Source organism: Chenopodium album, chromosome 6 (genome assembly GCF_948465745.1).
Source record: "Chenopodium album chromosome 6, dcCheAlbu1.1, whole genome shotgun sequence".
Taxonomy (NCBI): Eukaryota; Viridiplantae; Streptophyta; class Magnoliopsida; order Caryophyllales; family Amaranthaceae; genus Chenopodium; species Chenopodium album.
This window is the reverse complement of record NC_137839.1, coordinates 74,329,982-74,454,435: the sequence shown is the minus strand read 5'-3', so window position 1 is coordinate 74,454,435 and position 124,454 is coordinate 74,329,982. Positions and strand designations below refer to the sequence as shown.

At 33.5% G+C, this 124,454-nt stretch overlaps 12 protein-coding genes, 1 long non-coding RNA gene and 5 other non-coding genes across 23 annotated transcripts; 13 read left to right on the top strand and 5 right to left on the bottom strand.

The window, feature by feature from the left end:
• Positions 1 to 10,723: 10,723 nt before the first annotated feature.
• On the bottom strand, positions 10,724 to 13,117 carry LOC145635273 (peroxidase 3-like). 2 transcript variants are annotated; one of them, XR_014113818.1, is made up of 5 exons: positions 12,573 to 13,117; positions 12,246 to 12,443; positions 11,856 to 12,018; positions 10,895 to 11,372; positions 10,724 to 10,841 (listed from the first exon to the last, which is right to left on the bottom strand). XR_014113818.1 is itself a non-coding variant. In XM_081686562.1 (4 exons), exons 1-4 carry the CDS (start codon positions 12,783 to 12,785, stop codon positions 10,957 to 10,959), a joined length of 990 nt encoding a protein of 329 aa, XP_081542688.1. In that variant the 5' UTR covers positions 12,786 to 13,117; the 3' UTR covers positions 10,848 to 10,956. The 2 variants fall into 2 exon arrangements, 1 of the variants encoding a protein (XP_081542688.1); XM_081686562.1 differs by lacking the exon at positions 10,724 to 10,841 and having other exon boundaries at positions 10,848 to 11,372.
• Positions 13,118 to 18,248: 5,131 nt separating this feature from the next.
• Positions 18,249 to 18,320, top strand: TRNAD-GUC (transfer RNA aspartic acid (anticodon GUC)). The gene has a single exon. It is a non-coding gene; the product is annotated as a tRNA-Asp (tRNA).
• A 2,051-nt stretch (positions 18,321 to 20,371) lies between these two features.
• Positions 20,372 to 20,443, top strand: TRNAD-GUC (transfer RNA aspartic acid (anticodon GUC)). The gene has a single exon. It is a non-coding gene; the product is annotated as a tRNA-Asp (tRNA).
• Positions 20,444 to 24,053: 3,610 nt separating this feature from the next.
• On the top strand, positions 24,054 to 28,334 carry LOC145635272 (farnesyl pyrophosphate synthase 1-like). The gene is made up of 12 exons (XM_081686561.1): positions 24,054 to 24,176; positions 24,300 to 24,324; positions 24,471 to 24,592; positions 25,143 to 25,230; positions 25,326 to 25,441; positions 26,006 to 26,094; positions 27,002 to 27,053; positions 27,398 to 27,490; positions 27,664 to 27,708; positions 27,825 to 27,914; positions 28,037 to 28,108; positions 28,206 to 28,334. The coding sequence occupies exons 1-12, from the start codon at positions 24,054 to 24,056 to the stop codon at positions 28,332 to 28,334; spliced, it is 1,044 nt and encodes a 347-aa protein (XP_081542687.1).
• A 4,745-nt stretch (positions 28,335 to 33,079) lies between these two features.
• Positions 33,080 to 36,569, top strand: LOC145635270 (farnesyl pyrophosphate synthase 1-like). The gene is made up of 12 exons (XM_081686560.1): positions 33,080 to 33,451; positions 33,599 to 33,623; positions 34,209 to 34,333; positions 34,472 to 34,558; positions 34,645 to 34,761; positions 34,987 to 35,075; positions 35,192 to 35,243; positions 35,595 to 35,690; positions 35,874 to 35,918; positions 36,013 to 36,102; positions 36,202 to 36,273; positions 36,373 to 36,569. Exons 1-12 carry the CDS (start codon positions 33,329 to 33,331, stop codon positions 36,499 to 36,501), a joined length of 1,050 nt encoding a protein of 349 aa, XP_081542686.1. The 5' UTR covers positions 33,080 to 33,328; the 3' UTR covers positions 36,502 to 36,569.
• Positions 36,570 to 37,682: 1,113 nt separating this feature from the next.
• TRNAD-GUC (transfer RNA aspartic acid (anticodon GUC)) lies at positions 37,683 to 37,754 on the top strand. Its single transcript has one exon. It is a non-coding gene; the product is annotated as a tRNA-Asp (tRNA).
• Positions 37,755 to 42,147: 4,393 nt separating this feature from the next.
• Positions 42,148 to 42,996, bottom strand: LOC145635269 (uncharacterized). The gene is made up of 2 exons (XM_081686559.1): positions 42,876 to 42,996; positions 42,148 to 42,784 (listed from the first exon to the last, which is right to left on the bottom strand). Exon 2 carries the CDS (start codon positions 42,732 to 42,734, stop codon positions 42,174 to 42,176), a length of 561 nt encoding a protein of 186 aa, XP_081542685.1. The 5' UTR covers positions 42,735 to 42,784; positions 42,876 to 42,996; the 3' UTR covers positions 42,148 to 42,173.
• A 3,401-nt stretch (positions 42,997 to 46,397) lies between these two features.
• TRNAD-GUC (transfer RNA aspartic acid (anticodon GUC)) lies at positions 46,398 to 46,469 on the top strand. The gene has a single exon. It is a non-coding gene; the product is annotated as a tRNA-Asp (tRNA).
• On the top strand, positions 46,469 to 49,617 carry LOC145636306 (uncharacterized). 2 transcript variants are annotated; one of them, XM_081687829.1, is made up of 3 exons: positions 46,469 to 46,590; positions 46,917 to 47,846; positions 49,255 to 49,617. In XM_081687829.1, the coding sequence occupies exons 2-3, from the start codon at positions 46,935 to 46,937 to the stop codon at positions 49,378 to 49,380; spliced, it is 1,038 nt and encodes a 345-aa protein (XP_081543955.1). In that variant the 5' UTR covers positions 46,469 to 46,590; positions 46,917 to 46,934; the 3' UTR covers positions 49,381 to 49,617. The 2 variants fall into 2 exon arrangements, with proteins under 2 accessions (XP_081543955.1, XP_081543956.1); XM_081687830.1 differs by having other exon boundaries at positions 46,917 to 47,859.
• A 352-nt stretch (positions 49,618 to 49,969) lies between these two features.
• On the bottom strand, positions 49,970 to 58,530 carry LOC145637233 (uncharacterized). Its single transcript, XM_081688709.1, has 11 exons — positions 58,078 to 58,530; positions 56,320 to 56,499; positions 55,675 to 55,756; positions 55,482 to 55,589; positions 55,049 to 55,207; positions 54,389 to 54,583; positions 52,456 to 52,512; positions 51,818 to 52,104; positions 51,608 to 51,730; positions 50,506 to 50,796; positions 49,970 to 50,360 (listed from the first exon to the last, which is right to left on the bottom strand). Exons 1-11 carry the CDS (start codon positions 58,327 to 58,329, stop codon positions 50,157 to 50,159), a joined length of 1,938 nt encoding a protein of 645 aa, XP_081544835.1. The 5' UTR covers positions 58,330 to 58,530; the 3' UTR covers positions 49,970 to 50,156.
• Positions 58,531 to 59,280: 750 nt separating this feature from the next.
• On the top strand, positions 59,281 to 62,064 carry LOC145635268 (endonuclease 4-like). Its single transcript, XM_081686558.1, has 10 exons — positions 59,281 to 59,345; positions 59,442 to 59,560; positions 59,839 to 60,019; positions 60,223 to 60,333; positions 60,423 to 60,478; positions 60,601 to 60,684; positions 60,820 to 60,912; positions 61,160 to 61,221; positions 61,320 to 61,393; positions 61,655 to 62,064. The coding sequence occupies exons 2-10, from the start codon at positions 59,447 to 59,449 to the stop codon at positions 61,786 to 61,788; spliced, it is 909 nt and encodes a 302-aa protein (XP_081542684.1). The 5' UTR covers positions 59,281 to 59,345; positions 59,442 to 59,446; the 3' UTR covers positions 61,789 to 62,064.
• Positions 62,065 to 62,070: 6 nt separating this feature from the next.
• TRNAM-CAU (transfer RNA methionine (anticodon CAU)) lies at positions 62,071 to 62,142 on the bottom strand. The gene has a single exon. It is a non-coding gene; the product is annotated as a tRNA-Met (tRNA).
• A 458-nt stretch (positions 62,143 to 62,600) lies between these two features.
• LOC145636305 (uncharacterized) lies at positions 62,601 to 66,885 on the bottom strand. 3 transcript variants are annotated; one of them, XR_014114096.1, is made up of 6 exons: positions 66,334 to 66,885; positions 66,039 to 66,153; positions 64,399 to 64,438; positions 64,210 to 64,282; positions 63,857 to 63,922; positions 62,601 to 62,933 (listed from the first exon to the last, which is right to left on the bottom strand). It is a non-coding gene; the product is annotated as an uncharacterized LOC145636305 (long non-coding RNA). The 3 variants fall into 3 exon arrangements; XR_014114097.1 differs by lacking the exon at positions 66,039 to 66,153; XR_014114095.1 differs by lacking the exon at positions 66,334 to 66,885 and having other exon boundaries at positions 66,039 to 66,304.
• A 2,011-nt stretch (positions 66,886 to 68,896) lies between these two features.
• LOC145636304 (uncharacterized) lies at positions 68,897 to 74,348 on the top strand. Its single transcript, XM_081687828.1, has 5 exons — positions 68,897 to 69,054; positions 69,851 to 70,039; positions 71,826 to 71,924; positions 72,034 to 72,185; positions 73,754 to 74,348. The coding sequence occupies exons 2-5, from the start codon at positions 69,860 to 69,862 to the stop codon at positions 74,139 to 74,141; spliced, it is 819 nt and encodes a 272-aa protein (XP_081543954.1). The 5' UTR covers positions 68,897 to 69,054; positions 69,851 to 69,859; the 3' UTR covers positions 74,142 to 74,348.
• Positions 74,349 to 75,067: 719 nt separating this feature from the next.
• On the top strand, positions 75,068 to 80,587 carry LOC145635267 (endonuclease 4-like). Of its 2 annotated transcripts, XM_081686556.1 has the most exons (10): positions 75,068 to 75,328; positions 75,456 to 75,583; positions 76,843 to 77,023; positions 77,285 to 77,395; positions 77,467 to 77,522; positions 78,034 to 78,117; positions 78,535 to 78,627; positions 78,992 to 79,059; positions 79,297 to 79,370; positions 80,119 to 80,587. In XM_081686556.1, the coding sequence occupies exons 2-10, from the start codon at positions 75,467 to 75,469 to the stop codon at positions 80,268 to 80,270; spliced, it is 936 nt and encodes a 311-aa protein (XP_081542682.1). In that variant the 5' UTR covers positions 75,068 to 75,328; positions 75,456 to 75,466; the 3' UTR covers positions 80,271 to 80,587. The 2 variants fall into 2 exon arrangements, with proteins under 2 accessions (XP_081542682.1, XP_081542683.1); XM_081686557.1 differs by lacking the exon at positions 75,068 to 75,328 and having other exon boundaries at positions 75,463 to 75,594.
• A 620-nt stretch (positions 80,588 to 81,207) lies between these two features.
• Positions 81,208 to 84,977, top strand: LOC145635266 (endonuclease 1-like). The gene is made up of 9 exons (XM_081686555.1): positions 81,208 to 81,397; positions 82,679 to 82,859; positions 82,967 to 83,074; positions 83,204 to 83,259; positions 83,392 to 83,475; positions 83,870 to 83,965; positions 84,108 to 84,172; positions 84,274 to 84,347; positions 84,564 to 84,977. The coding sequence occupies exons 1-9, from the start codon at positions 81,287 to 81,289 to the stop codon at positions 84,686 to 84,688; spliced, it is 900 nt and encodes a 299-aa protein (XP_081542681.1). The 5' UTR covers positions 81,208 to 81,286; the 3' UTR covers positions 84,689 to 84,977.
• Positions 84,978 to 86,623: 1,646 nt separating this feature from the next.
• LOC145635265 (internal alternative NAD(P)H-ubiquinone oxidoreductase A1, mitochondrial-like) lies at positions 86,624 to 89,740 on the top strand. Its single transcript, XM_081686554.1, has 8 exons — positions 86,624 to 87,323; positions 87,459 to 87,672; positions 88,035 to 88,195; positions 88,293 to 88,358; positions 88,438 to 88,601; positions 88,694 to 88,808; positions 89,119 to 89,298; positions 89,405 to 89,740. The coding sequence occupies exons 1-8, from the start codon at positions 86,745 to 86,747 to the stop codon at positions 89,561 to 89,563; spliced, it is 1,638 nt and encodes a 545-aa protein (XP_081542680.1). The 5' UTR covers positions 86,624 to 86,744; the 3' UTR covers positions 89,564 to 89,740.
• Positions 89,741 to 91,479: 1,739 nt separating this feature from the next.
• LOC145637232 (heavy metal-associated isoprenylated plant protein 41-like) lies at positions 91,480 to 95,067 on the top strand. Its single transcript, XM_081688708.1, has 3 exons — positions 91,480 to 91,792; positions 93,508 to 93,706; positions 94,260 to 95,067. The coding sequence occupies exons 1-3, from the start codon at positions 91,564 to 91,566 to the stop codon at positions 95,065 to 95,067; spliced, it is 1,236 nt and encodes a 411-aa protein (XP_081544834.1). The 5' UTR covers positions 91,480 to 91,563.
• Positions 95,068 to 124,454: the final 29,387 nt, after the last annotated feature.

Sequence of the window (124,454 nt, the reverse complement as noted above, 5' to 3'; positions counted from 1 at the left end):
ATTTCGCCTCGGTGATTAGTGTGTAATTAGTCGTTATTTATGTGTTAATGTAATTGTCGCATTTTGATTGTTGATTTTCTTTTGCTTTGATTGGTCAATGTATAATGATCACTTTAGCTATAGTTAATAAATAAGTGCACAAAACTAATGCTTCAACTAAAATTGGAGCAATTTATAATGTAATGTCAAATAATTGTGTTTAAATTATACGGATTTTGCATAACATGTAGCATTTTAGAGTGTATTAAACCAAATTAAGTAATGATGGGAAGTAATACACATAACTTGTTATAAGTAAACAAATAAGTAATGTTACGGAGGGAAAAGATGAGAGCGCTCAATCCCCTTATATGGTGAATTACTCGGTACGCGAGCGATCCCTCAATTTGGTGATCTATACTCAGTGATTAATATGAATTAGTCGTTGATGTATGTGTAGATTATTATAAATTTGTTTTGGTAACAGAGTCAGGTATATTTATTACCGTTGTACAAATATGAAATTTGATGGAATAGATTGTTTTGCTAATGAATTAATGTAATATATGTGTGTTGTTGATTAGCACATTAAATAAGTAATTACTCATGGTTTCAAAGGTGTTGGAAGTCATTGTTTATTCGAAATTTAATGGGGTGTTAAACGTTTTGGTGCCAAAAATAGTTATATTATAAATTAGAATCGAATTTAAGAATTTGCTTTAAACGAATTAAAATAATTATTATGAATTAGAATCGAATTTAAGAGTTTTGCTTCAAATGAATTAAAATAAATCACATAAGTCTCTCTCTCTCGCTATATGTATGTATGGTTATTCAAATCACTTTTTACTTGAATTTTTTTTGTTCTAAATGTGTTATTAATCATTTTGACTTTCTATACAAAGTATCACATCAATGTTGTTAATTGAGCACATAAAATAGGCAATTAAGTAACCATCTCTATCTCACTCTCTTTCTCCTTCCTTCCATCTCTCCCTCCTTCCCTAACTTATGATTTAGCAAAATTTATAAAGTCAATCTTTACTTGTGTTCAACCTCTTTACTATCCTCTCCCTTTACATTTTTACACTTAACTTATACGGTTTTTTAGGATTTAGAATCTTTTAAAAAAGTTATGTTTATCTCTTCCTTAATAAGGGCCTGTTCTCTAGCTCAGATGAGTTCAGTCAATGAGAACATGCCCTAAAATTCTAAAAATAGCCTTATAATTTAAGGGATAAGGGTTCTTCATATCTTTCTCCTTCCTTAAACCCCCTCATTGTTTTTCATCTTAATTTATTTTCATTCCTAATTTCTCTTATTTTTCTTCTTTGTAGCCGTTGTGTCTCTTCTACGATTAAACACTATAAATGGTCTCTTGAAGTGTTACTCATCTTTCCTTCCTTTGTTGTCCTAAATCCTCTCTTCCTCCCTTCCCTTAGCCTTGTTTGCCTGCTCTTTCTTTGAAAATTATAGGTCACACTCACTCCTCTCATAAACTCCTTCCTTTATCATTCTTTATGTTCCCTTGTTTTTAAGGGATTTTAAAAGTATAGCAAACTAATTTCAGAATGGAAACTGTTCTTTTTAATGAGGTTAAACTAAACTTTAATTAATGAAAATTGTGAACAAATATAGGCCAAAAAAATTACTTAAGGATTAACTTAGCCTCATTAAAGTATTAAACTAAAACAGAAACCATAAGATCATTAATAATATCAAAAGAGAAATAAAACATCAACTAACAATAAAAATAGCATTATGAATTAGATTCAGGCATTTAAAAAATAAAAATAAAAAGAAAGAAAGATCATGGATTATGATGAGGTATTAAGGGAGTATTATTCAATATTTGCAACATGTTAAATATACATATGACATCATTATTCTATTGTAATAAACATCAATAACCAGTTGCATTTCTGAACTGCTTAATCAAACACCCATTACCTATACCAAGGTAGTATATTTTCTTATCAGACACTGCTCTAGATTGTATGCCAAGCAAGCATGACTCATTGCTACAAAATCCGACTCTTACGATAAATCATGCTTTAGTTGTTCTCTCAATACTTGCTTCAATATTTGCTTGTGACAGTTTGTAGAAATCCTGGAAGAATTTTCACCAGGCTCACCTGCCAAATAATTAGGTGAAAAAAGTCTATTAAATTGACAACAGAAAGTTGTGCCGTTTAAAGCTTTCTTAATTTCCAGAACTCTGTAACTGCATTGCCATTATTGAATGCATAATTAGTGAAACAAAAGTATTTAAGCAAAGGAGATACGACACCTTTAAAAGAGGATTGACGGTACGTTGAATGGCTTTTGAGAATTGTATACTTAGCTTTTTCTAAATCAGCATTAATTCCCTCTTTAAGAACCATGCATATAAACAGCAAATTCAGGACCACCTTGTGGTGGAAAGCAACGCTAACTGCCGCAGTCTCCAGCACCCTGTCATTGCATGTCCTATCAGGTTCTCAATTTTAACAGAATTGGTCTGCACCAAACAAAAAACTTCTTATATGTATAATGGTTATTTTATAAGCACACCATCGATCACTCTACCCAATCATTACAGTATGAGTTCAGTAGGTCCAGAATAAACTCAATAGATTTAAACTTTTAGATTCTACCCAAGCTACCTGTTGCATTTGAAGTCATAATTGTCATTGATCCGCTTGATGCAATGAGCTGCAATTGCTAACTTAGTATTAAACTGAAAGAGTCAGACCAGAGTTCCAATTAATCAAAACCAGATATTTTAGTTGAAAGCCATATGACCATTAATTATATCAAAATAGAAATAAAACACCATCTAACAATAAAAATAGCATTATGAATTAACATATTCAGGCATTAAAAAAATGAAAAATAAATAAAAAGAAAGAAAGAATGATCATGGATTAAAATGATGTATTAAGGGAATAAGAGGATTAATAGTGAAGAGCAAGCTAGATATGACTGAATTACTGCTAATTACAGCCTAGCCAATCTTTCAAGTGTACTGGCACTCTCCCAAAGCAACAAACTAATCAGTCATCTCAATATTCAACATGACTCCTCTCTATCATTAGCTCTATTTATAGAGCTCTTTTTCTAACTAAATAGCTTTTTATTAAAGACAATGACTCATGATGAAACTACTTAAATTTCCCCCACCTCTATCATTAAAATGCCTTCCCTGGCTCCCCTATTACTAATTCATAGCAAGAGGTCACGAGGGAAAGATGGAAATAAGATACCAGTTAAAATGAAAACTAATGAGCAAATGATGGGAAAAAGAGATAGAACTCATATAAGAGACCCAACTTCTACAAATCAAACATGACTTTCTAGTTTTTAGCAGCATTTAAGAACCTAAAATATCTAGCAAAAAGAAAATCACTAAGGACAGCTTCAGGGTTTCATAAATGCATATATATCAGTGAGGACCCCGCAGATTTTAGTTGGCTTCAGTTCATGGAGATCCTCGATATCACATCCTGTAAGCAGAATGCAGAATAGAGGTGCTGGTTGAAGGTGTAAAGGATCGGAAAAAAGAGCAGAGAGTACTTAAGAAGTTAACCTACACTAAACTGATTGACTATTAGAATAGTGTTTAACTTTATATAATAAAATTTTCACTTGAACTTGAAATCAAATGAAAACTGTTGAATGTAAATAAAGAACATTGTCCTAAGTGAACAGATTCAGCTCTTTTCAAAACTTAAAGGTCAATAGATAAAATAAGAAAGCACTTCAGCTTTTAGTAAATCCACGCTCTTCATAAAATTAAAGTCCTTCAATGTCTAAATTGCAGACAAACTGTAAACTAACTCAATACAAGAAAGCACTATCAAATAATTTTGAATTGGACACTAATTATAGCAAGCAATAAAAATAGTGGTCGTTTCTCACTTAGAAGCTATCTGACTAAAATATAATACCCCTTTCAATGTCACATGCTTCAACTAACATCCTAGATTTGATAATCACGGCTTCCAAAGAAGCAATCCTTTTCCTCTTACTTTGGCTCCCTAAAGTGACTGTATTTTCAAGAACCTAGATTATGAATGGATAGTCGTCTAAAAAAATAGAAAATCTTAAACGCTAAATCATATTACAAAGATTCTAAACATTACCATTAAAAATCAAAATTATAAAATATTACTTTCCTTACCATTAAAAATCAAAATATGAGTAAACAATCAACATCTAAAGATTCTAAACATAAACCCATTAGAAAAATAAAACCCAGATCTTCAAATTGGGGATAAAATCACTACTGTATGTGCTTACGAAAATTGAGCTTGCGACTTACATCGTTCAGCTTTTCTTACTGGTTTCTCATCATCTCATGATACAGCCTCCACCATGATAAATCACTATCCCACTCTAGGCGGAAATAACAAAAGATCTACACAAAAAAGCATAACACATTAGTGTACAATATGTACATAGAACTGTGAATTCCTCTCTTGTGTCTGCACCTGAACCCAAAATTATGTACAAGGAGGTATCAAATGAAAAAATGTATGCTTGGTTGTCCTGAGCAATAATCATCATGCCCTCGATGTGTAATCTTGAGTTCCTGACTGCATTGTCCTCAAAATATAGAGGTATTTTGTGTAATTATATTACAAATTTAGGGCATTTGGTGAATTATTTAACAAAGTTAGGGCATTTGGTAAATTAAATTTTATTGCTAACGTCGGGGGGTATTTTGAGCTCACGGTGTGAATAATAATAAACGTCGGTGGTATTTGATGAATTTTGAAAAACTTGAGGGTACTTGGTGAATTTTGCAAAAGGTCAATGACATTTGGTGAAAAAACTGTTTTTTTTATTGTTATCTCTCTCTCTCTTTTATAGGTTTGACTTATAAAGTCAATTTCTACTTGATCCTACTCCCACCTCTTTTTATCACTCTTCTTATAGTTCTCTTCAGTTTTTCCTTCTTTTTAATTTTCTGGTATCTCTCTTTCATATTTCTCCATCTTTCCGATCTTTTTTCCTCCTTCCTATCACTTTTCCTCACAGCTTTTTGTTACCTTTTCCACCATCTAGCTCCTATTTTACAATTTGAACACTTAACTTAGTTTAATCCTAACTGCCTCCTACCCCATTTTACCTTCTGTAGTAATTATATTTAATGTATTTTACATTCATCCTCAATTAGACTTTAGAAATGGCCTCTTAAAAATGAACTTATTCTTTCTTTCTCCATTCTTGTATTAATTTGCATAGTTTATAAGCTCACCTAGCTCCAGAAGCTCATAATCCAACCTTAAAATAATAAAAATAAAATAAAAAGAAATTTATTAGGCAGGCACAAGGTTTAATTTTCCATTAAGCCTCCTACCCCAATTTCCCCATGGCTCCACCTTTAAAAATCGAAGAATACTAAATATGTCCTCAAGGTTATTCTGGAAACCAAAAAATCAGATGTAAGTCATCATAACTTGAATAAAGTATAGTTCTCGTATATGACTTCAAAATACTCCATGTAAGGGGCAGTATTTAAAGCAAGCATTACATAACAAAAGATGGTATGTATTACATTCTAACTGCAGATAAAGCATTGCACAACAGAAACTATGTATTAGATTCAAACTATAGAGAAAGTATTACACAACATCTGAAGGTATGTATTACACTCTATCATCTGCTGAGAATTATATAGCAGCAAAATACCCAAAAATTTGCCTGGATAAACCAACAATATAGTAGACATTAAGCTTTCAATAATATTCTTTAAGTTCAAACAAAATCATAGGTCTTCGACCTTTACAACACTCATATATAGAATCCTTGAGTGATTCCAAAACACATAAAGTTTTGACAAAAAGAAACAACAAAATACCAACTCCATTCTTAATTTCACCCCTCTTTTCATCCCTCAAATATTGGGTTAATCTGGGTCTCAAGTTGATTTTGGGATTATATGATGAGTGAACTTTGTTCATTTTGGGGCTAAAACAATATTGTACAAGTGACCTTTGTATAATCAAATACAATATTATAATAAAAAAAATTGAACTAATTAACCCAATATTATATAATCTGTGACCTTTGTTCATTTCAACCCTTTTTTCATCCCTCAAATATTATCAGATAACCCGATATGTACATTTTATAACATGTTTCTATTTTAAGTATAGTTTATCTTTTCTCTCTTCATCACATCAGCCCCTACAATATTTCTAACTCTTTCTGTCTATCCACGACCATATATTTTATGGGTAGAAATAAATATTCTAGATATTTTAACCAAACAAAAATATGATAATATTATTAAAGAAAGGAGGTACACTACACACTCTAATTTCTTTTTTTGACGAGCACCACACAAACAGAAACATACTAAGAAAAGCCACCTTGTCATGAGTAACAAGGGGTAAAAGAGACCGACAGCATTCTTCCAACCAAATTAGTTCCTCCTGCCATTAATATTTCATTGACAACCACTAAGGGGTCCTTTCCTGCATTTTGGCCTCAATGAGCTTCATCTATCTGGTAGAGGCAATCAGAGGAGATTTCGAGCATTCATAAGCCAACATTAAGTATATACTGAATTTCATATCTTATGATCCTCAATTTCAAACCTGTATCTTAAAATGAACCACGAGTAAACTGAAACATGAATAAAGTATATACGGAGTCCATTTCATGCATTATTGATATAATCTATGGCTGTATGTCAATTTCGCTGAACATTCTTTAAATATTAAAACTTAATTTGAAAAGTAATGTCTCAGTCGTTGTTTTTCTTATTTCTCAATTATCCTCTGAAGTCCTAATTATTATTATCTTACACCCAATTTGAAGGAACCCTTAAAACCCTCAATATAGTTATTATTATCTTACCCCCAATTCTTCCTCTAAACCAAAACTCTTAAAAACAATTGACAAAATTTGAACGCCCCACCAAAATATACAGCATAGTTGGGAAGCCCAATAGCAACCAGAAAATGAGCTTTTTAAAACTGCAATGGCAAGAATACAACAGAAATACACCAATAGGTTACATCAAAAGAGCAGCAACAAGTTCTAATTTCAACACATTAGAAACTCCAATTTCACCAACTCATATAAACTTATGGTAACCCGAAATCGAATAACTGAAATAAATATCATGAAACTTGTGATAACCTGCTAAAACAACAATAAGCGACAAAAAATGAACAATTTTATACAAGTCTCTGGAACCAAAGCAGATTGATCATCACATAGAATCCTCAAATCACAGCACGAGCTATGTGCATCAGTGGTTAAAGCAAACCCTCACTATCCTCTGAAAACAGAGAAAAGCACACCCTTACTAAGCCCTCGCAAAGAAGAGAGCATAAAACCATTATTAAACTCAATTTTTGTCACAGAAAATCAACCCGTCATACAATTACAGTAGAGTGTATACTCCTAATTAGTGCTTAAAGCTAAAGCCGAATTCACAATATTAATTCAAATAAGCGCTTCACTTTCAAAGCATAAAAAGTGTACTTAAGAGGTTTGGTATGAGCTATACCAACCCAACTCCTTAGGTTTCTAAACCTCATACCTTGTGATTTGAGATATGAGTTTAGAAATTGAAATTTTTCTCAAACAAACGTTAGGTAAAGGTTTTACTCATTCTAAATTTGTACCTCATACCTAAAATCTACAAACCAAAAATCTCCTGAGTAGTATACTAAACTTCATACCACTGAAAAAGGTTCATTGAAAATCACATGAATTGAAATCATAGTTGAAGATAGCTACAAAGAGAGGATACTTACAAGTTCAATTAGTTGTAAATTGAGACTATCTGAAATACCCTTCCTTTGAGTCAATGTAATGCCAAAGAGATGGAATTGGTTGATTTTGGATTTCATGTTTGATAATATAGGTGCTAATAGCTTTGTCCAAGGTTCTTGATGATCCAAAGAGGAGTGTTCGCCAAGAAGCTGCCAGATGCCGGCAAGCATAGTCTGTAGTATTTATATATGTTACTCTTACATCTACATCATAGTTAATCCTTCATAAATACTTTTTGCTCACTTAATGAACTGTATTTAGTTTAATAGGTCTTCAATCACATGAAGAATTTGGTGTTATTAAGACCAATAGTAGTTACGCGGTGAGCTTCTTCTACGATAACCTTAGTATGTGCTTAAAAAAATTGAGCTTGGGACTTACATTGTCAACTCCAGCAATATTCTTCTTCTTTGCAAAGAATTCTGCTGGTGATTCTGCCAACCCACAAACATAAAATCAAAATTCTTCAATTAAAATCCTAAAAGCCAATTCTAATAAAAAAAAATTGACACAAATTGAACTTCCTTTGCTTGAGAAGGCTTTCTTTAGTTTTTCTAGTAGTCTTAGATTTCCCCTTCTTAGCCCAAATTAGGATATCAATATTATCTCTAGAATCCATCAAAGCTATACGTAGATATTATGGATACAGATAAAGAATACTATGAGCATGTAGCTGATAAAAAGCCCTCAGAAATCAATTTCAAGCATGATTAAAGACACACCAATCACAAGATTGTTCTATTCACCCGAAAACGGCTAAGGTCTGTGAATTGAAAATAGCTAAATTCATCTAAACACATTACCCAAAACTGTACATAAAAGCCCAAGATTGAATCTGCCCTCAAAATCTGACCCAGGACATATATTGGAATGTACTACAAAAGTTAGCACAAAAAGTAGCAATTAAATACAAAAACACGCACAAATTAAAAACCAGTTCCAAAACAAACAGCGATTTTTAAGAGTTTGAGTAAAAATTAGCTCACAAACCTCTTGAAGCATCTAGGTTAGCATTTCAAGCTCTACAAAAGAAGCCGAACATGAATTAACAAAATTCTGTACTCCCCATCCTTCTTCACTCAACAAAATCCTCTCAAATTTTCACCCACATTCCCAAGAAAACCCTAAATTCACAATGATCTATCCTCACAACCAAGAAATAAATCCGAATTTCACAATTAATTGAAACCCTGATGATCAAAACTCAATCACAATCAGGATTCAATTGAGGAGAGAGAAAGTGAATAAAGAGGGAGCAGGCAAATGTACACCAAGCAACGACGCGTCAACATACAAGTAACAACTAGAATGCAAAAAACAGAAAGACTAAAATAGCCCTAGTCAATCTGGTCAATCAGGGAAGGGTGTTAAGGGCAGGGGAGGGCAAAACCGTCAATCTCCTGTTCATAAGGAACAGTAAAATTGCTACAGTCTTGGTGCTTGGGGCTTTTAGAAGGGTTATAGATAAATCTAAACTAAACTTTTTAAATTATTATAAATATATAACTATTGTATATTTATATGTGGTTATATACTTCATACTTGAATAATTGAAGTATCGAGTCTTATATTTTTATAATGATTTAAAAACCGTATATCTATTGCATGGGGTTTAATCTAGTTATATATTGGTATTTATATCTATGCACAGTCCATGCCCTAAGGCGATGCTGGATTGAACTCATTTTTCCATGGGCTTTAGTGTGGCCTGCATTCGACCACAAATCATGCCCAACTCAAGAAGGTACTTATAAGGCCCAATTATAGAAAACGTTTACTTACACAAGTAATTAAGGGCATCCACAATAAGAGGTTTGTCATTGGGTTAGTGGGAAGACTGGGAACTTTTTTGAGGTTTGTTGACAAACCTCTTATTGTGGGAAAAGCAAAATAAGGAACAGGTTTGTATATACAAACCGGTTCATTTGCTCCAAATGGCCCACTCTCTCCTTTTTTTTAAAAAAAAAAAAAATCTTGTTAGGGCTTATTTTATTGTTTAGATAAATTTAGTGAGTTGTAAGTAGGTCCCATATACCTTTGAAGAGGTTTTATTTATTGTTGATAAAAGGTTTGTCAAGTGTGGGGTTTGTATGATGATGATGTGGCAAGTAAACAAACCTCTAATTCTATTGCTCATGCCCTAATACAGTGCCTATTACTTCGTACGTTAAACATAAATTAAAAATAAATAAAAAAGTTGGAGTTCATGCTGGGAATGGCCCACACAAGACCGCAACAACCTTACACAAGTTGGTTCACTTTGTCCAACAACTATCAGGCCCAACTTACCCTTTTTATTTAGAAATTAATTTTGGGGGCCCTTCAAATGAGGGCCTTGTTTGGCTGCTTATATCTCAAGTAGTCAAGTTGGATTAGTGCTCTAAGCCTCTAACCACTAAGCCAGGCGAATGGGCAATTATCTTATTAGATAATTAAAATTTAAGAACGTGATAATTAAATACTTAGGAGTTAGGAGATTCAGCATTCTAAGAGTGAGGGATAACTCAAGTGATTAGAATTTTCCTTCGATTCCAGGTGATCCTGAAAACGATTCTCATCACTCGCCTTTGTAACTCTCTTTAACACCCAAAAAATGGAAGCCAAACATTCTCCTTGACAAGCATCACAAAGAATTCCAAGCATTCTCTTTGACAAGCATCACAAAGAATTCCTACATTTTTATTTAGCTGTGTTATGTAACACTTTGATTTATTTTTACCCTATTTATTTATTATTTTACTCTATTTATTATTATTATTTTTACTTTAACTATTAATATTGATTTTCAAGAATAAATATATGGTCATTTATGAACGATCAACCGATCATGTTACCTTGTCATATAATGTATAATCTTAGTATATTAACGTAAGTAAATTGATAATTACACATATTAACAGTAGATGTATACATTAACAAACAACTAAATAAACACAAAGTTGGTATATAAACTCACAACAATTTAACACAAACAAAATCCAAGTTCACATTTTATTAATTATTCGAAATTATCACCATAAACTAGTGGAAAATTGACATAGAAATCATATGAAAGAGCACAACTGCTCCCTCAATTATTCCAACAGGAATGACATAATATATAACTCCCACTCTAAACAATAACAATTCTTAAATAAAATAAATTAACAAAATAATTAAAAACCAATTGTACGATGTACACTTGTACAAGGTTATTTAGCACTAATTAACAAAAGCACAATGTTTTCTTATTTCACCAGCTGACCCAGTTAGTACTTGAACCTCACCCATCTTAACCATGGCTTGACCAAACTCAGCAAAGAAAGTCTCCAATGGACCATTCACTAGCTCCTTGATGTACGATAGAGTCGTAAGCGACTTCGTTAGGGCGGCGTCCGATTGGAATAGGCCTCGCCTTTTTAAGAGAAGTTTGTAGTAGCTTAAGTCGAATGTCCTGTGACTTCCAGGGTCCATTTCAGCAATGCTTGTGTTGTCACTTGGTGTTTTGCATTTTCTTGCCTTGAGGTTGGCCGCGTACTCGCTGTCGAGTGATGGGTCTTGGCCGTACCCTCGTCCGCTGAAGTTGTAAAGTCGCTCGTTGAATGATGAGCAATGTGCTATTCCTATGGTGTGAGCACCTGCATATATGTTATGTAGCGCAGTTCAGCAAAAATAATTACCGTATATATAAATGTGCATTATCATTATTTTTTTTTTTTAGGGAATGTACATTGTTAATCCTTATTATTTATTTAATTATTAAAATTAAAATAATGTACTTATTTTAAACGGACACTTTTTAACAGGCGGTTATAGTTTCAAAGTTATTATTGGTCGACACATTTAAAATCATAGATGATTATAGATATATACGTAGTATATTATACAGAGTACATACTAAAGATCTATAATATTGGATTCATTAGTTGTTATAGAGTTATCGTTATACACAGGGTAACGTACATACGATTTAGTCTTTGAAAATTCAGTTTCAACCTATTCTTGACTTGTGGTGTGACAAATTGCACATGATATGGTAAAAGTGGGCCAAAATATTCCAAAAAAAAATGAGCAATAAGCTACGACAAAGTTTGAGATGATAGGTTGATTGTTACGCTTACCGGAAAGCAAGACCAAGTCTTTCAAATCAAGACCCTTGCTAGCAAAACTGGTCTGGAGTGAGCTGAAGTTGCTAAATGGTGGTGGGATATCTTGTAGTGCTTCACTGGCGTTTGAAATACGACCGTCTCGTCGACCAGTTGTTACCGGCCACCATGGACCTCCCTAAAAAAAATCACAAACATAACTCAGTAAAGTTGATACGGTGTACAATTGTTTCTGAATGGTTACACTTAACACGTACGAAAATAAATATGTCAATCCTTCACAAGTAGAGTGAAAATTTTAGGAGAAATAATTAAGTATAAAACAAGGTGAAAGATTAAATCCGAACAAAGAATATATAGAGTACTTGTATATTATTGCAAGTGTTAAATAATGTCTATACTTACAACGGTCCAAACTGAATCTCTAGCAACCAAAGCAATGATATCTGCACAAGACACAACACCGGGACATTCTTCCTCGAGTATGCTCTTAACACTATCAATGAAGCCAAACCCTCTTAGTGTCAAATTTGGGTTAGCGGTCTTTTCTGTATCATTGTTTCCAACTTCGGTTTTATTCAAGAGCACTGATCCATCACAACCCTGTAAATCATCAAATAAAAAAAAAAAGTAAATAACAACAACCACATAGTAAGATATACATTAAGTAAAACTTATAAGAACACAAATAAGAACATTAAAACAAGCAAGTTATAGAACATTATGACTAACCCTAACGAAGCAATCATGGAATTGCATTCGAAGAAGAGGAGCAGCCATAGATTGAGCATGTGGGATGTGTTGATGCACATAATCTTGCACAATTGCCTCGGCTTTCGGGCAACTTTGAGCATAGTAACCAAGCTTCAATTGTGCCTCAGCAAGGCCTACAAACCCTAATACTCCTAGAAATATAATCACCGTCATTTTACTAGAAACACCCATTTTCTTGTATTTTTTTCTCGAAACTTCCTAATTAATAAACTTAAGAAGCTCCAAGGTTTGTGGTAGTAATTAGCACAGGACATGAACTATATATATAGAGTGAAGTTTGAATTGATCAAGCACAGTACGATTAAGTTGTAATAAAGTAATGCATGATAACTAACTATTCATCATAAATTACACTAACTAACATGTGTTATCTTATTATTTTAAGTAATCATAATTTACGTCAATAAGGTTGTAATTAAATGAGTAGTTATATTACTTTATGACAGTGTAACAACTATAGAGTGATTAATTACGTGATTAGTTAGAGTCGGCCGAAGAAGGTGACAAATAATGACAGTTCAATGACAAGATAGTATTTTCCCTAATACTTTTCATGCATATATGTTTGTGCATATACAACAAATAAGTTGTTCAATAATTTGGGATGAAAGTGATTCACATTCTTCAATTCTTATCAACATGTTCCACAGATTGTAAAGAGGAATGTACCAAGAAGTTTGCATGTGAAACAAATACACATCATGTGCATGTTCTCCTTAGGCCAAGGGGTCGGCCGCCCTATGCTAATTGGAGCTTCAAAATAGTAAATCATTCGGATTTCCTTAAAAAATTACTCCAATTATGGTGATATTACTAATTAGTTTGTTTGATTCATATGGATTTTAACTATAAAAGTAAGTTGGAGCTTCACAATAGTAAATCATGCGCGATTTCCTTAAAAATTACTCTAATTATAGTGATATTATTAGTTAGTTTGTTTTATTCTTTGGAGACTATCCAAATAAAGCTCTCGACGGCTATGCAATAGGTTAAGGCATCTTGCACGCCCTCATGGCCTCATCAATGACCATTTTTTTGCATTCCTTTGCTTCTAACTCTAAGGGAGATAGATGATATTCATGATCAGTTACATTTTGAAAATCACACAAAATTATTATACTATATATATATAACATTATACATATACAACCTCTGGTCCAAATTACTCGCAACTTTGAAATATTTTATATCTCACATATAATACCCCAAAGTTGCGAGTAATTTGGATCGGAGGTAGTATATGTTTTCATATATAGAAAATCACAACTTCAAACTCCTCTTTCTCACTTCGTAGAATATTGTTAAAAAGTTTTAAAAGGGTATATATAGGTTGTCCTTAAGCTGAAAGAGTTGTATGGAACTCTAGAAGGCCTACTATACTAAAATGTTGTCAAGATCAAGATAAGGTATATGTGAATAATGCAAATTGAAAAATCAAAGTTGAACAATTACACATCATGTGCATGTTTTCCTTAGGCTTAGGGGACGGCCATATGCTAATTGGAGCTTCAAAATATTAAAACATTGCATGCGCGATTTCTTTGAAAAAAATAACTCCAATTATGGTGATATTATTAATTAGCTAGTTTAATTAATTTTGTTTGATTGATATGGAATTTAACTATGAAAGTATAGACCTATATTCTTTGGAGACCCTCCAAATAAAGCTCTTGGCGGCTATGCAATTGGGCATCCTAATCAATGACCATACTTATGCATGCCTTAGCTTTCTAACTCTAATAATGCTTATAGTATAACATAAATTTGTTTTCATGTATAGAAAATTACAGCCATCAAACTCCTATTTCTACTTTCTTATAATTTGATGTAAAAAGTTTGAAAAGGGCCGGTAAAGGTTGTCCTAATAAGCTAGTTGAAAGAGTTGTCTAGAACTTTGGAAGGCCTACAAAAATGTTGTCAAGATAGGTAATCCCTCCGTCTCAAAAAGAACGACTCATTTGGCCAAAACTTTGTCCCAAAAAGAATGACCCATTTGCTTAAAACACCACCAATTTGCAACAATATTTGTGCAAAATTAGCTTCTCCATATAAAAATTTGATTTTCTATGTTATTTTATTACTTTCTCTCTCTATTTTTTTACAAATCCCATGTAAATTTATCTTTCCAATATACTTTTACTTCTTTTTACTTAACTTCCTTAATACCCGCGTAATCAACCCAAATGGGTCGTTCTTTTTGGAACGGAGGGAGTATATAATAGTGCAAGTTGAAAACTAAAAGTTGGATAGTACAATTAAGCTCCGCTCTATTCAAATCTTTTCTTCTCATTTTAAACAAAATAAGCTAAGATAATTATTATTTCTGAAATTAAAGTTCAATTCAAATAAATTTAATTAATTTTTACAAAGATAAGTTCTATTAAAATACTCTCTCTATTCTTAAATAATTAACAGACTTCAATTCACTTTTTTTCACTATTCATATACTAACTTTACCATCGTTTTTAAGTAACGTATAAAAACAAAATTTATCATGAAATAGGTATCAAGATAAAGTTTAAGGGCAAATCAGTACATTGACATGTGTATCGATCAAGTTTGACTTTGTCAAGTTTTCAGGACAAAGGGATCAGAGTAAAATACATCAAACACTACACTTACAAACAAGTTTTCTTACTTGATTGAAGATGATAATTTTGCTAAAATGATGATTTAAATTGACAAGCTTAGACAAATGGGCTGGTGGAAATTAACTGAATTGATTGTGCTATTAATTGTACTTTAACCAATCCATTTTCAAGTTGTACCATATATATATTTGTAAGTTTTACATTATCTACATTTACATTTTTGAGTTTTGACCAACTTTACGTTGTTCATTAAAATGCAAGGAAACATATATAGTGATCATAAAACCCTTTTTATATTAGTCTCAATAAATGCATTTAATATATATAAAATTATTAGAGTGAGGAATAGCTCAAATGGTTAGAGTATTTCTTCTGATCCTGAAATCGATTCTCACCCCGCCCTTGTGGCTCTCTAAACACCAAAAAACTATATCAATATAAACTTCTGGTAAATTTTCTTTTAGATGATTGAATATGTTAATGATTGACAAACATGTAAAATTAATATTGACTAGCTAAAAAATATGTAGGAAGTACTAATAAATGGTCCACAACATACAATTGACTTATTGAGAATATCTGTCACTACATGTGTGTAGGAGAAAATAAGACACGAACGTGGAGCAAGAACCAGTTAAAACAAGCTAAGAGAGATTTGCATACTAAATTAATTACTTACCTAACTATGATTAATGCATTTTTTTGTTCATGATTATGTACGTGTAATTGACACCTTAACTTCCGTTATTACCCGTTCAAAAAACAAATATACGGAGTTAATATACAATTCAATGAGACTAAGACAAGGCAGACAACCCTCATGTTGTCATGTTGTAATTTTATCTATTCATGATTGTTAACAATATTAATACAACCAATCAAGTTAACTAGGTATTACCTTCATGATGAACTAATCAAGATAATTAAGTATTCTCATCATGATGAACCAATCAAGTTTAGTATTCTCTTTGTTTCTTGATGTTCTTTTCATTTATCTGAAAGACTGTAACATGATATATAATATGGAGTAGACATCTTTTATCATTATTAGTTTTACTTGAATAAAAAGTAATACTTCTCAACAATTTACTTTAATTTATGACTTATGTGATCCAATATCTTAATTATACTTTAAACTTTGGTAGCAACTACGGGCTTGTTTGGCATCATTTTTTGTTTTCATTTTCTTGTTTTTTTGAAAACCAAAAACAAAAAACAGGAAACAAGAAAAAGGTGTTTCCACTTTTCTGTTGTCAGTTTTCAAATTTATTATAATTTTAATATGTTTAAATAATTTTTGATTCATTATGGGACATATATCATATACTTTTAAAAAACAAAAAACCAAAAAACAGAAAACCACATCAATGCCAAACGAACCCGTTACTTGTTTTTAATTTGCTACTGTAACACTATTTGTTTTGATGATGGCATCTATTTTCACTGTATGGGGTCCACATTCAACAATTTTAAAAAATACTCCCAATTAAGGATCTTAATTTCAAATGGAAGAGTAAGAACGAAATTTGGAGAGAATTACATATAAATTTGGTGTAACATAAGCAAATTAAATCATAAATGAATTCATACATGTTTCAATTCCATATATTTACCCCAAATTGAAACCCCTAAATTATAAGCTTTATATTTTAGTGCCATATTAAATCACTAATATAAAGTGGCTATATATTAGGCAAATTGGAACCGCAAATAATTCACGTTCTTTATGTATTGTAAATAGTTTGAATTCTTTTAATTTTAGCATAAAATCAAATTTTATTTTTGAGGGAATAGTGGTTTTAGATCTACTTTAGGGTTATAAAATTGGTGTAATTTAAATTCTATATTTTAAATTGGGGATAAATTACTTTTATCTTTAAATGTAGGTTTGTTGACAGTCTTGACACCATGTTAAAGGAAAATGAGATCATTAGTGGGCCTAATGCATGCTTGTCCATTTTTTTTTTTTTTTGAAATAAAATTGATTCATAAATAAAGTCATACGACATCTACAAAGAGATTTAAATCTAATAAATAGATAATAATTGAATCAAATAAAAATATTCCGTAAGCAAAGCTACGATCGTTGTTGCAAATCGTACATTCTTCATACCCTCTTTCATATTGCTGTGATTTACAACCTTCATTGACGAGGGGGTCGGTCGATCCGTTGTAATCGTGCTGAAAATTTATGTCTGATTCACTAGATTGTAATCGAAATATTACCCGTGAAACAACTCTATATCAATCAATGAAATAAAAAAGCAAATCCTCCCTCAAAAAAGAGAAGAAAATCACAGTCTTTCAATTTTCGAAGGAGCCAAATCCTTCTAAAGAAGAAGAAAAACCCTGTCTTTCGAGGGAGAAATATTCATCTTAGTAGAGGAAGAATTATTATAAACCTAAAACTATAGAAAAAAAAACACACAAAAACAAACAATTGGGGTTTTCCACCGATAAAAATCGATGGAGCCCCCTTTCAAAATTCAACAATGGAGGCTAGGGTTTTTGAGAGAGAATAGAGGAAAGAGAGGCTAGGGTTTTTTGCATGCTTGTCCATTTAATTCTAAATTTCTAACAATTAAAGAATTTCATATTTTTTTTGTGAAAACAACTAATACTTGATTTTTTGTCAAAAAAAAAAAAAAAAAAAAAAAAAAAAAAAACTAATACTTGATTATTCTAGAGTTGATCAAAGATTGGGATGGGCTGGGCTGGGCCGATATTTGTTCTGCATTTTTCAGGCCAAGTAATTGGACCAGGCTAAACAATATGGACGACCGTAATTCATTGTTGCATCTATAAGACTACCTATAGGGTTAAACACTACTTTATCGTAGATTTCGTATATATAATTATTTATTCCATCCATTATTGATGAAGTTCAACCATCATTACAAGTTTTTATTGTGTAATGAACCATATGATGATCCATTTGATTTTGACATTCCTAATTTTTATAGTTTGAATTAAATACTCAGTAACGTACGTAGTGACACTAAAAAAATATATTTTGTGTTGTCGATTCAATTAAGCATCCCAAGTCGTTGTAGTATAGTGGTAAGTATTCCCGCCTGTCACGCGGGTGACCCGGGTTCGATCCCTGGCAACGGCGTTTTTTCGTTTTTTCCTTTTTTGATATATTTGAGTATTGGACGATTCTTTGATGCACATTTTCCACAAGTCTCTTGATATCAGCATTATTGCTTGGAGGGCTGCATTTGGGCAAGCAGAGATCATATAGTATTGGACTATTGGTACTCGTAATTTACTCAGTAACTACATTTATTTATTTAATTATTTACTACTCTGTACAAGATAGACGTCAATAACATTCTTTATTACGAAGAACTACAAAAGATCTAAAGGTAATTAGTTTGAAATGGATTAATAATGTGAGTTGGCTCGAGCTTAGTTTTAATATTTTTGTGCGAGCTTAATTGTCTTGATAAGAGTATGTTGTCATGTGTTATAGAGCTTTGTCCATTAATGAGCTTTATCCATTAATAGAAAGATCACATGATCGATCTCACGTTTGTATTAATTAGAAGTACGATTACGTATGCCTAGAGTTGACTGTTCTTAGATATGTAATCGCGTGCAAAAAGCAAGACATATATTCTTTTTTTTTTTATTGACACGTATTTATATTTATTGATTACCATTTAAAAATTTTGAACGCTCTATTAGGTATGCCTAGACCATGCAGAACGGGTCATTCGGGTTGGATACGAATCAAATTTGATTTTATTTGAGAAAATTTTAGAGGTGTACTGTTGAAAATATTTTTTCTCTTAAATTTTGTCAAAATCTTTAATTTATTTTCTACTAAGTTAGGTTTTGTGCCCTATACAACAATTTGGATTTACAAGCTAAGTGAGATTTCATTATTGGACTTGTTGTAGGTGTTTATGGTGAAAATAGAATAGTACACAAGGGTGCACGATGCGTATGTTGCACCCGAAAGGCAGAAATAACATACTGTTGTTTGACAAAGCGCATACTTATGTTTGACAAAGAACATACCTATATAAATATGTTTGATATGTTCTTTACATTATAGCTTATGTTCTTTTAACATATGTTACTATTAATTTTGAAATTTAATTTGAAAATAAAATCTTGAATTATTTTTAGTTGAAAATAATTTTAGAGAGAGAAAAACTACTAGTAAAATTATTATGAAAAGTTGAATTTTTGGAGAAAAGAAAACTATTTTTGGGGAAATATTATCTTTGGTAAAGATTTTTCCGTTAATGTGTAATTTTTCATGAAATTTTAATAAAGTTTTTATCATGTTCTTTTTGTAATGTCTTCTTGTTCTTTTGTAATGCATGTTCTTTGTCAAACATAAACATGTTCTTTTTCGAAAACTTTAATGTTCTTTTTCCAACAACTGAATATTCTTTCCGCCTTTTTTTTATTTAACCGAGTGCACTAGATCATGCATTAGTTTATGGCCTATTTTTAGGCTTCATGTTGTAAGGTTAATTATTGGGCTATTTAAATTCATTAATTCATTTTTGGAAATTAAATTTGGAAAAAAATAATCCAAACTATTTTTGTTGTGTGAACTTCAATCAAAACTATAAATGAATTTTGCTATTGATGATATGAATTACCGAGTATTGGCAAATTTGTGCAAAATGATATGCCCAATTAGCATTGCATTGCTATGTCATTTAGACAATGAGACAAGGTTAGGATTAAGTGTCTACTTGAATATGGGTGTTCAAGTGCCGGACTCGATCATTTTATAGAGAAAAAGTAGAGTTTTTGATTAAGATGAAGAATTCGAGTTTCGAGTCCATCACAATACAACACGACATGGATTTTTTTAATGTAAATAAGGGTGTACTGTTGAAGTAACATAGCTTAATTGTCAGCATTCTACCAAAAAAGATAGCCCAATGACAGGTGATGAGAATCGATCTCAAAATCTCTTTGAATCAGGAGAGGACTCTAACTACTTGAGCTAATCCTCACTCTCTATGATAAATGAATGAAATAAGTAAAAATAAGATGATTAAACATGACATAAGTTATAACTAGTTTATGGGCTTCCTTTACAATCGGGACAGGGCCATTTACAATAGTTCTACTTACCTTTTTGAAAACTTAATATTTATGAAAATCAACAAAACTAACCGCAAGCTTATTATTCAAGTCGTTGTAGTATAGTGGTAAGTATTCCCGCCTGTCACGCGGGTGACCCGGGTTCGATCCCCGGCAACGGCGCTATTTTTGTTAATAAGAGTTACTCGGTTATAAGGGTTATTTTGATCTTTTACAACCGAAATCAACACATGTGGTCACATACGGAGTACATAGATACTAGATCATCAAACCATGCATACAACAACATATTAATGTAGTTGGTATAAAATTCCATAGAATACGAGTACCAAGTACGTAAGAAAACAAGGTAACTAGATTGATGAACTACACTTCATTTATAAGCTTAAAAGCTTGTAATTTTTTAATTCCAAAGGTAACTTGATCTAAACATCGTTAGATCATTAGTCAACATATATTATTGTTGGAGTTAGCTTGTTTTGGTGGTTCAACAGTTCCAGTCCTGAGGTCGGGGGGAACACCTCCAATCTGCGAAAAATCCGCACGTACATCCTCCGCAACACCAAGTCGCAAAATTGCACTTCCCGTCTTTTCCGACACAAGTGAGAGGTTTATTGCCACCACCAATCCCTTCTAACATAATGTTTGATAGGGGGCGATAATCGAGTTGGCGGGCAGCCAAGGTGGTTTGAGGTATAGTTGTCAAGACCACCAAAAATACGAGCGTTAGTACAACGCTCGTTTTCTTCACCATCTCCATCTAAGCTTCTACTCGTAAGATATTTGTTTTAGAGAGTTTTGAACGTTTATTTGTTACTAAGATAGTGAATTCGTTGCTTATTGATAAGATTGAGTGTGTGCCCTATTTTATAAAGGGGGCAAGGCATACATTTACGTTGCATGTGCGCGCAGGTGAAATGATCAGATTAGCATTACTCTTAGTATTGGTACTCGTACTTTACTCGGTAATAACAACATTATTTATTTTATTACTTTGTACAAGGATAACATTCTTTATTACTATAAACGACGATTGAAAGTATAGAGAGTTTATTCTGTTTGAGCTAAGCTTCAAAAGAATTAATAGTGTGAGTTAGCTCAAGCTTTTAATTTTTTGTGCGAGTTTGTACTGTCTTGCTAAGAGTTTGTCATATTGGATCTTTGTTCACTAACAACCTCATTTTTGCAAGTTGAGTTAAAAGCTCGATCTTGAACAAACTAAATTTGGACTTGATAATTCTTGAGACCTTGATCGAGTTACCACCTAAAATAAAATACTACCTCCGTTAATTGTTATCTGCAACTTTGGGGTATTATTTGAGAGATATAAAATATTCCAAAGTTGCAGATAACAATTAACGGAGGTAGTAGAAAATATGAATGAATATTGTATACATTGTAAAATGAGTAACATTTCTCGCTTGTATGATATGATTTTGATCTTTATAATAAATACTACCTCCGTTTCTTATTATGTGCAATAAAGGAGTATTAGTTGTGAGACATAAAATATTACTTTGTTGCACATAATATGAAACGGAGGTAGTAATATATTTATATAATCGAAGTTTTATCGATTGATCACAAAGTTAAAATGTGACAATGAACGAACTAAGGGCATGTTCACATTTACTGAACTGAGCTAAACTGAACTGATGAACTGAACTAAACTGATTGGAGCTGATGAACTAAACCGAACTGATTGGAGCTGAACTGAACTGATCTGAATAGAGTTGAAATGAATATTTTATGAGAGAGGGAAATTAGGAACTGAACTGATTGGAGATGAACTGAACTGATTAGAGCTGAAATGAAGTGAAATTAAGTAAATGTGAACAGACCCTAAGTATTAAGTACAACACGTTATGAACAATGTCTGCACACTACTAGAAAACAGTCAAATTACGACGGAACGGTTCCGACGGACACGAAAATCCGTCGGAAAATACAAAATTTTCGACGGATTTAATTTCCGTAGGAAATTTCCGACAAATTTGGAATTTCCGTCGGAAATTTTCCGACGGAATTAAATTCCGTTGGAAAATACTTAATTTCCGACAAATTTTATTCCGTAGGAAATTTCCGACGGATAATTCCGTCGAAAAGTAATTAGTTTTTGACGGAATTTAATTCCGTCGATAAATTTACGACGGAATAGTGGGTTTCCGACGGAATTTTGATTAAAAAAAAAAAAAAAAAATCAAAACCCTAATTTAAAGTAAGCCGTTCCCCTCCCTTACCCCTTCATTTCTCACTCCTCTCTTTCTCTCTCCTCCCCTCTTCCTGTTCTCCTTCGGTTTCTCCTTCTCCCTCCTCCCATCCCTTCTTCTTCTGCCCCTTCGTCTTCTTCGCCCCCTTCTTCTTCTTCGCTCCTTCTTCTTCTGCCCCTTCTTCTTCTTCGCCCCTTCTTCTTCTCCCTTTCCCCTTTCTTTTTCGTTTCTTCTTCTCCCTTTCCCCTTTCTTTTTCTTTTCTACTTCTCACGGAACATTAAGATCGAATTCATGTCAAATACGGGGTTTTAATTTTTTCAACAAGGTTTTTCATGTCAAATTCGACCATGAAAACTCTAGATCTAGAGTTTTCATGGTCGAATTTGACCTTTAAAACCCAAAATCAAGGTAATTTCGGGGTTGTGTTGATGAAATTCAAGGTATGTTATTTTTTTTCTTACTTTTTTTTGGTTTTTGCGATTTTTTTTAATTTACTGGTGATGTAATGTGGCGGTGGCGGTGGACTCGTGGGTCTAGATCTGGCTGCGGTGGATGGTGGGGTGGATTTATGGTTTGGGTGGGCAGCGGTGGATGGTGGGATGGGTTTAGATGTGGTTTTGGGAGGGTTAGGTGGGGTGGGGTAAGGTGGTCTGGTTAGGTGGGGTGGGCTAGGAGCTGGGTCTGGTTAGGTGGGGTGGGGTAAGGTGGTCTGGTTAGATGGGGTGGCTAGGAGATGGGTCGGATTAGGGTTAGGGGTTTGATGGGGTGGGGTAAGGTGGGTCGTGGGGGTTTGATGGGGGTAGTGGAGGTGATGATACGCCGCGCCGGTGGTGGCGCGGCGTTTTTTTTAATTGCATAAATGAACTTTCCGACGGAATTTCCGTCGGAAGTTTCCGACAGTGCCTGAAAATCGCATATGACGGAAAATTCCGTCGAAAAATCCGTCGGAAACACGTTTCCGACGGAAAAGGCAGTTTTTCCTACCAAGCGGTTTGCGACAACCTTTTCCGACGAAATTCCGTCGGAAACCCCTTTTCCGACGGATTTCAGGGTGTTTCTGACGGAATATTTCCGTCGAAAATGGGCCTTTTTTTAGTAGTGTGCAGTTCTGCACGCATCATATAACATATGCCATAAATTCACATCACGAACAGGAATCGAAAATCGACACATTATCAATCGGCTTCATATGATTTATATCACAAAATATTAAAATTTAATTTTGTTAAAAAAAACGAGACGAATCTAATTAGATTCCACGTGTTTATAATTAATTATAATCACAAAAAGCTACTCCGTAGTTAGTAACAGAAGATTTTCGATTTTAATATCGTCAAAAGTCAAAACATGGCAAGCTTTCACATTTCGTATTATAATGAAACGAAACACATCCTTTCTTCAATTTCCAAAACCATGATTTTAGTATATATATCATTTGCATGCCTAGAAAATTGTTATTTGGTAATAGCTTGTTAAAATTCCTCCATTGTTTTCACAAAGTTCACCAAAATCAATCAATTAAGTTTTAAAAGAAATAAATTGTGTTAGCTAATTAAGGAAGATGGAGAGAGCAAAGGATGATATGAGAGAAAGATTAAATGAAGTATATCGTGTTTTGAAGACGGAGTTGTTACAAGATCCTGCCGTCGACTACGATCATGTCTCCCGTCAATGGCTCGAACAGGTGCAGTGGTTCGATCAATTCATTTGTTCTATTACATTTAATTCTATGATTGATCTAATATATGTTCGATGTCTCTTTTCTTAGTTAACGTTAATTATTTCATTCTTTAAACTTGACGTATAGATGATGGACTATACTATTCTGGGAGGTAACATATATATTCTTCGATTTACACTATATATTCAATGTTTAATTGATTATTATTTTGTTAATCATATATAATAGTAAATAATCATATTATGATCGAATTAATTGCACTATTATATATATTAATGATTGAATTTGGGTGATCAGGAAAAATGACTAGAGGGTTGTCTGTGATTGAAAGTTATAAGTTACTTAATGAAGGAAAAGGAAACCAACTTTCTGAAAATGGCCTTTTCCAAGCTTCTGTTCTTGGCTGGTGCACTCAATGGGTATGCTTGACTCCTTCTGTTCCTAAATAATTGACACATTTAAACTTTTTTTTTTTAGAAAAATTGATACATGACACGTTTAAACTTGACATGCATGTATGTCAATGTATAAGTTTAATACCTTAGATAGATAAATATAATTAAATATTAGAAAAAAAATATATATATAAAGTTGATATTATTAAACATTATATTAATGCCTAAAAATATATTTCATGATATTAAAAATATAAATTTTTAGAAAATGATGGTCAAAATTCATATGTATATAGTGAAAAAAAAAAGTCTAACGTGTCAATTATTTAGGAAATGTGACAAATTAGAGAGAAATATATAATAGAATGGCTTGATTACCATATAACCTAATGATATATTCTCTAAATAATATCTTAACATAAGATAATACTAAATATATTATTCTCTGAATGATATCTACGGAAAATATATCATACATATATTTTCCGATATTATCTCTAACAAAATGAGTAGTGTTCAATTCAGTTGTAAATTGAACTTAAGTATTCCTTATCGATGCATGTTTGCACTGCAGCTAGTGGGATACTTTCTTGTTCTGGATGATATTACGGATAATTCTCACACGAGGCGCGGCCGGCCTTGTTGGTTTAGATTGCCTAAGGTTTTTGCTGTAATTCATAGCATTCTGATGAATTGCTTCCCTTTCAATTCTTCTTTGTTGAAGCAAGTTTAGGAAAATTATTAAATTAAAGTTTAATTTGTTTAATCGCAGTGAATGATGGCATTCTACTTTGGACTCAAATTAATAGGATTCTTAGGAAACACTTTCGAGACCAACCTTACTATGTTGATCTCCTTGAATTATTTAACGAGGTATTGTGAATTTGTGATTTGTGGATGAACGGTCTAGTTTTGTTGAGAGGTACAATTGGTAGTGGGACCCACCGTGATATCATTTAGGGGAGTTGGGCAAAGTGGTGGGATTTTTTTTTTTAGAAAACTAGGTGGTAATATACAATAAAAAATAAAAAATTGAGGTTGTAATGTACAAAATATGAACAATAAATGGGGGTATTTTTTAAATTTTTCAAGGAAAAAAAAAAAAAAAAAAAACTGTGAAGAAATGGTAACACCCAACAATACATTGTATGTTTAGATTATTTGTGAGAATATATTACTAAAATCAATCGAGTTATAGTTCAATAAATTCTTTTTTTTTTTTTTTTTTTTTTGACACTGAAAAATAAATTCTTATATTACCTTCGTTACATATTATCTGCAACGATTAGACATTTTTTCTCTCTACTTTATGTTAAATCGTTGCAAATAATATGTAACGAAGGTAGTATAACTTGTGTAAAATCAAAGTGATGCATAAAAAATTAATAATAAAAGTAATTTTTTTCCCTTGCTTCAATAGTAAATTTGCTTTCACAGGTTAAACTCCAAACAGCATATGGACAAATGCTTGATATGATAACCACAGTCGAGGGGAAGAAAGATTTGTTGAATTATACTCTAGCAAAGTGAGTGAAAATCACTTCAATAATAATTATAATCTTGAAAGAATTTATTTGAAAGTAATTATTAAATTTGTCCATTGATATCTTTCTCATTGCTAGTGAAGATTGTTTGATCCAATTTAGGGCATGTTCTCTTACGTTGAAATTCAGTTCAGTTCAGTTCACTTCAGCTCCTAATTTCCTTCTCTTATAAAATATTCATGATTTCAGTTCAGTTTAGTTCAGTTTAGCTCAGTTCAGTTTAGTTCAGCTCAGTTCAGTCAATGAGAACATGCCCTTAGTGAAGTAACCTTAATTGCGTTTAGAATCTAGATTTGTAACCATTGTGAGCTAAGGAGAGACGACACTTCGCATTATTCCAAAGACCATGGTGCTAGACTGCTAGTGAATGAAGATTGCATTTTACTGCTTCAAAATGAGTTGCCAGAAAAATTGCAATCGCACATAAGAATAAGCTTGTTGAATTGGTATGCCCCAATAACTCGATTTTTATTGGCTGATATTTGATTTATTTTTAATGTTAAAATTAATTATAAATGTTTTTTCTTATTTTTAAAATTTATTTTTTTATATATATTTTTATTGTTAATTTACGAATTATTTTTTTAATTTTAGTAAAAACTGAACTTTATAAATTAATTAGAAAAATTATAAAAATAATTCAAAATTTATTTCGAAATAATAAATGAATTTTAAAAATTAAATAGATGATTTATAATTGATTTTGGCATTAAAAAGTGATTCAAAATCAGCCAATAAAGAATTAGTATAATGGTAGTCATCCTAGAATCCTCCAAATGAAGTAAACTCAATAATAACAAATGTAAGGTAATTTTTTTTTTTTTATTATTTTTTTTTTATTAGAAAAGATACTAGTATTACATGCTAATTGATTATTTGGTGCTTGCAGTTATCGACGCATCAGCCAGTACAAGACTGCATATGGGACTTTCTATATCCCAGTAAGTGGAAATATTTAGTTCCCATGGCCTTATAGAATATTGAATCTATTTCTTGACATTCATATAGCTTATGTTGTCATCACCTAATTTTCATATATTTTAACAAAAGCAATTTCAGAAAAAAAAAAAAAATTAGAAATACCCTAGGCCAGTTCAATTCCCAAATAAAAATAAGTTTTAATAAGTGCAAACCGATTAAAGTTTAGATATGTTCCAAGTTCAAATTTGTGAAAAAAAAAGTGAAAAGAGCATAGCATTAATTTGCATATGTCGTTCTCACTTGCATAATACATACTTGTCCCTCAACATGCATTTTAGAATTTTAAATTAGAATTCTTGTGCAGTTTGCATGTGCATTGCTAATGATAGGTGATGAGAAGCTAGCTGATGATGTTAAGGATATCCTTCTTGAGATGGGCATCTACTTCCAAATACAGGTACTAATGTATTCTATCTATTAATCGATTTGATGCTTCGTTTATGTTGATTGGCATGAATGAGGCGTGCACTCTCATAAATCCTCATTAATTAGCATGTTTATGAATCTTTCATGCTTGTTTGCAAAGGGATTGATCATATCAGAATGATTTATTTTTCTATTATTTGGCAGGATGACTATTTAGACTGCTTTGGCGATCCTGAAATAAGTGGCAAGGTTAGTTTGTGAATTGAAGTGTGATGATGAAATTGATGATTAATTACTCAGTTCATTGGCCGATGATAAATTAACTAACTGATAGAACTTGTAAAATTTTATACTTATTTTATTAGATTGGATCAAATATTGAAGAATTCAAGTGTTCTTGGTTAGTTGTGAAAGCTTTAGAAGTTTGCAACAAGGAGCAAAAGAAAATATTATGTGTAATAACTCTAATTCGATCTTTTTACAAATTACATGAATAGTGTTATTGTGTTAAAACTTAAAAGTGGTACTACAGACGCTCATTATTACCTCAATGATGTACATGAGTCTTATTTTACAGGATAACTATGGGAAAGCGGACCCAATAAATGTTAATGTCGTCAAATCTATCTATAAAGATCTCAATCTTCAGGTATAACGACGACTGAATATAATGATAGATAATATCGTGCACACAATAATTGCTAATTCTTCTCCCCTCGTTTAATAAATTGTGTTATATATGGTAGGGCATCTTTACTGAATATGAGGTTGATGTATATAAGAAGCTAACAACTAGCATTGAAGCTCTACCCAGCAAAAGTGTGAAAGCAGTGCTAAAGTCGTACTTGGATAAAATCTTCAAGAGGCAGAAATAGGCTAGCATAAAAATAGGCTCCAGATTACAGATCAAGACTGCTTATATAGTTATATGACAATTTTCACACTTTAATTTAGAAAGTGAAACTTTGTTTTATATATATATATATATATATATATAGGGGAGGGATCCGGTAAGAACCCTTCTTTATATAAGAACCAATCTTATATAAGAACCAATCTCAACCATAGGATTAGATTGACTTGAATGAATCGGATTAAAGGAAAGAAAGTAATGACACTTTTGTAAATATTAACCGCAACCTCTATTACTTAATCTAAAAATAAGAACATTCTCTGTCCTACCCATTTGCTTCACTTTCTCTCTCCTAAAACCAAAAACACACTCTACAAAACCTTCATTAACAGACCAAATTCAAGCTTCTTTAAAAGATTTCTCTCAAATTTTATGTCCTAATCAATGATCAATTACTCATAAATTTGCACTAAACATGTATGATTTAGCAATTTCATTTTTTGCTTATGTTCAAATTTTTTTTGCTTATGTTCTAAACTTTTTCTTCTTATAATCTAAACTTTTTTTGCTTATATTCTAAATTTTGTTTCTATGTTCTAAATTTTTTTTCCTTATGTTCTAAATTATTATTTTTTTCTATGTTCTAATTTTTTTTTTTTTTTGCTTATATTTTAAACTTTTTTGCTTTATGTTCTAAATTATTATTTTTTCTATGTTCTAAACTTTTTTTTTCTTATGTTCTAAACTTTTTTTGCTTATGTTCTAAACCTTTTCTCCTGATGTTCTAAATTATTATTTTTTCTATATTATAAACTTTTTTTTTTCTTATGTTCTAAACTTTTTTTTTCCTTATGTTCTAAACTTTTTTTTGCTTATGTTCTAAACTTTTTTTTTTCCCTTATGTTCTAAACTTTTTTTTTTTGCTTATGTTCTAAACTTTTTTTTTCCCTTATGTTCTAAACTTATTTTTGCTTATGTTCTAAACTTTTTTTTGCTTATGTTCTAAACTTTTTTTCCTCATGTTCTAATTTTTTTTTTTATGTTCTAAATTTTTTTGCATTTTTTTTCTATGTTCTAAACTTTTTTTTTTTGCTTATGTTTGAAACTATTTTTTCTATGTTCTAAACTTTGTTGCTTATGTTCTAAATTTTTCCTACTTATGTTCAAAAAAAAATTTCTTATGTTTTACTTTTCCTGTTAATATTCAAAGCTACCCTAATCACTATTTTACCAAACATTCACATTTTACTGTTCACTAAAAGCTACTTATAAGCTAGCGTCGAACACATATGTAGCAAAAAAAAAAAACTAAAAAATGTAGCAAAAAAAAACCAAAAATATTGGAAAAAAACTGATAAAATGACAGCACACAAAAAACCAAACACATACTTGGCAAAATAATTGCAGATAATTGGAAAGTGAAAACTGATTGAAATGATTGCAAACTAAGCATAAATATTCCCAAAAAATCGAATTATTCCAATAAAAAATTCTTGATCTAATTGGTAAGCTTGCAAAATATAGAATTAATAAAATACAAGATAAAGCAAATTCGATAATAGAATTGATAAAGCTACAGTAAAATGTGGATAAAAATTAATGATATCGTCATCGTGTAATTCGGTTTTGAATTAACGAAGGAAAATTCTAAGAAAATTGATGAAGATAATCAATAATTATCGTGTAAATGTGTAATGTATCATGAATTTGCACAAATTGCACAAATAATTCAATCATAAAATTGATAAACTTGTAATGATTTCTGGAAAAAAATTGACGAAGGTAAATAACGAAAAATCTGGAAAATATTGATCTGATGAAGATAATCAATGATAATCAACGAAAATTTCGGAAAAAATTAATGAAGATAATCAACGATATTCCAGTATATCGTGTAATATATCATGAATTTCACAAATATAATGTAGAATTTGATGAAACTGATGATTTTGGGTAAAACTAGAGCTGAAAATGATGAGAGAAGAGAGAGAGTGTTTTCAGAAGAGAGAGAGAGAGCGCGCGCAATGCGAGTTTAAGGGAAAGACCGAAAGATAAGAACAAGGGAATATAGACTACGTATATTACTAAAATGCCATTACTATCATATTCAATTGTGTGGTAGATTTACACTAATTCTACGGTTGAGATTGGTTCTTATATAAGTTTGAGTTCTTATATAGAGGAGGGTTCTTACATGAGCCTTCCTTTATATATATATATATATATATATATATATATATATATATATATATATATATAGCTTATTCTATATATATAAAAAAAAAATAATAATAATAAATAAAATAAAATAGAAAAAATTACTGTCCTTATTATTATGGGAATTGCTTTGGCTCCACGTACTTACTCTTGAATGCAAGGTTAATTATTATGCAGTACAACCCTTCATGCAAAATAAATGTTCCATATTTCATGTACACTATTTGTACTTTATACATAACATTAAACATAGGTATGTGGATACTTAGAATCGTTTCAACTCGATCTCAATTAGTTTTCAAATATCAAGTTCTTATCATTCATAATTTCATACATGCATATTCACACTAAATGGTGATGTGTGAAAATTAATCCAAACTATGTAACTTGCTCTTGGTAACATAAATTATTGCCATTTTTGTGCTATGATTTACTTTGATGAATGTAAATAGAGTAGTTGGCATCCACTGAGTTAAATGTATACGAAGTATATTTATGCCCAATTTTAATGGCATTGACCTTTAAAAATTCCTGCAAATAATTTCTAATTTAAAAAAAACTATTTTATAAGCATTGTGTGTTAAATTTAAGCCACCAGCAAAATAATTTGCAACTTTTTGACAATTACTGCCTATAATTATAGCTGTTTTAGGAATTACCACCTACAAGTTTTTTTTTGTTAAATTTATCACCTATATTTTTCCAAAACTCTAAAACTTCCCACCACTTTAACCAACCCCTCAACGATAACGTCATCCTTGCTATTTCCCTCCGTTTTCTTTCTTTTTCACTCGCTCGATTCTCACTTTCCTCTTCTTCCACTTCCATTTAAATTGATGCATAACTTGAAATCGAATTGCTAAAAACCCTAATTTTTGAAGATTCGAAGCAAGAACAACATTGAATTTGAAACCCTAATTAATTTTTAATTTTAGCAATTTGATTGTATTTGTGCAAAATTAAAAAGGAGATGAAGAAGAAAGATAGAGTATCGAAAGAGGAAGGAGGAAAAGAGAGGGAAAATGAGGGGAATACCGTTTGTAGCCCCACCATGATGTCATCTTTCAAAGTGGTGGGAAGTTTTATTTATCATTTTATAGGTGGTAATTCCTAAAACATCAACAATTTTAGGTGGTTATTGTCAAAAAATCCTTATTATTATTCAAATATTAATTGACACAATCAAACTTGACACATATCATGAATAAATAACAATAGCAAGAGTACGTCGTAACTTTTAATTTTAACCTTATACTTTGTAATAAAAAGTTTAATTCTCTCTTCTTGTATTAATACTCCATAAGATATACTCACTATATGGTATTTGAGAAGTTCGTTCAAACTACAAAATTAATAAATAATACCATTAAAAGGTACTCCATCCGTTTTTAAATACTTGCGTCACTTTTCATTTCCGATCGTGTTAAATACTCACTCAATTTTCTTATTTGGAAAGTTTTACAATATTTAATTTATTTCGTTCAACTAGTGACCCCAAATCATGTCCTCTCTCCAATTCTCTCAATTACTTTTGCTTTTTACGAAATACAAATTTTTTTTATTCTTCCACCTACCCTATTACTTTTATATTTTATTATTTTCTTGAATTTCTCCTAAAATTTTGCGTATGGAGAAATGTATATATCAAGTATTTAAAAATGAAGGGATTATAATGATAAAAATAAATACGTAGATTCAAATACCAATATGAGATCTGATAGTTGGATTATTTTAATACGGAGTACATTATATAATAATCCAACTATGTATTAATTGAACTATGTATTAATTTGGATCGAAATAGGATCAAAATGACCCCCCAAAAATCTTATCTGATCAATGTCCCCAACAACAAAAATAATGACAAGCAAATAGACACAATTCTTACTTTCTTTGTTTTAAAAAGAACTGACACAATCAACCTTTATAGTTAACACACATGCCGATGCACAGTTTGATCGACCCTGTTTTTGTATTATTAAATATTAATGAAAATTATAATAAAAGTAATACTCCCTTCGTTTTTAAATATTTGCTCCACTTTTCTTTTTTCGGCCTTTTTTAAATACTTGCTTCATTCAGAGGTTTTTCAGTGTGGCAAGCCACATGGTGCGACAGAGGTTACTTGTAAGATGTTACTTGTATTTTAGGGTTACTTGTATAATGAGGTTACTTGAATCGTGGGGTTACTTGTATGTGTTACTTTTATTCTGAGTAACTCCTAAAAGTAACTCTAAACCAAAACCCCGTACCAAACCAGTAACACCATACAAGTAACCCCAGAATACAAGTAACCCCCGACAAAACCAATAACACCCTACAAGTAACCCCTAACCAAAACCAATAACACCCGTACAAGTAACCTCATGATACAAGTAACACCTACAAGTCACCCCTGACAAAACCAGTAACACCCTACAAGTAACCCTTGACCAAAACCAGTAACACCCATACAAGTAACCTCATAATACAAGTAACACCTACAAGTAACCCCTAACAAAACTAACACCTTACAAGTAACCCCTGCCGCACCATGTGGTCAGCCGCATATAAAAATTTGTATTTTATTATTCCGTATTCTTTTCTCTTACATTCATTATTTTTTAATAAATCACTAATATAAATGCTGTATATAACTGATTAAAAAAAATGATATTGTTTGCATGCCCTTGAAAATTGTTATTTGGTGTGCTGTCTTGGTTAAAATTCCTTCATTATATTGTTTTCACAAAATTCACCAAAATCAATCAAGTATTGGAAAACATAAATTGGGTTAGGTAAGCTAGCTAATTAAGGAAGATGGAGGGAGAAAAGGATAAAATGATAGAAAGATTTAAGAAAGTTTATTATGTCTTGAAGAAGGAGTTGCTGCAAGATCCTGCCATCGATTATCACCATGCATCCCGCCAATGGCTCCAACAAGTAAGTAGCTCATTTGTTCTGATTCTTTTTTTTTTATTTTTTTATTTTTTAATTTCCTTTTTAAATACTAGTTTACTTTGTCTTTCGGTTGTTGCTTGCTAATTATATTTTTTTTTGTCATTCTTTATTTATTTATGTTTTTGACAGATGCTGGATTATAACGTTCTAGGAGGTAGCTTATTTCTCCGAATTACACAATTTAATGCTTATAATTAGAAAATTTTGTGGAATTACTACCTTAATGGTCACCCTATTTGCTATTTTATCGAAGAAGGCGGTGTTTTTTTTTTTTATCAATTTGCCCTTGTTGGTCGATCAAAGAGGGCGATTGTTTAAGTCGCCCTTATTGTTTGATCAATGAGGGCTAATTTAATTCAGTCGCCCTTATTGATCAAATATAAGACAATGACCATTTTTTCACCCTCTTTGTCCTACTTGATGGTTTATAACTTGATGGTTTATAAGAAGGCAAAATTAAAGTTGATCTTATATGGAGTACACCGTTAGTTTTTTTTTTTAAAAAAAATTAAATATCTTACTATATGAATATTTTGTGTCGTTAAATTAGCAAACGGAATTCATTATTCAATACTAAGGTAATTATTTTTTAAAAAACATTTTAAAATTAAAACCTATAAGGTATTTACTTGCAAAACTTATGTTTTAACATAGTTCCGCATAAACATACATAATAATCATGTGCTAACTACGTACAAGAGATTTTTCGGTTTATAATTGATTTGTAATTTTGTTTCAGGAAAAATGAACAGGGGGTTATCTGTAGTTGAAAGTTATATATTACTTAGTGAAAGAAAAGGAAACCAGCTCCCAAATGAAGACGAGCTTTTCCGCGCGTCTGTCCTTGGTTGGTGCATTCAATGGGTACGCTTCAAATTCATGTTAGAGGACCAACTCAATCAGAAGTTTTAACGGATTTTAATTTGTTAGTTCATCGATCACATGCATCGATCTTATGTGTTAATAAGTAGTCTTTTTGATAGATTTTTGTATGCATTGCAGCTGGTGGGCTGTCTTCTTGTTCTTGATGATATCATGGATAATTCTCACACGAGGCGCGGTCAGCCCTGTTGGTTTAGATTGCCTAAGGTTTCTTAAATATTATTATTGCTTCTTTCAATTCCTATTTGTTGAAATTAAACAAGCTTTAATACATGCTAAATGTTTGTTTGTAGGTTGGCATGATTGCTGTGAACGATGGTATTCTACTTTGGAATCATATTAATAGGATTATTAGGAAACACTTTCGAGACCAATCTTACTATGTTGATCTCCTCGAATTATTCAATGAGGTAGTTGTTTATTGTTTTGTTGATTACAATATACGTTTCAACCTCGAAAAGTATTTTTTTAGTCAATAATTCGCAAAAGCTGGTCAAAGTATAGTCGTAATTTGTTAATAATGACAAAAATCACATGTTGACGGTGAAACATAGGTTTCACCTTGTACTGGCATGATTAAGGTAAATGAGTTGTTATTTTTTTTCCTTCTACTCTGTATAAATTTTCTTTTATAGGGCCTGTTCCAAACAGCTTGTGGAGAAATGATTGATCTAATCGACACAGTCGGAGAGGAGAGAGACTTGTTGAAATATACCCTGGCACTGTGAGTGAAAGTAACTTCATTACTCAATTTTGATTGTATTATTTCCAATTTCATGGTGTAATAATGCAACTAAGTCTTTGCTTCTTGCTACTTGATTATGTCTGCCACACTTGCAGTCAACGACACATCAGCAAGTACAAGACTGCATATGGGACATTTTATACTCCAGTAAGTAAAATATCTACTTTCATCACGCAAAGTTGGGTCTAGTGATAAAGTTTAAATCTCACAATCATGAGGTTGTGAGATAAAAACCTACTAAAGGTACTTTAAGATGGTGATTCTCTTATCCTTCCCCCATTTTTAAATAGCATAGCTCGCTAAAAACAAACCTGAGGTGAGTGGACCTATAAGAGGCAAAAAAGCCTTATTTCAATTCCCAACTAAATTATTATAAGCTCTAACAATAAGTATAAAATGATCATTTCAAGAAAACACAACATTTCCATTTCCGTCCTATTGCAATATACATATACGTTAACATTATACATATACGTAGTATAAATAATTCTTGTGCAGTTTGCTTGCGCTTTGCTAATGCTAGGTAAGAAGCTGGATGATTACAATGATGTGAAGGACATCCTTCTTGAGATGGGCATCTACTTCCAAGTACAGGTATCTTTATCTAGGATTATGTTCTTCATATCCTAATGCTTCTTTATGTTATTGCTCGGTCTAAATTAACCATGTACGGAGTACCCTAATTACCATAAATTATCATCGACAAATTGTTGTAATTGAGTTATTTACAAGTCAATGAATAATCATTTTTAATTTTTTTTTCCCTTGTATTTACAGGATGATTATTTAGACTGCTTTGGTGATCCTGAAATGATTGGCAAGGTGAATTTGTGAAGTGCTATGATTATAATTATGATTATTCGTTGGCCTATATAAATTAGAAAATTTAAAGGAACTTGTGAATTTTGATTCTTAGATCGGAACAGACATTGAAGAATTCAAGTGTTCATGGTTGGTTGTAAAAGCTTTAGAAGTTTGCAATGAGGAGCAAAAGAAATTGTTATGTGTAATAACTTCTTTTTCTTACCAAGTGTTTATGTAACTAGTGTTAAAAGTAATGTAGATACACCTTAGCTCGATGATGTGCATGGGTTTCGTTTTACAGGATAACTATGGGAAATCGGATCCAGCAAATGTAGATGCCGTGAAGTGCCTCTACAAAGATCTCAATCTTCAGGTATGTTAAATGAATAATGTTAGGATATATCGTGCACAATAATTGCTAATCCTTCTCTCCCTCAATTAACTATTTGTGGTATGAATTTTGTTATGGTAGGGCATCTTTGCTGAATATGAGATTGACATGTATGAAAAGCTAACAACTAGCATTGAAGCTTTACCGAGCAAAAGTGTACAATCAATGCTTAAGTCTTACTTGGGTAAAATGTTCAAGAGGCAAAAATAGACAAATGCTTAAAAGGGGTCCTAATTGCAGATCAAGGCTTTTTATGACTTCCTTTACAGTTTTATTTGAAAACTACCTTGTTTTTGCCTTTTAATTTTAATGTATGGATTTACAAGTTATATTTTATTATTGGATTTGTTGTAGGTGTTTTTGGACTATTTGTAGGCTTCATGTTGAAGGGTTAATTATTGGGCTATTTAAATTCATTATTTCATTCTTGGAAAAAAAATTTGGTACAAAATAATCCAAACTACTTTTGTTGTGGGAAATTTCGTCGCGTCGTTTGCTTTCATGTGTGTGAAGGTGACGTATCCCCTTCTTTATCCGCAGTATCTCCCCGGAACGAGCCCTTTCCTAGATGGCTAAGGCTCGCGAGGGCCCTTTTGGGGCTTTGGTATTTAGAGCTAGGTTTTACAACTTCAAACCGGTAACTGAGAGCGAATTTTTCAATTCCTCTAATTACAGCTAGTTGGACCTTTTACTCACCCCGGAGCTACACGTTTACACGTTTGTATTTTTCCGGGCCCAACCTTTTCACAGGGCGCAAGGGTAAAAAGCTGTCTATCCCGAGCAGATAAGCCTTGCCTCGCGTCCTGCTACGTAAGGTAGTACACCTTCTCAGATGTCCAAAACTATAAATGAATTTTGCTATTGATGATTTGAATTACGGAGTATTTTCATATTTATGCAAAATAATATACCCAATAATTAGCATTGCCATGTTACTCAGACAATGATACAAGCTAAGGATTACGTGTCTAGTTGAATATGAATTTGGGTGTCCAAGTGCCAGACTTGATCATTTTATAGAAAAAAGTCAAGTTTTTTTCATTAAGATGAAGAATCTGTGTCAAGTCCATCACGATACAACAAAACATGGATTTTTGAAGTAAATGAGGGTATCGAAGTAACAGTACATTTAAAAAAAAAAAAAAAAAAAAAAAAAAAAAGGCCTAATTGTCAATGGTCTTCTTGATAACATTTCCCAAACCTTAAAAGTAAACAATTTGATAATTTATTTTTTCTAATCTAAAGTAAGTAAAAATAAGGTGATTAAACAAGGCCTAAGTTAGAATTTAGAAATAATTAGTTTATGGGCTTCCTTTACAACAGTTCTATCTCCTTTTTGAAAACATAAGCTCTATCAAAATTAAGAAAAATCACCTCAATTCATCATCTAAGTCGTTGTAGTATAGTGGTAAGTATTCCCGCCTGTCACGCGGGTGACCCGGGTTCGATCCCCGGCAACGGCGTTTTTTTTGTTTTTTTTTTTTATTTTTTTTTGGTTTATTTTAATTTTTAAACTATACAAGTATACAACTAATAGTTGATAACCAAATTATAATATCAGAATATATAGTATTAATACCAATTTAATTTCATTATTTGCAATTTTATCAAACATGAATATGCGATGCGGTCCTACCAAATTTTTATTTTTCTTCTCCTTCTCCTTCTTCCATTAATTTTAGATAATACATTTCTACTTTTACAATATTCTTGTATACATAGACTCTTTATTTTTGGTGATGTATGCATAGTAGTCACTTGTTAAATTTGCTTAAGGTATATTTTAATTATATCAATTTCCAGCTTATGCTTATGCACAATACAATTATTGATTGGAAAATTTGCTCTATTAACTTAAATAACATATTTTAGCTTATGCACCATACAATTACCGCTTGTAAAATTTGCTTATTTAATTTAAATAAGTAAAACTTGCACATTAGTACTAAGAATAATTGAAATAAAAATTTCACTTAGCTCATTTAACAAAAATGTATTTGTTTGAAAAATGGAAAACTTTATTTGAGTTAAAAATTTGGAAATACTAAGATATTTAATGCGCACGATGCGTGTACATAGCTAGGCTTGTCAGAATCTCTTTCAATTGGTTTTATATCACAACTTTAGTTTTAAAGGGTACAACTATCCCAACGATATTTATTAATCTCAAACTTTTTAAAAGATAGGGGAAAAAATGCTAGAAAAAGCTACTATGGTAAAATCAAAAGAAAAAGATAACGTCAGTGTTTTACATGCATAAATGGGGATATTTATATAAGTAAATTTTTTTTTTTTTAACACTTAGGGCCTGTTCTCATACATTTATTTTCAGTTCAGTTTAGCTCTTTCCTTCTCTTATAAAATATTCATTTCAGTTCAGTTCAGTTTAGTTAAACTCAGCTGAGTTCAGTCTATGAGAACAAGCCCTTAGTTGGCATAACATTATTCATAGGGGTTTGGTTAATAAGATAGGAGACTAGATAATTGATGTTGTTTGGTGTAGGAGTATAAAAATTACTTCTGTAGTATATGTTGAGATTAAACAACAATTAAAACTTTAACTTAACGAATATTCCAAGGGGTGTTGTTATTTGTCGCTCCCATTTTACCGGGTAACGCTCCCTTTTTCTCTTGAAATTTCAATTTTACCCCTAATATATAAATACGGTTTTTTCCTTCCCGACCAACATTTCTCACTTCTTTACTTCTCTCTCTAACTCTCTTACTCTCAAACTCTCTTACTCTCTAAAACAATTTTTTTTTTTTTTAAAAAAAATTCAAAAATTATTCTTCATTTTTTAAAAAAACAACAATCATCATAAACACAAAAGAAAATGGGTGATTCGAGGCGGATTAGGCTGAGATTCGGAGGGAGGACCTTCGGCGGCGGTGGTTGAGGCGGCGGCGGCGGCGGCGATGGTGGAGACGAGGTATTTTTTTTTTAATTTCGGATTCCAGGAACTTCCGCCCAAAATTTCCGGAAGTTCCATGGAGGATCCGCCTGGAATTTCCGGATCCTCCATGGAACATCCGGAAATTTTGGGCGGAAGTGACATCCGCCCAGAATTTCCGGATGTTCCATGGAGGATCCGGAAATTCCAGGCGGATCCTCCATGGAACTTCCGGAAATTTTGGGCGGAAGTTCCAATTTTTTTTTATTTTTTATTTTTTTTTTGGCCCGTAAATAAAATTGTTAATTTTATTTTTTTTTTTCGGATTTTGTTTTTTTTTGTTATTTTGAAGTGTTATGGTGATTATTGTTGATATTATTATTATTGTTGTTGTTATTATTGTGCTAATTATTATTGTTATTATTATTAATATTATTATTATTATTATTATTATTATTATTATTATTATTATTATTATTATTATTATTATTATTATTATTATTAGTGTTATTATTTTTAAAAATATGATTAGTATTATTATTAAACTAATTTGATATTAGGGTTTTTATGGTTATTGTTGTTGTTTAAATTTTTTTTTTTTTTTTTTTTTTTTGTTGTTGTTGTTATAATAATATTATTATTAGTGTTATTAGTAGTACTATTATTAATATTTTTAATTATGATTAGTATTATAGTTGTTGATATTAGTGTTATTATTATTGTTATTATGGTTATTGTTGTTGTTGTTAATTTGTATTTGTTGTTGTTGTTGTTGTTAGTTATTGTTGTTAGTTATTGTTGTTGTTAAGGTTATATTTGTTGTTGTTAATTTGTATTTTTTGTTGTTGTTGTTGTTGTTGTTGTTATTATTATTGTTGTTATTGTTATTATGGTTATTGTTATTGTTATTACTAAAATCGGATTATTTTTTAATTTTATGTAGATCGAGGGTTCTGGTGCTCGACATGCAATATCACGACGTCTGAATGCGTCTGTTAGGAGACAGACATCTCGATCTTCACCGGTTCAGCCCGAGCAGCAGCAATACGGGTCTACTAGTGGTTGGTCGAGAGACCAACAGTCTGGTAGTAGTCGGCCCTTGTACTCTGCAAGTGGAGCACCCATATCTGACGAGGAAGACGAATGTTCGGCTAGTCATGCTGGTGACCGGGATGAAGAACAGGACCCTCAGGATTTCCATATGGTATATAGGGGTCAGTTTGGGAGATTTGTTGGTAGTGGGTCGAGTCAGCCTACTTCCAGCTCTGCAGAGGCATGGTTAGTGTAGGAACCGATGCCGGGTGGGCCTGAGGATGGGTCAGTTATCCCTAGTTTTGGCGGTCACGTGGCACGGTATATCTGGATGGAGCAGGAACGTAGTGTTTTGCGCTGTTTGAGTAGGACAAAGTTATGTTCTGACTTGTTCACTTGGCGAGGCCGTCAATCTGTGGAGGACATTGCGGCGATTGATGCTAGTTGGTTGTCTCACTTGCCCGGCCTGATGTTTAAGAGACTTGATTGGCCGTTGATTTCTGCTTTTGTTGAGAGGTGGCAGCCAGATACGAACACCTTTCACATGCCATTTGGGGAGATTACGATCTTGCTGCACGACATGTACAACATACTTGGGTTACGGGTTGCAGGCAATATGGTGTCCACTACTCCTAGCACGGACGTGTTACGGGACGCGTGCTCGGTCACCATGGATATGACTCCAGATGATCTGTCTGAGGTTTGCGGCACAAAGACCATTTGGCAGGGTAGTGGGGTGTTGACTGATAAGATTTTTGAGTCGACATTGGCGGTCGACCGGGATTTTAGTGAGCAGCTTGATTCATACTTGTGGTTAGTGCTTGGAGGTACACTGTTTGTAGACAAGAGTGGTAACCGTACGCATCCTTCCTTTCTTCACGAGCTATGTCACACGGATGTCCCTATTAACGAGTATGCTCGGGGAACAGCTGCACTGGCCTACTTGTATCGGCAACTGGGCACGGCATCACGGAAAGGTGCTGATTCGATTGCTGGTTGTCTCACGCTTCTGCAAGCGTGGATTTACGAGTACTTTCCGTGCTTTCGGCCACAGCAGGGTACCTTGACCCGGGACCTTCAAATGCCTCGTGCGTCTGCTTGGGATGTAGGAGCGGGATGTCCTAGCAAGAACCTGGAGCGCCTGTTAGCTTTTCGTACTAGGATTGATGCGCTTACTGACCGTGAGGTGAACTGGCTACCGTACGGAGCTGATCCTGCATTACGAGTGCCCCCCACTTTATTCATTGGCTGCATCCAGTACCGTAACATCATTGAGCCGTACATGCCTGATAGAGTGGTGCGCCAGCTTGGTTTCGTGCAAGGCATTCCCCGCGAGATCATCAGGCCAGAGAAGGCCAAGAGGCCGACTAACTTGAAGATGTATCGGGTAGACTTCCCGACTGAGATGACAGCTGTGATGTGGAACAGGTTTGTCGCTGGGGTATCTCAGAGTGTTGTTTTAGGTGCCCTCCCCAGGCTTAGTGCTGCAGCTCCTTCGGTTGCGCCCGGTTACATGCAGTGGCTGTACAGGTTTTCTCACCCGCGGGTATCTCCAGGTGCAGGAGTTACAAGCAACCTGCCTGAGCGGACTAACACTGATTACGTAAGTATTTATGCTTATTATTATATTAACAATGACTTATATGAATTTTTGTGTTTAAAATATGTTATTGTTTGATTTGCAGTGGATGGGTCGGTCCATGGAGATTCACCAAAGAGCACTAGCTGAGTATCCTGAAATGTCGAGTGAGACTCGAACAATGACTGAGCAGCTTGTATTTGATTGGAAGTCAAAAATGGGACTTTAGATTATTTAGATTATTTTTATTAGACTTATTTTATTTTATATTTGATGTTTTGTTGCATATCATGTTAGATTAAAAGCAAATACATTTAAAATTAATTTCATAATTCTAATTTTCTTACAAATGTTCAAAGTTAGTAAATGTACATTACAAACTACCTAACTAATGCATCCCACATGTCCCTTCTCAACTGATATGCTTGATCCCATCCATTGACACTATCCTCGTGGTTTTGCGTCCACCAACCGGCGATCGGCGGGAGTGGTGAATCAGGTACAAGGTCAAGACGGATAAAATGTGATCCACCAACTGTAGCAATCACAAACTCTCGAGTCGGTGACCGAACCCCGTTGCGTGCCCTAAGCGGTAAGACTGTGATGCATGGGTAGTAGCAAGTTGGTACTAGGCCTACTCCGAGACAAATCACCCTTGCGTTGAACCACGTAGCAATAGGAAATAAATCTTGAATTGTAACCATCCAATGCCGCTCCCCGACAGCCCCACCATCCCATCGAATACGCTCCACGTTCATCCAAAGTCGCCCAAGCCCGTAAATCCGTTCGTACAAATCAGGATGACCAGCGACCTCGTTCGCTATTGTTTCCCGAGCGTCAAACCACTTATTTTGATCGCCAAAGAAGAAGTCGGCGACACAACGAAAGCCACAGTTCCCATCACCAATGACATCCTTCCAAGACGAAATGTACGGCAACATTGGGGCTGGAAGCAAGTTCAAATACCTGCATTGACTAATGTCACTTGGATCTACAACACAAAATTAAAAGATAAATTATTAGTAAAGCTATAAGTATTAAGTTTACATATTTTTATATTAAATATAGAATTTTAGTATTACCTGGTTCTGGGTCACCACCACGTTGAGTGTGTTGACGGTTCACATGCTCGAAATAGCTACGATCACGCCTGGTGTTATTTCTTTTCGGTCGACCACGAGTGTTAAGGTTGATATGTGGTTCTTCAAGGTGTGAATGATCTAGATGTAGCTCCTCTTCAATGATTCGCGTTACATTTCGACGTACGGCCGGGTCACTTTCCATGACTTCGTCGATTAGGGACCGAAAATGTGCAGCCTCCTCGGTCGAATCATTTACCACTTCAGGAATGTTAACACCATCACCAATAACCAGTATCTTCCAGAAAGAATGAATTTGGCTGCTATACAATCCTGTCTGTGCAACTATCGAATCATGTATCTGGCAAGCACATGGAAGACCATGGGTCAGACGCATAGCACATCCACACCGTTCATGGACCTGGTAACTCAAATCCCGCATCCTTTTCGTCTCGTTATCCAGAACTTTCAAGCAATGTTGAGACACTTTGCCATTTATACGTGACAGTGGCAACTGTCTGTACATCTGACCAATTTTAGACCTTGATGCCTCCAAGTCATTACGAATTTGTATGATGCGATTACCGATATGACAATGGACTCGGGCCCATACGGTATCCAAAGCACCTGCCAATGATTCTAATTAGTAAATTCAAATACAATTACAATTACAATTACAATTACAATTACAATTACAATTACGTAACAACGAGAACAACTAATAAAATAATACAACTAACCTGTGGATGATTCTAACCAAGTTTTCACTGCTGAATGTTGGCTCTCAACTCTGCATTTGGTGGTGTTACCAAAATGAAGAACCTGGTTCGTCCAAAATTTCACAAATTTCTCCTTATGACAAAGCCAAGTTCTCTGAACATACTGAATCACTTCCGGATATTTTCCCCACCTCACTTGCATGGCAGTTAGAGCACGATCATACTCCGCCTGTGTTGTTGCATTCACGATTTTGAACCATCTCCCAGCTCTAAAACTGACACCAACCGTCTTGTTTCCAAACATCTTCGTCACCTTAGCCTCCACATCTCTGTTGATGTGCCATAGACAGAGTAAATGTGACGTCCCTGGAAAGACTTCTCTCAAAGCCGCACATAGCCCAAGATCACGGTCTGAAATAAATACAGATGGCTCTTTATCAAACCCAATCAACTCCCTTAATCTCTGCAACACCCACCGATAGCTAGCCGTGCACTCGTCGCGCATGAAAACATATCCAACTAGAAAATTCTGGTTTGTCGGTGTCACGCCTACTATCTCAAAGAAAGGCATGTTATATCGATTGGTCTTGTAAGTAGAATCCATACCTATGACATGTGGGTATGTGCGGAGTATGTTGACCATGATCGGGTGCACCATAAATGCATGTTGCAAAACGTTGTGATCATCGTTCGTGAACCAGTAAATGTATTTACTCTCTCTCGCCAGATGAAGAAATTGTTGAACAACTCCTCTTCCTTCGGACATTTCCATCCTGAAGTCATTTCGGCAATTGTAAATGTGTCGGATGTTTGGATGATCATCAGGAAATTGCTCGGCAATAGTGGACATGATGTTACGGGGAGCAACCTTGGACTTTGTCATGTCCCGCACAACCTGTTTTGCACCCGGACTCAATCCGCTCACTTTACGGTGACCCTCTGGGTACACAATCATTGGGTGGTTATGTGTCCCGGTGTGATCATTTTTCGCAATGATCTTCCAACTTTCGGTGCTGACATCATAATATATCTTGATGTAGAATGGACAACCATTAGCTTTGGTTTTGGTGTCCTTCCGTATCGCGTTCTCCAAATCTCTCGGCTTGCTCCTTCGTGACCGATCACATCGCAAATACCGATACGACCGACCATCTCTGGTTTTGTTATAAGACGATTTCACCAATATAAATCCCAATTTTATGGAAACACCATCAGCCCATGTAACATCATCGTCAAATGTAGGAAAAAACGTATCGGTGACAAAATTCCCACTATAATTCACACCGTCACCGCCTTCCTCAGATTCCATATCCTATACAAATTAAACAAAACATGCTTTATGTCAAAATAATAATAATAAAAACAAAATAATAATAATAATTATAATTAAAATAATAAAAATAATAAAAACAATAATAATAATAATAATAATAATAATAATAATAATAATAATAATAATAATAATAATAATAATAATAATAATAATAATAATAATAATAATAATAATAATAATAATAATAATAATAATAATAATAATAACAACAACAATACTAATAACAATACTAATAATAATAACAAAAAATACAAAACAATAAAAATATTAATGATAATAAAAAATTATAACAACAACTACAAAACAATTTATAAGACCATAACATTAATTAATAAATAATAATAATAATAATAATAACAACAACAACAATAATAATAATAATAATAATAATAATAATAATAATAATAATAATAATAATAATAATAATAATAATAATAATAATAATAATAATAATAATAATAATAATAATATTAATATTAAAATTATATTTCTACTAATTAATAATAACAATATCAACAACAACAATAAAAATAACAGCAACAACAACAATAATAATATCAACTACAACAACAACAATAATATCAACATATTACTAATAATAATAATAATAATAATAATAATAATAATAATAATAATAATAATAATAATAATAATAATAATAATAATAATAATAATAATATAAATAATAATATAAATAATAATAATAATAATAATAATAATAATAATAATAATAATAATAATAATGAAACAAAAAATAAACATATTACTAATAATCATATTAATACAACAAAATTACATTAATTATCAAATACTAAATCACAACAATAATCACAAGACCACGAAAAAAAATACATAAAAAAAAAAAACTTAATAAACATAAAAAAAATTAAATAAACGTACTTAACATTTAAAAAAAAAAAAATTAATAGGGACATCCGCCTAAAATTTCCGGATGTCCCTAGGTACATCCGCCTGAAATTTCCGGATGTACCATGGAACATCCGGATTTTTTAGGCGGATCCCATCTTCCGCTTGAAATTTCCGGATGTTCCATGGTACATCCGGAAATTTTAGGCGGATGTACCTAGGACATCCGGAAATTTTAGGCGGATGTCCTAATTACCGAAAAAAAAAAAAAAAAACTTACAGAATGATCCGACGCATTCTCCGGCGTACGTATGTTCCACTCGCCGTCCATGACCCAAGACCCGTCGGAAAATTTAACGATTTTTGAAAATAGAAAATTTAGGTGGTCGTGGGGACCGATTTGGTTGCAAGGTCGTGGGGACCGATTTTGGGAAGCTCGGGACAGCAATGTCGTGAAATGAGGGGACCGTTTCATGTATTGTGTCCAAATGGGGAACAAGGTCATTTTTATAACCCACATTGCATAAAGGGCATAGTGGTCCATTCAAGTCAAAAAGGGAGCGTTACCTGGTAATTTGGGAGCGACCTAATTTACAAACATCACAAGTCGTTGTAGTATAGTGGTAAGTATTCCCGCCTGTCACGCGGGTGACCCGGGTTCGATCCCCGGCAACGGCGTTTTTTTTTAATTATTTTTTGGGAAATTTGTATTTTGTTCTTCCCTTTAACTCTGCAATCCACTCAAAAACAGATGAACCTGAAATTAGGGTTATCAAAAAATTATACTCGTATTCATCAGGTAATTTACTTGATTCCAAAAAAAATATTGAATTGGGTTTTATTTTAGCTTTTTCATTCTTTATGGTGTCAAAAGATTATGCTGAAACTTTTGTTTAGTTAATTTTTGCTTTCTTGTAAATTGGCTGATGATATATTACATTTGAATGTTTGCCCAATTTTCTGTGCTTCTTCATCATAGATATATGTAATTTAAGGGCTAAATTAGCCTTTTGCAGTATAATTATATGATTACTCAGCTAGGTAGCTTTAGCTGAATCAAATTTTTTTAGAAAGCAGAATTTTTCAATGTTAAGTACATCATTGTGTGTTTGATTGTGAGGTTAGGTTGCCTAGAGCGAGGCGATGAAACTGTTTGATGCACATTGTCACCTCCAAGACCCTAGGATTTTAAGCCTCGCCCCACGATTAATCCGTTCGTCTGTTGATACTGGCATTGCCCATTTTGCTGTTAATGGGGTTTCTGAGAAGGACTGGCATTTGGTTAAGCAGATGAGTGAGTCTTATCCTTGTGTTGTTCCGTGTTTTGGTGTTCATCCGTGGTTTGTTCCTGAGAGAACGACGAACTGGTTTACCATTTTGAGACAGTTTTTTGGGTCTACACCTACTGCAGCTGTTGGGGAGATTGGTTTAGATAAAGGGTCGCGGGGAAAACAGATTGATTTTGATGATCAGGTTGAAGTATTCAGGAAACAGCTAGAATTAGCGAAAGAACTGAAAAGACCGGCTTCTGTTCATTGTGTTCGTGCTTTTGGTGACCTTCTTGATGTGATGAAGGCAACCGGGCCTTTTCCTGATGGTGTAATTCTTCATTCTTACTTAGGGTCTGCTGAGATGGTCCCTGAATTAGCAAGGCTTGGTGCATATTTCTCCTTGTCTGGATTTCTTATGTCAATGAAATCACAAAAGGCGAAGAAGATGCTGAAGGCTGTGCCTTCTGATAGAATCCTACTTGAGACTGATGCACCTGATGCACTGCCTAAGTCGAATTTGGGTGACTTGTACTTTGTGGAAGGTGATCCTTCCCTTCCTCCTGAACTTCAAGCACTAGGAGAGAATCCACATTTGAGGGCTAACAGTAACGTGTTAGAAGTTGAGAAAGAAACACCAGAATTGCCAAAAGAAATGCTGAATCATCCGGCTAATATTCATAATGTACTTACCTATGTGGCATCTCTGCTCGAGATGAGTAAAGAAGAACTTGCAGGATTAAGCTACTCAAATGCAATTCGCCTGTTCTCTTATGAAGGTTCTAAGGTACTCCAAGAAGGTTAGTGCATTGTTTTGCTTGTATCTATTCTGAGAATATATGTAAATGGATACTTTCCATTGTCCTTCTGTCCTGTCATGTTATGGCTTTCTGATTTATGTTCATTCATAACGTTCTATCTGCGAACAAATGGTGTATAGTTTTAGTAAACAAAACATGAAATAATCAAGGCACTAATGTCATCATGGAAATTCTTTGCAATGACATTAATTTAGCTGAAGGCCTTTCTTATATCCATCCTAAGGATGCATAAAACTATGTATGAAGGTTAAAGAAGTCCAGTAACACCATTATCTTCTTCCACTGAGCCACAGAAGTTGTTTAATTTCCAAAAACAGCTAGTTTTTTTTCATGAGCACCATTTGTTCTCTGTACTGAGCCCATAAATATTGTTCTGCCTAAAATCTGCTATATTTCTCAAATGATTTGCCTTTGATTGGAAAAATAACAGAAGTATTCACTACTACAGAAGCTTTCCGAGGTCTAATCCTGCTGATAAGTATACATACTCATAAATTTAGGCCTTTATTGGAAATTAGAAATTTGAACTAGAAAATCAAATCATCTTTTTGGGAGAATAATTAGAGGATTGTACTTAACATGATGAGTAACCTGATTTGCATTTGTAATTCTAAATGAGGCCAATCAACTGACATGATGCAGCTAATTATGGAGGATTAGTTTCAGGTCCATTTGCCACTATTCCCCCCTTCATTAAACCATTAGGTCATGTTATTCTCTTATATGATTTCAAATACCTGATAAATATCGTTGAATAGAAATTCCTTGAAAATGTGGGGAGCATCTAATAGATATTGCTTTCCTCTCTGTCCTTTAATATGCTCAAATGATTATTTTTTTTAGTACAAGGCTATGTGCGAGTGCAGTAGCGAGTTGCCTCTTAATATTTATATCAGCCATGAAAGTGATGAAACTAGTCCTATGTGGCTATGTTAGTAAATTTTAGTTATGTTTGCTAATGTGAAGATTGCTATGGAAGGTGAAAGTCTCTGCCAGATTAAGGCAGATGAAGCTGAGTTGATATAAAAATCCTCATCAATATGTTGTTGTTCTATCTGATTACTCTTTAGATTGAGTGATGGGGAAAAGGTGAAACAGGTATTCCTGTTAAGTTGAAGTCTGTATAATATCAATATCTTAGTTATGAGGGGTACGAGCAATGTGACAATATCTTGTTAATGGAGGAAGTACTCTTTAGATAGTGTTATAGCCTTGTAGGGATACACTAGGAATATCTGATTGATATATTGAGCTAGCTATCCCTTCCCATCACATCATCTGGTTCTCTATCTGGTTGTGTGAAGAAATTTCTATTCTCTTAGGATGTGACCCTGTTATTATCTTGATATACAAGTGGCAATATATGTTTCTCAGGTAACACTGAAGGTCCTGTTCTGGAGTAAACTGTGGAAAACTGAATCTTTCGTCTGCATCACAAACTACTCAAGATCTGTGTCAAATGTTCGGCCAACAATTGTGGCACCTGCCCTTCGCTGCTAACTCCATGTCACATACATACATCTCGAGTGTGGTGTCATCTCTGTGCTGTTGCTCTTCATAATTGTCAACGTCATCTTGTGGACGTGGTTGTACTAGTAGTTTTGTATTAAGATCTCTTTGGAAGAGGATGTATGGAACTTCTTTTCACCCCACAATGAGGTGTAGTGGTGTACAAGAGATATGTGTAAAATCTGTAAATATGTTTTGACAGCTAAATGTTATCCTATACTTGACAAATTTGATGAGCAGCGAGTTGTGTTAAATGCTCCCTCCATCTGAAAATGATTTTGCAAACTGTATTTTGAATTGTCCCGAACAAAACTTCAAACTTCCTTTTCATACTTTGGTTATGTTTGGTTCAAAGAAAATTTCCAAGGACATCAATCAATCTCGACAATTACCCTTAAATCTTTGGGGCATTGCACCAATTTCAAGTATGAGATACATTTTGGAGCGGAGGGAGTTTAAGTTAACTAAACCAAACGCTTCTTGTGGTATGTTACTCGGCCTCAAGTCTGTTAAATTATGGAGTACATTATTACATTCATTATAGGCATCGTTATTGTTCTGATACATAAGGAGCAATTCCTAAGATTCAACTAGACTATTCAATTCATTCATATTACTTCAAAATATTCAATATGATAGCATTCTAGCAATATGTTTCTCCCTATAATACTGCAAAATACAGGGCCACAACCCCAATAGTTTTTCTTCAGCTACATGTGTCGACCGAGGTCAAACTAATAAATAATGACCAAACTTGATTATTCTCATCATTCATTCTTCTTCGTTTTCCATTTACCAACATCTCCCATGTAAGGTTGAGCGCTGTAGGCATATTGTTGAAGAACAGAGAACACAACCATCTCTAAGCAAACTAGCACATTCTGGATTCCTTCTTCGATATGTTCAACATCCAGCCAGGAATATCGAGATCGAATAATCCCCACAGCAACCAGAAGCTCAAGCACAATGCCCTGACAATATTAAGACAATGAATGAGCTTTTTGTGTGAATTGAAGTGGATTAGCACAAAAACTAATGTACAAAAAGATTGCTACATAAAAAGCCAGCATATTAGATTGATGGATACACACACAAAATGATTTGTGAAGATTTTACCTGCCAAAAGCAAAAGAAGACAATGCCCTTAACGCATAGGAACTTAGCAAGCGGCTTGTGTGGTTCAAGTTCCTTACCAAACACATGATAAAAGACCACCAAAGAATATAGAGCCAGTGATACTGAAACATTGAGGACTATTGTGAAAATCCAGCTGACTGTAGAGGTGTATAACCCGGCAAGTTGTAATGCTATCATTAAGATGGAGCAAACTGGCCGAATCATGACAAATTGCCATGTCCATAGCTTCAGAAGCTTCAGTGTATGGTGGTCTAGGCGTACAGTGTGAGGCTGCATTATCAGGCCAGATCAGCATTAGACTTAGCAAGCAACTTATCAAGTTAATAAATACAACTTGACCCTTATCAAACTCTCATTCAGGAGTGTTCTAAACTTTTAATTGTGAAATATGCTTAAGAAACTTCAAATATGCATGGAACCATAAATGCCAATTCCTGATCATATTTTTACACAAAATATGCTACCATTTCCATATTACTTTCTTTGAAGTTCATCATCTCAACAGAATATTCATGGTCTTTCTAACCATCACAACTAAATAAAGGCTGATGCATGCATGAATCCAAACTTCACTAGACCTGAAAAGCAGTAGGATCCACATTATGGTGTCGGCAGTGATGGTGGTATTGATCATATTGCAGTACGATGTGTCACCCACAAGCAATTGGAGAACGCATTAACTTGTAGTCCTAGCTTAAATCTATTACAAAAGATGACACATTATAACATAAATAAGCGTGTGTGTGTTTGCTTTTCTGTAACAAAACTTCTATGTGTCAATATTATATACTTATGATTTGGTATACTTAACATTCTAGTACGGCAGTCTTATATATGGCCATGCAATACAGCATAAATTTTAGCTTAGAAAACAAGTTGCAAATTTCAATACTACTACTACAAGAGACTTAGGGACTGGGCTGCCAAGCGCAAAGTTTGCTTGCTTAAAAACTGCCAAGTTCAGCAGATCAGTAGGATTCAATCTGTTTGGCTTGAGAAACACTTTCACAGTCCTGTTATCCTGTCCTTTATGTATTTATATTCAATTATGAAAAGATAAACTGTCAGTATAAAAACTCACCTGAAATAGTGTCATTGGAAAAGAATGGTGGATTTCTCTTCCTTTGATTTCATCAGGCACTATATTTTTGCTGATTGATATATTCAAGTAACTATACATTAATGCCATAAATTTAGCAATGACCTGCATCAAATTAATGGGGAAAATTAGATTTATAGTACTTAAGCTAACAAATCACATGGTTAGGAGTTATGCAAATAAGAAACTTACCAAAGCCTCGTAACATTCCTTGATCGATTCCAAGGTCATGAAAAATGCTTTGCTGCCACGAATATCCATCAGACCCACAAAAGACACAACAGCATATATGGGAGCCATGAGGATAATCACAATAATAGCCTTTTGTTCCTTAGGGTTTTTCCAGTAAAAAAGATGCTGTGACAGAAGTTGTATCGTGAAATGCAGTGAGAGCAATACACAAAATGCATTTCCCACTATGATGATCTCACCACGATTCATTTTAGTGAAATCCAACATGGGCAACATCTCGAGGATTTATGAGAATCCACACAGCAGACCTGCAAAATGGAAATCAAAGCATCATCAAGACCGTAGTTCAAATTTATGGCACTCACTTAATGATATTACAAAGAGTGGTGGTGTACTGAACTTAGAAGCAAAAGCGGAGTATATCAGAAGAATCAGCAATATCTAACATGTTCAGAATCAAAATATATTGCCATAAAAACAGAGACCAAATATCATTGTTTGCTTGTTAATCATCCGATCAGGCTCTGAAAGTAACCATTCAGGTCAAGATCCAAGTTCACACTACAGAATGTTTACAAATTACAACTATCCTATCCCTTTTCAAACTTTCTTCTCCAGTTTTAAGAAATGTAGGTTACCAATTTGCCATAATCTTCCTCCATCCCAAAGTGTTACACTGTCGGTTGCTATAATTGCTATTCACAAATATCCGAACAAGCACTTAATTCACTGGTAGTAAGTGACTACAATGTAACAACTACCCTAATCCAGCAGATAATTGATAACATTATCCAATAACTAATAACAAGGTATAACTTGATCATTTAAGATGACTAGCATGTGTAGCATGAGCTAAATGCTTGAATAAATCGAATTTATAACGACGAATCAGTTACGAAAATCAAAGATTACTTTATCAGTAATAGTTTCTCATGTGTCTATATGCTTACAGCCATTTTAGTTTCCCACAATAGAGGAGGTAATACAACAAACACCCCTCATAATTTCCTCAGTTTTGCTATTGCAAATTCAAAACACCCAAATACACATTTCACTTGTATTCATCAAAATTGTGATTAATTATGGTGAAATACAAACAATTGAGCCAAATTATCTACTGAATCATGGTAAAATACCCACACACACAAAAATAATTAAAAAACAAAAATTAAACCCTTTGATTTGTTTAGTTTAATTATACAACAAGCTCATCATTACATTAAACCCCAACAATCTAAATCTTTATGAAATTTAACAAAATTAAACCCAGAAATAATTAAAGATGCAAGATCCAAAAAGTTCCAGAAACCAAAATTTCAATCCAGAAAAGTAATTGACTGAAACATCAACAGCTTAGTGATTATGCAAAGAAATACAGAAAATTGCAAAAAAAAAAAAAATGAAAAGTGAGGACTTACTTTTATAGATTTGCAGAAAATCGATAATCAAATACAGTGAGTAATGATCAAAACGTTATCAATATTTAAGCCATTAAATAAAAGCGGGTTCAGAGTTGATGTGGGGAAAGAGACTTTGAATAGTTTGATAATTGATAGAAATAATGTCAGGCATTTAGAAAATGGGTCAAGCCTCGCTAATCACGTGTACCATATCATGACGTCTGATTTTTATTACTGGTACTAGTTTTGTCCATAAATGAATGCCAGGCGTTTCATATTATTTGCAACCATTTAACATAAAATAGAGAGAAAAATGTCTAATCGTTGCAAATAATATAACACGGAGATAATTAAAAAAAAATAAAAAATCTCTATCTCGAAATAAAGTTTCAATATTTATGATTAATTTCTTTCATTTTTAATATTTAATAAAAAAAAAAAAAAATCATACAACCCATGTAGGTAGATAATCTCGTTGTTTCAAAAAAAAAAAAAAAAAAAAAAAGTAGATAATCTCGTAAGATTATACGAAGGAGTATGAAATCATATTGGATTATAGAATGAAACCATACAAGATTTTATACAATCATATACTTTGTAGTTATCAAAAGATCTAATAATAGGGGGTTGATTCTTAAATAAATGTTGCATAAGAATTTTTGAATGAGAAATGGGGCGATATTTTTTGTCTCGTGGCATGAAATTGCCTCAAGATTGAATTGGCCTTTTCCTCAAGCTTGAATTGAGAAATAAGGACACTTATATACTTGTTTGTAACAATCCAAAACAAACACCACTATGTATACAAGTAAAACATATTACCTCTATTAATGGTTATTTGCAACTGGAATATTTTATATCTCACAAATAATACTACAAAGTTGCAGATAATCATTAACGAAGGTAGTATGTCAAATAAGCATCTTAACTCTTAAAGAAACAAACCATTAAAATCTCAACAATGTAAGATTTCATTTATTGACTGTAGATCTTCTCAAAAACTTAAATATCCAACATGCATAATACAATGAACTATGGCTAGAACTTATTTCAAAAAAAAAAAAAAAAATGAACTATGGCTAGAACAATTGGCCATTTAGGTTGTTTCTACGGGTATATATACTGCACTTGTTCTGAGTCGGAGCTGATTGGTAGAACCATCTCATCTATCATGGAAGAAGCAATATTTTGCCAATGTGCTTGCTACTTTCCATAAGCTGATGGGCTTCAGCTGCCTGTGAGAGAGAAAAGTACTTGTGAACTACAGGCTTCACCTTCTTCTCTTTGATAGCAGGCCACACATTCTTCTCTACCTCCTTCACAATAAGCGCTTTGTTATCTGGAGTTCTATTCCGCAGGCCAGCAGCTAAAAAAAGAGTAGTGAAACGTTATTGATCGATGTAACAGTCGATCAGGAGTATAAATCATCTTATCTTGTCCAAACTACTAAGTATGCCAATTGTAGACTTTGCAGTGGTGAATATGAAAAAACATAATTAAATGTCAGAAGGGTTTAAAGATGGAACAGGATGTTGTAAATTAATTTTCCTTAAGGTGAGGTTGTGTACCCTTTACAGAACTAAACCCGCTCCACATTGACCAACAAGTTGAACAGGCCCAGCATGCGCGGGAAACTGTCATGATCCTCGACAACTAAGGGTGTCTTCAGTGGACATGAGGTTGCTGATTTTTGTGTCATTTATAGGGTAGGATGTTGGATTGGAGTGATCATGTTGCTAACTTACAAAAGTGTTGTGATTAAGAGAAATTCCTACAAAACTTTCTAAAGCAATAAAATGCCAGCATTGTGTAGAAAAAAAAATCTGCATACCTTGCACCGTGAGTCTCTTTGCTGCTAAACTTGCAAGGTTGATTTGTGAGGTAGATCCACCTTGGAAGCCAATAATAAAAAGCCGTCCATCAAAATTCAAGCTGTCAATGTTTCGCTGCAAGTAAACTCCTCCCATGTTGTCCAATATAACATCAACACCTGTTTGTTCAATACAATCAATTATTCTTACTAAGATAGCAAGGATAAAGGGAAACATTCCCCTTGCCAAAATAGTTCACTTCTCTGTACTAGACATTGGCTGGGTCGTAAGAAGAGTATGTCAATCATAAGAAAGTGGCAAATTATGTAACATCACAAAAAGGAAGTGAAACAATAGATCGGTAAACAAAGAAGGTTTCAGACATCAAAAAACAATTTGAATACTCCGTAGTCTGTACTACATCACATATGATCTGTTCCTCACAAATAATACCTTTTCCAGCTGTTTCTTCTTTTACTCTCCCAACAAAATCTTCTGTCTTGTAATTGATACACACATCAGCTCCAAGATCTTTACAATATGCCAACTTTTCTTCAGAACCTAGAGAAGAGAGCAAATTATAGACCTTTAAGCTTAATTTTTAACCCACTTGATTCTCCAAAAAATACAACTTAAGTCTGTCAACCTGCTGTAACAAATACTTTGGCTCCATAATATTTAGCTGTCTGAATAGCGAAAGTGCCAATGCCACTAGAGCCCCCATGAACCTGTAAATATAGTGATTGTAGAGAAAATCAAAATTTGCAAGAATTGTTCATCAGCCACTTTCAAAGAAAGATAGCATAAGAACAAATCATTAAATGAGATAGCACCCGATGATACAAACAGATAGCAGAAGATGGTAATTTGACAACAAACTTATAACTCTCTTTGGTTTTTCTCTCAGTAGACCTTTTGAGTTTTGACAAAAGAAAATCACAAATCTCCCCAAGTAGCATGAAAACCAACAACAAATATTCATCAAAACATTCCAAAGGGATTTGAAATTAGTAGAAAACTGCAAATCTAAATGTTTGCTGTTGCATTTTCCTACCACTTATGTTATATATGAATGCTTCACAGAATCACAGTAACTGATGATACTAGAATTTCTTGAAGTTCATACATGAACCTCACATTTGGTCATGTGGTCAACAACCAAAGCACAGCCTAGAGGCCTAATTGAACAAATTTTTATACATAGAGACTTTTTAGAATGCAGGAAAGGGACATGGTCATATAAAACTATTTAACAGTGACAGATACAAAATCAGAGTAGTCTGTAAGTTACCAAAAATGCCTCTCCTACTGAAAGCCGGCTTGTCATGAAAATAGTTGACCAAACAGTACATGCCACCTCTGGGAAACTTGCAGCATCCTTGAGAGAAACACCATCTGGGGCAGGAAGAACCTGTCCGGCAGGAACAGCCACTTTCTCAGCATAACCTCCTCCACTAAGAAGCGCACACACCTACATTATAGCAAACACCATTCATCATCATTATAGCATGATAGCTTACCTTTGAGGCTTTGATACTCAAACACCAATTTCAATCCAAAATACCAAATTCTTAGAAATATGTATGAATGACACTTAAACACTTCAAAGGAGAGCAGAAGCATATGACCTTTATAACAGTATAGGCAAGTCGATATCTAATGAATGCACTAGTATTCTAGTAAAATCATACTAAGTCTGCTGTAACAAATTATCTTATCTATCTGTTAGGTGCACACAACTAGAACTCAGAACTCATGAGTCAGGGTTGCTAAATTAATACAATAGCAAAATTATAATCAGATGCTACAACACTTCTAGGTTAGTCTTTTTTTTTTAAAAAAAAAATAATAATAATTTGAAACCACTTCTAGGTCAGTCATATTCCTTCACATCTACGCCTCTACGGTACATTTCTAATGATCTTGATGGCTGATCACTGATGCTGTATATTATGCTAATACAAGTGAACAAATGCATCAGAAATCAGCAAATGATAGTTCTTGCAAAATAAAAAGAGGCAATCCACCAATTACTAGTGTAAAATTCTATGATTTGTTCACCAAAAGACTATTTGGGTATACTAACCAACATGCCTAGTGTACAACAAAATTACCTTATCTATCTGTCAGGTGAATCCATACGACTAGAACTCAGAATTCATGAGTCAGGGTTGCTAAATTCATACAATAAAAAAATTATAATCAGATGCTACAACACTACTAGGTCAGTCATTTTTTTTTAAACCACTTCTAGGTCAGTCATATTCCTTCACATCTACAATACATTCCTCATGTTCTTGTGGCTGATCACTGATGCTGTATATTATGCTAATACAAGTGAACAAATGCATCAGAAATCAGCAAATGATAGTTCTTACAAAATAATAAGAGGCAATCCACCAATTACCAATGTACAATTCTATAATTTGTTCACCAACAGTCTATTTGGGTATACTAACCAACATGCCTAGTTTACAATAGTATACTCCCAATCAACTCCATAATACCACAATGCTCCAACTCAAGCGCCTTTTGGGTCAGAACCCCCCCTCCATCCCCCCACCCCCCCTCTCTCTCTCTCTCTTCTCCATTTTCTCCCTCTTCCACGATAGTTGATTCAGGTAGCTTAGGTTTAGCCAGCTTTTGGGTTTACAACATTCAAAATCAAAACTTTCAGGGACAATTTTTGGCCAGCTCTAAATGCATTTCATCTCTAGCATTACTGATCATTTTGCTACCTCAAACATACAACCAGCTTACCTAAAAACATTTAGGTTACTTCCACTATTATCAATCAACAACTTATTGAACCAAATTTAATCACAATCCATCCATAGTAACCAATATCATTTGCAAAGAGAAAGTGCACAAATTAACATGATAAATTAATCAATTCAATCGCATATAAAACAAAACTACAAGTTAATCAACACCCCACATATAAAAAAAAAATGACAAGATTACAACTTTTCTTAAAAATTATAAAAACCCAAATCACCAAACTCCAAATAATACGAAAATTGAAGCAGAACAAGAAAAAATTTGTAACCTGATCACCAACTTTCCAGCGAGTGACACTGTTGCCAAGTTGAAGGATGGTTCCAGAACATTCTAGACCAGGATAAGGACTAGCCCCAGGTGGGGGAGGGTAAGAGCCCTTCCTCTGAATGGTATCTGCTCGATTAAGGGCAGTTGCTTCAACTTTGATTAAAACTTCATCGTCTTTGATTTGGGGGTCTTCAACCTCTTGCAATTGCAGTACTTCTGGACCTCCTGGGCTTGTTATAACTACTGCTTTCATGGTTAATTTTGCTCCTCTGAATTCTGAGGGAAATGGAAATTGGGAGAGAGATTCTACAAATGTTTATTGAAATGATTTTGAGCTTTGGACACAAAGACACAAACCGATGTCTAGAGTCTATGACCTCGTTTATATTGATTTGATTATTTATGGCCTAGAGAGTGTCATATAGGATGGCTTAAGGTGACCAAAGTTAGAATTTTCACACAAAGACACAAACTCATGTCTAGAGTCGACCTCGCTTATATTGATGTAGTTAGGAAATAATGATGGAGCAAGCGGTTTAGACTTTAGATTCATTGGGCAATACTCTGTACAGTACAACCTTACAAATGAAAATTACAAACGGGGTAACATAACAAATTCTAATTCTTAAGCGCTTAACCACTAAGATAAGACCTCACTGGTATATACTCTGTATAATTGATTACTACGAAGTACTCACTAATGAGTAGGCCAACTCGTCCGGCACATGTGTTTTACTTCGTATTTAGTTATTCCAGCAGCTTTACGTTAACTTATTGTTTTTTATATCTACTACTCTACTGGATTACTAGTAATCAATTACAAGTATTAATATTAAATACTTTATCAATTTCTGTTTATTTTAGTCCCTAATACACAATTCACATGTTGAATTGTCGATGATAAAGGATGTACTACCTCAGTTACATATTATTTGCAACGAATTAGATATTTTTCCTCCATATTTTATGTCAAATCGTTGCAAATAATATGTAATGGAGGTGGTAATAGAAAAATACAAGTAGCTTAGAGTAGCTCCAATTCAAATTAAAAATAGTACAGTATGGAATATTAGGAAGATAATGTAACATATAATAGTGAAGTATAAAAAAATGAACAATTTAAAAATCTCAATGCTGATCTCAAAGTTGCTTATAATAATAAACAAACTCAAATTTCTCCAAATCTTTACATATAAAGTAACAACAAAATCGTAGTTTGATTCATCTAGCCAACCACTCTAAAACACTTCACATTGTATCTTGGTTAAGGTGATATTTGCAAATAGTTTATACAAATTTAAGTATTTATGAAAAGTTGATTAATTTATTATTTATTTATTTTTTTCTGTTGGATAACAATTTCAGAAGCTATGAAGTCAATGAAGCTTAATTGGATTGCTGGGGTGCTTACTTTTATGCACTTGGTTCCTGCAATTCTTTGTTGGGGACAACATGGCCATTATGCAACTTGTAAAATAGCCGAGGTAAGAACTCGTGTGTAAAAACATGTACTCCGTATTAGACTACTTAGACGTGTCAAACAAGTTGTTCGGATCAGATTAAGGTTGATCAATCTAATTTTTCGATTTTGAAGTGAAGTTTTTTTGTACCAATTTCTAGTAAAATTTCAAGATTTGACAGTCAATCTAGCTTGCATGACTTTTATGATTAAAATTAGTTATCGAAATTAAAATTAGTTATCGGATCCATATATGGATTTTGTCTGATGCAAAGTTGCAAATGATAATGCTATTGTTTTTAGGAATTTCTTACTGAAGATGCTAAGGCTGCAGTCAAAGAATTGTTGCCTGAGTCGGCTAAAGGCGAACTAGCAGCTGTTTGTTCTTGGCCTGATCTGTCTGAGATTCGTAAAGGATATCCCTGGAGTTCTGCATTACATTATACTAACACCCCAAATTTTGTCTGCAAATATGATTATTGCCGTAAGTTTTACTTAATTTACCATGGATGCAGTGGCCGATCCAGAATTCCAGCAATAATTTGACAGTTTATCTAGTTTTCTTTTTACTGTCAATATTGTCTTAAGACTCTGAAGACTCTGAACTCAGCTAACCATACTACATGAAAAACTCGATAGTATAGTATTGTATAATGTTGACTTCTTATTTTCTTTTTTACATTGCAGGAGACTGTCATGATTCTGCTAACCAAAAAAATAGATGTGTGATTGGAGCAATGTACAATTACACCATACAACTTGTGTCAGCTTACCATAACTATGGTGCTCAACAGAAATGTATGTCGTATATGCTCTACAAATACGTTTATTACTTTGTCTTTCAGTTTCTATTAATCTAACTCATAGAATGTACTGTGTATTCATAGATAACTTAACAGAAGCTCTCATGTTCTTGTCTCATTTTTCTGGTGACATTCATCAGGTATGTACGTGCTCATTTCTTTTGAGTCCCGGATAATTCCTTAAATCATTTGGTAGAGTTGCCTACTGATTAAAATTGGCATCATCAATTTATAAATGGTGGTTTTATTCAAAAAAATGCAGCCTCTACATGTTGGCTTCGTCGGAGATCAAGGTGGAAATTTGATTAATGTCACTTGGTACAATCAAAGCACTAACTTGCATCATGTATGTTGTTGTATTGGTTCCTGTTTTTCCTTCTCTTTTTTCCTTGCTTACTCTAAATAAATGCTAAACCATTCTTTAGTCTTATATGCCGATGTATGATGTTATGTATGAATTTAAATGAAATTTTTTCCTTAGGTATGGGACACAGCAATCATTGATTCTGGCTTGGAAAAATTTTATGATTCAAATCTGACGATCATGATAGGAGCACTATTAAGTAATATCACGGTAGGTTTCTTTGCTGAATCAATGTTTTGATCGCTATCACATCAGTAAAAATGATTTCAGGAACTGTATGACAGTATATACTATATGGTAAATCAGAGATGTAGTTTCAGCATACTTTCTAATGTTGCGCTTGTTTGGTTTGTTTCCTCTAGCATCATATTGTGATGCACTGCGCGAAACTAAACCAACTGTCTGTGTACCAACATCTAATATTCATGTTAAATTTTTTGTATGATCACTTGATCAGGATGACTGGTCCAATGAGATCAAAATCTGGGAAAAATGTAACCATACAGTCTGTCCTATTCCGTAAGTTTCTACTTACACTCTCCATGCTGTGTGTTTTCAGAAATTTTCATAATCTCCCCTGCTCAACAGAGGTAATGTAATACTCTAAACTTGTGCAGGTACGCATCTGAGAGTATCTCTTTGGCTTGTAAATACGCGTACAAGAATGCTACACCAGGAAGCCACTTGGATGGTATATATCCTTAGTTTCCTATCTTGGCAATATTAAAAAATTATTACATAAATATGCATTTTCTTAATCAAAGAAGATACTCCATGTAAAATAGAACAAAATGTGATCTCTTGGTTGCACAGTAAAATGTAGGCTACTAACCTAGTTGTAGATAAAACTTGTCATTACACTACTGACATACAAGCATCATTGTTAGTCTTACTGATGCATATTGCATATATTTGCTTCCTAAAATGGTTATCTTGGTTTTGTTTGTAACAGATGAATACTTTCTTTCGAGGCTGCCAATCGTGGAGAAAAGGTTAGCTAAAGGTGGGATTCGCTTAGCTGCTACGCTTAACCGGATTTTCGATGCTCAAGTCACAATGGAGAATCATAAACTTAGTATCTTGTAGCAGGATTGGTGGTGATAATCAGTGAGATGACTGTTCTGAGTGCCACAAATATTTTAACCAGCATTATGCATTCAAATTAAGCTTTGATTACTGGAAGATTGAATGTGATTTTGTGTAAAGATATCTGATTCAATGCCAATGCATATTGATTCAATTTAGATTTTCAAAAGCATATAAGAAAATACAGATTCAATACATGAATATTATTAACAAAAAAGTCAGATTCAATACATAATATTGAAAACCAAAAAAAAAAAATGGGCAGGAAGCTTTCTCATAATCTATCAGAGCCAGGTTTCGATCCTGGGACCTGTGGGTTATGGGCCCACCACGCTTCCGCTGCGCCACTCTGATGTTGTGATTCTATTTACACTTCAAAATATAAGACACAATCATTTCACTTCATTTACATTTTTTCTTGAAAGACCTCACTTGCCTTTATACTCATTCCATTTTAAAAAAATTCTTTAAATTATGGACTTGTGGTTTTAAACTTACATTAGACTATAGTTAGATTATAATTTTTTTTTTCGGAAAGAAAAATAAAATCTAAATAATACTTCGTAACTGAATACATCTATTTTTACTTTTTTGTATTTAAATTTACAACAATTAACATTTTCGTATAGTAAAACTTATCTAACAATATACTTGTACAAAGTATTTGTTACTGTAAATCTGTAATGTGGATTTTTATTAGATTAATGTTCTCCCCATTTTCTTTCTCTTTTTTTCTTAGACATCGAAGTCGCATTTGTTATTGGAAATGCTAACCAAAATTCATTTTTTGTTGAGAATTTGAACTTTCTCTATTGAACTAGTAAATCCTTACATACTTCTATATAATTTTGATCTAAACAAACTCCCCTTGTAAGTATATACAAGTACAACTTTATACAAAAACAAGAAACAAGATATCAAACTACTTTCAAAATTCTTGAATCCCCAGAATTCTGAAGCTAATAAGTATCTTACAAGTTTACTACTACAATGCAGCTCCTTTTTGCAGCTACTAGTCAATTCTTGAGCTGATCCCATCCACCAAAAAAAACTCATTGCCGTTCATTTCTTGCATCAGTTAGAGTGTTAGGTTCTTGCCGTTCTTCATTCTCTGTATCAATATATGCTATTCTGTTCACTTCACTCTGTAAAGTGAAACTCAAATATCAGGTAACTCATTATAGAAGAACTTTACATAAAAGGAAGAACTAAAGAAGGGAACAGGAGGTATGTTTGAGAGCTGTATAGAATGTAGCTAGTGGCTTTGCAACAACTCCAAATTTTTTATGCCTATGCTATTTCAATGATAACACAAGTGACATATTTCTACCACCATATTCAAGTGATATCTATATTGTAGAAGCACAAAACCAGGACCAACAGGAGGAGACTAAATTCAAACGAGGCAACTAAACAGCATTTTTGGTTCACATAAAGACATCAACTGCTTAATAACGGGTAAGAGATTATATGGTTTGTCTAAAGTGACCATATTCCAAGATAGTATCAGGTAAATTTGTCTAACAAATCAACAGCAGTTTGCGCACACTGTAATGGGGAAGTGAATAGTAATGGGGAAGTGAACACAAAAAATGAAGAAGTGGGGAGTTCAAAGAAGGAAATTCATAGAGGCATAAATGTGAAACAGCTGTAGAGCTATAAGCCTATAAGTTAGCCATTCCTTCAAAAAATCAATTTTTTTGTATATTTCTTTGTTCCTTGTTATTCATCCCGTTAACCCAACCTTTTACATAAAGGATTGGATTTACTAAAATGTTCCAGCAAGCCAGAAGGAAGGAGGATATATGATAGTTTGGAAAGCATAATCAAACTTTTGTTGGAGAATATCACAATCACAACAAAACTGTAAGGAAACTCAAAATGAATCGATCACGAAAAAGCTATAAGGATAGCACTCTTAAAAGTAAAAGGATCACATGAAATGGAACAGGGTATATGTTAATCAACAATTTTGATTCACTTTTCTAACATACAGATTTAACATCAAGTAGATATACAGCTGAAAATGTAAAGTTTAAACACATAACATCAAAATGTATGAACATACCTTTTTATTCAAGCCCAAAGCAGATGTGAGCTCATAGAATTTACGCATTAGCATTTCTTCTTCTACCTGTAAGTCCATGAGATCAGAATAATCATATTTATGCTTAAACTCATCCAAAGAGGAAAACAGAAGAAATAACTAAGGTGTTCTAACAATTCAACACCAACAATATGTCAGATCCTTCAAAATGTACCATCAGGTCATGTTTTGAATAAACTAGAACTAAATACAAAGAGTCAAAGATAAATTCTATAGCTTTTCCTAAATGTCTTTTATGTTCCACCGAGAAATCATGTATGGTTCCAATATCTGCAATAAACACGGATATATTAACGATAAAAATAGTAAAAGACCTGCAGCCTATGCAATTCATGAGACATTTTCTTATGAGCATCATCAAGTAACTCATTCTGCTTCTCCAAGTGCCTACAAAAACAAAGAATTAACTCATTAAAAAAGGACAGAAAAGAAAGTAAAGCTGATATAAAAATACAATAAAAACTTAAGGGAGTGTGAAACAAAGATTCAAAGAAAAAACATACTTCAACATCTCTGCAGCATTTTTGGGATCCATGAAGTTTTCTACATAAAAAAAAAAAAAAAAAAAAAAAAAAAAAAAAAAAAAAAAAAAAAAAAAGACAGAGGGTTAATAAATACCTATTTGGCACAATCACAAGTAGAGTGAAGGAGAAAGAACATATTCTCAGGTCAGGAGGTAGTGCTAAAAATCGACATTGCAACCAGCGAACACTTGACGATAAATTTTAAACCTCATAAAAGGCATGCACGCAATGATCAATTCCATAAGAGAATCAACATTTAATTCCTAAGCTAGCTCAGCCAACCAGGCTACCACAAGAAGACACACATGTTAACACATACTCAAGCCTCTTTAATAAGTCGCATTATGATATCAAATTTGTATAGGTTCTAGGTTCTAGTAAGCATGTGGATGGCATAACATGTTAATACATGTGGGTTAAAGCTATAACCATAAATTAACAAGACACGATTACTCAGCCATTCAGACTGCCAACAACCAAGGCAATGTTCAATCTGACCAAGCTATCAGTTTCATCTCATCCTGCATTGACAATTTGACATCATGCCTCAAGCTTTTATGCTAAGGGACCCAAAATCTTGTGTACAGCAGTAATACATGCAGCATTTCCAATTGTATATAACTCTTGGAAACATATATCCAGCAAACCCATCTTCTCCCACTACCTCAATCTCCCAAGAACTTTTCCTCCCCCTTATTTGGGAAGAAGTAGGGAGATCAAAGAACCACTCCTGAAATCACCCACCCTACCCTTCACGAAACCACCAATCTACCACTAAATATCCACACTACCCACCCCAAAAATCACCTCACCAAGGCACATGCCATACACCCTCTTCAAAACCCCACCTGACCCACCCATAAAATAATATCTAAGAGTGAAAAATGGGGAGATGGTGGTAGACCTGGCATTGACCTCGTAATTATGGTTTAGGCTTTTCAATTGAAACTACTTCATTTCTAGAGGAATTACACTTCACAGCCAGTATTTTCAGCTTCTACAGTTTAACATTTAACACGACTAACGTTATTTAACTTAAAAACCATTAACAATCAGATTCTATTTTTTCAATCAAAAATACATTATGATGAAAGGGTAAAGCTCATTAAACATGTACCCAAATACACCCATGATGCTATAGTTAACAATACAAATCAAGTCTAAACTGAATACACCAATTGAGTTTAGCTACAAGCTTTTATTTTTAGCCAAAACTCATTCAATTCATTCATCATAATACCGCAAGAAATTAAAATTCATCATAGCCTACACCATTACAAAATTAAAATTCAAGATAATTAGAAGTATTGCCTAATTGCCTCTATCAACAAACACCATAATACCACAAGAAAAAAAACATCCAATGCAAACATTACTCCACCAATCCATCCAAAACTAAATAAACAACCAAAAAAATTAGCAACAACAATATAAGTATATAAACCCCAATAATACCAATATCATATTAGAGCAAAAAAATTCGATATAATACAAAGTGACAAGAACAATAAAAGAACCCAAATTTCAAATATGATGATACTGAAGGTGCAGAAAATATCAATCAAGATCCTAAACTAAATAGTAATTGACTTGAATTTCGGAATTTGAAGTAAGCTTACGCGTTTTATGAAGGAAAACCAGAAAGTATGACAATGGGAGAAATGCGCTGGATGTGGGGCGACCGAAGATTGGTGCCGCTGGTAGAATTGTTGTTGTTTGGATGATTTTTAATTTCTGTTAGATTTCGATTTATTTTGCCAAACATAATCCATTCGTTGCAATTTATCATAAACGTCATAACAAAATAAGTCAAAGAAAAGTGATTAGGGCCACAAGCTAAGGGGTCGTTTGGTTTACACGGGGTAAACAGAATGGAATGAACAAAGGGAAAGAAAGAGAATGGAATGAAATTACCCAAAATTATGTAAGTTGTTTGTTTTAAAAACAAAGGGAAACACTATCACCAACTTCACCACCACACAACCACCACACAACCACCTTATTTCTTCAATTCCCACATTTCCCAGCCACCACCCAGCCCCCCACCAACTCGCCGCACATCCCCAACCACCACTCACCGCCCTTCGCCCCCCACCAAACGCTGCCCTGCTGCTTGTCGCCGCTGCTCTCTACCCTCGCCGCTGCTCGCCCCGCTGCTCACTGCTGCTCTCGGCGAGGGTGTTAGCAGTGGTGGGTTTGGGTTGTGGGGGTCTCGGGGATGGTGAGTCGATATGGGGTGTCGACGATGGTGAGCCGGTGGGTTTGGGTTTGTGAAATTGTGAGGGTGTTAGATTTGGGTCTTATCGGTGGGCGGCGGTGGTCGGGGAAAGGGCAGCGATGGCGGTGGAGGTGTGACTGGTGGCAGTTGGGTGGTGAGGGTAAGGTAAAAGGGTGGTGGCTAGTGTGGGTGTGGTGGTGGATGGGTGGCTAAGGAAAGGGAATGGGAAAGTATAGGGGGGGATGGGGAATGAAGTTAGAAGGATTTGGGGTAATGGAGGGGGTAAAGGGAATGAAAGAAAGTGTCTAACAAACAACAACAAAGGGAATCGGCTCAGTTGATTCCCATTCCCTTTGATGAAAACCCCCGACCAAACGGCCCCTAAGTATAATAATTAAAGTAATTAAATAAATTAGAGAAGATTAAAATAGGATGAAAAAATTGGTTTAAAATAATAAAATGAAAAAACTACACTTTTTCGACAAATTCTCCATCATCCGATGTCATTTATGACATTCTGTGTACTTGTGATGTAGAGTGCACCCAAACAAGGTTGTGCTATCCTCTGCTTCCAACCTATAATTGAGGTTGTTGAGGCTAATTTTGCTCATATAAAATAAAGAACGTTACATATAAACGAGGCTTTATAAAATCAGAACATTACATACAAATAAAATAACATTAAATTTGTCCAAATGTTCTTTTATTTATATGTAATGTACTTTCGGGTGTACCATACACATGATACATCCCCTCTACGTATCTTCACTCATATAGACATATGTTGGCTTGCTTGATAAGGCTTTTATTTAGATCGAATTCTGCCAATTAAAAAAAATTGTCCAAAATAGTTCAGGTGCATATAGCTATTAAAGAATGGATTTTCCTTTTCTTTAAAGACCAAAATGTTTTTTTATCAAGTATTACTCCGTAGTAGACAAACAAATACGTAGTAGAATGTTTTCATTTTTTCAAAAAAAAAAAAATAAAAATAGAATGTCTTCATATTTCCTTCATTCTCTCTCACTCACAACGTTAGAAAATTTACATCATTTATATATTTTTTTGTACTGCATTTGTTGATTTACGCGTTGGATAAAATATAATTATGTGGCATCTTGATTTACAATTTCACGATATCAAATTTCATTTTACTTGTGTATAATTAGATATATATATGAGTTAAAATTATGCATATACAAGAGTAAAAGTCAAAACGTTGCAACTAAAATAGAATTGAGGAAGTAATACTCAAGGCTCTTTATTCTCTTGGTGCTTAAATCTAAATCTTTTAAATACATCATCAAATTGTTGGCTAGCTAACAAACTATATTAGTCACCAATGAAGAATGGAGATTTTTCATTCACAATCAATGAGATGCAAATCAGGTCTAATTTGCTAATTTAGACCACTAAACACATGCATTACGGAATTGATTTGTGGGAGGAGTATGATAATTAGCATCTCACTTTGGGTCTAAATGGTCCTTCGGAATTGAAGCATTATATGTATAGAGCTTGCAAAAGAAATGATGTGGTGGTATAGAGCGTGCAGGAGAAATTATGCGGTGGTGTAGGAAAGATTACTATGACGCATGATGTTGCGTACTCGTTATGTGGAATGAAAAATGAGATAAAATATCCATGATTTGTGTTGACTGTGAAAGTTTATTCAATATGGCAACTTTCCATGCTAGCAATTTAGATTGATGTCGCACCTTGTTCGTTTTTTGCACCGAAATGGCTATATGATAGTGAAGGACAAATCGATTTTATATTAATGGCTTCTAAAGAGCGAGTTGTGTGCTGTCTTCGTTTTTGTTTGCTCATTTTGTTATCGTATAAAGTCTCTAAACTATTCCCCCACTATTACTGTTTTTTTTATTTTTATTTAATTCCGCAACCAATCCTAATCATTTTGTTCTACGTATAAAGTCTCTAAACTATTCCCCCACTATTATTGTTTTATTATTTTTATTTAATTCCGCAACAAATCCTAATTACACTCTCATTAAAAAGAAAAAGAAAGAAACCTTCAGTTGCTCAATATCTTAACAAATTCATCTCAATTACATTAAAGTTCATGCAAGCTAAAATGTTTTAAATATGAAGTAAGGAGTAATATACGAACTATACAACTACGAGTACATCATCATTTTGGTACGGAGGGAGTATTACTTAACGATTAATCAAAAAAATAAATAAAAAAAAATCTTGTAATTATTAGCAAAACATACAAGGGAGTAAAAAGAAAAGAGGAAGTACAGCACAACGATTGAAGAGACTATATTGCTCTTCGTCTCTTACATCTAGAAACCCCGTTCTTCTTCCTTCCTCCTTCCCCCAAATCGATTTTCGAGGATCATTTTGGGCCATTTTCCACTATTTCCAGATTCCACTCGCTAATTCATTCGCAGGTAAATCAATGCATCTACTCTATATTCTTTGATTGCTTAATTCATTTCAATTCAGATTTTTTTTTTTTAAATTTCCAGATTTGTATGTTCAATTGTATATGCTACTTATTTTTTAGGGTTTTAACGATTAAGGGTTCATTCTTTTTCAATTTCACTGTCTTTGCAATGGATTTATAGGGTTTTTACGGTCTATTAGATTAGTGAAGCTATTTGGGTTGTTTTTTTTATGTAATTAATCGAATCTAAGAGCATTTGATAATCAATTTATTCAGTTTTGTTTAGGGTTCTTGAAGGTCAATTGTTAGTCTTAGCATAATCTAGGTAGTGGGATTTATATAAATGACCTTTTTTTTCCTTAACCAAGTTCTTTATAAGATGTCTTCAAAAAAAGTTCTTTATAAGAAAAAATATAATTTTAGCAATTACATTATTGCTTGATTTATGATCAAAGATGTCACTGTCGATCTTTTTTGATGTCGTTTGAAGTTTTATTCAGTTTCGCGCTAGATCAAGAATTTTAGTTGCATTGACATTCTGAACTTATGAGTGATACTCTATAGATTGGTAGCTTAAATTAAGTATTAGTGCATTGAAATTTCAAAGGGTGATTCCAAAAAAAAAAAGAAATTTCAAAGGGACTTATGATACGGACTATGTTAATGGTTAGGTAATATGGAATGGAGTTTGTTTACATGCTTTTGTAATTCTTTTGAGGAGATAGCTGTATTGTTAGAAATTTGTTGCTTGTGCTTTTGATGATGTTACTTTTAGATGACTTTTGGCTATAATTTTACAGATAACCAACATGTATAATAACGTGGGAGTTCAGCCTGGGGGCCAAGCTGGCCAACAGCCACAGTTTCCTCCCCAAGCTAGTCCATTTGGGACTGCTTTCACTGGAGCTGGTTCTGGGTTGCTTCGCAGTGGATTGAGTGCATATGGAGAGAAAATATTTGGTTCGAGCTCAGAGTATGTGCAAAGCAATGTAAGTGCCAGTATTCTTTCTATTTAGGGATCTGTTATGGCTGTCATGCTGTTTTTGTGTTAAAATCTATGATGTATTAAGCTTCTTGAGTTAGCATCTAATTTTCTTGAGCTTGGATGAATTCATGGCTATGGGATTGTCACATCGCTGTTTTACTAATGTAGAAGGATGCAGATTTTAGGAATAACTTTGTTGGTTGGTTGTTGAGAAAATCCAGTGAAATTGTTCATCATTTAGAAAAGTGAGAACCCTGGTACTTACTCCGATATTGCTTGTTGATTATTTCATATATTTATGAACTTCATTGACATCTCGAATTCTGCATTGACCCCCCCCCCCCCCCCCCTTCTTCTCCCCATCTGTGCACAAAGAAATGCAGTTTAATTTTAACTTAGAATGAGCTACAACTGCTATGCCTTTAGAGAATTAGAGCTGTAAAACCAATCAGGCTGGCTAATAAAAGAGTGTTTGAACACTTGTACAATTGTATCTATATATTGGAATGGTGGTTGTGTTTCTGAGTGAGCAGACGTAAACATACTGATCAAGTTGTTTTATACATTACTTATTGTGTTTGATTTGCTATTATTAAATTCACCTGTTCAATGGTGGAATTTTGATTTCTTTGGCTACATATAGCATTTGCTGATAGATATATTCAAATTTTTATCAATTAATGCCATAAACCACATGATATTGGTTGGAAGTTTAATTTTAAATTATTTGTGCTGAGAAATCACATGATTAGTCATGTGAATTAGAAACACACCAAAGACTCATAACATTTTTTGATCGATTCCAAATACATGAAAAATGGTTTCTGCCACGAAAATTCATTAGACCTACAAAACACTCAGCTGCATATATGGGACCCTTGAGGATAACCTTCTAGTAAAACAGATGCCTTGACAAAAGTTGTATCACAAAATTCAATGTGAGCAATACACAAAATGAACATCCTACTACAATAGTTCTGGCTGTTAAGAAGTTTAGGTTGCAAGTTTTTCATAAACTACCTCCAATCCTCCAAACTACTTCAACTTAGAAAGATGTGAATTACAAGTGTTGAAGTAGGCAAACATTTAGGTATGAAGGGCTTACAAGAAAAATAGTAAATAGCTGTTATTGCATAGGGAGTATTGTACATGAGTGATAAAGTCACTTAGTTGAAGTAAATCTTGATAAAAGCAGACTTTCATTAAGTTATTGTAAGAAGGGCTAAAGATTTCTTTTAAGTATTTAAAGTTACCTTTATATACTACAAAAGTTACCATTTTCCTAACATAAATTATACCATTAAAAATTACTTAAATGTATTGGATTAATCATATTAGTCTTCATAGCATGTATCCATTAGAACTTGCACATTAAATTACAATCATGCCCATTGCAAATTTAAAGTTATCCTTAAAGGAATTAAAGTTACCATAAAACTGTTTAAGTTATCCTTAAATGGACCGTCTTACAATAAAGTTAATGTAAGCCAGCCTTATACAAGACTTATTGAAATCTGTCAGTTGCATTGAAATGGCTTTGAGTAGTATTTGTTGGTGTGGATTCAACTGTCTTGGCCATATATAATTTATCAGCCATCATATTGTTTTAGCCCTTTCTTTTTTCTCTCCTGACTTGTTCTGCTTAATGACTAAAATTTTATAATGCAATTTGGAGAGACTACATTCCGTTTTGGTTATATGTGGCCTACATCTGGCCTTTAACTGTATTTCTGTTCTCCAGTTTCAAGTGTTTTCATTTTTTTTACTTGCTGTGATGATAAATCTGACAGATAAGTAGGTACTTTGCTGACCCGCAATATTATTTCCAAGTGAATGATGACTATGTGAGGAACAAGTTGAAGGTTGTTCTGTTTCCTTTTATGCACCGGGTAAGCTTTTTATTCCACAATTCCTATATTGTCCGGTTGTTAAGCAAATTTCTGTATTATATTGCAATGTCGTTCTTATTCTTTTTCTCTTGACATCTTCTTAATATAGGGGCACTGGACGAGGATCACTGAGCCTATGGCAGGCAAAATCTCCTACAAACCTCCAATTTATGATATCAATGCACCAGATCTATACATTCCTATGATGGCATTTCTTTCCTATGTTGTGCTTGCTGGATTATCCTTGGGGCTGAATGGAAAGTAAGTATTTGGCTTACTTGTGCATGTCTTGGATCAAACTTTATCTGTCTATTCTATGATTTGACTCCACCTTAATATGTATCATAATTGTTTGGGATCCATTATCTAGAATATGTAGGACAGGAATATTTGTGGACTGTGAGGTGTGAGCTTCATGTATGGGCTGGTTCTGCTCCCTGTATGGAGGCCCAACACCTTTCCTGTCAATAAAGAAAGACTGTTTAATTTGAGTAGTATTCTTGAAATTGATTCTTCTGTACACTTTGAGATGGCCAGCATAATCCTTCCCATTCTAGCACTTGGAAGTTGGAACAACTTTTAAAAACCGTGTATAGTGTATTTGTTTTTATGAACTTAGGTTTAGAAAATCTCTGGGAAGTGAGTCAGTAGAATGAGATTCTTTTGACCTCAATTTTTATGCATATGGATTTGCATGAGAATCAGGTATTTGATCGTAAGGGATGGAGGAAGAAGATTTTTGTGGATGACTATACGGAATAATCACTTTTGCTTCATATAGCCGACCCCATCTATGGATGGGATTAAAGGTTTTTGATTGATTGATAGGTCATTGGTGGCTGGTTGTATTAGTGTATAAAAAGGCGCGCCTAGATGCTGAGGCACTAGGGATTTGGCCATTAGGGTAGAGCTCCTATTTTGCTTTAGGCGAGGCACATATAAAGAGGCGCATGAGATGCAATTGAGGCGTAACCTGAGGTGCTCATAAGCAAATTTCTTTGAGTGTATTATATTGTGCACCTCACTTCAAAGAGGCACACCGAGGAGGCGTGCCTAGGCGCAGTAGGACCTTCATCACCTCATTGTCTTTGAGGTTTATTATACATTGGGTTGTATTTCGAGGTTGTTGAAAGAGTTTGTGAATTCATATTGAAGAAACAAGATGTAATTAACTCTGGAGTCTGGAGTCTGGAGGCCGGAGGTATTTTCCAAATGTGAGACTAGGTTTCTTATGTACTTTGAGATGATGACTGGCTTTATCACAGGTGTAATGGTGGCCATTTGTTTAGTTTATGCCATCTTAATAAAATCTCAACACTTGCAGAAGATTTGATCTGATTCTGGCCTTCTATAAATTGAGTGCCTTTCCATCATAAGTAGCATGCAAAGATTTAGTGATTGATATGGGCTTCAATAGAGGGGTAAGCCCTAAAATTCTGTGGATAAAGAAGAAAAAATCTCTATCTTTGATGACTTTGAAGTCATAATCTTTACCTAGGGCATAAGGTTAAGGATGGCTTTCTTTGATTTTATCGTTGATCAGTGCTCCTCTAGTTTGAATTTGGAGGCAGTAATTTTTTTTGCGTTTTCTGATGCTTAAATTTCTTATCGTAATGGTTCTGTGGCCTTTTTACTTCAATCAGTTATTCCAGGATCAAAAGTAGTATAATTCCTGAGCCTCCTGCTTCTTTTCAGCTGTGGATAAAAATTTTGAATTCTTTTTCTGGGTTTCTGTTTGTCTTTGTACTCTGAACTTAGCCACTTGTTTTACCAAATTGGTTTCTGGTTATTATACTCTGAACTTAGCCACTTGTTTTACCAAATTTCAGGTTTAACCCAGAAACTGTAAACTGGCTGCTCATGAAAGGATTAGTGGGGTGGTTTTTACAGGTTTTACTACTCAAAATGTCGTTACTGTCACTCAGCAGTGGGGAAACACCATTGTTGGATATCGTGGCATACGCAGGGTATGCATTTACAGGCATATCTTTGGCTCTTGTTGGAAAACTATTGTGGAGACACTCTTATTACGTCACGTTACTCTTGACCTGCCTTAGCATGGGAATTTTTCTGGTGAAGACTATGAAGAGAGTTTTGTATGCAGAGGTGAGGAGTTATGACTCAGGCAAACATCATGTGCTCTTGCTCTTGATTGCATTGGCTCAGTTTCCACTCTTCTTGTGGCTTGGGAACATAACTGTCAACTGGCTGTTTTAGCCCCTAAATATCTAGCTGCTTGTTGTATAGCTCTAGCCTGTGTGGTGCGTACTTGGAGACCTGGTTGTCCGGACCATACTGTTGTCTGTTAACAGTATAAAATAGGAGTTATTCATTGTCTATAGGATCAAACTGTTACCTCTAATGTTGTTATATTGATAATTTTTGGTAATTCAGGAATAGATATGATTTTCATATGCAGTTGAATTTTGGGTAATTCATGCCGGAAAGACAATCAATGCCTTTTAAGCGTATATGACTATTAGCTCTGTTAATTTAGTGTGCCGAATACACAAGGAATTGTTCAACTTGTCTTTTGTATTTGCCACTTCCAAATATCGAATGTGGAAGTTGTTAGCCCACTGAAACATTCTAAGGAAATAGATGGGAACTGTTGACTGAGTAAAATTTCAGGCACTTCTGGGGAAAGTAATGTAATAATATCATCATTCATGTGAAGTACTACGTATACGCTACTATCTAGCTAAGCTCGTCTTAGTCGTCTATAATAATAGCAAATCAAAAACACATTGTAATCTCGAGGCCTTGAAGTTGTTACACTATGTTAACAACTTAACATAAAGTATATCTCTTGTTGATTAATTTCAAGCTAGAAAAATCATCAATTCAGAAGCAAAGCCATATTCCGTAGGCATAAGATATAAAAATTTCATATGAGAATATTTTGTTGATTAATCAAACTATATTGATGATTTTTAAAGATTTTTATGATTTATCCTTTTTATAATCTAACATGTGTCCATGAACACACGTTTGATAAACCGTTTTGTAATTATTCCCCTTTTTTTAGATAAACATCAAGCCGTAAAACCCTAAACTACCTTGGAAAGATTTTTACTAACCTAATTTTAGATAGATTTTGTTAGATACAGTTAAGAAATCTCTCTCACACACCCCACAAAAAAAAAAGAGTAAAAGGTCAAAAGAAATAAGACGGGAAAACGTTCTCCAAAAGAAAGAAAATGCGCACTGATCACTCTGATAAAATGAGGATCAAATAATATTTAATTTTCCCCCAAAAATGTCCGATTTTTCTTTTGCTTATTACAACAACTGTGTGATTTATGACCAATAATTTGCAGTTTTCTTTAGTGCTCGTTCTTCAGTACCAGTACAAACTTCAAAGTGTTGACTTTTCTGGGTTTTGAGTAGCAATTGAAGAACAGGTGAAAATTGTTTCATTTCATTTCCAATTTTATACTGTAATATTCTATGACCCTTTTACCTTATTTTTTGTGGGTATTAAGTTCTGCTAATTAAGATTTTTTCTTTTTAATTATAATTTATGTGCAGGTAATTGGAAAATGGGGTTGTCCAAGTTTTCATGGGTTAGTGGGATGGCAACTGTGTTTCTTCAGCTGGTTACTGGTAGTTTTGGTTGGGGACAACATGGCCATTATGTGACTTGCAAAATTGCTGAGGTAAAACTAAGGTAGATTTTGTTTAATTCTTGAGAAATTGATTTATTTATTTATTTTGCTTTTTTTTTTTTTTTCAAATAGAATTTGAGTAATGATTGATGAATTATTGTTTGATCTACAAATACTTTAATTTTATCCAAGTATTGGTTAGTTCTGATTGTAGAGCACTAAGAGTTGTAAATTGTGCAGCATGGTTTATTATTGTTATAATGATGCACCTAAGGTTTATTATTGTTATGTGGGGTGTTGTGGTATGAGTGTATGACTCCTTTAGTGAGAACTTAAAATTTTCGGACGGTAGATTAAGATGCTGGATTAAGGCTTTGCTTCTGAATTGATGATTTTTCTAGCTTGGATTATTGTTGTGCCCAAGTGTCATACTTTGCTCGGCTACTATGGTTCGAGTAAATAGAAGTGGTTAAGACTGTGCACTGATCACTCTGAATAGAATAGGCATGTGATTTGGCTGGATTATCCCCTGGGTGATTATTATTTGGTGTTGGCAATTCAAAGTTTATAAGTATACTTAGTTTACATAAAAAATATTCCTGTTTTACATCATTCACATTTTTGTGGCAAAGGAAAACCCAGCACAATCGTTGCGCGGTTTGATATATTGTAGTGTTAGAACCCAGCACAGGAAACTCTGATAGTCTGATACTTAATATGGCTCAGCTCCACGTAAGAGATTTCTGCAATGATTTTAGATAGCATGGGTCTCAGTTTTATTTGCCATATGTGTAAGCTCTGCAGAGCAGCTGAGTTGATTTGTCAAGTGTTCTATACCTTTCCTTTTTCTATTCTTTAGCTTTTGTCAATTTGTCATGCAACTTTGTATCAAAAGTCGAAGGCTTTGATTAGTTTAATGCAGATTACATCAAAAGGAATAATATTCTATGTTTTATACGGGTTTCAACTTTTGCTTGACCAGCCAAGAATTGAAATCCGTTCAAGTGAAATATTAAGTTGCTACGTGCTATATATTGATCATTTTGAACAATTCTCCTGTCACTGCTAAGTAAAATTAAATTTCTTTGAAACTCATTTGATACCAAGAGGTGACATCTCTGGATTAGATTATCCCTTCCTCAGTTCCTCTCATGTCAATATTTTTTACAGCCCATACTGCTCATTGTTGTCTCTTCTCGGAGGTTGGAGCACTCATTTTCTTTCTTGTCACATAAAACCCATTAAAAATAAATAAGGAATTAAAAGCAAGGAAAAAGGATTAATTTTTCATGTGAATATTTATATTTCAGGGATATCTTACTGAAAATGCCATGGCTGTTGTAAAAGAACTGCTCCCAAAGTCCGCTGAAGGAGAACTAGCTGCCGTCTGCTCCTGGGCTGATTTATTTGCAGTTCGTTCCCACTATTACTGGAGCCGTGCATTACATTTTGTTGATACACCTGATTTCAGGTGTAATTATGACTATGCCAGTAAGTTTATTGCCGGATCTCATCTTCAGTCTGCAAAATTGCCTATCTTTCACAATCAAAATTAGTGCAAAAACTCGATTGAAGATACATGACATTTGGCCAATTTAAGCCCTCCTGATTGAAAAATATGTTTCGAGCACTTGTTTCCTGAATTCTGATCAAGTTGGCTTGACACTGGCTGTAACATGTGTATTTACATGTTTTTCTACCTGTGTTTCCTATATTTGTTTACTCTTAGAATGTTTGGATTGTATTCTGCAGGAGACTGCCATGATTCTTCTGGACGCAAGAATAGATGTGTGACTGGGGCGACCTACAATTATACATTGCAATTAATGTCAGCATGCCAGAACTCAGCTTCTAAATCTAGATGTATGAGTACCAAAATCTTCTCGTTTTAGCTTTGTCTGTGATGCTGAGAACTGATAATTTACTAAATACAGATAACTTGACTGAGGCTCTCATGTTTCTGTCACATTTTGTTGGTGATGTTCACCAGGTTAGTGCTCTACCTTGTTAAATAGGCTTTGTAGCAGTGAAGTCCTAGAGTGCATATTTTGATGCAGAATATAACATTGGAAAACTCTGCACAATATATACGTATATATTTATTATGTATTTCTTAGTCAAGTGATCTGCAGGGACTAAATTTTATGCAGAAGATAGAAAAATGTTACTATCAAGTACTCTTATTCAAGTTTCTGTTTGTGGTTTCATTTTAGCATTTGAATGTAAATTGTTTATTCTGAGTTTTTTTTTTTAGTTTTACAGTGCAATCTAAGCTTTCAAGTCATTTTTTTAGACAAGTTGATACAGGAAGAAGGGGTTTGTGGCAATATTTTTCCTACTGGAAATGAATTCTTCTTCATGTGTCAAAGCTGTCTCTTATTTCCGTTATCTTTTTGACTTAATAGTTGTCACAGGTGTATGTATTGATCGATTTCCTGCATCTGTTTACTTATTACTGTATCTATGTAAAACTAGCAGTTATTTGGGTTTGTCCTGTGCAGCCTCTGCATTGTGGTTTCCTTGGCGATCTAGGGGGGAACAGAATTCATCTTCACTGGTATCGCAGGAAGGCAAATTTGCACCATGTATGTTTTCTGTGTCCCACGATTCCCATTTCCTTTTATGGATTATGAATTCAGTGAATGACGTTAAGATGAAAGCCAATCAGTTTTTAAAATACATAATGAGGCGGACATGAGATTTCCTTTCATTTGGCTGAAATGCTGAATTACATGAATATAATGTGTACTAATGACAGAAAAGATTACTGTATTAGTGTAGTGTGTAGTCTGCACAGAAAGTAATTAACATGTAGTATTAATATCTCGCACCCTCTCACCAGAAAACGTTAATCATTATGGTTGTGTTAAACTAGTAAGGTGACTACTAATTCAACGGTATAGAATCATACTGAATAAAATTGTGCAGGGTTTATCTGGTTTATGTTCTTTCGAGTTTCAGGCGTTATTTTTTACATCTTAAACTGCCTGTGATTGTTTCAGGTGTGGGATACAGAAATCATTGATACTGCCTTGAAGAGGTTCTATGGTTCAGATCTGAACATCATGATAGAATCCATGCAGAAAAATATAACGGTAAATTTTCTTTTATTGAATTGTCTTACAATAACTTTCATTGCATAATAAAATTTCTAAAACATAGATTCCATTTTCTGCAAAGATTTAAATTGTGTATCAACTTTTGGATTCCTGCTAGTTTACTAGTCTTCAAGTCCATCAACATGCACAAAATCTTGTATAACTATCATTCAGCAAGATAGTTTGTGTCTCTACAATATCTTGGGTTTATGTTCCATGTAAATTCTCCTCGAGAGAATTGGAAAAACAACGAAATGCTGCTATCTCTCTTCTCTTTTATCAGTATCTGCAGTTTCACTAACTTATTTTTGCTTTCTACCTCCCATTAACATATCTATTTCTATCCATTTGGATATTTTAGGAGGATTGGTATAACTATGTTGAGTCGTGGGAAGAATGTGATGCAAACTGCACAGTTTGTCCAAATCCGTAAGTATGCTCATTGGAAATCTTCTTAAACGTTGTTTGGCATCTGGAAATAGGCCATGTGGGACTTTTGTGCAATTCATGTCCTAGAATTTTTGTTCTGCAAAGCTCAAAACATTCTGTTATCATGAAAGCAGAAGGCGACAAGAACCATCGATACTATAAATGCCAATGGTATGGCTATAAAAGACAGCAGTCTCTTGTAATTTTAAAGATTTACAACGGAATGTCCTTCTGCAGGTATGCATCTGAGAGCGTTAAACTTGCTTGCAAATATGCATACAGGAATGCCACACCAGGAAGTGTATTGGGAGGTGAGTATTACAAAATTATGTGCTTCATGGTCTCTTGACTAGCAAGACTATTAGATTGCATACTGCTAGTGTGAGGCAAGACTAATGAACATTTACAGCCACAAATTGACCTTCTGAAAGGAATTAGGCCCTCATACGTCACAACACTGTGGAATCCAGTGTTCTTTCTGTATTTAAAAATGGGAATAAAGCATATAAAACAAGTACTGCATGAGATTTTGGACAGGAAAACCCTTATAAAAATTGAAGGTCAGAACAAAACACAGAGCAAGAACCGATTAAGCTACTCAGATTGATCTCTAGAACCCTTTCCAAATTAACTTTTTTTGGACTTTTGGTTTCTTGCTTTCTCACTAGATTGATTCTTTCTTCTGTGCTACTTGTTAGCCTTCTTATCTCAATTCATGTATATGAAGAATGGAGATCTATGTTCTGGTGAGTGTTTCACGGTACATAGGAATCAAAGCAAATGTCTGAAGCTGAAGCACCCTGAATTTGTAATTTAGTCTAGCCACCTCCTCTCATCTCAGTGATCTTTACCCCCTGCGCCTCCTACTTTTACTTAACCTTTTAGTCTTGAATAAGTAGTGTAGAATGTCTGATTCCAATTCTGCTTTGTTAATTGCTTAATTATTGCTTCTTTGCCTGAATGTTGGGTTAATCAAGTTGTGAGAAGGTGAACAAAGAATGTTTTCAATTTGTTTTCTTTATCTAATTAGATTTCTGCTGTCTTCATTTTGTGTCATAGACGAATACTTCCTCACTCGGCTACCCATAGTGGAAAGGAGGCTGGCTCAGGGCGGAATTCGCTTGGCAGCTACTCTCAACCGTATATTTAATAGCTCTTGCGGGCTGATCTCCAATGCAGGAAAAGGAGAGCAAGGAGTCAGTTTTGCATGAGACTGCATCATTCAATTCTTATTTTAAAACGACACACACACATTGGAGAAGCCCGTATCATCATTCTTCATTGCTGTACATATCGAGGTAATCTACGCAGAAGTTACTGGATCATGTATATACCGAAATGCCTGTACGAAGAAAAATGTAATATTATTCATTCAAATACAGATGAATTCAGTGAATGTATTGCTTATTGTGAAATACTGAAATACTTTTAGCTGCATTTGTTCAGACATCAAGCATTATGTACAATACAAATCAATTGCCGTAATAAAGAAACATCATTTGAGTCATTTTATTTTTCCTCCTAATCCTTAATTGTTAAGTTGATAGCCTTGTTTGACAATTGGTTTTTCCTTTTTTTTTTTAAATATAATTATTGTTGGCTTTTAATTAATCATGTAGTCACACGACTAATAATTTTGTTTCGAGAAGGCTTTTCAATTGGTGTATGAAAAAGTTGGTCGCGAGTTCTTGAGAAGTTGAGAGGTTAGGATAATATGACTATTCAGATCAATATTCGATTGCATAAGATGATACAAAACTATGTATACAATCATATAATATAATATGACTTAACTAGATTATAACTACACGCATGTCTTGTTCTTGTTCCATACGTTATTAATCTATTATTCAAGTTTTCTTAGCTCATCGACTCTTAGACTCCCATAATTTTTAAGTCGCACATGATTGAACATAAAAAGCGCCATCTATTATTACCTTAAAATAAATTAATTAATAGGAAATTAAAAGATGCTATTTATAATAGATAGAATATGCTTAATTTGCTTGTACAAAGTCATAACTTATTAGTTACTCAAGGACTCAAAATGGTTGATAAATGAGACTTGTACTCAATGTTAACAACTATATGACATGTATCTATATATAATGCTGGTTTGCCAACCCATAACACATAGGTTAACTTGTGTGTTGCTTTCATTTGAGAGTCATTATAACAACACATAAATTTCATTAGTTTCACGTTGAATAAGTATAGAGATTTTTCAATGTCGCGCTCAACGTGTTTTGTTTCTTGTCTAGTTTATTGCTTGATCTTGATTGCTGGAGTTCAAGCATGGAGCAAAGAGGGTCACACCATCACTTGCAAAATCGCTCAGGTTAGCTACTACTACGTACTCTTTTTTCGTGGTGTGCTACTCCGTTTTTGTTCATACACTCTTGAAAAACACGAGGTCTAGTATGTATAAGAGACGACCTTATAGAAGCTTTGCTTTATAAATAGATTTAGGAATGAAGTTTATATGTTCGTTGTTTTTGTTCTAATCAATCTAGCTCTAATTATCGGTTGCCTTAGCTTCACATATATAAGGTAAACTAAACTAAGCTAGCACTTTTAGCACATAAATAGCTAAATCTAGTTATTATTTTACTTCTAAAGTTTTTAGCCATATATTGTATTTGGATGTTGTTACCTTGCCTTTCAAAATGTATAGAGTATATATGCAACGACCTCAGATTACTACTACCTCCCTTTCTTTTTAGTTGACACGTTTTGACTTTAGCATATATTGGAATTAGGGTGTTGCTTTGTATTCCATTGTTCACTTTGAGGGAAGCTCTAACCACTTAAGCTATCCCTCACTCCACTGTTATTGTTGATAGTCTTAAGTCATGTTACTATCTTAAGTCTTAAAATCTAGGGAACAAATTTTCGTACAAGTATTGATAACACCAGTGCGCGTTTGCAATTTGTCGCATACAAGCTAAGTGATGTAACGCCAACAAATTAAATTTCCCTTGTACAACATACAAGCTTACGTCGAATGGCTTGAGTCATTTTCCACCCTACCTACCAAATTTGTGATGTGATGAACTTTTGTTGTCGTAATACTTAGAACTTGCTTGCCTTGTACTCAAAAAACAGTCTTGAGTTAAGCTGACTCCAAATGTTTGAAAACAGACAATCCAAGGAACTCGAAAATTAGTACTTAGCTTATATTAGGATGAAGTATAAGCAACATACACAAGGGAATTAAAATTAAACAATTTAATTTACTATATTTGGAAACTATCTTTCAGCAAAATCCGGTTTATTAAATAATTACTAATTAGTCTCTAATTGTAGTTGGATTATGATCATATATCAACCTTTCTTGTACAAATATATATATATATATATATATATATATATATATATATATATATATATATATATATATATATATATATATATATATATATATATATATCATTATTGCAAAGTCGTATATCATGCATACATTAGATGTTGTGTACGTGTCACGTGTATGATGCTCCAAATGACCAATATCGATTGTTATTTTCTAACACGTCTAGCCCACAATTTAATTTTATGTATAACAAAATTGATTAATGGAAGTTAATTTAACCAACATTATGTAATTAACTGTGTTATGTAGGATCTGTTGGAACCAGAGGCACTAGATGCAGTGAAGAAATTATTACCAGACAATTTAAATGGTAATTTATCGGCGTTATGTGTGTGGCCAGACCAAGTGAGGCATTGGTACAAATACCGCTGGACTAGCCCTCTTCATTTCATTGATACTCCTGATGATTCTTGTTCTTTCAATTATAAACGTAAGCACTCGAATCTGTTATGTGTAAGATCTGATCTGATCTGATCATATTATAATATAAGCGCGATTATTATGTCTTTAGTAATATATGGTTGGATTGATTTATAGGGGATTGTCATGATCAACATGGTGTGGAGGATATGTGTGTTGCTGGTGCTATTCAAAATTACACATCTCAACTTCAGCATTACCGCGAAGGAACTGCTGATCGACGATGTAAGATCTGATATTTTAATTTACTGTTGTATTCGTTTATAATATCTTTAAGTACGATACTCACTTCGTCTCAAATTACTTAGAACAACTCTTATTTTTGACGTGGTGTACATACCTTAAAAAATGCAGATAATATGACTGAGGCATTGCTATTTCTGTCACATTTTATGGGAGATATTCATCAGGTATGTATGTGATGATCGAAATTCTCACTACTCTCGATCTCCAAGTAGCTAACCATCATATATTGATTTTTAAGCTTAATTGATCATTATTGTTGTAAATCTAATTTAAGTTTATGTTAATCATTGTAACAGCCAATGCATTGCGCGCATACCAGTGATGAAGGAGGAAATTCTATTGATTTACGTTGGTTTAGACATAAATCAAACCTCCATCATGTATGTATATATCTACCACATACTTTTACAATATATTTCTCATTAGATTAGCTATATTGAATTTATATTTAAACACTCCGAATGACAATTTGGGCATGGCCAAGTAAAAAAGGTTCGCGTTGTGATTGTTAAGGAGCTCAACATGAATACATACATCTTAATACAACATATTCCACCACTTCTAAGAGTTACCACCATAACACTCTTTTTGTTCTCGGGTTTGAGTTCATAGAACGTTTGGTACCTTAGCTTATATTATGGACATTTTTGCGTAATTACAAGGGATATAACTCATACAAAAACATGGATTATGCCTATAAGAGCCTTTTTTAGTTGTCACGCTTCTTTAGTAGTAAAAACTTACCTTTAACATGGTTGCTATTGTATTGTGTAGGTATGGGACAGAGAGATAATTCTTACAGCCTTGAAAGATTACTATGACAACGACGTTGATCTCTTACAACAAGACATTGTAGGAAACTTCACTAATGTAAGACTACTTAGCTTACACATGACTATATATATCATTATTTGCAATTTGTCATAACAAATAACTAAGCTAATTCCTGCAAAACATAATAATAATAAGCAATAATGTACTAAATTATGGATTGCCTTACATTTTACTACAGGGAATATGGTCGGATGATGTCTCACATTGGACAGATTGCAACAGTCTTCATACTTGTGTAACCAAGTATGATTATTTTTACTATAAAATTTTCATTCAAAATGTTATTTTGCATTTTATCAAGTAATTATTTACATAAGATTTTTTGTTTTTCCCTTGCCATATAGGTATGCAACTGAAAGCATTAACATAGCTTGTAAATGGGGTTACAAAGATGCTGAGCCTGGTGTAACTCTTTCAGGTAACCAATTTGTTTTTTATTTATTAAAACTAGCTAGACACGTCTCATCATCTGAACCTTATTGTACTCGTAAAATGTTATGTTGTGACATAGTGATTAGTTTTGAACGAGAGGTTAGAGGTTTAAATCATGGCCCCTCCAACATATGTAATATTTCCGGTCAAAATCTGCCACTGTCTGGTAACGTGTATTTATTTTTGATGTGGTTTATTATAGATGAATACTTCAATTCAAGGCTGCCTTTCGTGATGAAACGTATTGCACAAGGAGGGGTTCGATTAGCCATGATTTTAAACAAGGTGTTCAACCAAGGTCATGAAGCAATGATAGCAGCAACATAAGATCACTTGCCTTAACCTTATGATGATCGGCAAAAGAAAGAAATTGCAACAAACTCAATAGTCTTTGGCTAACTACAACACTAATTTCATCCTCTTTTCCCCTTTCATTTCTAGATTTCATAATTCATTGATATGTAAGTATAAAAGTAGCATCTATTATTTTACCAAAGCGTTGTACAATATTTAGATTCATATAATTTGTTGAAAAAAATTGTAATTTAACTCTTTGCTAAACAGATTGTTATATTACATACTTCCTCTGTAATATGATTTCAATAAGCAAACATTAGCGAACATTATAATTTTTTGTGGTGTTTAGCGAGCCACAAGGACTGGGTGAGAATCGATCCTAAGATCACTTATAACTGAAAGAGAAACTCTAACTATTTAAACTAACCCATAATTACTTACCATTGTGTTTCCGTAAAGTTTTGTACATTCTTACTGAATTGAACAAACCAAAATTATAAAGGTAAAAGTGTAAAACCAACGACAACTAATTTTTTTAATTTTAATTAATAATACCAACTTGAAACATTTATTATTCCTTTTTAATTAGAAAATTTCTTGTTGCCCAAGCCACCCTTTTCAGATCTCCTTCCATATTATTTTTTTGGTAATATTTTAACTCCTTTATTACCATTTTTTATTTATTACGGAGTATAATTTTGGCAAAAAAAATTATTATTAATACATTCTTAATTTAGTGTGCTATAAAATGCCTGTATTTTTTATGAAGGAGTTTTCATGATTTCATCACCGTTCACCAGCCGCCAAACACAAAGTTGTTTTCTTACAAACCCCAGTAATATTCCTTTACTCGTAATTCTTATTATTATTTCTTTTTATAATTGTTCTAACAAGTTTTTCATTTTCTGCATTTAATCATTTCAAATTTTCAATTGTTTCATTACATGTATTATGATTTCAATTTTCTTCGTATGTTTAAAAGATTACAAACTAGGTTGTGATTAGGTATGTACAAGTTTACTAGGTTGTCGTAACAACTAACAAGTGTAACACAATTTTAGAAACAATCAAATTTTGTTCAATTTAAAAGCGAAAAAGTTATGACGTGTTGATTAAATTATAAGCTAAGGTGTAGCTATCCTATGTAGCATTGTGAATCATATTAGTGATTTATAAAGTAAGACAATCTCATTTGAACGAAATGTGTATCAAGGGATTCAAGCCCTAACATTTTAAGTCTATGTAGCTCGAGAACATGTTAGGTTCAAGTGTAAGATTGCGTTCATCTGACCCTCTTTGTTGCACCGTGTTGATGACATGTTGTAGTAATATGGAGTATATTTTATATAATCTATGTGCATTTTGTTAGCATAGGTTAGCAATCTTAGCATATAGTGCTTGTAAGTAACATTGGTGCATAATGTGCTTAAAATAGTAGTAGCTCTGTCCATATTAGTCTTTCAATATTACAAAACTTTAGGCAATTTTCAATGTAGATCCAGTGTGACTTCTTTGATTTATTGATCATTTCTAAAATTTTAGTGATTAAGTTATACTTGTATTAGATTAGATGTTATTGTTATGTCAATTTATTCTATGTTCTGTTATTGATATGTTAATTTTTATGTAATGCATCACTTTTAGCATTAGTCAAGGTAATATAGATGATGGTCCTTTTACATCTTTCGAGATTGCTATACTGGAATCTTGATCTTAGTTCATATTTCTTCATCTTTGCTCCATATTTTCTTGAAAGACTAAATAAGATCATGTTGAATCTTCACATACATTCAGTTCTTCGGTTGAGCTCTATTTTGAATAAGTTTCAATTCGAAATATGAGAAGAACATTTAAGCTCTATTAACAATGTATCATTCTAGAAATGCTAATGTCGTCTAGAGCTGAAGAGTATAATCAATGCTAAAGTTTTCGCGTTATTGCACAAGTATGCCATGATTGATATTACCTGATATGAATCTGTTCTCTGCAGGGAAATTTCAAGCATATAGAAGCACATAAAGTTGGTTTATACTTTATAGGAACTTCTGCAGCATCAGATCTTGTAATAAAAGCAGAAGTTTTCGAAATGGCATTTGCAAGAATTGCAAGGACTGGCTTGAGAAGATCAGGAGGTGCCAAAGGCAATTATACAACCGAAAAAGATGCAATATCTGAGGGTATTTCCTTCTCCAAGTACCAACCTTCACTAGAAAATGCAATGCTCAAGTACAATAATCCATACACCTTTGGTAAGATGGATATTCCCAGTTTCCAAAGTAGGGGTTATCAGGCCACTCTCTCTTCTCAACTACCTTCTACAGAGAAGATTGCGCGTCAGCAGTCAGTTTCAGAGTCGGAGAGTATGAAATACCCGGGGCTAGAAGCAACTAAGCCAGGGGATAAGCCAAGGGTTGTGGTCCTTGGAACTGGTTGGGCAGCATGCCGTTTCATGAAGGGACTTGACACCAAAATGTATGATATTGTTTGCATATCACCAAGGAACCACATGGTTTTTACTCCTTTGCTTGCCTCAACTTGTGTTGGGACATTGGAATTTCGATCAGTAGCTGAGCCTGTGGGTCAGATTCAGTCTGCTCTTGCTACGGATCCGAATTGCTATTTCTATTTGGCCTCCTGCACTAGCATTGACACCTCTAAACATGAAGTAAGTTAACCAATTAATCTTAGGAGGGGTTGATTAGGATTAAACCATCTGTTTAAGCTTTTTTTTTTTTTTTTCATTTTTGCTCATTTCAAGGGACTTCTATATGACTTAAGTACAATCTTTCTTGTAAACCAGGTTTACTGTGAAACTGTGGAGAACTTGGGGCAAGAAAATGAACGACATCGATTTAGGGTGGCATATGACAAGCTTGTAATTGCTGTGGGATCTGATCCCCTGACATTCAACATTAAAGGGGTGCAGGAACATGCTATTTTTCTGCGAGAAGTTAATCATGCACAAGAGATAAGAAGGAAACTTCTTTCAAATCTTATGCTTTCTCAGAGTCCAGGTTATTACTCAAGATCTTTTGTTCAAGGCTAAAAAGCCATCATTCTTATTTAGATTGAATTTCTGGATGTCAGTTTAATACTTTGGCCTTGTTCTTTTCACCTTGAAAAGATAATTTTCAGGTGAATAAGTTCATATAAGGGCCAATAAGTTCATATAAGGACAGCCAAGTTCAATTTACGATTAAAAAATAAGGTTTACATAAGCTCAGCTAAGGAGTTTTCAGGTGAAAGAACGAACAAGCCTTAATGTATGAGGAAAATCATTTTCCTTGCACGATGTAAGGCTTGGTATTATAGTATTGTCTTTCAGCTTATGACATAAACAAGTTTGTTTAAATTTTTATCTTTTTGGTCTTTCTAGGCATTTCTGATGAGGAAAGGAAGCGCTTGTTACATTGTGTTATTGTTGGAGGTGGTCCAACTGGTATAGAATTCAGTGGTGAACTGAGTGATTTTATAAAAGGAGATGTTAGCCAGCGGTATGCTCATGTTAAAGACCGCGTCAAGGTCACTGTTATTGAGGTATGTATGTATATCATGTACTCAACTTATTGCTTTTCTAGACATTAGTTTTTCTGCTTGTAATCTCAGTATCACTCTAATTACCTGCTTGAAACAGGCCAATGAAATTTTGTCATCGTTTGATGTGGGATTGAGGGAATATGCTGCAAGTCACTTGACAAAGGTTATTCATATATTTCTATCATCAAATTCTTTGCAATGTCTACGAGTTCATTACATCTGACATAAAATTTTTGCATCAGTCGGGTGTGTGTCTAATGCGTGGGATTGTGAAAGAGGTTGAGAGGGAAAAGATAGTACTTATGGATGGAACAGAGGTACCCTATGGCATTTTGGTCTGGTCAACAGGCGTCGGTCCTTCTGAGTTTATTAAATCTCTTAATCTCCCAAAGTGCCCTGGTGGAAGGTGCCTTACCTGCCTCAAAATTTTGGTTTCATTTCTGGTGTTTCTGATGACATTTGACAAATGCAATATTATGGTAATCATGACTGTTTCAGGGTTGGGATTGACCAATGGTTGCGAATTCCTTCAGTGGAAGATGTATTTGCTCTTGGTGATTGTGCTGGATTTCTGGAACAAACTGGAAGAAACGTTCTCCCTGCTTTAGCTCAGGTAATAATGCATACCTTTCTGCAAATCTATGCTGCTAAAACTTGGATTTTCATGTCAAAAATGGGTGTGTTTCCAAGTGTTACACTATTATAAAAAGAATCAATGTTTTGGTCCAAATTGAAGCATTTGAGGTGAAATGAAGGGTTCATGTAACTTATCTGCAAACTATTATTGTTGCAGTATTCTTACCCCATATCAAACTTTCTTGAATATATCCTTAGATGATCACATATTTCATGCACAAAAACGGTCTTTTGAAATGCTGATTGGTTTGTAATCATCATGTATAACTATATATCTGCTCATATAGGTGGCTGAAAGAGAAGGCAAATATTTGGTAGAGCTATTCAACAACATGGCCAAGCAAAATGCAGGAAAGGCTTATTCAGCAAAAGATGTTACTTTGGGAGAACCGTTTGTTTACAAGCATGCTGGTAGCATGGCTTCAGTAGGTAGCTACAAGGCTCTAGTTGATCTCCGCGAGTCAAAGGTACTCCTTACGATTTTGAATAACAGAAGTTTAGAGTGATTTATTCTCTTCTTAACAATTAACATCTATTGTTTGATGAATTTTTCGTTGTATTTATTATCATCAGGATGCTAAGGGCATCTCCATTGCCGGGTTCCTCAGCTTTCTGATTTGGCGCTCAGCATATCTAACGCGTGTACTTAGCTGGAGAAACAGATTCTATGTTGCTGTAAACTGGGCAACCACTCTAGTGTTTGGCAGGGATATTTCAAAGATAGGAAACTGAAGATATTAGCTTCAAACATTGCTGTTGTTGTTGTCCCTATTGCATTGAGGTCCTTTTACTTATAGCTTGTGGTAAAACTTTGGATGTTATATGATTTGTTGTAATCAATTTTGCAAAACTGAATTCTTCTATATATGATATTATGATGGAATTTCAGCATTACACAAACAGATGTCTTTTGAACTAATAAAGTGTGAAACACAAATACGGAGTACTATTTGGTAATTAGTACTCCGATTTATGTAGTTTCTCAATTTTATTTTGTTTACTCCGATTGCTTTACTTTTTTTTTTTCTTTTTTTTTCGCATAAAGTATCATATGTGGTTGGTCACGCGGTGTGGATCGGGGTTTCTCAATCAGTCAGGGGTTACTCAATCAATGTTTTAGTATGTGTCAACTTACCGCACATTGTGGTTGGTCATACTAAAAAAGTGTGTTGTTCTTTTTGTGTTTTCATTTCAAGTAGTCCTTATCAAAGAGGGGGTTGGACTGAGGCTGAGGCCAAAATAATCATCCCATTTCTTAGAGTGGGCCAAGCTTCGGGCTAGAAATCGCATGCCCAAACCAGCCCAAAATGGCCAAACCATGCGGGCTTTCCAAGCCGGGCCAAAAAAATCAACTAAAAATTATGCATTAAAACACTGTCTAAATCTATTAAAAAAAAAAAAAAAAAAACCCACCCAAATTTGGGCTGGCCGGGCCATCAGGCTAATATTGATCAGCTCTAATTTCAAGCTTTTTTTTCTTTGTTCCAAAGGTTGTTAACGTGGTATATACATTCGGATGTAAAGTGCATCAAAGATATAATGATTTCTTATTTTGATCATTAAGGGATGATTATTATTTATTTAATTATCCAATGAGCGAAAATTAGCCTTGATTGTTTAAGGAGATTAAAACAAATAAGATCAGCAATAATATAAATTTAGATAGTTCTGATGATTGATAATGGTTATCTAAGCTCAATTTAAAATAAGTTATCAGTTTTGATAAGTTTAATAAGATAGGATGAGTTTTGGTGAGGGTTGTGTTTTATTCACATGATTTTCAATAATCTAAATTTTTTTTTTTTTTTGAATAGCTATCTAGATTTACTTGAACTTTGCGTAACCGAACTTATCTCAACTAAATAGAACTAATTAAGTTTTTAATTTATTAAAACTGAACAAGTGAAAATAAGGTGAACAAAACATGTCTTAATATAAATCATTCAAATAAGAAAACATATGTTAATAAATTAAAATGCACTAAATGTGTATATTATAGACATGAACACTTTTTTTAACTTATTAAACCTACTTAGGACTTAACCACCCTCTAAATTAGCCTTAACATTAGGTATCGTACAATTTGTGTGCATGCACTTTAGTTTAAATCCATCCTTCTTTATTTACTTACTCTGTACAAGTTACACCACACCAATTAATTGAAATAGTTTTACCACTTGTAAGACTATAAGAAATAAGGACAAGATGTTACCACTTTTACCCTGTACCTTTTATAGCTTAGTTTGTGTGTTTAATTTTCAATTCACTCCATCAAATAACATGTCAAAGTGTCCTTAGTGGCCTAGTGGGAATTGAACCTTCAACGTACCCTCGTAATTAAAAGGTGCAACCTCAGTCACTTTAACTACTTAGAAATTTGTAATGTGAATTAAATTTCACTTTTTCAATTACCAACCACTTTTTTTTTTTTTTTTTTAGTAACACTTATAAAAACTTCTTAGGAAATCCAATTATATGTAGTAAAATTAATCTAACTATTGCATTAATGAGTATGAATAAATCAAATCAACATGGTTTCACACAATCTGAAAAGAAGGCTGGCTGAACTGCTGATAAGACAACACGAACTTGGAACTTGACAATGACTCCGTATTATTTTTATTGGGCTTAAAAACCATTAATGGGCCTGACAATTAAATTTACACTAGTGAGAATATAAGTTCTACTCCCTCTTTGCCTTTTATTTTGCTTTTACAGTGAGAAGGTAAAAGATGGAGTCTTTTCATCTTCAACCTCCATTAATGTCTTCGAATAATAATTATAATGGTTATGAATCAAGTTTTGGAGAAAATATGGTAAAAACAGAGAAGTGGGTGAAACATTATTCATCAAATCATGAAATATTATTAGTGGGTGAAGGTGATTTTTCTTTTGCATTGTCTTTGGCTATGGCTTTTGGTTCTGGCTCTAACATTATAGCAACTTCTCTCGATTCATATGGTCAGCCTTTCTTTTCTCTCTCTTTTTCTGAACTTTAATTTTTGTTAAATTCTTTAAATTTCTGTACAAAATACATTAGTTGAAATTTACTTAAATTGTCAAGTATTATTCTTATTTTAAATATTATTTGGGCTATGTATTATGAATTTATGATAGAGTTGATTTTGCTTATTGTTTTTTTTGTATATATAGAAGTAGGTTTTTGTTAAAGTTTTGATCTTTCTACAACATGCATGTGGATGATTTTTTATTTTTACTCTCCCGGTCCCCGAAAAAACGAACCTTTTTGGATGATTTTGCGGGGATTAAGAAAGTTAAATAAAAAGAAGGAAAAGTATATTGGTTCATTGGTTGATTTCGCGGGTATTAAAAAGTTAAATAAAAAGAAGGAAAAGTATTAAAAATACATGAAAAACAAAATTTTATACGTGAGCTAATTTTGTACAAGTACTGTTGTAAATTGGTGGGTATTTTAATGCAAATGGGTCGATCATTTTGGAACTAAGATTAAGCCAAAAGGGTCGAACTTTTGGGGATATAGGGAGTAATATTTTGTGAGGAGGAATTAGTGAAGTGAAGTAGTATAAGGCATTGCCTACCATATAAATTAGAATAGAGTAAATTGTGCTTCAAATCCGACCTATATTTCATTAAATCTTACCAAGTGTAAATGTGTAATAGTAAGACTAAAATGAAATACTTGACCCTATAGTTGCTTTGGTGAATAGAAGGGGACCCATATGAGGGTTAGATGAGGGGATTCCTAAACAACACGAATATGAGGTGAAAAGCGATGTCACTACCCCTCCACCTTGTCTCATGTATCCATTGGTTGTTTTTTGCAATTAGGTTGTTTTTGAGTGAGTGTGCAACCATCAGTTTAAGCGCTTTTGGTTGAGGCCCAGGAATATGTTTTGAATTTTTTATACTCTATCATGTGCAATAATTAAATGTGAGTGTGCAATTAGGTTGGTTGTTTAGGAGAACTTGTTGTATAGAAAGGATGTTACATGTTTGAATGGATTAAGAATAGATTTACCAAATCTAGGAATTGAGTTAATAGAGATTTACCTTCAATAATGTTTACTTTGAAGTTTGAATCATTGATACTTTGCACATTGGATCTTCTTGGACTGCTTCTTAGAGTAAAAGTTTAAAGAACTTCATATGGATTACTTTGAATGACCGCACTTTATAATAGTAGGACAATTTGCTAGGAGTAAAAGTATTATTAATCACAAGTATAAAAATAATCTAAGAACTTGGGATTTTTATTGTGGTTTTTGTTGATGATATTATTTTGCCACCAACTAGCCATTATACTTGGATGTCATCTATGCACATATGCTGAAATGAATCAATGGTGCTGCAGTCTAACATTTGCTAGTATTCAATCTACTTCGTAAGTTGCCAATGAGTGACTAATTTATTGATTAATTTCATTGCATATCGAGTATATTACAGTATTGCACCCCTTAGTATTCATTGTTTCACCATAATAGTAGTATGAAGGTTTTTATTAATCAATGATGTATTCCATAATGCATAACTCAAAATATTCTTCTAGAATCTTAGACTTTAGGAGTATGATCATAAACAACTATGGCTAACGATTAGAATAAAAGAGCAATTTTATTTACGAAATGGTTTTGCAACATTATTGTACTAAATGTACTAAGGGGAGTCTAGTCTTATATTGTTGATATTGGAAACAGATTCTTTGATCAACACATATAAGAAAGCAGCGTTAAATTTGATGCATTTAAGATTTCTGGGAGCTACTGTTTTACATGAAGTAGATGCTAGGCAGATGCAAGATCACCCCTCACTCTGCTGGAGAAAGTTTGATTACATCGTCTATAATTTCCCTCATGCTGGCTTCTATGGATCAGAAGACAATCCTGATATGATCAAGTATGAATACATGTTTTCTCTAGAATCTCTACTCTATTCTAAACTTATTGATGCATTCATTTTTATGTCACATTTTGTTCGAATTTTAATTGTTACTTTATTTGATTAGATGATAAAAATTATGCTTTTGTAAAATTTGTTTGGTTGACTCGATGAAGTAACCATCAGCTGCTTCCATGTATGATAAGGGAATTGTTCAAGCTTAACCGTGGAATGCAACACCGTTAACAGTGGGAGCTTTGTCCTGTATGTTTAGGCCATGACCTGGCCTGACTTAAAATATGCTTCAAAGAAAAATTTCTTTTTTGGGAATATTTTCCAATTTAAGGGGTTATGCATTTTATTATCACTTCTAATACTATATGATTTGAGCTTATGTTATTCAAGTATGCCCTGAAGATAGCAGCTTGTCATAATATTGTTGGAAATTTCTGAGCTAACGCTTGTATTGGTACACATTACATATGTTTCCTCTTCCATGTTTCCTGAATTGTCATATGTCAAATGAAATTATTTTTTACAATCTTGGTTAACGGCACCTTGTTATTCGCAGTAAGCATCAGGGTCTAGTCTACGACTTCTTCAGCAATGCTAGGTGGTTGCTCCGACACAATGGCCAGATTCATGTTACTCATAAAATCAAGCCTCCTTACTCTTTTTGGAATCTCGAAGAACTTGCACACCAAAACTCTCTACGCCTAATGGAGTGCGTCCCTTTTGATATCAAGGACTACCCGATGTATGAGAACAAGAGAGGTCATAGTTCAACAATCGATGAACCTTTCAACTGGAAAGACAGTTATACATTCATCTTCACTGTCGCGCCACCTTCCCCTGACATATATTCCAATGATTACTCTTCAAGTCATTTTAACCTGCAGGGTCGCAGGGACGCTCTACCTAGAGTAAAATTCATCGTCAAAGCAGAAGTTAGACACTTTCCAATGGCAGCAGGATATGCAGGTGTCTTAGTAGACGAATATCATTCAGTTCGAGCTATGTTTTGGGGACCATTGCCTTACATGTGTGTCAATTTTGCTGAATTGCTTGCTATCAAATGTGCATTACTGATGTACGAGAGATCACACTTGTGCCACAGAAATGTGGCACTTGATGTTGAAAGCAATTCAAATGTTGCAATTTCATGGATCAGGTCAAACTTTGGAAACACCCTAGAGTTGTCCACAGAGCTTCAGGAGATAAATATGGCCTTGGGTCGTATTCCTAAACCTGTTGAATTATTCTGTTGTTACGGAAAATATGAAGGCGCACACTACCATTTGGTCCGTCGGTTGGCAGTGAAAGCATTAGATACACTGAATATGTGTGAAAGATGGATCCCTGAAAATGCTGGTTACTGATCGGGTTTGTGCTTTGCAGCTGATCTGAAGTCCTTATCAAATACAGAAACGGAGATCCAATAGTTTACAAAAACACGGGAAGTTGCTCTTCTTTGAAACTTTTGCATGAATTGTCTAATAGTCCTTGGCAAACTAACGTCCACAAAGTCTAGCTTAGCTTATTTTATATGGATTATCTCAATATTCCCAGGCAAACTTACGTCCACTAAATCAAGCTTAGCTTTTATACCGAGCACCTAATAAATCAATCCCAAGTCATTGATAATGCATGACGCTCTCATTTATTCTACCTCCGATTTTTTAAAATTGCAACTTTGGGGTATTATTCTAGAAATATAAAATATTCCAAAGTTCCAACTAAAAAAAATTGGAGGTAGTATTTAGTATGGAATATTGTGTAATTTAAAGAGCGAAATTCGAAATTTGTTACACAACAACACACACCATTAACAATATCTCATAAAATCTTAAACAAAGCGAGTGTACTATGAACATTAAACCAAACGGGGCCTAAGAACTTGTTTTCTTTGCATTAAATAAGGAGATCCGGTATGATTTTAACAAGATTTAATCTAATCCGGTATAATCTGAATTTTATTATCAAGTATGGTCAAGTCTAATTTGATTTTAATAATTTGACTAAAATTAGACTATATTTTAATACTAATCTATAAAGAAAATCATTATCAAAATAGATCTTGTTAAATTCGTGTAATTATAAACTTTTTAAATATATAATTTTTGAGCTATACCTAGTTAATTTCCCAGCTAAACAAAATTTGTTTATCTGGGGGTATAATTGTATTTTCAAGTACTAGTGGAGGGGTATATGCGTCTTTTCATGTACTAGTTGAGAGGTACATGTGTAATTTCCTCACCAAACAGTAAAAGCAAGTTGTAAACAGTAATTGGACAGCTCATCAAAAATACTGAATAAATGATCCTGCGTTTTCAATATATTTACAAAAAAGTCATCAAATTAACAAAAATTCGTTTATTTGGCAGATTAACTTGTATTTTCCCGTATTTTTTGTTATTTTTTAATACACAATTAACGATATTTAGCAATAAGTAAATATAATTAAAAGTTCTAACATGATTTAATTTTATTAAGGAATAAGTAATAAGTATTTGAAACAAGTTGAAGAAAATAAGTCCTTAAATGGACGGATAAAGAGCACACACCAAATTGTCACAGTTACTCCCTAATTTTAACATATATATTTTCATTTCCATACACGTATATAAAAAAATATGATATTTCCTTCGTTTCATAATAATCGCAATACTTTAGCTTACCATGCACGAAGTTTAAGAAAATTATAGAGTTAAGACCAAGAGAATTTTTTTCATCATAAGTAATACTCCCTCCGTTTCATAATGATGTTCCTGTTTCGTAAATCGATGCAAATTTTGACCCAACTTTGACCGCAAATATCTTTAATCTCACACTAGCAAAAATTATAAAAGTTAGATATTAATAATCTACTCACTAAGACGAATCAAACTAGATCCCACATGACTATATTTATTCTTATAGATTAAGAGAAATTTAGAAGATTCTCTCTTTCTTAAAAAAGTCAAAAAGTCAAAACAAGAACATCATTGTGGAACGGAGGGAGTATTAAAGTATAGTTAATAGAAGAGATAAATAAAAAATACGAGTAAAAAACGATCTTTTACAAATAATATGAAACGGAGGTAGTAATATGTATCTACCCATCCACTCCATATGACTATAATATGTAACCAATTGGTGATCCACATTTTTCCCACTATCCTACATTCCTACCTAAAACAGTTTTTGATAAGAACTATTTCGTACTTATTTTTTATTTCATTTCATTGGGCTCATTTCATCACATCAAATAATTTGAAGGCCATAAATTCCACTATTAAATGAATGGGCCGCAAAAATAATTCCATATTTTAGAATTCTACTTGAGATGTGAGTAAAAATATAAGTGTAATTTGAAAATTCTAAAACCCTCGTCGATTTTTTTTTTAAAAAAATTCCAAGATCATAAATATGGAGTCTTTTCATCTTCAACCTTCATTGATGTATTTGAATAATACTCGATGTAACAATAATAGTAACAATAATAATAACAATAATGTGTTCGAAGAATTATTAATGGAAGAAAAATTGGTAAATAAAGAAAAGTGGGTGAAACATTATTCATCAAATCATGCAATATTATTAGTGGGTGAAGGTGATTTCTCTTTTTCACTCTCTTTGGCTGTTGCATTTGGTTCTGCGACTAATATTTTTGCCACTTCTCTCGATTCTTATGGTGAGCCCCCCTCTTTTTCTCTCTTTTAAAGTTTGTTTAATTTTTGTTTAAATTTTGGAAATTTGATTTTTAAAAGTTGAAATTGTGTTGAGTTTAATTATTATTAAATTTGTTTTTGTGTAAAAGTTTTTATCTTTTTTAACTTTTGCCTTTTTTATTTTAAATTTGATAGGGTTGAAAGATTTAATTAATATGGAGTACATTGCTAAAGAGTAAATTTGAATTGAGAATATTGTGCTCCAAATCTGAACTATTAAGTATTAACTAATTTGTGTAACAAATCTTGCTTTAATTTAAAATTCTATCAATATACATAGAAAAATGTATGTGCCCCGAAGCTATAGTGCGGAGAAGTGAATCCTAATGTTGTTTTCTATGAGAAAAACGTGGAGTAGAGTCAATAGATTATAACACTATAGAGACTAGAGAGGATGTTGATTTGGGTGGGTCATGTTGTTGTGGAATGGATCGTATTTACCTAATGTTTTTTCCGTTTGGTTAATATTTAATGCTTGTTCGGTTGACATTTGAGTTAATTTTGAAGTTTACATGGATTTTGATTAATCAAAAGGTGGGTTATGTAATCTATTTTATATATTGTTGGAAATGTGAATTATGGTTAATTTCTACTTCTCCACTATTTATTTGTGAGTTTGGATCTAGATCTAGTTTGCTTATTATATGCAGATCAAGATTTGGATCCAAATCCGTCGATTTGAAATTTATACCTAATCAATCAATTTTCATGAATTTTCAGTTCCTCATTCAATTGTTAATCAAACCAGAACTTAAAAGTGTGGGCAACTTGCAATTGGAGCATTTGGTTAACAACAAAAATTGAAAATGAGGAAAAGAAATTCTTGGGTATATTAGGCTTCTTCAAAAAAAAAAAAAAAAAAAAAAAAAAAAAAAAAGGCTTCTTACAACATATGGTGAGTAAATCACTAAAGCCTCTTTGATCAGTTAAAAAAAATTATAGAAATTTTTATTCCCTTTGATTTATACCTAAATGATTATAAATTCCTATGAATTGCTTGTGGGAATTAATTTCCAATGAAATGTAATTTATAACTTCCAATAACAATTTAATTTCCCATGTAAACCAAACAATCACTTAATTGACTCGTTTTGACTTTTAAAATTGGGGGATCATCTTGTGTTACGTGTTAGTAGTAATCCTAGGCTTTTGCTGATACTATGTGTAAACTGGAAACAGGTTCTCTGATCAAAACTTATAAGAAAGCAACAATAAACTTGGTACAGTTGAGAGTATTAGGGGCAACCGTTTTACATGAAGTGGATGCTAGAAACATGAAAGATCACCCTTTGCTCAAATGTAGAAAGTTCGATTGCATCGTCTATAATTTCCCTCATGCTGGCTTCTATGGATCCGAAGACAATCCTGATATGATCAAGTATGTATGACCACCTTTTTTTTCTCTATCCTATCTTAAGCTAATTGATGCATTCATTTTCATGACACATTGTTTTAGTTGTCATTTGATTGAATGTTAGAATTTATGCTCTCTTAAAATGGTAAATTTTTCATGTATTGTAAGCTCTTCAAAGTTTCTCAAACTTGTTTGGTTGACTCGACAAAGCAACTAACCACCATACACTTTTACAAATGGTAAGAGAGTTGTTCGAGATTGATCAGAGAATGTAAGTATGTAACAATGTTGGCAGTGGGAGCCTTCCCCTGTCTGGGGCATGACATGGCCGGGCTTTGATTACTCGGGTTCTGGTTACCAAGTGGTTTACAGGAAAAGAAAGACTCCATGATTTAGAAGTTCTATCCTATATGCCCTAAAGTTTATACTTGTGAGTTGTGAATATATAATCTGATTACATATTAGTGCATGCCCTGCAGCATTTCAAATTATTGTTGGGAAACTTCTGATCTTATTGGTGTTACTTGTACTTGTTGTTTTCTCGATTTTTGAAATAACCTATGGAATGTTGGTTAACCGTGCCTTGTTGTTCACAGTATGCATCAGGGTCTTGTCCATGGCTTCTTCAGCAACGCTAGGTGTTTGCTCCGACACAGTGGCCAAATTCACATCACTCATAAAACCAAGCCTCCGTACTCATCTTGGAACCTTGAAGAACTTGCACGCGAAAACTCCCTATTACTTAAGGAGTGTGTTCCTTTTGATATTAAGGACTACTCGTTCTATGAGAACAAGAGAGGACATGGGTCTACGATTGATGAACCTTTCGACTGGAGAGACAGCTTTACATATAAATTTATAATCGAACCACTTTCCCCATACATATATTCCTATAATCATTCAAGTTATCTCAACCAACCTTCGAGTCATTTCTACCAACGTAGAGTAAAATTCATTGTCAGAGCGGAAGTTAGACACTATCCAAGGGCAGCAGGGTATGCAGGTGTGTTAGTGGATGAAAATCATTCAACTCAAGCTATGTTTACTAAACCACTGCCTCACATGGATTTGGATGTTGCGGAATTACTTGCTATCAAATCTGCATTACATATGTTTGAGAAATCACACTTGTGCTATAGAAATGTGGCTCTTGATATCCATAGCAGTTCAAGTCTTGCAGTTTCGTGGATCAGATCACACTTCGGAAACCCCAGAGAGCTGTATGCAGACCTGCAGGAGATTACGATGGCTTATAACCGTATTCAGAATTGCATTCAGAATCCTGTTGAATTCTGCTGCAGTAGCAGAGTGTATGGAGATGAACACGGCCACATTGTTCATAAGGTCCATCAGTTGGCAGTGGAAGCAATGGATATGCCAGAAACATATTGGCCCCGAGATAATATTGGAATCTGAATCGATCTTTCTTTTTTCTGGTTTACGGTGGTGAAATCTGTATGTTCTACACAGTTTACTTGTTAACTACATACATAAACTTATACATGAAGCTGAAGAGTGAAGATTAAAGCACAACTCTGTAGTTACTCTTTTTTCGATCTACTCGATCTGAAACTGACTTTGAAAGTATTTTAGTATTTCACATTCATAAATTCAAGTTAGATTTGGCATAACCAAATTTCTGGACATTCATATATGGAATATGTTTATTACTGACTGGGTTTAATTTGCGTTTTGCAGCTGAAGTCCTTGTCTTGTACAACCAAAATGATTAAATACATGTAAGTGTTTGTCATTTGGTTTACAATAGGGGGTGTTAAATACCGCCATAACATAAGAAGCTAAAACATACCAAACAAAACAAAGAAAGTAGAAACCTAGCTATTGCCTAATCTTCTTAGGCAAACCAACGATCATGAAGTCTAGCTTAGGGCTTGTTTGGTTCACCTTATTTTTGCTTATTTGATCTGGTTTGACATGATCTGATCTGAATGTTAAATTTGACTAAACTTTGACCTTAAATATTCGATAATCTATACCGAAAAAAATATATCATGTAGGGTCTTGTTAGATTCGTAATGATGTGTATTTTATTAATATGTGATTTTCATAATTTTTTCATTACGAAATTAAAGATATTTAGCGATACAAAACTTCACATAAAACTAGAGCTATCAAAAGTTGACCTGACCCGAAATACCGACTCAAACCCGATTATTAACCGACCCATCTAAACCCGAAAAAATGGTGACCAAAACCCGACCTAAAACCAACCCTAGACCCGAGTTGACCCGAGTACGTGAGACCCGAACCTGAACATGAATTGACCTAGAGATGACTCGACCCGAATGTAACTCGTAAATTATTGACCTAAACCAAACCCGACTTGAACCGAAATTGACTCAAACCCATTTTAACCCGTCAAAACCCAAATTTAACTCGACTTGTTACTAACCTGATCTGAATTCAACCCGAAACGTTCCTAACCCGACCCGAAATTAACCCGACTTGTTATTGACCTGACGCAAATTCAACCCAACTTGTTATTGACACGACCCGAATTTTACCAGATCTATGACGTAACCCGACTCAAGCATGAACCAACCCAAACTGACCTGCATGGGTTATAGAATTAATTTGAATTGACCCGACCCACTCTTACTGACCCAAACAAGACCCGTTTACCCGAATTGTCAGCTCTACCCGAAACCTCCAAAATTTCTCAAAAAGAATGGATATTAGCCTTTAATTTTGGAATTTTTTTACTTTTTTTCACCCGAAAATAAAAATTGCCGAAATGTTTATTATGGTCCCTAATACCTCCAGGAGTCCAATTGGTTGATTGAAACCATCCAATTTGCCTTTAAACGACCAATTTACCAGTTTACAACTTGCACCGATTTCATTAACTCAAGCTTACCACGAACATTTATGACAACATATAATGATCATATATGGATTCAAATGATCATATATGGATCCTAACGGCTATATGACCCCGAGATGTATCCCCTAAAATCTCAATGTTTTTCGACACCGGGCCCCGAAACATTCAAAATTTCTCAAAAAAATGGATATTTGCCTTCAATTTTGAAATTTTTTTACTTTCTTTGCCCGGAAATAAAAATTGCCGAAATGTTTACAATGGTCCCTAATACCCTCCGGGAGTCCAATTGGGTGGGTAAGACCATCCTATTTGCCTTTAAACGGTCAATTTACCGGATTACAATGCAACTTGCATCGATTAAATTAACTCAAGCCTACTGCGAACATTTATGACAACATATAGTGATCATATATGCTTCCAAACGACATTATATGACCCCGAGATCTATCCCCTTAAATCTATAAACTTTTCGACACCAGGCCTCGAAACATCCCAAATTTCTTAAAAGCGTTTATTTCAATTTTGGAATTTTTTGACTTTTTTTCGGCCGAAAATAAAAATTGCCGAAATGATTACCATGGTCCCTAATATCCTCCGGGAGTCCCATTGGGTGGGTGGAACCATCCAATTTGTCTTTAAACGACCAATTTACTGATTTACAACTTGCACCGATTTCAATAACTCGAGCATACCACGAACATTTATGACAACACCTAATGATCATATATGTTTCCAACCAGCATTATATGACCCCGAGAGGTATAACCTAAAATCTCAAGCCTTTTCAACACTTGGCTCCGAAATCTCAAAAATTTCTCAAAAAACGTGAATATTAGCCTTCAATTTTCGAATTTTTTGACTTTTTTTCGGCCGGAAATAAAAATTGCCGAAATGTTTACCATGGTCCCTAATACCCTCCGAGAGTCCAATTGGGTGGGTGGAACCATACAATTTGCCTTTAAACGGCCAATTTCCCGGTTTACAACTTGCACCGATTTCATTAAATGCCTATCACGAACATTTATGACAACATGAAATGATCATTTATGGTTCCAAACGGCATTATATGAACCCGAGATGTATCCCCTAGAATTTCAAGACTTTATGACACCGGGCCCCGAAACCTCCAAAATTTCTCAAAAAGCGTGGATATTGGACTTCAATTTTGGAATTTTTTTACTTTTTTTCGCCTGAAAATAAAAAATTGCCGAAATGTTTAACATGGTCGCTAATACACTCCGGGAGTCTAATTGGGTGGGTGGAACCATCCAATTTGCCTCTAAACGGCCAATTTACCGATTTACAACTTGTACCGATTTCATTAATTCAAGCCTACCATGAACATTTATGACAACATATAATGATCATATAAGGTTCCAAGTGGCATTATTTGACCCCGAGATGTATTCCCTAAAACCTCAAGGTTTTTTGACACCGTACCCAACCTTAAAAATTTCTCAAAAAACGTGGATATAATTAAGCCTTCAATTTTGGATTTTTTTGACTTTTTTTCATTCGAAAATAAAAATTGCCGAAATTATTCTCGTGGTCCCTAATACCCTCATGGAATCCAATTGGGTGGGTGTATCCATCCAATTTGACTTTAAACGACCAATTTATCGGTTTACAACTTGCACAGATTCCATTAAATCATGCCTACCACGAACATTTATGACAGCATATAATGATCATATATAAATGGTTCCAAACGGCATTTTATGACCCTAAGATGTATCTCCTAAAATTTCAAGGCTTTTCGACACCGGGCCTCTAAACTTCCAAAATTTCTCAAAAAGCATGGATTTTAACCTTCAATTTTGGAATTTTTTGACTTTTTTCGTTCAAAAATAAAAATTGCCGAAATGTTTACCATGACCCCTAATACCGTCCGGGAGTCCCATTGGGTGGGTGGAACCATCCAATTTGTCTTTAAACGACCAATTTACTGATTTACAACTTGCACCGATTTCATTAACTCAAGCATACCACAAACATTTATGACAACAAATAATGATCATATGTGGTTCCAAACAGCATTATATGACCCCGAGATGTATCCCCTAAAATTTCAAGAATTTTCAACACTGGGTCCCGAAACCTGCAAAATTCTCAAAAAACGTGGATATTAGTCTTCAATTTAAGAATTTTTTGACTATTTTTTTGCTAAAAATAAAAATTGCCGAAATGTTTACCATGGTCCTTAAAACCCTCCGGGATTCCACTTGGGTTGGTGGAACCATCCAATTTTCCTTTAAACGGCCAATTTAGGGCATGTTCTCATACGTTGAAATTCAATTCACATCAGTTCAGTTCAGTTCAGTTTATGTCTAATGATATTGCTAATGATATAAAGCCAAATTTCATTCTTTTAAGCTCTTATTACAACGACGATAATAATAATAATAATAATAATAATAATAATAATAATAATAATAATAATAATAATAATAATAATAATAATAATAATAATAATAATAATAATAATAATAATAATAATAATAATAATAATAATAATAATAATAATAATAATAATAATAATAATAATAATAATAATAATAATAATAATAATAATAATAATAATAATAATAATAATAATAATAATAATAATAATAATAATAATAATACAATTCATTGTTCAAATGGTTCTATTTTTTTGATACACATTTCGATCTACTGTTAAACTCATTGAGAAAATTAGAATACTACACAACTTAAACTAATTTTCATAATCGGCTAGTTCTTCGTCTTCTTCTTGTCCACCAAACTCCTCCATTACCTCGGCATTCCTCTGAACTGACTCCCATATTTGATCAGTTATTTCTTGTCGTACAATATCCATAGCTGCTTTTCTGTTAGGATCGTACATAGTATGATCTTCTCTTCGCTCCATGACTTCAACTTGGTGCGTGAATGGAATCCTTAGTTTATGTAAACGAATAAAATTGTGTAGAGTACAACAAGCAACGATTATTTGCAACTGAAAACGTAATTTTTTTTATTTAAAAAAAAAAAATTAAACAACAAAGTGTTTTGTGTTCTTTTGTCATAATACTATTTTATTTTCAAATTATATAGTATATGTGTTTAAAATGTTTTGGGGTTTCATGTTAATAATATATTTTCCATAAATATTATAATTATAAAGTATATTTTTCATAATTATTTTAATATGTACATATGTATATACACATATGTATAGTAATAAATAATCAATAAATAATCAAAGATCACTAATCCGTAGTTAAAAATCAGTAATTACTAAGTTCAGTTCAGCTGATTTCAGTCAATGAGAACAAGCCCTTAATTACCGGTTTACAACTAGCACAAATTTCATCAACTCAAGCCAACTACGAACATTTATGACAATATATAATAATCATATATGGTTCTGAACGACATTATATGACCCCGATATGTATCCCCTAAAATATTAATACTTTTCTACACCGGGCCTCGAAACCTCCAAAATATCTCAAAAAGCGTGGATATTATCCTTCAATTTTGAAATTTTTTAAATTTTTTTCTCTCGGAAATAAAAATTGCCGAAATTTTTACTATGGTCCCTAACACTCTCTAGGAGTCCAATTGAGTGGGTGGAACCATCCAATTCACCTATAAACGACTAATTTACCGATTTACAACTTGCACCGATTTCATTAATTCAAGCCTACCACGAACATTTATGACAACAAATAATGATCATATATGGTTTCAAACGGCATTATATGACCCCTAAATGTATCCCATAGAATTTCAAGCCTTTTCGACACCGGGCCTCGAAACCTCTAAAATTTCTCAAAATGCGTGGATATTAGCCTTCAATTTTGGAATTTTTCGATTTTTTTTCGCCCGAAAATTAAAATTGTCGAAATGTTTACCATGGTCCCTAATACCCTCTGAGAGTCCAATTGGGTTGGTGGAACCATCCAATTTGCCTTTAAACGGCCAATTTAATTACTGGTTTACAACTTGCACGGATTTCATAAACTCAAACCTACTACGAACATTTATGACAATATATAATTATAATATATGGTTCTAAACGGAATTATATGACCCCGAGATGTATCCCCTAAAATATTAATACTTTTCTACACCGGGCCCCGAAACTTCCAAAATATCTCAAAAAGCGTGAATATTAGCCTTCAATTTTGAAAATTTTAACGTTTTTTCGCCTGAAAAGAAATTTGCCGAAATTTTTACCATGGTCCCTAATACCCTCCGGGATTCCAATTGGATGGGTGGAACCATCCAATTTGCCTTTAAACGACCAATTTACCGATTTACAACTTGCACCGATTTCATTAATTCAAGCCTACCACGAACATTTATGACAACAAATAATGATCATATATGGTTTCAAACGACATTATATGTCCCCGAGATGTATCCCATAGAATTTCAAGACTTTACACATCAGGCCCCGAAACCTCTAAAATTTCTCAAAAAGCGTGGATATTTGCCTTCAATTTTGGAATTTTTTGACTTTTTTTCGCCCGGAAATAAAAATTGCCGAAATGTTTACCATCCCTAATACCCTCCGGAAGTCCAATTGGGTGTGTGGAACCCTTCAATTTGCTTTTAAACAACCAATTTACCAGTTTACAATTTGCACCGATTTACCGGTTTACAACGGCCAATTTAATTAACTTGCACTGAATGAACCCGACTTGAACCGAAATTGACCCTAACCCGTCAAAATCCGAATTTAACTCGACTTGTTACTAACCTGACCCGAACTTAACCCAATTTGTTACAAACCCGACCCGAAATCAACCCGACTTGTTATTGACCTGACCCAAATTCAACCCGACTTGTTATTGACCTGACCCGAATTTTACCACACCTATTATTTACCCAACCCGTGTTACTAACTCGACTCGAAATTAACACAACTTGTTATTGACCTGACCTAAATTCAACCCAAATTGTTCTTAACCTGATTTCAAATCACCTTAAATATTTAGTTATTTAGACCACCTTATTATTGTTGATAAAAGAATTTTGTCTTGGAAGACCAAGTCGGTCTAGGCCAGCAAAAGAAAGGAGCATCATTCTCAAATTTAAGAGTTAAATATAGTAAATATTTGTTGTATGGTCAAAGGAGATAATTATCTTCCTACATTATAGTCTATAGTTCCCTAGTATATTGTCAAATATATTATAGTCAAAGGAAATAATTAGCTTGATAAAAATGATAATTATCTATTTATAGTTAGTTGAACCCGAATATGACCTGACTTTAAAATGACCCGACCTGATTGTAACCTGCAAATTATTGACTTTAACATAACCCGACTTGAATCCGAGAATGACTCGACTTGGAAATGACCCAACCTAATTATAACCCGCAAATTATTGACTTGAACAGAACCCGACTTGAACCCGAGAATGACCCGACTTGAAAATGACCCGACCTGATTATAATCCGCAAATTATTGACTTGAACCGAACCCGACTCAAACCCGATAATGACCCGACCTGTATCTAACCCGCAAATTATTGACTTAAACCGAACCCGACTCGAACCCGAGAATTACCCTAACCCGTTTTAACTCGCAAAAACCTGAATTAAACCCGGCCTATTGTTCACCGGACCTGAATGTAACCCTACATGTTATTAACCCGACCCAAACCCGATAAGAAGTATGACCCGACGTGACCCGACTCAAGCATAACCCAACCCAAACCCGACCCGCATAGGTTATAGAATTAATCTAAATTGACCCAACCTGAATTGACCCGATCCAAACCTAACTTGTTTACCCGAATTGACAGCTCTACATAAAACGATGATTTCATCTTAACTTATTTTTTCTTATCTGATCTGAAGTTCTGAACTAATTTTTTCTGAAATGAGTAAAAATAAGGTAAACTAAACAAGGCCTTAGCCAACCTAAACAAAGCGTCAATTACTAAGTTAGGTTTTATTTAAAAAATCAATGGCTCCTTTCAAATATAGGTAGATTAATAGTTGAGTTCGATTAATCATTGAGGGCCTCGAATATGTCTAAGCTAACAAAAATATCTTTTATGGAAAAAGTTTAGGTAAAGTTGGATACTTGCACCTTAAAAAAAAAACAGTTAGATTGAAAACTTTTTAACACAAATATGTATTTTCATGCACTTAAAGAACAATGAATACAAGTCTATTGCTTGGTAACTTTTTTATTTTTATTTTTTTAAAAGATGGTTTGATCATAGAACATGAATGAGGCAAAGCTTGATCTCTAGTGAAATGATTTGTGTCTCACGATCATGAGGTGTTTTGAGTCAACCTTACTAAGAGCTCTTTGCCTCTTTGAAGGTGAGGATTCCCTTACCCCTTCCACCCACTAAGGCCCAAACCATCTTTTTTGGAGAGTTTTGCTTACTAACTTGGAACAGATTCACCATTGAGAGATTTTGATCCGATCAGAAATTCTTGTCGCCTAGAAATATTGATGTGTATTTGATCATTGTTGATCAAATACATTAGATTGTTGATCAACAATCTACTGATTACACATTTACATTAGAACAATACCATATCCAACAAAAAAAAAATGCTTAAATGAATTCCTTACCTTAATTTTAGGATATTCTCCAAATTCTTTTTTTCTCAAGTTTTCTTCATATTAAGCACCTAACTATAACCCACATCCGACCATTGTTTTAGGAACCGCACCTAGGCAGGGAAATGGAAAGAATCTGGCTCTCTTACGGTCTTACCTGTCACGAAAAATTATGAAAACGCCGTGGAAACTAGTAGTTAAGGCTTGAGAGATGGCTTCCAAAAACTCTCTAGGAAACTCCATGCTCTCTTTCTTGCATTGAACCACCTTTCGTTAACAAAATCGGGTTCAATGCAAGAAAGAAAGCAAGGGGCCATAGATGTTGGACGCTATCTATCAAGACTTCATCTACCAATTTTCTTAGCGAATACTTCAAACTACAATGTTGTTATTCATGAACAAATGTATGTGAGAGGTTATGCATTTATAGCCAAATAATGTAGTAATATGGTATTTTAATACGTACTAATATTTTAATTTCTATTGTTTCATTTACTCATTGTAGCTCCATGATGTAGTTTGTGTTTAGCACGACTTATATAAATATCATAGCGTTAGGCTCAAAAATGATAGAATATTTCATTAATTCTAACTACATCTCTTACTATATTTAATTTGTTGACAAAGAAAAATCAACCTCTGGAGATAAGGATTGAAGACTTTAATTACATACTTTTAATACTTGTTTTTGTGCTTGGTTTGTGATTAGCAACATCAGGCAATTCTATACATTGCATACACTAAACCAAAACTTGGTGAAGTATTGTTCTTACCAAAAAAATTCAGTTTAAATCATAGAGGATTAGTACAACTAATTTTTCAAATTTTTAGTTTACTAATCAATGCATAACTTTGATTGTAATTATCTTTAATGTAAACAAAGTTGTATATACTTTTTCCCTTCTTGTGTAACACATGTCTTACGCTTGTTAATGCACAACTTTAATAATATTAGTATTAATATCTTTAGTTATCAATCGTAATGAGTTTGATATCATTAAAATATGCACTGAAGCAATCCTAACAAGATCCCACATATAAATACAAGTTACAAAAATGGTCAAATTAGAGTTCGCAAATAATGTCAAAAGTCAAAACATATCAAGTATAAAAAGGTTGGATTATTTACTTAAACTTAACCAACATCTAGCTTAGTTTCTTTGTGGCCCAAATTGACTCAAACACCAACATCTAGCTTAGTTTCTTTGTGGCCCAAATTGACTCAAACACCGGCCCACTGAAACCTAGAAAATTATTTTGCTGACCTGCAGTTGAATTGCCACATAGCTCCAAAATCCAAGTCTTCATGTCCAACAATATATCAATTTGTCCATTTTTCTGGTCCGGACCGGTCTTTTTAACGTCGTATTTTTTGTGAGACACGATGGTATAAGTATATACAAATTGATCAATGTTAGTCACATTTACGAATCAATTTCGAAAATTATTATTATTTTCAAATTGTATTTTAATAACGGGTAAATTATTGATAATTTGATACAGTAACATGAAATAACCCAAATCAATGTAACATAGTTACATAATGCAATGAGATGATAATGTAATATTCACTAGTTTCACTAGGAAAAAACAAAATATCAAACGGTTAACACCACAAAAATTGTCACTATAACTATTCCTAACAAAAATTTCTCTCCCTGGTACACACATATAGATAAATCAGACTAACAAGTTTATCAATCTTTATAGTGATTTACTTCGTTACAAGTTCGAATCCTTCCAACTACGAGTACCTAGCCCGAAAAAACTGGACTTGGGACCAGTCGAGGCTGGTACGATTTAATGAAAATGGTGTGGTGATCCAGGGTGAAGGCAATATTTGACGGAGAAAAAAGCAACAAGAGAATGAGCAAGTGCCAAAACAATCCCAGCCTTTACTCGTCCTCTTTTCGGAATCAAACGATCCTGATTGCTCATCTCATAGTAATCATCGTTAAATTTCTTGCTTCTTCTCTTGCTACTACCCTCTGATCTTGAAATTGTTGATTACCCGCCATTTTGTGTCAGAATTTTAAGGTTTAATTTATGTTTAGAAGTTTTTTTTGTGTTTAGAGAGCCACGAGACGAGGATGATAATCGATTCCAGAATGTTCTGAAATCGGAAAAAAAACTATACCTACTCACTCTCTATTTTCAGAAGATTTGACGGATGTATTAATTCTATTTTGGTTGGATTTGTCGCTCATTTATACACAACTACAAATTTTTTAAAAAATAAAAAAGGTAAAAAAGAAAAGAGGGGTGAGTAGTACTGTAAACGTACACCGGATTTGACTAAAAGGGGTAGCAATTTTGACGTTGACCTGAACGGTAAACGCCGCGTTCTGGAAAACGGGACCTTATTATTATTATTATTATTAATGTAGGTCTTTCGGCAGGGCGGGTACGTGTGGAGCCTCGACAGCCTGGATATCTTGTTTGGGAATTTCACTTGGTGTTGTCCTAACTAGAGCTGCTACACGTATGCCCGTATGTGTCTGTTTGCACAGGTCAAATTGAGTATCGATGTGTTCTCGAGAAAGCCCTTTCGATAGTCAAGTCAGTCAATTATTTAAAGAGAGAGAGTTTGTAGAGAATGGTGAAAATTAATTAAATGGTTGATTTGTGTAAATAGAAGAGGGCTAATTGACTGACTAGGGTTCAGAGTAGGGATGTGTTGGGCCGTATATGGGTTTCTCAAGATGCTTGCTCTTAGACCGCGTTGGAAGATTTTCTTTCTAAAGTTTATGATAGAGTATAAAACATATTCCTATGCCTCAACCATCAACTTAAGCTTTTGATTAAAATGGTATTTAACTGTTTATAATAAGATATTTTGGTAGTTTCTACTCTTATCATTTGAGTTGGGCTCTGAGAGCCCAAACACTTTCCAATACACTAATCTTGTAGATTCATCGCGAAGTATGCTAGTATGCATTGATCGAATCAATTAGTCTCTATCGAATGACTCACAAAATGTCTAATAAGCTAAAGGTTTAGAGGAGACATGCCTTGATTTGGGGTTCGAGGTTGCAACGTGGCCCCCCGGACTCCAGGAGTTACTATAATTGTTATCTTGGTTTCGATTTTACTCCGTACTATTATGTTTTTTGGTCTATTTTCGACCTAACCTACTCATTGTTAGATACAGAAGTACTATCTTCGCCTACAAATTAAAATCTTATATTTATTTCCGTCTTGCAAATTCATCACACATAAAACACTATGTTTAGCTTTCATCACATTATACATTCATTGAACTTATTCATTACTCTACGTCTCTACATCTTACACTTATTATATGTCGGATCCTAATTTTTAAATAAAAAAGAAATATTATTATTTATAGAATTTGATAAAAAAAAAAAAAAAAAAGGATATGTCGGATCTTAATCAAATGCTATAATATCTAAGTTGTACGGGTCTATTCATATGATTGCTAAGATATAATTCGTACAAATCCTCAAAAAATCCAATAAATTGTCATTTTTTTATTGGCAAATGTACCATATTCCATGTTCATAAATAGAACAAATTAAAGCAAATAATTAATAATAATGGATCTTATTATTGAAAGTACAGATCATGTTAATTTTGTACAGCTGCTATGTATAGAGAAGTGAGTACATTCTGAGAATAGCGTATTTGCTTACCTGGTGGATTAATTGAAAGTATGGTTCTGCTAATTGAGTCAAACCATTTTTATATAATTGGAGTATTATATTTATTAGAAGTAGATGACAAAAATCTCATGGCCAGCTTCTAAATTAATAAGTTGCATCACTCCATAATTGGCTTATCTTCTAATTAATTGATTATAAAGTTTAATAATAACCCGTACTAGTAAATCATGTCATACCATGCCTAACAATTATATGGATCGGACACACTAGCTAATAACTTTGTTATATCTCAAATGCAACATGCACAATATCATATTACACAAACACAAATGTGCAATCATCCTAAAATGATTAATTGGTTCATGCATAGATTCTCATTAATCATGTCGGTTTAAGTTAGATATTGATTTTACGATCATAATTCATAAATGTATGAAGAATAATACATAAGGGCTTTGAAAAGAAACCTTTTGTTTTAATTACAAGATGAAACCTTAATCAACTATGTTATATTTGCATTTATATTTGCTAGAGAAGTTCAAAATACAAGTATATAGCAAAAGCATCACATGATTACCTTGATTACTTGTCTAATAAGGGATTAATTTTATCTGACACAAACTTTATAGTAAAATAATCTGTTTAGTAAAGGTTCAAAAGCAAAAGAAAACAAATGAATCGCAATCTACCAAATCAACTTTAGATTATATGCTAGATTATGTAGCCAATGCTAACTATTCAATCTTTCCCACTTTTGTTACTTTTATTTAACTAATTCTGACAAAACCTTTATTTGCTCATGTTAATACTCCGTATTTAGCAGTACAATTGTACAAAATGTGCAAGACGTGTTTTGAACATACACTGACATCAAATTAATCCAAGGACGGAATCAATTAATTATGTTGTTATATGTATTCTTGGACGGTTAGTTGGACATTACATTGAACTAAGACTTAGCTTTTATAGGGGTCAGTGGTCAGTCCACTAATTAATTTGGAAGTAAATGGATCAACTTTCACTTTAATCATTTCCTTGATCTTATTTATGCTCCTATTTTATTTACCCACTTGTTGCTCATAGAACAATCTTTTATACATTACTATGAAGTTTATATTGAGATAATATAAGACAAGTTTTACATAACATGTATGTGTTAGTTTTATAGATAGATATCGTTCCTAGAAAATTTGAAGTAATGTTTAATATTCAAAGTTTATTCATGAATAATATTATAATATGAGTTAAAAAATCAAATTATTATGAATCAATGGGTTGTTTTTCTCGAATTGAATTTGAGTTTATAGATCTTATAATTTATGTTATGGTCTTTCGGGAGCGATATTATAAGCCAAAGCACAATCTAAGTACATTAGCATACAATCTTAGGTGTTGTTTGGTTCACTTGGGAATTAGAACTTCCCATGAATTGTAAATTTATGGGAATTAAAATTCCTACAATCAAATTCATGGGAATTTTATAAAATTGTTTGGTTAACAATGAGGGAAGTAACTTCCATAGGAATTTCCACTTACCTAGGGGGGTTAGGTAAGTAAGTTCCTACATTTTGTGGGAACTCAAAATTCCTAGGAAGTTCCACTTCCCCCATTTCACCAAATTATTGTCAACCAAACAACACACTCAAATTGCAATTCCTAGGAAGTCTCACTTCCCATGTTTTTTTTATGTCAAACAAACAACCCCTTATAAGGATTTCATTTTAGATTCAAATAGTAATAGGTTTAGTAACTCACTAGGCTTATGCACCAATCATGCATGCTTCCTCTTACTTATAATACGAGATAACTTATTTGTGGTGTCTTTTAAATAGTTACTGTGTAAAACCCGGCCTCAAGCTTGAAATGTCACTTTTTTAAACAACTTTTATAAAATTAGGTCCGTTCTTCAGTAGCAGGGTGCATATTTCGGGTTCTTTCGATTCGTCTCCCAACAATTTCCATTACGAATTCCCTTCGCTTTCAATGCTAGTTCGGGTTCGCTTTAAGGTTTGTGCTCTACGCTCTTGGTCCATCTCAACTATTTCAGTTCATTCGGCTTCTCTTGACTCATAGTTTGGATGTGGTTTGGTCTTCTCGGTTGTCCGGGCTCCGCAGCTCTTGGTTTAATTTGCTGCACGATCTTTCCAGTTTTTTGGTATCTTCGATCTTCCTGTAATAATTCTTAGTGTGTAGGTTGTAATTATGTTTTTCTATAATACTTCCTCCGTTTCTATTTAGTTGACGCGTTTGATTTAGGCACATATATTAAGGAGAGGAGAGAGAGTGAGAGAGAATAAAAAAACAAGTGGAGTAGCCTGTTAATGTAAGGTAAAAGAGCTACCTCAAAAAAAAAAAACGTGTCAACTAAAAAAAAATCCTAAAAAGGAATACGTGTCAACTAAAAAGAAATAGAGGTAGTAGTATCTTTTGTAAATTAGTTCGGAATTGTATTCCAATAGGATCAAACATAATTGCGAGTTAGGATAACCATTACCGATTAATCAATTTATTGTCTACTTGCCTACTGCCTATCAATTCAAGCCAACAATTATATGCAATCTCTAATTTAAGTAAAATCTATATATGGAGTAGATAAAGTTCAACATGCTAAGCGAAACCTAACAACAGAAAGAGGAAGTTGAGCAAGTGGTTGATGCAAACGTTTCCAAGTGTCTAAATTGGTTAACTCACTAACTCTTCCCCTTTGGTTATGTCCGTAGATAAGCACCAACACTTTTGCACACAAAATATCTTGTGTCGTATTAGGCTATTAGCCAGCTAACAACAATTGAAACTACTTTAACTAAATTCTTTGTTAGGTTGAAATTCAGTTCAGTTCAGCTCCTAATTTCCTTCTCTTATAAAAAAATTTATTTTATTTCAGCTCAGCTCAGTTCAGGTGAGTTCAGTGAATGAGAACATGCCCTAAATTAGTTAGATTTCATTTGTATTACTTACCCAATTACCCAACATTTAGAGTTAGTAGTTTTGTTAACTGAAATCTTCACTATAAGTAGACTTATTAAAACTTAAAACCTCTCACAGATAAACTCGACCTGAGTTAAGTCCCAACGTTTTAAAAGTTGGGATTGGCATATCAAACACACCAAAGAGCGGAAGAAGAGTAAGCACATTTCCGTACTCAAAGTGGGGATTCAACCACCAACCTCAAGGGCGGACTGAACACGACTAATAAAAAAAAGTCGAAATCGAAAAGACAATAACGAAAGATTAAAGAGTGATTGGATAAATAGTAGCAAACTCTCAAAACTTTGCAAGTGGAGAAATATATACAAGCTCCAAACATTCTACATAATCCACACCCTAAATCTACAAAACCATTAAACAAAAAAACAGGGCTTGATTCATCGACGAATAGATGAAGGTGTACCAAAAGAGAAAATAGCAACAACAGAGTGAGCCATCTTCATAACAATGCGACCCTTAACTTGACCTCTCTTTGGTGTCGGACGACCAGGGGAATTACTACTATGTGACCCACTTCCTCCGTTTATCATGCTCCTTCTTACTCCTCCTGCCATTACTTGATCAAAAACTTTGTGATTTTTTTTTTTTTTTTTTTTTTTTTGAGAGAACTTGAAGAAAATTCTTGAATTTTTTTTGTTGGGAAATTGTTTGATGGTTTTGTTGGATTGCTAGTATGCTCCTGTTATAGAGCTGGTTTTTGCGAAAAACCGAAACTACCCCTCTCTTTTGGCGATTTTTACACTACGCACTTTGGTGCCACTCTTTTATAATATCTCATGTAGTCATGTTGTTGCAAAGTTACAATGACAGATGTGGCCACGTGGGAGATTGATGGGAGGAATAAGAAGCACACGATTTTATGTGGTTTACTAACATACAGTGTTACGTGACTTATGTTATGTCCATAGACGATGAAATATAGTTTTTATGTTGTATATTGACGAGCTAGATTAATGACATGAAGAGTTTATATAACACATCAGTACTCATAAAATAAATACGGAGTATATACAATAGGAAAAATTGCTCCCATTAATCTGAACTTTGTCTCGTCCGCCGAAAATAATCCCAACTTTCGTTTATTATCTATTGCACCCAACTTTGGGGGGTATTAATTTCTATTGCACCCAAATGACCTGCAACCGGTAAATCAGGTAAACATTTCTGATTTATTTTTTTTTTGCACACGTGTCAACATGTAATTGGTTGAAAAAAAATAGGAAAAAAAAAATTAAAAACATAATTAAAAAAAAAAAAACCCCAACAGCCACCCTTAGCTTCTCCACCAGCCACCAGCACCACCATCACCACCATCACCAGCACCACCATCACCAGCACCGCCATCACTAGCACCACCATCATCGGCGCCGACCCCCTCTCCCGCGTATCGTCCCCTCCCTCTCCCGCAACCACCCTCCCCGAAACCCTCCCTCTCCCGCAACCACCCTCCCCACCCTCTCCCGCAACCACTCTCCCGCAAAACCACCTAAAACCCATCCCCCACCCTCGAAAACCCTAATCGGACCTCCCTAGCCATCGCTAGGGGTTCAGTCAGGGTTTTTCGAGGGTGGGGGATGGGTTTCCGGGGGTGGGCGGTGGAAATTAATTTTCGGGGTGGGTGATTTTCTGGGGTTTTTGTGGGTGGGGGAAGGGAAGAGGTGGGTTTCGAGGGAGGGGGAGGGGTTTCCGGGGGTGGGCGGTGGTTTCCGGCACCAGGGGAGGGTTTTTTCGGGGGTGGGGGTGTTTTCCGGCGGGGTGGGGGTGGGGGTGTGGTGGCAGCCGCTGGGTATGGGTGGGTTTGTTGGGTTTTTTTTTTTTTTTTGTTTTTTTAAAAAAAAAAAAAAATTTAAGCCAATCATACGCTGACACGTGGCTAGGTAACCTGCTACATCAGGTTAGATGACCTGTTGGGTGCAACGAAAATTAATACCCCCTAAAGTTGGGTGCAATAGATAATAAACGAAAGTTGGGATTATTTTCGGCGGACGAGGCAAAGTTCAGATTAATGGGAGCAATTTTTCCTATACTATAAGAGCCACATTTTTTTATTTCCTTGTAAAAAACTCGGTATATGAACTCGATCTCCTTGGTGGATAAAAGGTGTAATGCGTAAATTAGAATTAGAGATGGTTAATATGTTATTCATCACACTTTCAAACTCTACAAGATTTAAGCAGGATCGAGTTTATCTACATTTTGGATTTGAGTTCGATGTAACACTTTCGGAATTGGTTTGTCTGGTTATGATTTATGAGTAATTTCTACTAATTATAGTTGGTGTCCTATTAAGGAAACTCCTGATTTTTATTTGAGATTTTCAGTTGGTTCACGCCAAATTTGGATGAAATCACATCACATGAAGTTTGGTTAAGTCTAATAAAGAGAACAGTGGTATGGTGTATACTTTAAAATATCTCTTCTGCATAATATAGAACTTTTAACAGAAAAATAAAAATCAACATAAGGTTGTTGTACATACCAATCAAAGGTGGCGTCCTTCCAAAGATGTCTTTTTTGTCAAATAATAAAGCAATTAAACTAATCATCTTCATAATTTCTTTTAAGGCCTAGTGCATGTATATTTATGAGATATTTATTTAAAATAATATATCCCATTCCTAAACTTATTTTGATGATGTTAAAGGCCTATTCACTTCAGTTTAAATTTAGTTCAATTCAGTTCAGCTCTAATCAGTTCAATTCAGCTTTTAATTTCCTTCCCTCATAAAATATTCATTTCACTCAGTTCAGTTCAGTTCAGCTCTAATCAGTTCAGTTTAGCTCCAATTTGTTCTGTTCAGTTCAGCTTAATTCAATAAATGTGAACAGGCCCTAAGTGTCACTTAAGGTTATGGACAAGTTATATTGGTAATTGAACGACAATTATTATAAGCACTTCCTAACCAAATAAAATATACTCGGTCGTTTATAGATTTAAAAGATTAATTATATTAGTGATTGAGCACTTAAAACAAATAGAGTATGTATTGTGAATGTACAAGTATTATGTTATCATGTTTATCTTGTAATTAGGAAGCCATTAACAAAAGCCTAATCAAGTGGCTAACTAATTTACATTAATTGACCCAATAATGATGATAAAGCTGCTAGAAGAGTGTTTCTTAAAGATGTTTGTCCCCTTTACCAAACATAACGAAATAATGTGAGCAAGTTGCAAATAAATTCACGTGGTATTATAAGCTTCACGGGTCGAATTAATCAAATATCTGAAAAATAAAAAGCGGGCAAATTATGTAATGAAAAATATCAGCTTTTTATTTATTTTTAATTTATATGATGTCCCTTAGTCTGTGGAAGTGGAATCCATGTTTTCTTTGGTTTACGATTATCATATTATGTCTGTGAATGTCATTTAAAGTGAGAAATTAGATATTACGACATGTTCAGAATTTAGATGCATGTATGAGAGTAGGACATATCTGGGGAAATTGACTGCTACAAAAAGATTTAGGTACAACTTTTTTATGTCTATTTATTCTTGGTGAAATTAATTGAAAATGACTTATACTAGTGGTATATGCCATATTCTTTAGGAAAATTGTTGTACGAGACGATTAATAATAACTTATAGTGAGATTGAACTATAGAATTGATGTTTTTGTTTTAAATGATATTATTAGTTACCGACGTACCATTATTGTTATTGTTGTTGTTGTACCCATACAAATAAGTTTGAAATTTAGGTTTTTGCTCTCAAATTATCGATGTTTATTATTAAAGCTCCACACCCAATTTCTTTATTCAATTTAATAATTATGTTGAGTTTTGTTTTGAATTGGGTAAGTAGTGGAGTAGAGCATAGCTTAAATATTCATTATGGTTGAAAGTGCACTTAATATTTCTCATCTTATTTAAAAGTGTTAGAAATATATGTGCTCATTCTCTCTTTCTCTAACTTGTCATTAAACTTTTGGTTGATTTGGTTCTCTAACATGGTATCGGAACCAACGTGACGGGTTAAGCTTTTGGTTGAGTTGGTTTACATGTGTTATACGGTAATGCTCCATAGTAAGATACTTGTATAAAAGTTGGTGACCACGCACCTTGTTAGAATCTGAATGTAACACGTACCAATTTGTTTTCGTTCTTTCAATTTTAGTGACATAATGAAGTGCTAACAGCTAGCTAGCATCAGTGCATCACCAAGAATGTTGTCACTTTTATTATACAATCATCAAGATAGTGACTTAACACCATATCAAAACCAATAGTTTTAACTTTGTGTTTAGTACCAATGTGAAAATAAAACAACCTACTTTCACACGAGTCAATAGATTAGAGAATCTATTGTTGGGAGGTTGGTAGTAGTCCATACAAGCTTTCTCCGACTAGGATGTCACTTTTAAATGGATCCGTCCATTTAGCTAGTACTTGAGTAACTTTAGCTAAATTGCAACAAAGCCAAACTGTCTAAAAAAATTCGAGTCTTTTTTCATGAAATATATAATATTATAAACAGGAATAGCTCAAGTGGTTAGAGCTCCCCTCCCGATTCCAAGTGATACTGGAATCGAAACTCATCAGCCGCCTTTGTGGCTCTCTAAACACCAAAAAAAATAAACATATGATGAGAATATTTGTGTAAATTTTCTATTATTTTACAAAGATTTAAAGTACTTGAAATCCTTATTAATAAGTACGTTACTAAAGTTAAAGTTTGATAAGTTGGAAAAAATTGTCTCCAGTAACACAAGCTTTGCTTCAATGACAATTATTAGCAAGAAGTCCACATTTTAATTGCATAAACTTGAAATGTTTCTAGTGTTTGTTGGTATATGTTGTGCGGCGACCATGATCTATCTAAACAGCCAAATAGCCAATATGTTTGGATGTGTTGATGTAAGCAGGTAATTATTAGACCAAGTAAATAATTAATGTCATAGAATGAAAATGCAATAGACATAATTAATCATTTGCAAAGGATAAACTTAAAAAAGAAAAACACCCTTCTAATTCAATGTGGAAATAAAGCTCCCAATAAATTAGATAGAAACATACAATAATTGTTTGGGTGCAACCATTAAATTGTGTTTTTATTTCCGTAGCTCTAAAAAGACTCGACCTTAATTTAAAAGCCTTAAATTATACCCGTAGGAATATAATTTGAGATGCACATAGTGCAAGGAGTTGAACATGTGTACATGGGTAGATCTGCTATGCGGCATGGGAGCTGGTACGGTGGTTAGTGACATAATGGACTGACTCTATACATGTGAACATGGAATTTTATACCAACTAGCTATTAGTTGGTTTAATTTGTAGCATGACCTTGTTTTATTTGACCCTTCTCGAAAGGACAACGGCAACGGTCAACAGTCCTCAATTTCTTCATGTCTTGACCAATAATGTTTCTAGTACGGTATACCATCTCCCTCCCACTCTACCAATCCTTCCTTTTGTGTACACTTGTTCACAAGAATACTAATATTAGTGTACATCGAGCAATAATATAAATTAAACTTTATCGAATAGTATTGAGAATTAGTTTACTTAATTTGTCATATGAATGAGTGATTAATGCAAAACAAACATAAAATAAAAATGAGATTAAAGAGCAATCCGTATATAAATTAGTACATAATATTAATTTCTCAAAATTTTCCAAGATATATGTACAAACTTCAAACTTAATTGAAGCCCAACTCTACCAAAAAAAAAAAGATTTGATTCAATCAAACGGTGATGATTCAACTACGTGGTGAAGTTGTACCAAAAGAGAAGATGGAAGCAACAGAATTAGCCACTTTCTTTACAATCTGACCCTTGACTTGACCTCTCTTTGGGATCGGACGGCCAGGAGAATTACTCCTCTGTGACTCACTTCCTCCATTTCTCATGTTCCTTGCTCCTCCTGCCATCTGATCTTCTTTAATTTGATTATATTAATCAAACTTAGCTCGTAACTAAACTTATCGCTTGATCTTTAAGGGACGACTTAAAAAGGAAAATGTGTGCAAATAATAAGAGATGGAATGAAGAATAGCAAAGTAAAGGTTTTTTTTTTCCTTTGTGTTGTTCTGTTTTCAAATGATGGTTCTACTAGAGAGTTACTTAGGTGTTTATATAGTGGTTGATCAAATATTTTTTAAAAAAAGTATGAAAATGTGTATAAGAATATTTAATGGTCCTGCTTATCTTTAAAGTGAGGGAGGCAATTAATAGTGACCCAAATAATGATGAAAAAGATGGGCTTTTTTTAAAGTTGTTTTCTTTACCAAATGCAATGAAAGCGGTACAAATAAACTTTGTTTTAAAGTGTATAAATAATAGAGCACCTTCTATTATAATCACGTGGTATTCATCAATATTTTAAGTTTAACATACCCAACTTTTGTTTATAAAATATTGGAGTATGGAGTATGTACTACATAAATACATAATGAAAAAAAATCTATCACCTTTCTCGAAAGATCCTATGCAAAGTATGGAGTATTTGTTTTAATTCTTAAGACTAACGGTTTAATTTTGAATTGTAAATAGGTTATTATAACATCTAAACTTAATAAATAGTACTATTTATACATTCTGTTCATCGTCATATTTTATAATTTATGTGAAATGAAATGACACAAATATGTGCGACCCCTTAATGTTACTTTTTTTTTTAACGGACCCCTTAATGTTACTTTATTCAGTGTGAAGTTGGGTTAATGACATTTAAGACGACTAAACCCGTAGTTTACAAGTGGATGTTGCCTTGAAGGGATTGATTGAATTGAATGTACATTGGCACATTGCTGTTTGCTTGCTTGTAAGATATCTGAGTGGTTGGTTGGATCAATAAAAATATCTGCTGTAATACATGTCACACTGATATAAAAATACGTACATGATTAGCTAATTAAAGTCAAGTAGGAATACATAATAAGCAGAGATACAGTTGTACTCCGTATTGCCCCCCAAAAAATACAGTTGTATTTGGCATTGCCCAAAATAATACAGTTGCCTAAAATACATGATTTGCTAATTAAAGACAAGTAGGATTACATTACATAACATTAAATTCAGATTCATGCATATGCATGAAGGCCAAGTTGCTAATTTCAGGAGACTTTGGTTACTTGTAAAAGTAGCTTAGTTAGGTACGAGTACTACTTTTGGCTTTTATTTTATCTCATCTTGAAAAATAATCGTATAGGATACATGAAGATGATTTCTATTTCTAAAAAGAAATAATTTTAAGTGACTTCACATTATCACATACAAAGTATCACCAACAATATTGTCACTAGCTTGCATCACTTACAAGTGACCTATTCATCAAATAAGATCAATTATATTACAATGCTTGAATTATTTTATCCATAATAGTGTAAAAAGGGAAGGTATTTCACACAAGAGTTGGTTAATTTTTATATATCAATGAAGTATAATATTAGTATAGGAAGTTAATTTAATTTGGATTAGTCCAAAAAGATTAACTCAACTACAAAGCTTAAGTCGATAGTTGAAATTTCATGATTAGTTTTATACGCTATCACACCTCGCCCTCTCATGAATAATGAATACAACACACCGACTTTTGATGTTATATTAGAAGATCAACTCTGGTAGATAGGGTCTATGTTGATTTACTGAACTAAGCTCGCTGAACTGAACTGATTATTGGAGCTAAACTGAATAATACTGAACTGAGTAGAGGTGAAATGAATTATTTATGAGAGAAAAAAATTAGGAAATAAACTGATTGAAGCTGAACTGAACAAAAATTAAGCCGAAGAGAACAAGCCTGTAGTAGTTGTACTAAAGATATGACTAAGGGTCTGTTCTCTTCCGTTGAAATTCAGTTCAGTTCAGTTCAGTTCAGCTCTTAATTTACGTCTAATGATATTGCTAATAATATAAAGCCAAATTTCATTCTTTTAAGCTCTTATTACAACGACGACGACGACAACAACAACAACAACAACAACAACAACAACAACAACAACAAAACAACAACAACAACAACAACAACAACAACAACAACAACAACAACAACAACAACAACAACAACAACAACAACAATAACAACAACAACAACAACAACAACAACAACAACAACAACAACAACAACAACAACAACAACAACAACAACAACAACAACAACAACAACAACAACAACAACAACAACAACAACAACAACAACAACAACAACAACAACAATAATAATAATAATAATAACAATAATAATAATAATAATAATAATAATAATAATAATAATAATCAATAAGTAATAAATAATAATAATAATCATCAATAAATAATAATAATCATCAATAAATAATAATAATAATAATAATAATAATAATAATAATAATAATAATCAATAAGTAATAAATAATAATAATAATCATCAATAAATAATAATAATAATAATAATAACAATAATAATAACAAAAATAATAATAATAATAATAATAATAATAATAATAATAATAATAATAATAATCAATAAATAATAATAATAATAATCATCAATAATTAATAATAATAATAACATTAACGATAATAATAATAATAATATTATTATTAATATGTACATTTGTATATACACATATGTATAGTAATAAATAATCAAAGATCACTAATCCGTAGTTAAAAATCACTAATTAATAAGTTCAGTTCAGTTCGGTTCAGTTCAGTTCAGCTGAGTTCAGTCAATCGGAACAGGCCCTAAATTGTGTGTGAACGCGGAATACTTTATTACAGGAGGGTCAATGGTCAATCAACACTTTCAAATATTTTGGAGTTTGAACCTGAAAATTCCCATTGCTTTTGAACTTGCTTTCACTACAGTCATGTTTAGTCAGTCATCACTAGTCAGTAGCATTTCAACCTTCCAAGATGAATGGTAACTTAAAGCTATTCCCTCCGTCCCTAAATTACATTCCTATTTTCCTCTATTATGTGAGGAATAAATGCTAGAAACAAGAATGTAATTTAGGGACGGAGTGGGTAGTTTGGTTAAGCACCCACGGAATTTTAATTACATGAATAGTAGTTATGTCTCAATACAATATTCATAGTATAGGGCAAGCCGCCAAAGTTAACCACAGATATTATTTAGCTTTCAATTATTAGCCCTTAATTTACTTAAGAGGTGGCAAAATAAATTACAACAAATGCAAAAATTATTGTCTAATGTTACACAAAATTCATTAAAGATGCATGTCATTTTGGATTGAAATTTCTCATAGATAACATTAGCCTGGGGAATAGGCAAGACTGCAAGACTCCTTAAAAGTGGAGAAGAAGATTGATCTCATGGTTGTGAGATTTGAAGTACAATCTTTTTTTTTTTTTTTTTTTTTTTTTTTGGTGTTTAGAGAGTCACAAGGGCGGGGGTGAGAATCAATCCCAGGATCTCCTGGAATCGGGGCTCTAACCACAAAGGATCAATTTTGCCGTCTTCCGCCATCGATGAACAAACAGTAGAGAAAAATAGTGATTAGAGAGTAGTAATCAGAGAATAGAGATTAGAGAAAAAAAAAATTAGAGAGAATAGATTAGGGTTTAGAGTATAGAGGCTCCGATACCATGTCAAAATAGAGTGAATAGAATTTTATGTATATCGTTAGAGTGTAGAGTAGAATATTTATACAAGAGATTATGGCTCATGAAATAGGTCCGTTAGCTATACAATATAAACACTAAATATAGGCCCTAACACTCTCAGTACAATCTTTTAT

Coding starts and splice junctions, on each gene's coding strand:
- LOC145635270 (XM_081686560.1), top strand. CDS start 33,329: ATGGAGGGAGAAAAGGATAAAATGATAGAAAGATTTAAGAAAGTTTAT. Junction 36,103..36,201: donor AGCAAAAGAAATTGTTATGT/GTAATAACTTCT, acceptor TTCGTTTTACAG/GATAACTATGGGAAATCGGA. Junction 36,274..36,372: donor ACAAAGATCTCAATCTTCAG/GTATGTTAAATG, acceptor TTGTTATGGTAG/GGCATCTTTGCTGAATATGA.
- LOC145636304 (XM_081687828.1), top strand. CDS start 69,860: ATGTATAATAACGTGGGAGTTCAGCCTGGGGGCCAAGCTGGCCAACAG. Junction 70,040..71,825: donor CAGAGTATGTGCAAAGCAAT/GTAAGTGCCAGT, acceptor TAAATCTGACAG/ATAAGTAGGTACTTTGCTGA. Junction 71,925..72,033: donor TGTTTCCTTTTATGCACCGG/GTAAGCTTTTTA, acceptor TTCTTAATATAG/GGGCACTGGACGAGGATCAC.
- LOC145637232 (XM_081688708.1), top strand. CDS start 91,564: ATGGAGTCTTTTCATCTTCAACCTCCATTAATGTCTTCGAATAATAAT. Junction 91,793..93,507: donor AACTTCTCTCGATTCATATG/GTCAGCCTTTCT, acceptor TATTGGAAACAG/ATTCTTTGATCAACACATAT. Junction 93,707..94,259: donor GACAATCCTGATATGATCAA/GTATGAATACAT, acceptor TGTTATTCGCAG/TAAGCATCAGGGTCTAGTCT.
- LOC145635273 (XM_081686562.1), bottom strand. CDS start 12,785: ATGGGTGTTTCTAGTAAAATGACGGTGATTATATTTCTAGGAGTATTA. Junction 12,444..12,572: donor TCCATGATTGCTTCGTTAGG/GTTAGTCATAAT, acceptor GATGATTTACAG/GGTTGTGATGGATCAGTGCT. Junction 12,019..12,245: donor GAGATTCAGTTTGGACCGTT/GTAAGTATAGAC, acceptor GATTTTTTTTAG/GGAGGTCCATGGTGGCCGGT.
- LOC145635267 (XM_081686556.1), top strand. CDS start 75,467: ATGGGGTTGTCCAAGTTTTCATGGGTTAGTGGGATGGCAACTGTGTTT. Junction 75,584..76,842: donor TGACTTGCAAAATTGCTGAG/GTAAAACTAAGG, acceptor TTTATATTTCAG/GGATATCTTACTGAAAATGC. Junction 77,024..77,284: donor GTGTAATTATGACTATGCCA/GTAAGTTTATTG, acceptor TGTATTCTGCAG/GAGACTGCCATGATTCTTCT.
- LOC145635269 (XM_081686559.1), bottom strand. CDS start 42,734: ATGTTGCCGTACATTTCGTCTTGGAAGGATGTCATTGGTGATGGGAAC.
- LOC145635268 (XM_081686558.1), top strand. CDS start 59,447: ATGAAGTCAATGAAGCTTAATTGGATTGCTGGGGTGCTTACTTTTATG. Junction 60,334..60,422: donor CTATGGTGCTCAACAGAAAT/GTATGTCGTATA, acceptor GTGTATTCATAG/ATAACTTAACAGAAGCTCTC. Junction 61,222..61,319: donor CATACAGTCTGTCCTATTCC/GTAAGTTTCTAC, acceptor AAACTTGTGCAG/GTACGCATCTGAGAGTATCT.
- LOC145637233 (XM_081688709.1), bottom strand. CDS start 58,329: ATGAAAGCAGTAGTTATAACAAGCCCAGGAGGTCCAGAAGTACTGCAA. Junction 51,731..51,817: donor AGGAATGTTACGAGGCTTTG/GTAAGTTTCTTA, acceptor AATTTGATGCAG/GTCATTGCTAAATTTATGGC. Junction 50,797..51,607: donor TTCCAATGACACTATTTCAG/GTGAGTTTTTAT, acceptor CTGATAATGCAG/CCTCACACTGTACGCCTAGA.
- LOC145635266 (XM_081686555.1), top strand. CDS start 81,287: ATGTCGCGCTCAACGTGTTTTGTTTCTTGTCTAGTTTATTGCTTGATC. Junction 83,260..83,391: donor TTATGGGAGATATTCATCAG/GTATGTATGTGA, acceptor TCATTGTAACAG/CCAATGCATTGCGCGCATAC. Junction 84,348..84,563: donor GCCTGGTGTAACTCTTTCAG/GTAACCAATTTG, acceptor GGTTTATTATAG/ATGAATACTTCAATTCAAGG.
- LOC145635272 (XM_081686561.1), top strand. CDS start 24,054: ATGGAGAGAGCAAAGGATGATATGAGAGAAAGATTAAATGAAGTATAT. Junction 25,442..26,005: donor TCCTTGAATTATTTAACGAG/GTATTGTGAATT, acceptor TTGCTTTCACAG/GTTAAACTCCAAACAGCATA. Junction 26,095..27,001: donor TTGAATTATACTCTAGCAAA/GTGAGTGAAAAT, acceptor TGGTGCTTGCAG/TTATCGACGCATCAGCCAGT.
- LOC145636306 (XM_081687829.1), top strand. CDS start 46,935: ATGAAACTGTTTGATGCACATTGTCACCTCCAAGACCCTAGGATTTTA. Junction 47,847..49,254: donor TCTCTTATGAAGGTTCTAAG/GTACTCCAAGAA, acceptor TATGTTTCTCAG/GTAACACTGAAGGTCCTGTT.
- LOC145635265 (XM_081686554.1), top strand. CDS start 86,745: ATGGCATTTGCAAGAATTGCAAGGACTGGCTTGAGAAGATCAGGAGGT. Junction 88,359..88,437: donor CTGCAAGTCACTTGACAAAG/GTTATTCATATA, acceptor TTTTTGCATCAG/TCGGGTGTGTGTCTAATGCG. Junction 88,602..88,693: donor CCAAAGTGCCCTGGTGGAAG/GTGCCTTACCTG, acceptor TGACTGTTTCAG/GGTTGGGATTGACCAATGGT.